This window comes from Chamaea fasciata, unplaced genomic scaffold (genome assembly GCF_029207755.1).
Source record: "Chamaea fasciata isolate MVZ Bird 193981 ecotype frontalis unplaced genomic scaffold, bChaFas1.0.hap1 SCAF_63, whole genome shotgun sequence".
NCBI lineage: Eukaryota > Metazoa > Chordata > Aves > Passeriformes > Sylviidae > Chamaea > Chamaea fasciata.
In genome coordinates, this window is record NW_027094148.1 from 398,018 (window position 1) to 542,196 (window position 144,179).

The window sequence follows — 144,179 nt, forward strand, 5'->3', positions numbered from 1 at the left end:
GGTCCAGGACCCTTGGGCCCCTCTGTTCCACCAGCCTGCTGCCATGCTCCCTCCCTGCCCCTCAGGGCACCAGGGCTCTGTCACCTGGGCCTCCACAGCTGCACAGGGCATGCTACTGTGACTGAGACGGCCCTGACACAGAGCTCCAATCCCACAGAGCTGCTGCAAGCATGTGGAGAGCCATAGGCTCGTCGGCTGTGACAGCGGAGAAGGTGCTGCCAGCACTCATCCGCGTGATGGAGGATTGGCCTCTGCATACAACGACCACCTCCGATGGCGACGACGAGGACGTTTTTGCCCTGGCGGTGAGCTTCTGGAACCGGCCTCTGCTCGCTCCCCGGTTGCCTCTCCATCAGCTCTCCGTCCTCTCCCTGCCTCAGGCACTGGCTTAGGGCAGGCTCAGGGGGCTCCAGGCCCGTCGCTCCCCCTGCGTCTCCCCTCGGGCCCTGCCACACGGACATCTTAGCACTGAGCTCTGTCTCGGGCTGCTTCTTTTGCAGGCAACTCTGGGGCTGTGGCTGACTGTCCAGGTGCCCAAATGCCACAGGGCAGTGCTCCTTCATTCAGCCCGTCTGTTTGTTGCTCTCCTCTTCCACATTGTCATCACCACACAAGAGATGCCAGTGGAAGTTGCTAACTTCTGGAGAGCGTGCCAGGAGGAACACGGCCTTCCCAGCAACCCCAACAGGTGCCAGTCCTCCTGTCTTTTCAATGTCCTTGTGGCCGGCGCCAGCGCTCGCCGTGTGACCTGGGTTTTGCTCTGCACACAGGTTTGCAGTGCAGGCCATGAAGGCTCTGTTCAGCCAAATGTGGTGGAACACAGAGATGATGGCTATGGAGCGCAAGCGTGGCTGGGACACGCTGCTCTGTGCTGACACCCAGCACTATGCCGTGGGTCTGCTGGCCAGGTGAGAACCCCTTCTCTCCCACATTTGTCCCCTGTGCCCCACACAGTCCCTGTGCTCATGGCCTCGAGGGCCTCGTCACCGAGGGCCGGCCAAGCCGACTGGAAAAGGCTGGCAGAGGAGGGTGCCCAGAAGGGGCCGCCTCCCAAAGCGCCCACATCCCCCTCCAGGGATACTGGGGAAAGACCGGACCTGTGAGTTAGACCTCCTGGGAGAAGACTGTCCCCCCCACCTCAGGCTCTTGCTGCCTTTTTCCCCCTGACAGGGAGATGCGCCGTCACTTGGGCCACAGCTGTTCCCGCATTGGCTTCTACCTACTCCAGCCACTAAGCAGGGAGGAGCCACGCTGGGATCTGCCCTCCCTGGCATTCCTGGTGGAGGTGAGCCAGCGCTGCCTCGCTCAGCTGCCTCTCAGCCCTCTGCCCTCTCGTAGCTGCAGCTGCCTGGGCCGGTGCCCGAGCCCTGTGCTGCTGCTGCTGCTGCTGCCTGGGCCCGGCCCTGTGCGCTTCTGGGCTCCTGCTGTTCGGGTCACCTGTCACTGCCCTGTGCCTTTCAGGTCATCAAGTTCCTGGACCTGAGGGAATGCGCAGGCCGCGTCCTGGAGGAGATGTCAAGGCACCTGCGGGGCACGTGCAGGCAGAGACGTCACCTGGCGCTCAAAGGCCTTGTGCTGCTCAGCGAGGAGCCCTCGATGGTGAGAAGGGGGCAGCGGCTGAAGCTGCGCTGGGGAAAGCAGCCCCTTGGGCTGGCTGGGCTTCAGGAGCTGAGGCAGCTGCTCCCAGCTCTCCTGCCTCCTGCTCCAGCTGCTCGAGTGCTTCGGGACAGGCCTTTGGCCTCTGGGCCCAGCAGCGGCAGGGTGGGCTAGCAGAGCCAGGGCGGTGTTGGCGCTGCAGCTCTTGGTGGCTTCCCAGCACAGCCTTGTGTTCCATACAGGCCGGAGGTGTACGCAGCCTGCTTCCAAGCCTCCTGGAGCGGCTTGGTGATGCCGACGGAGAGGTGGTCGCCATGTCCCTCTCTGCGCTCACCAATGTGTGCCAGCGGAAAGACTCCGTGATCGGCAGGACCACTGCCCTGAAGCTAGCCGACCTCCTCCTGTCGCTCTTTGGAAACGTAAGGCTCTGCGGGCCACGGGCATTAGCTGCTGCCCAGAAACTTTGTGCCCTGGGGATTTTTAGGCTTTTGCCCGGCTGGGCTGGAGAAATTGGTGCTGAGGCCTCCTCCGCTTCCTTTCCTTCAGGACAACAGCCAGGTGCAGCTGCTCTCCATTCAGCTTTTCCAAAAGGTGATGGGCTTGGTAGCGGATGAGGGCAAAGAGCCACTGAACACAGTTGTGAGCCAGAGCCTGCTCCCACTCTACTTGCACTGCCACGAGGTGAACGAGCGCGTGGCCAAGGTGAGGCGTTGTGTGATGCCGGTGCATCCCTGACAGGGGGCTCGGCTGCCTCCTGCCCGGGCACCTCTCCCGGCTCGCAGCCTCCTGCTGGCCCTGGCGCAGGGACGCAGGGCCCGTGCCCTGGGCTGGGCTGCGCTGCCAGCTCCTGTCTCTGCTGCTCTCCAGGCCTCTCGGGAAACGCTGCATTGTGCGGCCGGCTTCCTGAAGAGGAGCGACCTCGAGCACGTGCTGAAGACGGAGAAGCTGTTCAAGTTCGCCGAGTGCGTGGTAAGGACGGCCTCTGGAGAAGCCCCCTGACGGCGGGGCTCGGTGTGCGGGGCTGGCAGCCGTGGCCCCTGCCCAGCGGCGCACGCAGGGGCTCCGGCCTGCGCCCCACACGCCGCTCCCTTCCGTGGGGCCGCGCGGGCTCTTCTCCAGGCTCCTGTGCCCCGAGTCGGGCGCCGACGGAGCGGCGGCCCAGCGGGGCCGCGGGGCGGGGCGGCACCGCGGCTCCCCGGGCAGCACCCGGCCCTGCGCCCCCTCCGGAGCCCGGCGCCCGCTGGCCGGGCCTTGGGGCTGTGCGGGCAGCGCAGGCCGGGGCTGGGCGCCGGGAGCGCCCGGCCGAGGGGCTGAGCCCGCGCCAACCCTTCCCTCCCTCCTGCCGTTCTCTCCAGCTGGCAGACGACAAGAGCCGAGCGGCCGAACACCTGCGCCTGGCCCTGCCCTACCTGGAGCACCCACAGGAGCCCCTGCGAGAGGCGGCCATCAAGCTCATCGGTGAGCCACGAGCCCGGGCTCCCTCCCAGCCCCAGCCCCAGCCCCAGCCCCCGTCCCGGCAGCGGCATCCGCGCCCGGCGCCGTGGAGCCGCGCCTGCCCTCGGGGCTGCTGCCGCCCTCTGCGGCCGGGCCCTTGGGCGGCAGGATGCGGCAAGGGCCCGGGCCGAGCCCTGCCGGGGCAGGAGGCCGTGTGGCCACAGGGCTGGCAGGGCCGCTGGCAGGGCGCCGTGCCGCTGGGGCCCTGACAGGCTCTGTGTTCCCAGGGATCGCCGGGGTGCGCCTGAGGAGGCAGAAGGAAGAGCTCCAGGCCCTCAGCGAGGGTGAGTGAGGGCAGCGGGTTCTCAGCGGGGCTGCCGGGGGGAGCCGCAATGCTCGCGCAGGGGGCTGCAATCCCTGTCCTGGCTGCGGAGGGCCTGGCTCCCTGTGCGGACAAGGGCTGGCGTGCGCAGAACACGGAGAGATTTCGGGGACGCGGGCGGGGCGATTCGTGTTCAGCACCTTGCGGCGAATCCCGTTGGCCCCTCTCTCCTCTCTTGTGGTGGCCACGGCAGGAGCTGGCTCGGATGGCCCTTGGCAGGAGGGTCTCCTTGGACCCCCGCACATCCGGGCTCTGACCGGGGCTCTGTGCCTGTCTCTTCCAGCTCTTCAGGCCCTGAGAGACGACGACAGCCCCTCCCGGATAAGCCTCTTTGTCCAGCTGATGTTCGAGGAGCGAATTGCAGAACTGCAGTCATCTGCTGGCTCAGAAAAACCGGTGGCCTTAGAAGACCTTCAGGGGCCACAGAAGATGAGACCGCCTGGAGACGGAGGAGCCGGAGCTCCAGGCACAGCTGATGATTGACGCAGCTGATGCCTGTGGGAAGCTCCCGTGCTTGTTTGTTATCCATAAATGGAAAGCATTTAGCTTGTTTTAACAACTTCCTAAAAAAAAACAAGATTCAATTGCAACATTTATTATCTAAAAGTGTTCTGGTCAAAATAAAAATGAAACTCAAAATTATGAACCCTTTTTATGAAAATAGCTGATACTTATTAAGCAATAAACTCTTGCTCTCTCCTGTTTTTATTTCCTCAAAAAAGCAGCATAAACTAAAACAATGTAATCTCATGTGTTCAGGCTCCATATTTGTTGTTTTGAGAAAAGGCTTTATAACAGCTTCATTGAAGGCTCTTTAAGAAACTAAATCTTTCTAGTTTAATAGAGTGACAAGGTGTATATGAGGGCATCAAATGAAAAGGAAAATGAGCTGTCACAATAAAGTACTACTGAAAGCCTTAGCACAAACTGCATGACAAGCTAAAAGAAAAAGAATTATTTTGTTCCTTTTGCTTTAACCAAAGTCCTAACACATAGGACCTGCAAACCGCTGCCATTTTAGAGACAATCTGTATTTTAAGTGGATGTAACTAGCCCTAGCAAAAGTAGCAAAAAGTGAAATGTTCTCAAATTGGTCTTAGCATGTGCACTAATCCATCCACACCACATCAGATGTATCTTGTAGTTGATAATATTTTACATGCTTACAATAATTACTGTAATTCAGAACCTTGACACCCATTTTCCTAAGATAAATCAACGTAAGAAAAATTATTCAACCTCCCTTTTCTTCTAAGGGTAAATGCAAAGCAGTTTGAAGCTCACTGTAGGTTTAAATTTTAATCCAAGCGCTGATGGTCTGCAATATGATTACAGTCTTTCCAATGTCAAAAGTTAACAGAGGAGTGGAGTCTATTTCAAATGACTGGCTCTAAACATCTCATAATTACATTAGATAAATTACACTTTACACATAATTGCAACAAGTTTTTGCCGTATTAGGCACCGGTCTGAAATACTTGGCAGTTTCACAGTGAAACACTATTCCTCTTGATGCATTTGGATGAGGTCCTTACCCTTCTACCATCACAGTCAGGGATCTGCCACTGGCATAAAATTCCAGATGGATAATGCCAGCAATCCTAACTACTTCACAAAACAACAGGTAAGGAGGGAAATAGATTAATATGCTGTTCTTATCCCCTTTCAACTGACAGAAGTTTTGCATGCTTAAAAAAAACAATCCGGTTTTTCCATGACATCATTCGGCTTGAATACTAATGCTTTTCCTTAATGCAACTACATGTACATGGATGTACAACTTCTCTTTTCACAGAAGCAACGCCCAACTTTACATGTTTTTCTTTACTCTGTTTCCCCTGATTATAATTCTAAGATCCTTTCTGATTTTTACGCCATTTCCCTGTCTTAATTCTTCAGTGTTGTTAAATGAAGTGCCCCTCTCCATTCTGTGAAGATAGAGTGATTTACAGCAGCTGAGAATCAGGGGATTGTCCAGTAATTACAGCTTTTCTCAGTAAAGTAGTAGTATTGGATTCATTAACAGTGTTTGGATTCATTAACAATTAAAGTTTATTTCACTGAACAACAAGTACAAAGCTGGGTCAAGCTCCCTTGTTAGGCTTTGACACTTCCTTCAGGAAGACTACAATTCAACCCAGGGTTTCATTTTCTGTTTGGCTGCTTGTAAAATAGAAGGCATCTTGAAAATGATACTTCCATTTAGGGCTCTTACTGTGGACCTTACAGGCACTGTAAATGTGGACTGGCTTTGTCTTAAACAGCCTAATCCTGCCCATTCCACAGAACAGACATTTGGAGTACAACGACGATGGGAGCATGAAAACGCAGCATTAACAACTTCTCCATTGCAAAGAGTAAGCACAATCCAAGTCTTGCTGTTTCCTTGGTAAAACCATAAGAAATGAGGCAGGGAAAGTGAATGTTTTGGGCTTGCAAGCCATTTTCCTTGAGCTGGGACATCTGCTGATTGCAAGGGGTTTCAGTTTGGAACTGAAGGCATGCTTTTTACACCGCTGCCATTAGACAGATTCTATCTGACACCCTACTTCAAAATTAAAACAGCAGGCAAGCGGGTAAATAGGAGCAAAAATGGAAATTTTCAGTACTTGCTCACCCCTTATTTTCAGATATTCTCCAAAATAGGGAGCAGCACCAGTGAAAAGCACGTTTGCATCAACAGGGCCTAGATGGACTATCCCAGGTGACACAACCACTAACCCACAGATGACGTGAGAGGTTTCACAGCACAGTGTTTAAAATTCAAGCAGCAGAAGCCCTTCCACCAGAATTTCACCCTGCTTTGGGAACAGATCTTCTCTCTGTATCATTAATTTCTTTGTTTTCCAACTGAGTTGCCGTGCAGCAAGTATTGCAGTATCACTAAAGAAACAGAGCTGGAGCACAGAGCAGCTCAGCTGAGTGAACTTGCAGCTCAAACCATCAGAACCACCAAGAAAAAAAAAGGCTGGGCCAGCTTTCTCAGCAGCCTGCTTGTGGCACTCAGACCTGAAATTACTCACTGCAAGTGTTCTCTCTAGGGTCTGACAGGACTTACATATATTGGAATATATATAACAAAATGATAATGCAGCTTCAAAGAGTGACTCACAGAAAACCGGTGCTGGAGCACTCAGAATTCATAAGGGACTTTAACCACAGTCACAACCCTCAGTTATTTGGTTGGCCTCCTTTATTCCTTTATTCTTGGGCTTTTCTTCCAGCTTTCTATCAACTGTGATATAAAACCATACTAATTAATCCAAATAAGCACATGTGCTATGTATTTCTTTCAAGATGGGATAACTACATACTCATCATTCCTGAAAACAAGCCCACAGTAACCAAAACCGGTCAAAGCAACACTGTTGTTATAAATTATAGCCCACAGCCATGGGTGTTCCTTGATGGAAGAAGAAGAAATATCAACCCAACCTCCTGGTCTGCTATGAGAACATTTGTTATAAATCATGTTTTTCCAGTGTTCTATTTCAACTGCATAGATCAGTATCCAATAGAGAGCTCCTTAAGTCACAGACAAACCCACAAAAACTGCTTAAGACCAGCATTCCACAAAAACATGACAAAAAAATTCAAAGCAACCTTATAGTAGAGAAAATGCGGATTTAATAGGAGCTTAACATTAAGAATCCCATCCTCAAAATAATGCAAATTGATTTAAAGTGGATTTAGGTTTTTAAATGTTAAGAGCATAAAATTGAAGAATTAATTGAATTTACTGTTGGTTCAACATTGCTAATGTAAATGATAGATAACTGTATCGGGTCATTCTTGACTAAATTAAGCGCTATCTACCATTATTACATGACTAAAGGCTTTAAAAAATTCTGTTGTTAAATGCAATCAACTTTAAATTAAACTATGTGCATTCAGTCAGTGTCTTAAGCAATGATGAGGCAGAGATGCCTTAAGGTGGTAGTAGGGATTTAGACCTCCACAACTTCTGATGTAAAATTTAAATAAGTTAGAATTTGAAAAAGCAAATTAACCTGTACTGCATTTTGCCCACAAAGCTCTTCCTTCCATTTTGATTTACCACTGGTCTCCACTCATTAGATCAAAGCTCACAAAGTATTTTTGAGACCAACCAGCACTTTCAGCCCAATTTAAAAATCACTGAAGGCAATGAAAATTACTTCTGTCGGCTTCAGTAAGGCCTTCCACAATCTCAGTACTCAGTAGCTACAAGGAGTAGGACTGAGAGGGTCTGACCAACTTTGCTGAGGATATCACTTGGCAATCAAACATCATTGGAAAAAATCAGAGATTACTATTTATATTGCTTCAGCACAGCCACTGCTGTTCTGAGATTACCTGCTGCACAATGGAAAAAGCAAAAAAAAGGATGTGAAAATACATATACCGACACCTGACTTATACACATCAGTATTCATCAATTAAAAGAGCCTGTGATGACTTCTCCAAACTGTCACTGGGGAATGACAAGCAACAGTCATTTCAGCCAAACTGGTACTCACATATCCTCTTGGCTGTGGGAATTCTGGGTCACACCCACTTCTTTTACCATTTTTTCCTGCAATGTAACTGAAAGTGACATTGACATTTGTCCCTTGGAAAAGTTACTGTTATCCTCCTTCTTGACAGGATTATTCTACTGCCTGATCTTTTGTTTATTTTCTAAGCAATTGCCAAGAATACTGTCTGTGCCTGTCATCTGTCTACACGTTGACTGGTATCTACGCATCACACTGGAAGATCAGAATCCTTAAAAGAAACTTTCCTTCTCAACTCTTGAAAAGACATTCCCAACACCGCCGGTAGAATCTGAAGATGCCAGCTATTAGGAGACAGAATTGACCACAATTTAGTCAAAGTGCACCATCACACCTCCTACTAAGAAGGTTTTAAGAACTGGAAAGTCCGTTCTTGTGGGAAATCCGCAGCGGGAGAAATGTGGCACTCAATATGAGTGATCGGCAAATCTCGTTTATTGTTAATTCACACAATGCTTTTATAATAACACTAATAAGCTCATGCATATTGTAAAAGTTAAGCTCAGGATTGGTGCTCAGACTAAAAGTCAGCTACGCCTCTTCCTACATTTCTTTGTGGTTACATAGTTTGAGTAAGTTTTTTGTTTTACCGTGCTTCTCCCTCATATCTTTCAGCTACAAGGTCTTGTTATTGTATCCCAGCTGTGCTCAAGGACATGCGAAGCTTACCGCCTTGCTGGTTCTCATGAGAGTGCCTGTGTGCTCAGCAAAGCTCTCTCATGTCTACGTGACCTTTTGCAGCTAGCCAGTTATCAATCACACTCTCCACATGTTCTATTCCTACTGTACAAGTCCTTGACCACGTAATTCCCATCTCCTGAGCTGGCCACTGACAGCTTTTCTACACAAAGTACATTAAGCAATCATCAACTCATTCAAGTTTGACTGCTGAAAAGTGCCATTAAGTATTAGCAAACATTAGACACAATTAGTTTTGTCTGAGGGCAGGTAATGTTCCTAATCACATTTCCCTCACTCCCACATTTTAGGGATGAAAGTAGATCTTCTGACAGACCTGAGCTTGCTTCCATCATAAATCAAACGGGGTAAATTCCTGCAGCAATGGGTTCAGAGATCTCTTCCCTGCTTTGGAGGAAGGAGGAGGCTGGACAAGCATGGATGGGGTTGCTGAGGATGCAAAGAGACTCTCCACAAACACTGGATGGACATGTCAGACCCCTGAATATCTCCGCTCCTGTGAAATTCCCAAGCTCAAGGCATGATTCACTAATAAATTGTATGGATTATGCAGCATTTGCTTGAGGACAGATGTATCACTGCCTTCTGCAGGACAAACTGTCAGACCCTCTCTGTGCTCATCAGTTTACAATTTTCACACCTTCTAGTGGCTGATCTGGAAAACACATCAGCCATTACCACGATGGATATAAACAACTAATATCCAAAATTCTTGTGAGGCAGCCCCTTCAGTACAGCTTGATAGCACAGGACATAGGTAGCCTAGGATAAATGCCAAACAGAGCAGAGAATTTCACCCCTGAACTGACATTTAAGAGTACATTTCAATGGCTTATGCAGTGCAGACTTTCTGATGTTCTTTCTCCATCATTTTGTTAAGATTACACGTCCAAACTTTCAAAGCACAGCATCCAAAATACAGAAATGCTCTCCCTAGACCGAATTTCTCCCCAGAGTTAATGTTAGGATCAGATCAGCTGCAAAGCTACTGGTATTCAGATGTAAAACTTTTCAATTGAAGCAGACTATTGTCTTGGACAAAATCAATTAAGTGCAATAAATTTCATACATAGACCCCAAGGCTGGCAAGTGTCCCCTAATGTCACACTGAAGAAACCTGAGCCAAACAAATACCACCCTCCTCAGTCCTTTTCACGTACTCTTTTTGCTCATCAGTTGCACGAGAAAAGAAAATGCCCGTTTTTCCTGCTTGCTGGAGAATAGAGATACACATACCTTCAGTTAGACGTGGTTTTGGTAACACAAGTGATCTATAAAGTGTTCCTTTCGGGGTACAACAAAGAAAATAACACCTTCCAACAGTTTCCAACATAACCTTAACCAGCTGAGGAGACAATTCAGAGAGAAGAGCATTTAAATTACTGTACACGCTCAAATAGAACATTTTTGTTCCTCAGCACATTGCTAAGGTACAGACTGCTGCACCTTGTGACAACACCATGGAGATGGGCTGCTAAAAAACTACCCTTTATTTTTTACCTTCTATTAGTAAGGGTGTACGACTTTTCATATGCTCCCAGATAGATGCAAGATAACAGAAACCCACTCCATAAAATATTTCAAAACACACTCAAGAAATTTACATTCCAGAAGCTTGGATTCTTGATGCCTATTCCTGCTACCTCATGTAAAGACCTTTTAAGGAAAGCACACAGTAAGCAGTATTTCTGATTCTGTTTTGAAGAACTCCACCATTAAAAGGAATTATTTATCTGCTTTTTTCTACAACTTCCTAAGAAAGTATCATTTATATTACACACTTATATTATTTAGACTAAAAAGGACTGATTTCAGCATCAAGACTGTGTAGTGATCTCAGTTTCATCTTTCTATTCAATCCCTTTAAACTCACATTAAAAGAATATTTAAATGCATAGACAGAATATTTCAAATGCAAAAAAAAAAAACTATGGCAAACACATGGATACAAATGTACAACTAAAACTTAGCCTGCCAGGCCTACATGCAATATTTTTCTCTCTCTCTTAGGTTAACTGTGCAATTTAACAAACACAAAAAATGGCACAAAAATTATGGATATTGAATGTGAATGCTCTTGTAAATTAGGTGACACAGCAAACAAATCAAAATGAAAATACACTAAGAAAAAGAAAAATTGGAAATATTAACATAAAGCAGGCTTCACAAATGTATTCAGGAAATCCTAACAGTTGCTTAGGGAAAATGGGAAATTAGCAGCTGCATTTTTAAGGAACTACGTAGTGTTTCAATAATGTATATATGTGTGTGTATATATATATATATATATATCTCAAAGATACAGAAACAAGAATGGGGGGAACAAATTTTGAAAACACCTTAATGTACCTTGATAATGTTGAAAGGCAGAAGTCATTTAAACAACAGGAAACCCACAAACCCAATAGCCAACATGAAAGAAACAATACTAACACTTAAGATACTGATAACAAATATTAGTTTTCATTAGAAATGTAAGTGTACCATCAGGCCCATAGTTCCATTTAACCCCATCAGAAGGGGTTAATTAACATTAATTTTTGGTAAATTTCTGCATAAGAGTTGAACTAGTAAATACTGAACCTCTCTGAGCAGAGGTGAGCAGGCAGGAGCAATACAGCATTACTCAGATCACGAAGGCCATCATGACCCCAAAGAGCTGTGACAAACCTGCAGCAAGCAGAGGGTATGGCTCTCAGATGTGGACACCAGGAGGATTAATGGTCAATTTAGTCGAAGACACAGGGTTCAGAGGGCTTTGCTCCCCAGACTGTCCTTTAAGCCCTACAGAATCTCCAGATTTATGGATTTATGCAGGGAGTCACAGAAAATACAACTCCCTTCTTTTAGAAGGTATATGGAAATGCAAAATACAACTCCCTTCTTGAAAAAGGTGTATGTAAATATATGGAAAACCTACACATGGACCCACCAACACAATCCAGTCATTTCAATGTTGGCCTGAATGTACCACCAACATGTAATTTTGGAATACATTCAAGTTACACTAGAAATGAGCATAAAAAACCACAGAAAATCCTGCCATATTTCTGGCATTCCTTGAACGTTAGGAGACTACATTGTTTTCCAACTTATTATCAACTCTATGAAAATAGAGAGTGACATTCCTTCTAGCTGGAAGAAAACATGTTTATATTTAGTTTACTCAGAACTGCAATACTGAAAGAACATTTATTCTCCCAAATGTGAAATAGCCTCCTACCTTGAATGATCTGTTCAGCGTGTTGCTTTTCAAATCAGCGAAATGATCTTTTTTTTTTTTGACAGATCACTAAATAAGCTGGAGAAGGCAGTGCATCAGCAGCACAGGACAGTTATTACCTCCGACACCTGGCTGCAGCAGAGGAATTCCTTTGCAATGGAATGGAGAGTAACTAACCCATGCCTCTGCTGACTCCAGCTGTCAGTCAGCACTGCCAGCTGGATGCATCACACACCTCAGAGATGGAACCAGAGCCCCACACTGGACAGACAGCAACATTACGGGACTGGATTTGGACAGCCAGAGGAACACGAGTGGTGTTAGTGAGTTTTAGACACTCGAAAATACCGTGGGCCGTACACAGAGTTTGCCTTCCCCTGTTTTTGTTGCAAAGTAATGCTGGAGACATAAGCGTAGTGCTTGGGTCGGGCACGAATCCTACAAGCAGGGAATGCGTCCTGACAGTGTCTGACCCTCAGCAGGGACAATGCACAGCAGCGACCGAGGGAATTCCTCCGCCACGGCGCAGGAGTCAGGCCTCTGGATCTGGGCTCAGCACGGCCAAGTTGCCGTGTTTGGAGCGGCTCGGGGGCTGCCCCCGGGGAGCGCGGGGCTGGAGCGTGGAACGGACACGCGGACAAACGGCCCCAGGGCTCCAGTTGCAGCGGCGGCAGCGGCAGCAGCGAGTCTACGGAGTCTACGGCGTCTACGACCCCTCCCCGTCCCTCTCTTGTTCCTCCTCTCCCTCTCCCGCTGTGCCGCACTCTGTCTCGGTGTGCCGCAGCCTCTCCCGGTGTCCCTTTCCCGACCCCCCCGGCCCCTCTCGGCGTCCCCGTCCCGGCCTCTCCCTCTCCCCCCGCAGGGCTGGGCCACGCCCCGGCGCCGCCCCCAGCCCCGCGGCCCCGCCCCCGGCCCCGCCCCGGCTCCTCCCGGGCCCCGCGGAGGACACACGCGACGCGGCGCGGCCGCTCCCGCCGCCTCCGCCGCGGCTTGCCCGGCCCGAGCTCCGCCGCTCGGCAGCGCAGCCGCCGGCCTCGAGCCGCCGGGGCCCGGGGCGGGTGGGGATGGCCGGCCCGGGGCGCTCGGGGGGCGGTCGGGGGCCGTGTCTGGCCCCGGGCCGAGCGCTGAGGGCCGCGTGTCGCCCGCAGGGGAGGCGCGGGAGGCCCTGCAGGACCGGTCCCGGCTGGGTTCGCTGCCGGGGCGCGGAGGCTTCGGCAGCGTCTGCTCGGGGACGCGGCTCTCGGACGGCGCCCCGGTGAGCGGCGGGGCTGGCGGCGGGCGGAGGAGGAGGAGGAGGGCGGAGGAGGAGGAGGAGAAGATCGGGGCGCGGCGGGGCAGGCGGCGAGCTGAGCCCGCTGCTGGCCTTTGCTCGCAGGTGGCCATCAAATGCGTGCCCCGGGCCCGCATCCGGCACTGGGGCGAGCTGGTGAGTGAGCGGGGCCAGCGGGAGAAGCTGGGGCCCGGCATTGTGCAGGTTGCATTGTGATTTTTGTGTAGCATGAGGTGATGTTGAAAAGAGCAGTTGGAATAGAGTTTGCAAAGGCAAAAGCGTGATCTTAGAACTGTCAAACAGTATAGAATTCCTTCAATATCTTTATCCCCCATCAAGTTAAGGTGTGGTATTCAGTGAAGTTAGTGGAAATTGGAGGGATTTACTACTGTACAATCTCGTGGGTATTGCAATTAGAAGAATAATGAGATTTTAGTAAATCAAAAGGTAGTTTTCATTCAGTTTGGACTTGGATAGGTAAATTACTCCTGTTGGAAAAAAATGGATTAGAGATTGTAAATGTTTAGAAGCTGAAGCATAATCCCTGCTTTGGCTATAAATAAGGAATATCATACACAGAATGAATTATTCTGAACCCCCGTCGGAGGCCTTCAGAGTCAACCTTACAGGTCTCATGGTATCAAAACTGGGAGGAACTATCCTGTATCTTTTCTCTTAATTCTTGCTCTTTAGAACTTTAATTATTCTGGATTACTCAAACAATCCACAGGAATAATAGAATAGGCATGATGATAGGATGATATGGCAGTATATCTTTTTTTGGTAATTATGTAATTATGCTCCATGACTTGAGAAAGGAAAATATTTAAATGATCAGTCATATTCTTGAGCTAAATCTTGATATCAATACAGAAGGTTACACATGATTTCAAATCTATAACCTTTGACTGTATGTTTAAAAGACATTAATTATAAGTACATAAAAATATTCCAATGACAATAAGCATGGTAATTGTAGTTTATGAATTCAGTCTTTTGGAGTGGATAAATTAAGCAAGCAGAGAAAGGCTCATGAGGAAGCATTCAGAGAATGCAGAAATTGTGCCTAATATGAAGTGAACAATGATAGGCCCTATCCTTTCTCGACTTTATAATGGTCAATAAGGCAAAAAGTTAAACCCAAGCATGATAATATAGCACAAAATTGATCTAATTAAATACTCTGAAGAGAAATTAGAAGGTGGGTTCAGTGGCACTCAAACTGGCACCAAGCAAACTAATAACAAGGCCAAAACCTCTGGGGAGAGTAGTGAAAGGCCCCAAGGTTTTTTGTGGAGAGTTGCAATGAAAAGTGTGTTTACAAACTTCAGTCTCATGTTGGCAGCTGCTCTAATTCTCTAGACTCCATCCATTTCCCCAGTGCAGTGTTTTGGTGGACGCATGGTTATCTTCTAAATAATCTTGGACTTCCTCCTAATTGTTCTGACTTTTTTTCTGTGTGAGAGAGACAATTTTAGGCCAGGCATTGTTTGCCATGCTCTGGTTTTCATGGCTCTACTCTAGTACCTTTATGTGGTGTCCACTCTAGCCAGAAGATCAGGCAAATGTCTTCTTTTTGGCAGTATTTCCTGGAGTGAATGTCTGTCATACATTGGTCGGGCAGAGCTGGAATTTATAAGACAGGATAGCCCACTTGGTTTGCCTAGTAGCTTGGAAGATAATAAAGGTGATGAACAAATCTTCAGTAACTCTAAATGGAGTTACCTAGATATACTAACTCTAAACTGAGTTACCTGGATATCCTGAGATGAGAACAAGTCCGAGGGGTTCAAGAAGAGACTGTAGGAAAAGCTCTTGAATGTTGACCTCTTAGATGTTGATGTGAAATGAGGAGACAGGAGAAGGAGGCAGCTCTTAGGAACAGAATTATTCCTTTTATCCTCTATATGCCTGTTGAAGTACTGCCTTCCCTTAGGGGGATAACTCAAGCAAACACCTGTTGAATGCCATTGTGTTTTCGTGGATGATTTAGGGATGGCTGCCCATTTCTAGTGATCCTGTTCAGAAGTGATTTAAGATGTGCGGTAGTGTACACAGAAAGTCAAGCTAGAGCTGCTGTGACAGTGCTTCCAGCATGTGTCAGCATCCTGAGTGTTGTGAGCTAAACCTGAAATTTGATTTGAACTGCCTGATATCTGCCAAGGGGCAGGATATCATTGCTAGAGAGAAATCCTCTCATCTTCCGCGACTCCATCCCCAGTCAGATGGAAGAACAGGTTGGTATCCAGAGGTGAATGGCACTGGACCTTTGCGAGGCACAGAAATCATCCATATCCCCATGCTTTTAAGGAAAAGGATTCTGAGCAGAGGGCCCTTTGACTCTGCAGCAGAAACTGTTTGGAAAAACTTGCTTTAATAATAAGATTCTGACTGAAGGCTTTTGCAGAGGATGGTTTGCTTATGGAAATGGTCAAGCGATCGTTCTGGTATTTGGACACCAGGTTACAAAAAGAGGAAAACTACTGTATCGGTGTACATGAAGTGAATTGAAAAGTAGATTAAAGGAAAAGTTCAGAAGCCAAAGCTGGAGAGAGGTTCAGAGTAACCCAAAATTGCCATCCAAGATCTTGGGGAGGAGGGTTGTAACCTTTCTGAAATATTACTGCGCATGTACTCCCTAACTAATACATTGGGTGTGTTAGACCAAACCAGACAATTAATTTTTAACACAGAAGGACTTTGAGGACAACTCTGACACCCAGAGGAAAGAAAAGGCTTTATGGAAAGTTTCCATCTTCGAATCACTGCTAAAGTAGAAGTGGTGTTTTGTTAGTGGAAAATGTCAGTGAAATTTGCAATAATTGTGTCTTCCTGAGAGGTGTCACTACAGTAAATCCCCTTTGTGGAATGGTTAAGTCACAATTGAAATTTGGTGGTGTGCAGTAGTCCATTGTTCTGGTACTTAAACTCTTTGGGGAACAGTCCCCATAAGGGGTAATGATTTGCTGGTGGCCAAGAAGTGTATTTTCTGTATGATCCAGGTGGAGAAGTAAAGGAAGAAATGCTGTGAAATAGACACATTTTTTGTACACCTGAAAAGAGACTTGGATGTGATATGCAGGCAGATATCGGCTTTAAATTAGATGTAGTCAATGTTAATGGTATTAACATACAGATCTTTATCAGCAGAGGTGTATTCAGGCTTCTTCTATTTTCCTGTCCATTTGCTTCAGTGTAGCAGTGTGAGATGAAAGCCCAAGGCTTTGCAGACTGGCTCCTCCTTTGTGCCCCGGGTGTGTGATCATTGTTTGAGGCAGGGAACAGGTAGACCTGAGAAACAGTGAGAATGCCAGCACAGGGGCTCCTGCTGCATGTGCTGATACATCCCTTGTATGGGATGGAGACTGCCCACTTGGTTTGAGGATTTGCTTCCAGGCACCTAATTTCTCTGAGATGGTGTCATTTTCTCTGTAAATGTGCCTCTATGGCTATAGCTGCAAAGAGTTTAGTCTGAACAGTATTCATCGGTTTGATTGTTTCCTGCTCCCTCTGACTTTGTGGTGCACAAGTCGACCTAAATGTCTCAATAATGAATTATTGCTGGGTAATTAATCAGCTTCCCCTGCTTTAGAGAGTTGCCTCCTAGAACTTACCATAATTCACCTCCATCAGCCAATACATACAGACATTAATTGCCTCATAATATTGTCAGGAAGATGTCAGGTAGTACTGACAGGGTGTGAGTGCATCTCTTTGATCTAAGCAAATTTTGTTAGTGTTTTGCCCCTAATCTCATTCTACACATTTATCTTGCCAGTGCCATGAGCTGGACTGAGGACACATCATCAGGGTGCAGTCAGGAGCAATTTGTCCATATGAACAGTGATTTCAGATTTGCAATGGGAAGTGAGTAATTCCCCAGCAGGTAAGTCACAAAACCAGTTACTGACAGCTGGGACAGTGGAAATTCTCCTTGTAGTGGCCTTGTTTTAAACACCAAGATGAAAATATAATGCATGCTTCGAAGGTGCAAACAATGTCTACTCTCATTTCACTCAGTGAAATTTGCTCAGCTTCATCTTGGAGCACTGGAGATATTTTAGTATTTCAAAGTGTATCAAACTATTGGCCCAGTATTTGGAAAAGCTACTCAGATTTAGTGGAAATGTTTCTATTTCAGACCCAAACCACTTTGATATTTGTTAATTTTATTAGTGTATTGAAGTTGATTGACACTGGGAAAAGTGATCCTGTTTCTTCAATTGATAACACCACAGGAATTGCCTTTTTCTTAATCTTTGTTTGGATGCCTCCCTGTCCCTATGGAACAATGGGTTTGAAGATGCAGTGAGGTAGACCACTGGAAGGAAAAGGCCAGGCTAAATATTCCTTGCAATAAATAGGCCTCTTTCCCTTGACTTCAAAGGGAAAAAAAAAAAAAAAAAGCCTAATTAAATACAATTGAGGGGAAGAGGAAAAAATGAGATCCTTTGATTTGAACACACTTTGGAGCAGAGCATGGAGAGATAGGAGAATGATCTCTGTGAGATGAATAAGTTGCCTCTCCTGCTGCATTTGTTTTGGGGTGGGTGAATCATTTCTTGAGGATTTTTTTTTTAAAAGTTGGATTTGACTTGGTTGATATTCCTTTCAGCATCTAGTTTTTCTATTTTGGCTTGTATTTTTCATACAAGAACCATGTTTTTAGGGCAGATAGCTGGTCCTGCAGTATAGGCAGATCTCATAAGGGCAGGAGGATAAGGAAATACACCGGAAAGGACAATATTGAAGATTTTATCAAGTTTGACCTCCTGGCAGTTGAAGCAAGTTGTCCCTCAAGGTCTTGTGGGAGCTGTTTCAAGTGAAGAGAGCACGAGTCACAAACACAGTGAAGATCTCTGACTAATTCTAAATGGGGTAAAGAATTAGCCCCTTCACCATCACGCCTGGATTTTTACCTGGGGAGAATGTCTATGGAAAAAGATTGTGGCTGTTGTGAAGGGATAATGTCCAAGGCAGCCGAAAATCTGCATTGGCTGATGTGTTGTGTGTCCTCCCTCCTCCCAGTGTTTTCAGTCAGTGTGTCAGAGCCTTTCCTGGCATGTGAGCCATTCCTTGAAGTGTTGAAATGGTTCCTTGGGACTCCCTCACTCTTGGCAAAAAAAGTAGGAGGAGGAAGGACAAATCTCGCTCCCTCCACTTCCAAGGAGTGTATATTGTGTGTTGTATACTCCCTTGGGGTGTTTGCCACCTTTCCTGAGGGTGAACTTGTAGGATTTGTTGCAAACTTATTCACAAGAAATGTTGTGGGTACCTATTAGAGTTTTACAGTGAGTTAGGGATTTGGCAAAGGTGAATTGTTGAAGTTGAAAATAATTTTGGGGTGTAACAGATCAACCCCTGCATAACACAGATAAAAATACTTGCAAGAACCTTTCCCTTTTTCATTTATCATTATGCACACTGCTTCACTGGAAAAGGCCTCACAGGATGTGTTTGGAGAGGAGCCTGCTTTTCCATTAAACAACAAGGAATATTTTACTTTTGAAAGAAAGAGACAAAAACATGCCATTTTTTTTTAATGGCATGTTCTTAGTTATCAGATTAACAACATTTCTGGAGGGGTATTCAAGCAAGTGTTAAGTGTAAAACATACAAATAAATGTACTCTTACTTTCAGCAATCCTTTAAGAACTAGAGACTTATCTTAAAGCAGGATCACTTTCCTTCTGGGTGGATCACCTTTAGGTATTCCTCCAAACAAGCTGCAGCTGTCCCATATGACACTGGCAGGGGCAGCGGTGGGCCGTGGTGCTTCCCCAGGAGTTTTTGGCGGCTGACTCTTGCTTAGGTAATTTAGTAATTGTGCTGCCACCTTCGGGATCCCCAAAAGGTCTGTCTCCCACGTGCCTGCATGTTGCAAGACTGTATTTCTTTCCCATATGTTCCTCTTTTCTGTGCATGATTGGTCTTTGTACAGATAAAGGAGGGGTTTTAGCACTTGTTAATGAATTAACTAAATGGTGGATGTAGTGATGTAATCTATACAAAATGATTCTGTTAGATACTTTGGAGACTTCTGTTTTGCTTGTGTGATCTTTACTATTTGAGGGAAACTTTCAAACTCCTGATGGGCCTTGAGTGATTTTTACTTCTTGGACAGACCGTGCTTCTCTTGTCTTTCTACTTGTTGTCCCCTTAATTTTAGCCCCTAGAGGGCTAAACTTTCCAGTTTCATTAAATAAATCATAAATATTTCAGTTTATAAATAATATAGATGTTCATTGTATATTTTTATATAATTTAATTTTGTCCCCTACAGGGTTAAAATTTGGAGGGTGAGTGCTACTCTTCAGGAAAACCTGGTGATGGAACAAATGAGGTGCAGCTGGCATCAATCAAGGTTGCAGTTAGACAGAGTGGAAACACTGCAGTTGGACCAAGTGCCTTCATCAGAGCAGCAAGTTCCAGAGCTCCTTCACTGTGGCACCTTCAGGCTTGGTGGAAGGAGAACCTGACACAGTGAGTGTAAAGCAACGACACCTGAGCTTGCAGAGTCTGTGGCTGAGTAAAATCTGGTCTAAGTTCTGTTGTTTTACAGAAGAAAAATGTTGTAGCTGATCTGTCAAACACGGTAGACTCAAAGTGAGGGCCTGGAAGTGACTCTGTAAGAAGAAATGGCTTATAAAAGAGGGTAAAAAAGTGTGAGCTGGCTGCTGAAGATTGATAGCAGAGATTTTTTTTTGTCTTGGTTGTCGCACTAGTGATTCCACGTGGTATGTTTGGATGCTTTTCAGTTTAGATTGCTATACAAGTATGAAGGTTGTCTTGCCCTCTCTTTGTTGGGCAGCTTTATGGCCATGATACTCAGTAAATGATGAGCTTTCTTTAGGTTGATTTATACTGTTGGCTGGGGATTATTTGTGGGTTTTTTTTCTGCTTGAGGTCTCAACCATTAACAAACAAACGTGTGCTGGACTTCAGCTTTGTGCATAAACCTCCAAAGTGGAAAAAGGCCTTTGATATTTCCTGCATTTCTGTTATAAAGTAGCTATAAGTGGTACAGTTTTGGGGGTGGGTGACTCACTTCTTGAGGATTTTATTTTTAGAAGTTGGATTTGACTTGGTTGATATTCCTTTCAGCATCTAGATTTTCTATTTGGGCATGTATTTTCCACGTTGACTTTAATGATCATAGTGTCAAAAAGTCAATATGCTGTTGTAGATGTGAGAAGTTTGCCTGAGTACTGGATTCCAGGGAGGAGAAATAGAAGAAAATAAGTAAATACTGTTGCAGTTTGTCTATTTAAAAGCTCTATTTAATATATTTTTTACCGTGTTGCTTGCTGAGTTTAATCAGAGTCCGAATAGATTTCAAAGCTTCTCTCCAGTTTTAGGAAGCTTGGAGATGGCAATTTCAAGATTATCTCATCTTGTTGGCGTGGTTTCTTTCTAGGAAGGCTAAATGGCACATCAGAATCTGCTTTGTTTTTCCAGAAGCATCAGTACTTCATGGTATTGTGGAAGAGTTCAAGTCATTACCGTGCCAGCCCGTCACAGTTAATTTTTTGGCAAAATGAATCCATAACAAGAAATGGTTTCAATCGATTTCTTCTGCAGATTCTGCAGTAGCTGTGCAGATCTGTTGATTAGCTCAGCCTGTTGGAAGAGTGGGGTCTGCCCCATTTGTAGTCCTTGGGGACAGTCATGGCTGGGTTATTTCTGTGGGCCTGTCAGCTCACAAGGAAATGCCCTTCAGCTCTTACCCTGACTTAGATCAGCATGAGGAACATCATGACATAATAGTTATTTTTTTAAAAATGTTTTTAATGTATTTGTCAACTTGTACTGCTGCTGCATAAATTCGTTAAGAGTCTTTATGGAATGCTGAGCACGGTTGTGGTCAGTGAGTTTTGCAGATGTGGACTGGTGGAATTGCAGTTTGCCCTGCAGTGTGTTTTAATCTCCTTTGTGAGTGTTTCCCCACCCCTCACCTGGCTGTAAGATGTATAAGTGCCTAAGTGAGCAGTTATTTACCTGTGGCAAGTCTGTTGAACCTAAACTCAGGAAATTGTACACCTCCTGGCCCTATTTACCTTGATCTTATTCCATAAAATCTTCATGCTGATAATCTGTGCAGCTCAGAGGCACTGAAAGATGATCTGCAAACAGAGGGAATACTTGCTCTGAACTCTATGGAGGCCCTCAGGAGTCATTCTGATTGATGTCTAGGGATTTCACAAGGATTTGACCTGCTTGATCTTGAGCTTGTAATTAATTGTCAGAGCTGCTATCAGCTTTAGAAATGGGTTTCTACTAACTGGCCCAAAATAGCGATGTTGGGCTTTGAAACTGTTGCCGTTTATGTGTGAAATCAATTGCACCAAGAGCATGTTGTTTTCATGAGTAACAAAAAGGATCCTGTTCTGTAATATCATCCCATTTGTTAGAAAGTGTTAGCACCTCTCATTTCACAAGGCTTTTTTTTTTTTTGTACACGGCAAGGATGCATTAAATTTAGTCACGTGCAGAAAGAAATCTGCAACTGGATACTCGTTGTAAAGGCACTAGATATGTGTGATTTCTCTGTATTTTAACGCTTATTTGAATACAATAGATGAAGCTGGTCAGATGATGAAAGGGCTCTTTGGCTATTGAAAGTCCTCTTGCCCCCTCATCTCTCCTACTGTCAGTGTATGCCTGCTAGTTAATAATAGCTTGACACTGGTATAGTTTCAAGCTATTTTTTGCCCATTTCCCTCTTGGTTGCAATAAAAAGAACAGGTTCTATTAGGGGAGCCTTTCTTCCTGCAAGTAAATGGGTGTTTAGTGAAGAGAAAATGCATGGCAGTGGTGGAAACTTAGCAGAGCTTCCTGCTCCTGCTGCACTGCTCATCATCCCATTTATCCATGGGGAAGGAGGGCAGTGTCTCTCTTTAGGATATCATGGCCGGACTCGGGGAGATTTACCTGGTGGTCCCACCCCAGAATGGTCCATAGGAAGCCTGGCAGGCTGCCAATTTCTTGCCTAGACCGAGGAATCTAAGGGACTAAAACCAGGAGAATATGTTCTGCCTGTGTTACATGATAGACATGAGCAATGTGTTATCACAAAGATGTGACAGGGACCTCGTTAGGCCCAGCAGATGTTTTAGTCCTGGCTAAAATCATAATCTGAATGTGAGAGCTGGAAACATGCTGGAAGTGTAGTGCACATCCTCAGAGGACGGAAGGTAATTTGACAGCTCACTTCAACCCTCTTCAATAATGTTGACTCTTCTGGCATCTGTTTGTTGAGAATGTGGCTTCTCATGTGGAAAACCGAGACTTCTTGCAGTAAAAATAAGGATTTCTTTTCCTGATTTGGTTTTCTTTTTTTTCTGGCTTAGGTTAGAAGAGAGAAATATTTGAATGTAGCATTGATGTGTTTAATTTCTAAGCTTTATTTGGAGACTTTGAAAAGGTGAAAATATGTAAGCAATATTGAGGGAAGAAAGTGTTCTTGTTTGATGCATTAAACTGTTTTCTTTCTGAGAATCTGTGTTTTTAGAGATCCCAGGCAGTACTTTTTCCTTTAGCAGTACCAGAGTCCTGCTGTCTGTCTCAAGAGAAGCCAAAAAAGGTCAGGTAAGAACTGTTTAGGTAAGATAGGTGGCATTTCTGTCAGTTCTCACTAGCTGGTGAAGCAGATGAGGAGCTGCACAAAACTGAAAACAAACAAGTAATGTTGCTCTGTCCCTGTCCCCCAAGTCCAAAAACTCCTCTCAATGCCCTTAAGCGGCCGTCTTTGTGAAGGGAATCTTTTCTCTTGAGTGGAAGTTTAGAAAGTGTTTTGTTGTACTGGTTATGTTAATTCAGGCGATCTTTGTTTTACAAGACAGGAATTGAGAGGGCTGTCCTGCTCTGCATAATTACCTGTCACAGCAAAGAGAATATATTAAGCTGGGAAACTGAGATTGGTGTAAAATTCTGTCTTACCTGCAAGATATATCAGCAGTGTGTTTGATAGAGCTTGATTGTATCCAAGATTCCAGGGGGCTCCTGGTGTCAGGTGAGAATCCTTCTTTACGGAAAGCACTTGGTCTTTTCCTGTTGATATTGGTGAGCCAAAAATACTATTTTTTGCTGCTTCTTGTAGCAAACCAAGTGTGAAATGTGAGATGTAACAGCGCTGCCTAAGGCTCTCTGGCAGCCTCATGCATTAGCCTGCTTTTAATATTGTTTGGTAAGATGACAGCACTTTGCTGCCAGTCTGTGAGTTGTCCATGTAAGGTGGGTTATCTTTCCTCAGGTGCCTGGAGACTTGTTCTTACAAGAGATACAAACAATGCATTCGAGAATTTGGCACATCTGGGACATTTTATCTTGCTCTTGGAGAAAAAGGTCAAATGCTCCACAGCCTGTTTCTCTTAAATAGCAGAAAATCCCAGCCTGGATTGAAGATTTGACCCCCATTAAAATACATCGCTTCATGTCTAACCTAGCTATGGGGTTTTAGCTGTGTACATAAATACATAACTGCAGATGAATATTGAAGTACTCCTAGTGTAAATAGAAATACGCAGATGCACATGCTAGGCATACTCATGCATGCCTACAGCTGCAGAGAAAATGTACAGCAGGCAAAGGACTTTCTGATACAACGAAATGAATGTCTTTATTAAGATCTTAGTTCCTCATTAAAAATGCTGAGAAGTAGAACTTGTATGAAAGACTGAAGCTGGGATTTCAAATTAATGTGTATGATAGTCAATATGAACTCAATTCTGAAACGTAAGAGTGTCTGTGGAGATCTGTTGAACTGTGTTCATATATATCACTGTTTTTTCTTGTCCCAAGTTTTTTTTTTTTTAAATTTGGGGTTGCCATTGCAGTTTTAGGAAGGTTAATATTTAGTGCAATTCAGAAGTCCTAAAGAAAACAATTGTTTTAATACAAGACATTTCTCCCATTGTTTTAAGAGGAAAAAATGATCTCGTGTCAATGGTATGGACTCTTATCCTCCTGCTTAAGTATTCAATTCTTTTGATTCAGCATCACGTGCATATGAAATTGGTCTCTTAAGTGATAGGTATTTTTTGAAGGTTTGCTCAATTGTGCTTTCAGATTTTTCATTCACCTTCTGGTGGCTTGGCTGGGTCTGCATACACAAGTGCATGAACTGAACTATCATTAGCAAGTTCAGTTTTTCCTCTTGTAGTCTTTGTGGCCTCTAAGTTTTTCTTGTCTGCTGTCTTTGCAAACCAGTTTTTCTGCAGGGTCACTTTAAATCACCCAGTGTGACAAATGTGTGCATGAGGGAATGTGTCTTGCTGGTTGTGGCCATCAAAATAGGTTTCACATGGTAGAAATTTGATAGTGTATTTACAGTTCTCAAATCTTGCTTTTGCCGGTGTCCTTGAGTTCATTTTTTTAACAGTCTCAATGAGTTACTGACTAGCTGGCATTGGAAAAATTTGACTTTATCCTCAGGGGCCACTGTAGGCTTTGTTCTGATAAATACTTGTCCAAACATCCCCATTATTTTTTCTTCAAGACAGAAAATGTGACACAGGGTGCTGTGCCTGTTATCTCCCACCTAGACTTGTTTGGTTGGTGGTTTTTTTTTTTTCCTTTGAGAGAAACTTCAACCTTTTTATTCATTGACCTGGTGAATAGTTTATCAATGTATTAAGGTCCTTTTATTAGTGTGGATTTTTTTTAAAGTTTAAAATAAAAATCAGGGAAATATTCTAATTGTATGATTTCTATGGTTGGTTCTACTCCAGAAGAAAGCTTAATTGTTGAAATATTTCTGAGTTCCTGTGTTCTGATTTTTTGAGTAGTCAGTGCTAAGTCTTGAGCAGAAGCTTGCAGAAGAGCTGCAGGATTGAAGGAGAGCAGAAGTGACACAAAGCAAAGCTCTTTTGGGAGATCTTATGGAGGTTAAGCAAGTGCAGCAGGATTTGAGCAATGCTGCTTAGTCCACTTGTTCATGTGTGGATGCCAGGGTGGAGGAGACTGGAATTGGGAGCCAAGATCGCTTAGAGGTGTGTCTGTGAGAGAAGCCAACTGTAATCTGCTGGTTTCTGGTGACTTTAGAGGTACCTGTCCAGTGTTCGTCCTGTCTCGTACTGGAGCAAGCTATTGATCACCTGGCCAAAAACATTTTGCTGCTTTAAAGAACTTCCCCAAACTTTAGGGAATAGTGGGACTGTCATTAAGAAAGAGATGTAATTCCAAGCACTTTTTCTTGGTTTTAAATGCTGACGTCATGGGGTTTTTTCCCTAAGAGTAGGAGAGCTTCATGTAAGTCTTGAAACTGCTGGTGGTTGATAGGCTTTTATTTATTTAATCAGGGCAGTGCATGTTACAGAACTGACAGCAAAGGGATCAGGACTAGAAATATTTTTTACTGGACATCAACATGCTGCTGTGCTGTTGGGTGAAAGTGGAGATTGCTTTGCCAGCACCATCTGGGAGCCTCTGCTTGGCTGTATGGTAGGCAGACCTTTTGTGAATCAGAGAATTGCCTTTGGAATAAAGCCTCTTGGTGGCAGGTTTTTTTAATCTGCTGCACTGACAGAACTGCTCCATCTTGTCCTCTTAATGCAAGCGTGTGTGCCAAATCTGCCTGAAGGGATCTGTATCCAGGAGAGAAGGAAGTGGTGGTGCCTCTGAAAGGTGCTTGCCTTCTTTTGCGAGACAAAATAAACTTTTGGTGGCTTTGTGGGGCTGCAGCCGGCACTCTTGGGTTATATATTCTTCTTATATGAATGTAGCACACACTTCAAATTTATTGTTAGAGGAAAGAATAGAAATGTTGTCTACAGCTTACAGAGGGAAACAGCATATGCTGTGTGTATAATTGTCATTCAGCCCAAAAGATGTGTTGAAAATGTGCACTTTTTTTGTGTGGCGGGCAAAAAAAAACCCCCAACCAAACATTTGTTAATCTTTGTGCTTTATGGGAACAGGTTACTCAGTTGTCCTTAATAGTTGTGATGGAATGACCAAGCAGATTGTGGGTGAAGATACTTTTGGGTTGAGGTGGTTACACAATTAAATGAATAAAAGGTGATAGTTCTGCATTGCCAATACGTCAAAAGCTTAGAGTTTGGTAGCAGAATTTTAATTAAATCCATAAGACAGTCTCGGCTGAATTAACAAAGCCAAAATTATGCATCACCACTACTTCTGTCCATGTAAGTATTATAATAAATGTAAAAAGAAAGTCATCACTATCATTCAGAATGCTAGGAATAGAAATTGGACAATAACCTGGCTGGCGTAAGCATTTATAGTTCTAAAAGAGTGGAAATAAATTTAAATCCTCTTCCAGGTTTAATGACCAGGCAAATATAGGGTAAAGTAAAACTTTGAACGTTGTTATAAGTTGAGTTTTGTTGCGTCTTTTTAGTTCTTGAATATCTTTCAAAGAAAGTCAAATCTCAGAGCTCTGAGACCACCTGTAGCTACAAAGCCTTGAATCCTGTTTGCTGACTCCCAAATTCAAATCTCAAATTTGTGTGGACTGCCTGGAGCCACGAATGACACAGTGAGAGCATTCAGGCTCAAATACTGTCTGCTTTTCTCTAGCTCTAGGGGCAGATTAGGCAGCACTTCAAGTCCTGTTTCTGGTTTCAGTCCTTCCACTCTTCTAAAATTCACTCTCCATCCAAGTTGGCCACTTTGTTAATGACTCTATTGGAGTTCAGGCTGTCTTGTGGCAGTGAATGATAGTATCTTCAGAGCACGAGCAATATGTTTTTTTCCTAATCTTTTAAGTGTTTCAGAAAACATGTTGATTGAAATAAGCTCGTTGCCATCAGTGAGACAAGAGAGAGAATGGTGTGCTTGCAAAAGAAAACAGTGCTCAAATTTTGTACTGTTCAGTAGGTGTTTTCTGCAATTCCCTTCTTCCAAGTGGCCAAGGATCAGAAGAGAGGTCCTGACCTTGTGCAGTTTTGCAATTCATAGATGTCCAACGTGATTTAGGATTTTGAAATTAAATGGCTTGAGTTTGCTAAGTTGTAATTGAGCTGTTGGATTTCATTCACAAAACATAGTCTGGTCAAACAACTGACCCGTATTTTGGTTGGTTATTTGATGTCCTGAAAAATAACCTGCCTTGTGAAATGCAAAATTGAGGTCAAGCCTTTCATGCGCCTCATTCAAAGGAGCTTTTTGCTCAAAATCACTTGAATTGAGCCATGTCTTGGTACTGTGGGGAGTTTGTCTAGAGCTAAGGATTATGGTTTATTGTCTTTGAAATCTATTTTTCTGTTAAATTCTCAATGAATATTCTCATCTGAAAGTAGATGTAGTGGTGGTATTTACTGTAAATTTCTACTTCTTTCTCAAAAGGTCTGTCTGAACTTCTCTATCTGGTATTGACAAAGTTTGCCTTTTTGTCTGAAAAGATCCTTCATAGCATTTGATTAGGTATTGTCCCTGCCCCATCCCAATATAAGCTTGCAAAAAAAGGAGGTCAGAGAGAGCTCTTAGGGATGTGTTTCTCCTCCCTTGGAGTACTACCGTGAGAACAGTTTTTCACGTTTTGCTTCATTGCAGGGAGGTACTCTTTTGGGTAGGTTGTACAATGTGTAAAACCTTTCACTTCCAGGTATAATAACTATGGTAAGGAAAGAGCAGTGAAAGGCAGCCCTGTTCAGTTCATGTCCCGGTCAGCACTGACAGTTGTGCTTCATGCAGATTCTCACTGGCTGATGGGCTTTGGTACCAAAGTACTGGGTCTCTCATCCTTGAACTATTGATGGTGTGACTGAACTACTCCCTGCTCTGGCTTTGCAGTTTGCTTTCTTGACAAATATCCCCTGCTCAGGAAAATGGGTACTTCTGAGGGAGCTGCTGCTGACAAAATAACTTCAGTTGCTTATCCTTTTGAAGAAAGGTTTCTTGAGAACCTCAAGGAAACAGTCTGTTTAACTTTTATCTCTTTGCAGACAGTCATGTTTAGTGGAGAGAAGTATTTCAGCCAGATGCCCAAGTGGTAGTAGTAGTTTAGGCTGTAAATTCATAAAAGTCACACCAAACCATGTGCTCTGTGTTGGTAACATCAATACCCTTGCTGGTTTCTAAAAAGTATTTGTATTTCTGGATAAAGAAAGAGCTTCTATGAAAGTTGACTCAGCTGCTTTAGAAATCTTGTTTTGCTTCCTTTGGATTCACTGTGTGTTTTAGAAGCTCTTAGGAAGGGACATGGCACAATCTGGTCACACTCGTAAATAATTTGCAAATATACTTCAGGTACAGAAGCTGGAGAATCATTTCCCTCTTTGGAGAGTGCATCTGATTTTGTATCAGGAGGTGGAAATAATCTGATGAGTGTGTTACTTGTGTGAAAAGGAAGTGTGCTGCCCTGTAGTGGAAAGATTGCTGTTCAAACATCTGAAGAGCAGCCTTTCAAATGTTTGGAAAGTAAGATAAAGCAATTTTACAGAGATTTATGCACCTTGAGAAAAATTAGATGTTTAAAAAGCACCATTAATATTCTATTACCTAGTAATCAGCAGTCATGAGGTAGAAAACCAATTTGTGATGCATTTTGTGGTCACAATTTTTGCAAATGAGCCTTCAGTAGCAAAGCTAGATATAAACCATTTCTGTCAGTGTCTTGGAATTGGGATTTGTGAAGTTTTATCTGTGGTGGGTTTTGTTACTGTTTTCTTACTTCCTCTGGCAACTTTTGTAAATTTGTGATACTCTAAAAGAAAGCACAGTTATCCCTATGTTTTCAAATGGACCAAGAGGCTTTTTGTTCATCTTTGAAAGGCTCACAGTAAAATGAATTTGATTGAATCTTTCAGGGGTTTTTTTGTATGCACAATTCAGCAAAAAAAAGTCTTGGTAATGAATTGCTGTTTCTGATCCACAGGCTGTTTTTCTCCAGTCAGACAGTGGTTCAATACCTGCTTTAGATGTTTACAGATCAGTATATTAATGACACTCAACTGTGCATTTATTCTCACTGGAGCAGTGCCCATTCCTACAGAAATGCCAAGGAGAAACACCCAGCATAGAGCAAGCAAGACCAAATGTCAGTGGTCAGAAAGGGGGGAACGCTTGAGAAACTGCTTAAAGCTTTCTCTCCGGTCCCTTAAAGTGTGGGAGTGCCTTCCTGTCCTTTCCCCAATTCCTTGGTGTTTCAGGCATTATTGAAATCACTGATTTGGGTTTCGTGGTGAGTGATGGATTTAAACCTCCTGCAGACTAAACCTAAATGTCAGTCTGGGATAATGCAGAGAACAAAGCAAGTGAATTGTGGGGACAGCCTCAAATTGCTGATGTCCGCCAACAGAACTAGTCAGAGGGAAAATGTTAATTACTTAAAAAATTTAGTAATTCTAAAAGCATAAAGGAGAAGCTGTTTTCAGAAAGGATTAAGCCGGTCTTTGAGATAGGACAATTACTAGGATGCTCAACAAAACCAGCATTTGAAAGAATTGTTTGACGTAGCAATGGCACTTAGGGTAGAATGCAGTTTTCTCTCATTCTGACAGTATACTGGATGTAGGAGGAACAGTGAAATTAAATGTGGAAAAATTTAAGTTAGTCACCTTAGCAAAGACAGTTTTCTGCACCCAAACAGAGGAATTTGTAATTCTGCATGGAATCCATGAGGGACTTTGCTCCCAGTACTTCCCCTTCTTAAAATAGGCGCAGATATCAGGTAATATGGGCGTTTTAAACACTGGCTGGGTAAATCAACCCACCCTAAACAGAGCAGCTCCTGTGCATCAGCTGCCTCATGGGAAGGGTCCCTGAGCAGCCACTGGCCTTTGTTCCTCACAGTTTGTGCTGTGGAGCTGCTGATGTGCAGATACACTTGTCTGGTTTTCTGTGAAATTCTTGCAGATGTGGATCCTAGTGAGTTTGGATTACAAAAATAACTCGTTCCTTAAGCCATGTTGCAACTGATTTTAAACCTAACTGCTACCCTACATTGACATGTTTGTAAGGCAGCTGTATAGAGTACACTGAACAAGCAGAAAGGACATCCAACTCCAGAATTGCCATTGTTATGCCCAATGGCATCCATGTTCACGTGCATAAACATAGTGTACAGCAGGTAATTTTCCATCTTGCTTTCCTATGGTCTGTAAAAATATTACAGTTTCTGGTTGGGACTGAGACATTTGAAAGCATCCACGTGGTTAGTGGAAATGAACGGCAGCTTTAATGATTAAGCCACTCGGATACTTGCTGGCTGGCACACTTACTAACATTTTATAACCAGTTTTAGTCCACTCCTCTTTATGGGAGTTGGGAGGGAGAGTAAAATTCAGGTGTATATTTTTTAAGGAGAAATAACTGATCAATAGGGAAGTTCAGTCAGGAACTTGAGAGAATTGCTCACCTACAGTTAAATTAGTTTAATGTGATGCGTAAAGCTTCATATGCAGTGAATGTCTTCTACCAACACCAAACCAGGAGTGTTTCAGCTGGAGTATGAAACAGCTCAGTTACAATTATGTGCTGGTAAATTAGTGTCTCATCTTCAAAAACAGAGCTTTTGTTATTTATTTATTGGTAATACTTGGATGCTGTGTCATCCTGAAGTTGTGACAGTTTGGAAATCAATCCTTAGTGGACCTAGAGGTAGAACAGACTGCATGAGTTGTAGGACATGGCTGTGATTGAACTGAAGGGGGAGCAGTTTTTAGTGTAGCCTAATGACACCTGCAGTTGTTGGGTTTGGTGAAAATACACAGGTATAAATAAGCCCTTTTCTTAAGTAACTGCAAATTGCATAAATCTATATCTCCGAGTCTGCTGTATTATCCTACCACAAGTGATTTAAGGCTTGAAATAACAAGTATTTGTGAAATGGATTTAGAAAAGTTGCCTTATCACTGAGCTTATATTTTTTTCTCAAAGCCTTTGACCTTTGGCATTGATATTTTATCACAGGGGAAGGTGTTTCCAGTAGGCAGTGCTGGTGTGGCTGTGCATGCGGGTGTGTGCACACAGCCTGGTGGTGACCCTTGTTTGTTTTGCAGGTGTCCTGTTAGCTTGGCTATTTCCTTCTCCTTCAGCTGTAGGACAGAATTTTCTCGTTGCCTTGTTCCCTCCTTAAACTGTCTTTCTCCCTCCTCTGAGGTGCTGCTGTGCTGCAGTCTCCTTGTGACGTTTAACAGGCTGCAATTAGCCCAGACACAGAAGTCGGGGTTGTCTGGGGCAGCATGATTCCAGTGATGAAAAGGCGTAATAATAATTCCCCCTCAGTCCACTTGCACTTAGTGCTGTTTGATCCTGTGACTCAATCAGGAGTGGACAACATAGCTGTATTTTCCTGCTCACTTTGCCTGATTAGTGACTGATCTGATTTCCCCCAGGTTTGTAATTAATTTTCCCGCAGAAGTATGCTTAGGTTTATGGCTTAAATAATAAGTGATGGTGACTTGTGCTACTGTCTACATGTTTTAATCCTTTTCCACGTCTAGATGGACTAAACAAATGCATAGTTGTTGCATCTGCCCTGCTGTAATGATTACTGTGGTGAAGACTTTTTTTTTTAATTTTTATAAGCTGCTGTTTTATTTTGCAAGAAGTTATTGAATTACACCTCCAGAAGTCTACTAAAGTAAGAGGTTTATGGCTTTTATTGTCCTTCTGTTCTATGAACAGTTAATGGACAAGTAGGTAGAAAGTACTGAAAATTTGGGTTCTACTGTAAAAATGGCATCAAACCCAGTCTTTCCTGGATACAATTATTGAGGTGTATAGTCCTATGTAAAAAAATCCCAAGCATTAAAACCTGAAGCAAAATCCCCCAAGTCACGAGTAGCTACCGAAGAAAGAAGTGAAGGCAATTAATATTTTGGAGAGGCAGTGAATGCAGCACGATGAGCATGACAAAATGTCCTGGGAGTTGGGTGCGTGTAAGAGCCAAATCTGTGCTATTGATTTATACTCTGAGTTTTCTGGGTGAACTTGGAAAGAAAGGCAGTATTGTTGTTGGGAAATGTAAATTGCTGTATTTCATTTCTCTCTAAGGGAAAACTTGTCTCTTCAGGAATTTCCCATCCAGTATTTACAGCTGATTCTATCACTTCTGACTGAAGTTACTTTTCCAATTGTCTTCTTAGTCAATCTTTTTTAAAAAGTTGACTTTTTGCTAGAGTAGTTCAAGATGAAATGCTGTTTTGTGTGGTCAAAGATAGTTATGCTTGTTCTAGAAATTGTTTCATTTTCAAGGAAAACTTGTTGTAGGAGAATTTGAGTGAAATGACTATTTAAAGCTACTTGTCACAAGAGGAATTAGCTAGAGATTAACCTGTTGGAGCAGGACTTTTTTTTCTCTCAACTTCCATTTAGACTTCAATTTTATTATCCCTTGTTTTGGCATGAGTTTGTTTTCTTGTGTGCTTGCAGTTAATAGTGACATCTGACTTCTCTCAAGACGCTTAACCTGCTGTGTTAGAAGGAAAGAGAAATCTCTCCTGTTTCCATCAATATTGTATGGCTGATGAAGAAAAAGCAGTGGATATGCTCTATTAGGGGGATGTATTTTTGTTACGCTGTTTCGCTGTTGGACTCATGTCTGTGTTGCAGTGTAGTTGTGAAAGAGATATATATTTATCCTTAAAATAAATAACTTTTAATATGCTGAAGTCAAAGTGAATTCTCATGCTAGGTCGTATCTATTTATCAGAGATAATTTGGTTGGTAGAAATGCTGAACACTGATTATGTGGCTCCTCTGACTGCCAGTGGGTTTCTGTACCTTGTCCTATAAAGAAGGTAAAGCTGAGGATGCCCTGGTATATTTGCAATGCTACTGAAACTTAACAGGCTTCAGTCACAGCTTTTAGGAGTTGAAGGGAGGTACTTCTTTCCTAAAATGCCCTGTTCCATTTTACAAGTGGCATAAAGCATGAATGAGGCCAGATCTGATAAAAAACCACTGTACTTAAAACTCTAGCAAGACCAAGTTCCTTTGCAAGTGAAGTTCTTGGTATGTGGTACCAAGACCTGCATTTACATGCTTAGAAAAAATCCTTTTTTTAAATTTATTTTTCTGTGTTTAGAAACTACCCTTGTTTTGCCACCCTAGTCAACATAGAACGGTGTTTTGTGGGCTAGGTGATTTTGCTATTAAAATCTCACGTTATTGTTTTAAATGTGTTGTATTGAACAAAATAAAGCACCTGACTTTCAGCAGTACTTTAAATAACAAATAGTTTATATACAAAGAACATTTCTTAAAATGCCTCCCTGAAAGTAGATGTCCCTAAATATTCAGGGAGACCTTACATCCTTTGTGATTAAGTAGTGCTGAAATTATTTCAAAACCTAAATTTTTGAAATGCTGCTGTAATTAATGATTAATAGGGAGCTTAAATCCAGCTAAGTATCTGCCTGAGAAGTGCCAGTGCTGCGTGGTTTTCTGTGTTTGCCTCTCCTAGCAATGCTTTTTGTGATCATGTCGAAACTGGAGGTAAACAGTTTACAGATAAAATGGAGCTTCCTCCATAAAACTGCGGCACTGGGGAGATGTCAGGATACATCCAGTTTGGAAACAAGCCCTTGACTGTTAACAAGAACAAACAAAGCGTGTGACCCATGCCGTGCAGCTGGCGAGGGGGCTCGGAGACTGTGCAGTGATTCTCCCAGCCTGATAGCTCTGGCAGCTGGGCTGCAGCACATTGTTGGTGTGGATTTCCTGCAGGGCCATGTTTATGTTGGAGGCGGTGCACAAGCTGCTGTGTGGACATCAAATTGTTCTACTGGTTTGAGGATCAATGAGGTTAAATTAGCTCAGTCGTTTACTGCACGTTTTGTTGAGGTTCAAGCTGTCCAGGCTGTTGCAGTTAATAGGAGCAGCCCAGAATGCTGCCGGTTAAATGTGAGTTACTCACCAGGGATCCAGAGTTCATTATTGGAAGGAATAGGTCAACTTTACTCCTGAAAAAGTTCAGCTTGTTGGGAATACTCTTCCCTGTGTTGTTTGAGGGGCAGAACTGGAGAGAGTATCATTGATCAGCAGCACAGCAGAATACCTTGATGATAGGTTTAGGGTGGATGTACTGCTCTCTTAATAGCTGTTGTACAGATAGAAGTATTGGTGATAAAATAAACTCCTTTGGGCCTTTGATTTGCATAAAAAATAATGTCCCGTTCACTAATGAACAAATTATTTGGAGCTAGAGGGAAGTGAAGAGCTTGGAATGAGTATCTCTGCTTAAAAGACAAACCAAGGTAAAGGCAGCCAACTGAAGCGTCTGTCAGAAGAGTTGGGCCCTGTTTGGGAACACCTGGAAGAGACGTTCTTTTCGTCTTAATCTTCTTCCCTTTCTTTTCAGAAATACTACTTTTAGAGCTATTCTGATAATACTTTCTAAGCCTAAGTGCATTGTATAACACATGGCATAAGTGATGAGAACATAGGCCATGGATCTGGTTCGATATTAAGGAGAGATCCTTGAATATACCACATTGGGCAATTCTTTCCATTTCTGGATCCTTGGCTTCTGTTGAATGGCAGTGCTACAATCAAGTGCAATTATGTGGGATATGTCAAATAGAAACTTTGACTCTGTATCACTAAATTAGGAAGCCAGAATAATACTGTGTTTTAGACTCTGTAAGCTTTCCTAAGCATTAATTTGGTTGGCACTGGGTGCTTGCTATGGTTTTTTAACAACAATTTGCCTTCTTTTTTTTTGAAGTTCAAAGACTCTCCACGGTTTGTTTGTGGTTTTTTTGTTTGTGTGTTTTAAATTTTTTATTGTAGCTTCTTTGCTTTCCCATTTCTGTGCCTATTAAAAAATACTGAGAAGCTGCTGGAGAGCTTAGTGATCCATCAGGACAGTTGGTGCGGTCAGTGACAACAAAGCCATCACCTTTGCAGGTCAGACAGTTTGGAGAAGTGAGTTCAGGAAGGAACCTTGAACACAGGTTGTCCTCCTTATAAAAATGATGTTAGTGAGGCTGATGGGGCTGACAGGCAAAGTCTGCTGAAGGCTTTTTTTCAGGTGTTGTCCCTTTGTCACTTCTTCATTGATGCTCACGTGGGAGATGCTGTTAGTTATGTCTAACTCTTCAAATGGGTTGGGAAGGTCTTCCTTTACTAAGTCTTTGTGATCTCTTCTCTTACCTGTTTTACCTCATCAGTCCAGAGTGCTTCTGGACCAGAAAGCAGATATCCCATAGAATGGATGTACAAAAGGAGCTGAGCAGAGGTTTTCTGGTGAAACAGGATTTATCTGGAGTGGGGAAATGTGATTTCATAAAAATGGGAGCTTGTTTTGTAGACTTCATTTCAGTGAAACTTTAAAGAGGGCAACCCTGCCACTCTCCCAGTTCCAGACTGTCAAATGCAGGAGGAGGGAAAGGGGAAGAGATCAAATCTTACATGTCATGCTTCTAGTTAATGCTCTGGCTTATTAAACCAGACTCTTGCATATTTCCTGGGGGTACATGAGAAGCAACCTAAAAACTCTGCACTCCTTTGGGAATAGTGGCCTTTCTGTGACTCGTGGAACAACTTCTGATCCTCCTGAATTTCATTCCATGTGAATGAGGGCAAGATAAAATCTCGGGCAAAAACTTATGGAATGTTGGAACAGCTCTGTTAAAAGCTCAGTAATAAAAAGTAATAAAACCTTGGGAGCTTTAGTTACAGCTTTTCAAAAGTTGCTTAACACTGTTATATTTTAATTGATATTGACTTGGAAGGAAATGTTTTCTGAATAAAATTTAGCATATTCTTAATATTTGCAAAAGTCTGTTGGCCTTTGTAGCCCCAAGGGCACAATGCTGGATCATGTTCAGCTGCTGTAACAAGCACCCCCAGGTCCCTTTTTGACTGGGCACTGTCCAGCAATTCTGCCCTTTTCCTGTAGTACTCCAGGAGGTTGTTGGGGGAAAAAAAAAAAAAAAAAAGGAAAAAGAAAAATAAAAATAAAAAGGAAAAAAAAAGAGGAGGAAAAAAAAAGAAAAACAAGCAAACCAAAAAACACTGGCCCATGCAGCAACCCACTTGGATGTGTCTGCAGTCCTGGAAGCTTGAGTACCCTTTTTTCTCCTATGAATACACCTTGAGCTTGTTTGGGGGTGGTCTCACTTCCACGTGTCTGCAGTCCTGAGGGTTTGACTACCCTTTTATCTCCTACAAATGGACCTTGAGCTTCTTTTTGGCAGTCTAACTTCCATTTGTCTGCAGTCCTGGAAGCTTGACCACCCTTTTTTCTCTAAAAATTGCACCTGCAGCTTCTTAGAGGGGTGGCACTTTCATGTGTCTGCTGTCAACAAGCTTATGGTCAATTTACAAATGAAAAAATGGTAGTCAAGCTTCCAGGACTGCAGACAGAGAAAAGTGACACCCTCCAAAAAAAAGCTCAAGGTGCATTTGTATGAGAAAAAAGGGTAGTCAAGCTTCCAGGACTGCAGACACATCAAAGTGAGACCCCCAAAAAGATGCTCAAGGTCCATTTGTAGGAGAAAAAAGGGTAGTCAAGCTTCCAGGACTGCAGACACATGGAGGTGAGACCACCCCCAAACAAGCTCAAGGTCCAATTTTTGGAGAAAAAAGGGTAGTCAAACTATTAGGACTGCAGACACATGGAAGGGAGACCACCCCAAACAAGCTCAAGGTCCAATTTTTGGAGAAAAAAAAGGATAGTCAAACCTCCTGAACTGCAGAGACATCAAAGTGAGAACACCCTGGAAGTTTTGCTCCCCGTTTTTCTCCTACAAATGGAGCTTGAGCTTCTTTTTGGGGATCTCACTTCCATGTGCCTGCAGTCCTGGAAGCTTGACTAATCTTTTTTCTGCCTCATTTGGACCTTGAGGTTGTTTTGTGGTGGTCTCACTTTCATGTGTCTGCAGTTCTAGAATGTTGACTACCCTTTTTTCTCCTAGAATTAAACTTTGAGCTTGTTGGGGGGTGGTGCCACTTTGATATATCTGCTGTCTGAGTAGCTTGACTACCCTTTTTTCTCCTACATTTGGACCCTGAGCTTGTTTGTTGGCATCTCACTTTCATGTGTCTCTGTTCCTGGAAGCTTGACCACCTGATATTCTCCTGCAGATAAAACTGGAATTGGTTTGGGGTGGTCTAACTAATGTATGTCTGCAGTCATGGTGGTTTGAGTACCCTTTTTTCTCCAAAAACTGGATCTTAGCTTGTTTAGGGGCTCTCCCTTTCATGTGTCTGCAATCCTGGAAGATAGACTACCCGTTTTTCTCTTAGAAATTGGTTTGGAGCTTGTTTGGGGGTGGTCTCACTTCCATGTGTCCTGCAGTCCTGGAAGCTGGACTACTCACGTTCTCTTCCAAATCCACCTGGGCCTCGTTGGCTGCTGTATCTGGGGAGTGCAGGTACCATGTGCTGTTGACACATGAATGGTTTCGTCTGCTCAGGGGGGTTGTTCTCTGCGAGCAAACAGCTTTAGGATGGATGCCCTCAGACTTGGTGTTGTATGGGGCACTCATCTAGCCTTCCAAATCAGTTCAATCAACCGTGGAGGTCAGTGAGGTGATGGATTTTTCAGCCAGACCGCCCTCATGTTCCACTTGGAATAGTGACCTTTGTTTCTGTAATACAGAAAAGCAAGGTTATGTCATTTGTGGCTGTCATTGTTTTAGCATGTAAATATCATTACATTTGAGGCTTGTGTTGCACAAAGTTTTACTCTTCGCTCCTGGCAAAGGCCTTCTACGTTTTGTGTACAAAGTTCTTGCCATTTTTTCATTTCATGCCCTGTGTATAGTGTCACTCATATGTCGGGATGCAGAATAAGGTTTGAAATTGCCTACAATTCTGATGTTGTACATGCACAGTGTGTTTCTGCTGATTGTCAGGGATGTGCTGTGGAAAATTTTGCCCTCTTGACTGTGCTTGTAGTCAAGAACTTGACTCTCTACTAAACAAAGAAGGTTAAGGCCTTCATGTTTTAGACTGTAAGGAGAGGAATGAGGTGGAAAAAACCATCAAAGCTCTCCCAAGTATATTTAGAAATAATGAACTCTGATTTCATTTTGCTCTTGGAATAAGTCTGCTACACCTAATGACAAGTGGGTTTTCTGCAGGTTCTGAAATGTGACAGGAAGCTTCTCTGAATTATATCTTGGGCATAAAGGGTCCTCATGCATGCTAGACTGGGGAGAGAGAAAGCAGCAAGAGGCTGACAATGTGGTAGGAAAAAGAAGTGGGCAGAAGTGACACAAACCAAATAGGAGTTTAGAAGGGTAGTGCCACTACATCGGAACAGGGAGTGAAAGATTGACAGTAACTGGGAAACGAAAAAAGTGATGGTTTCCTCCAGTGAGCTGCCAGGTACTTGTGGCAGTAGAGGATCTGTCTTGGTTTAGGAAGACAGGTATCTGCTAGGTAAAATTACAATCAGAGGCTCTTTGGCAAAGATTTGGGAGATAGGAATAGCAGTTCTTTACTAGTATGTAATACAAAGCAAACAAACACAAAAAAAAAAAAACTCCCTCCCTACCAAACAACTACAGCATTAATGACAAACGACAGCAGTACCAAGAACCTTGAGGGCTTTGTTTCACAAAACCTAGGGCAGTTTGGTTTCGGTGTCTCTGCAGGATCTTCAGAGCACCAAGCTGGAACAGTGGAAAAGTCCCGGGCTGGTAGCTGGGATGGCAGGGTGTCCCGGCAGGCAGGGGCAGGATGTCCCGGCAGCGCAGGGAGTGCAGGGTCACGCTGCAGCAAGAGGAGCAGCGCCGAAGAAGTCGAAGGCGAGGCAGTAAAAAACGGCCCCCAGCTTCTGCTCGGCGTGCTTTGCGGCGGCTGAGATCCTCGAGGAGCGGCCGACACGCGTCTCCCGAACGCCGGAAGCAGAAAAGCACGCAGCTGCCTCAAGCTGTGTCTTTTACCTGCGTTATCTCCTCCTTCCACCTTTTGTTCATCTCTTTGTTTCAGCCAAGCACTCTCAAGTATCCAACACCTGGTCCCCTTGGCAACCCGTGGGGAAAAAATTCCCCAGAGAAAGAAGGAACAAACCCAACCCCCAACAAGGATGGAGCTGCATAGGAATTGTGGGGAAGTTGTAGGTGTGGGACTTATGATGCAGGATTTGTAGAATTTGTAGATGTAGAATGGTGTTTGCTTTCAAAGGAAAAGGCTGAATAAATTTAGGAAAAGGAGGGCAGACAAGCCCTACTTGTACTTTAAACACATCCAATATTTCTCTGATGTCAAACATACATCAAGATAAAAGAAATAATTTTAGCCAGAAATGGAAATTAAAAGTTTTCAGACTGCAGTACAGTGGAAGATCTACAAATAGTCCCTCTGTGTAACAGGGCGGGAATATTGTGTTTTGGTAAAAGTTCCTTTTTTGACTGTAAGATCACTAATGTGACTGACTTGTCAAGTAGATCTTGCTCCAGTTACAGGGAACCGTTTCTTGCCCTTTGCATTTTAACTTTGCATTGGGCAAAAAGTGATTTGTGGCAAAGTCACTGTAGTAAAAATTAGCCTATTCTCATTTTTTGTGTACCAGAGAACACTTTTTTTTTTTTTTTGACACTGTTGTGCTATTTTCATACCTTGATACAGTACACAAGAAGAGACAGCTTTTAGTGCACGTAGTATTCTTTGTATTAGAGCTTAATTTGAAATGTTTGCCACTTTGGAAAGGAGAGAGTGAAGGAACCTGGCTGCAGATTTCAGGGTGACTCATGAGCTTTATCTTTCTATTAAAAATAGAGAATTGCACAAAATCTAGTAAATCAGCAGAAAAAAAATGGCATTTTGTAACACTGAACAAAATCCTGTATCTTGTGCAGCTGGCAGTTCTTAGCTGTGTTGGCTTAAATACAGCTCTCTTTAATGTGCTTTGAGTTTTGTTAGTTGACTTTTGACTTCCCTGTGTCTGCTTTTTCTTTTCCATTCCGTGCTGAGCTGGGTTGACAAAGTTCTGTTTACCTGCTGCTGTTTGTGTGTGTAATATTTAGACACTCATCTGAAAAAAAAAACCCCTCAGGTAGTGGTGGATGGTTATGAAGGGGTTCTCCTCCATGGGACAAACTTGTGTCTTAACATGGAAATGACAAATTTCAGTAAAATAGTTTCCACATAAAGTAGAAGCTTGAAGCTTCCTAGAGAGAGTTTAATTTGCTGCTTCTGTGGGGTGAGAATTTTCTCTTTTCTCTACCTTTGCATTGATATCATCTGAAACTCAGGCGTGATCCTTCAGATAGGCAGTAACAGGATCCTTTAATGCCCTCTGGATTAGACACTTGTGATGTGATATTGATCACTGCAGCTTTGAATCATCATTACAGACGTGAGCTAATACCTTAAGCTGAGTTTGATGCTGGATGATAACTCCTGTTTTCAGGCTAGAGCAATCTCTTTTGCTTACACCAGGAGATTAGAAAAGGCAGAGTGGCAATGAACAATGTGACTTTGTCTTGCTTAGTTGTGAAAATATTGCTGTGTTCTGCTGTGTTTTGAAACAAAAAAAAAACCAAAACAAAACCCAATGCTTGTTTTATTTTTCTGAAGGTGTTGTTATGCTTTGGGGAACTTGGGGATGAAGCAAGATATTATCAAAGAAGTGAAAAACTGTTCATACTAGAAGTAGTATTAGAACCAAAACAATTTGTAGGGGAATTCCTCTTACTTTACAGTCCTTGTAGTGTTCTCTTAATCTTGCTTTCTTTCCCTGTTAATGTGCAGAGGTTTGTATGTGGAGAGTTTTCCATAACGTAGGTTCTCTATAACACTGCTTTTGGGGAATGAGAGAGGAGGAACTTTGTCTTGAAAAGTATTTCAAATCTTCCAGCTGATGGCTCTGTCTGCAAAAACCCAGTTTTTCCCACCACTGCTAAGCTGCAGCTAAAAACGGTGGAAAGCCTGTTTTTTGGGAGCAGCGGACACTGCAGCAACACTGCAGAACAGCTGAGAAAACTTGTGGAAATGTTTAAGGTTTGCAAATTTGCCTTGTGACAACTTGCAGTTCCAGCATTTTCCTTAAAGAGAATGATTTGAGGTTGTGTGGACTGCTCTTATGTTTCCAGGATTGTCCTAACAGTCTTCAAACCATTGTTTTTACTTGTTACTTCAAGAGACAGGAAATTTGGACACCTAGTTTTGTCCAAACTCTGGATGAAGCCTTTGAAGGAGTATCTTTCAAAACATATTTCCCGGGCCTATGGAGACATGGTGTCCTACAGTCCTTAAGTGTCCTGTAGGAAATAGTACTTTTTGTTACAGACTTCAGCTTGTAACAAGATTTAATATCAATGCTTTCAATAGATTCAAAATAATTTTCTGTCTGTGGTGGTGCATTCTTTTTCAGAGGTTTTTGTCTCACTGTTCTGCCTAACAGTGTTCCGAAGAAATGAATTTTCAACAGGAATTGAGAAGTTGTGATTTTGAATCTTATTTCAAGGAGGCATCTCCAGGGATCAAGTTGAAGTGCATTACATTGGTTTGTTTCCATATCTGGGTTAGTAATTGGACAAATACGAAGACAGTTGGAAACACAGAAATAGGTTTTTTTTCTTTTTGTATTGCTTCAAATTTAATTATTTGAAGAAACCAGATTTTGCTCTAAGTTTAGTTTTTCCTGACTCCTGTCTATCCTTTCTAATAAGCGTTTTTCACTTTTTTAGGGCAGCTTTTTCTTAATGTTTAATTGTAGTGTGTCCCTTACTTGGCAATATTTTGCTCAGGATGATTTGCAGAGTAAAGTAGCTTGCTCATGAAAGTTGATTTTTTATCAGGTCTGTAGAGCCATGTGCTTGTGTGTGGGGGTGAGAAGAGGGCAGAGAAAGGGAAGAAGGCAAGGATTAAGTGAGTCGATATATGTGCAAGAGGTTGCCTGCACTGCAGAGATTAAACAAACCAAAGAAGGGCTCTGTCTGAAATGAGGAATTAAATGTATTTGTGACAAATATCTGCATCTATCTCTAATTTGTTTTTACTCAAGAACTAGGCCCTTAGAGATTTGTGAAATCTATTGGCAAACATCATGACTACATTTTGAGAGACAAGAAATGTGTAAAAGGAAGAAAAAAAAATGGGGAAGGGAGAGGGGCAAGAGAATTATTCTGGTCTGAAGAGGATGGATGACTTTCTAGAGCCTATCTGGAAAAAATATTGACAGATTCAACAGCAAATAACACATGGATGAGAGGTTTTTTTTCCAAAGTAATTGGTGCCAGATGTAGCCCATCCTTTAACTTGATAAAATAATAGTTTCGGTGTAGGAAGTTCATTATCTACACTTAAGAAACATGTCTGTGTAGTACTCTATGGGAAATTACAAAATAAGGTGTTAAAATGGTGGTTGGTAAAGTGGACAGGGAATGATTGAAGGGGAGAGCAAGAAGCTGTACTTGGAAGGGAAGAATTGGTCTGTTAATACAGATCCTCAGGGTTTGTCTTGAGACTGTTCTTCAGGATGAACTAAATGCTATGGCACAGGATTAAGAGACTTTGGTAGGCTGGAGGAGCAGATAATTCCTGGAAGAACTGGATGGTCTCAACAGCCTGGAATGTAAAGCAGGGCACAGTTGAGTGACACGGAGTGAAGTTGTTGTGCTAGTGAGAATTGTTGTGAAGGAGAAGTTTTTACAACAAAAAACCCACCCACCCAACAAGCAGCTGTGAAGGTACTGGGTCACAACAGGCTGGCCATAAGCAGGGAATGTGTTGATGCTGTGGAAAAGGTTTGGTTTCAGTGGAATGGAAAACCAAGCTGTTTTAAGATGGAGAGCTGACAACACTGTCAGGCCACAAGTCACATGTGGGATTGGCAGGGCAATGCCAGGTTTGACTTATTGCTGTTGATTTTCTCCCTTACTGAAACTATATTACTTACCTCAATTTTATAGCTTCTAGAAGGTTCTGGAAAAGATGTCCAATACTACTGTGTTTATAGACTTGTTAGTTTCAGTTCAAGAAAATAGTATTTGTAGTAGTTCTGAAAAGAAACAGCTTTCTTTTATTCTGGATCATAAATTTTAGTGTCACAAACATGGCATGTACAAGAAAATGGATCGAAGCTGAGAAACAGCGTAGAATTATTCTGAGAAACACTTGAAAAAACAGCATAGAATTATTCTTATTCTGAAGCAGGGATGTCATGCTGAAGTGAGATCATCTGCAAGGTGTTGCTTAGAACGTGATGGAGGCATAAATCCCCTTAGTGGAGGCATTTACCATGAATTATTTCACTTGTAGATATTTCCATTTAAATATGGTGTGTGGAAGACTTTCTGAAATGAGTCTTTTCTCGTAGTTGTGGAATCCAGTGTAGGAGTCTGTCCAAGAAAAGTGGATTATTAATGTAGTTAAGGACTCTGTGGCCGCCATTTACCAAAGGTGTATTGAAGGCTTCTCTGAAGCGTGTCAGAAGTTAGGCTGTCTTTGTGCTTTTCCTGGTTTGCCTTTGTCTGGAGTTTCCATTTGGGGTGGGGAGAACATTGGTCTGACACCAGGATCATCTGTTTTCACAACTGTTCTAGAAGAGACAAGAACCTTGAATTTTTCTCTGGTCCTGGTATGTATAAAACGGGCTAGGAGGCTGTACTTGTCTTATATAGCTGCATTCCTTTTCCTCTACACCTTTCATTTTGAAGTCTGGATGGCTCAAACTCATTTTATTTGCTTCATTGGCATGTATTAGGGAAAGTATTAACACAAGCGATTTTTCTCGAGAAGAAAAAAAAAAGAGAAAAAAGTATTGTAAAATCAAGATGATGTATAAAGAAAAGTTGTTCTCTTCCTCTGAGTGTATTTGTCATCGCTTTGGATAGAAGACTGAAAGTATGAGAAAGGGACATCGATTTTAACTCTGAGCTATGTTGTGTTTATCTCCATAACAGGCAGGTTTTCTAGTGAATCCCAGTTAATCTAATATTGGATCCTTGGTGAAAATCTCCAAACCAAATAATAAAATAGGTAAAAGCTTTAAAATCCTTATCATAGCATGTGTGCACAGTGGAGGATTGGTGTCTTTCTTCTAAACAGAGCTTAGGAATCAGAAGAGCATGTTGGACTCAACAATGCTTCAAGTAGATGCAATAATAGGATGGTTTGAAGAGTGGGGATACTTGAAAGGAATCTCTTCATCTTCCATGTGAAATATAATCCTGAAGGAATTGATTTCCTTTTATGCTTTGATGTAAATTTGACTTATCTGTTTCTCTCAGATAAACATGGGTGATCTGAGGCAATTGGATATCAGCTCTTGGATTCTGCAGGCAGTGTCATTTTCATTCCTTGAGGGAGAGAAGGGAAAGGGAGGAGGCATTAGGTTATAAAGTAGTATAAGCTCATCCTTACATAGAGCTTCTTACAATACTAAATACATCTAAACCAAATCTTCTGCATTTCCAGCTGTTGTATTTTTCTCTGATTTCTATTGCTTTGTGTCATTCAGTGCTATCTGATCCCATTAGCCCAAATCCCTCTGCATGAAGTATGTAATGCTGCTCTAATAACAAAAAATGCCCAGTGGGGTTGTTCCCTGGGGGGCCTTGTACTGGAGGCGAGCTCCCATCACCTGACAGGGATCTGATGATCGCAGTGCTGTCTCTGGGATCAGAGGTGCTGGGCTGGCTCAGGCTCTCCTCCCAAACTCCATGGTGTTGGCTCTGTTTGCATTCCGTGCCTTTTCGTATGTTCTCGCTGTGACACAGGCATCAGGGGAATCACAAAGGCGGCAGATGGTCTGTGCACAGCTCCCTCAAGCGTAAAACAACATTTCTGTGCTTGTTGTCAGGACCTTAAATTGCACACTGTTCTGTTTGGTTATTTTCAAACCCTGTGTTGGCCAGAGGGGCTCGGATGAGAAATATTTGCATATCACAAAGTGGGAGCAAGGGCTGAATTAAAGTGGCAAGCAACTGGATTGAAACTAAATTCTAAGTGGAAGTTGTATGTGCTCATTTTTAACAAGGGTTTATTTTGTTATTTTTAATGAAAGCAATGACCTCTACTAGAATTGAACAAGACACAGGTTGTGTACAGTGTGTTTATGGGATTTTTTTGCTGCTTCCCCTCACCAAATATACTGGAGTTGTTAATTTTTGCACAAAGCCTGGACTCAACCCCCCCCCCCCCCCCCATAATACTGTAACATCTACACCTGAAATGTATATTCAAATGTAGGCTAAAGAACGTTCCAAATGGGCTTCTTATCCTTAATGTTCTTCTGCTGCAGTTCAAGTAAATGTAATGTATTAGTTGCTCATTGAATGCGCAGTACCACTTTTAAAAATTCACTTTGCTGTGCAGGATTTTTCCCAAGATACATTAGATAATGTCAAGTTTAAATCTGTCCGTGAGTCTACAGAGATTGCCATGCAGATGGAGCTGTGGAAAGCCAAATGAAAGATTTTCATATAAGCACACTGGGCTTAAACAAATCTGTTTAATTTGTTTTCCTCCCAGCCCCTGTTTTCAACCACTTGAATTCCTCAGATATTCAAAGTTATTTTGGAAGTGTTTAACACAGAAAGTGAAAATGCAGCCTGAAGATAAGGATTGTTATTTTAAGAGAGGAATATTTGGAAAATGGTGGGAACAAACAAAGGTACAAGTTCATTATGACATGAATTTAGTCTCAGACTAAATGGTTTTCTTCTGTGTCCATGCTAGGACAAAGAGATTGCTTCCCCCAGTTTGTCCTCCCCTTGCTGCATGAGGAAACTTCAGTTACCAAATACAGGATCTTGTGCATCTTCATGCGTCTTGGTACATAATGGCAGTTTAAACACTTTGCTTTGTGTAATTTTGTCAGCGGATGGGATAGGGAGAAAAATCTGATTTGGATGATTCCTGGATATTTTTATCAGGTCAGGGCTGTAATATTGGCCACTGGTGAGTGGTAATTTGTATTAGGGGAGATTTCTTGTCTTTCATAGCTCCCCTAGATTAGTGTACAGAGGATATTGAGAAAATGCTTGGGCTGAGGTTGGCCAGAGTCTCATGGTCAGTCACTAGGTATTTCTAAGGGTTTTCTGAGCTTCTGTATCTATCTGTGCATCATCCTGTTGCCCCAATGCAAGGAATTAATTGATCCAGTCAGGATAATAAGCTGCCAAGAATAGCAATCCTTTGGTAGATAGATAGACAAAATTCATTTTATCTGTCCAAGCACTGATGAAATGCAGGACCTGGGCTGATGCTTTGCTAGTGTAAACCAATTCTTGTGTTTGGTAAAGATACTTTCTTTAGGCATTAAAAAAAACCGCTCAAATTTGTCTCTTCAACGGGCTTTAGTACAATTACGTGGTAGTAAATGCATCAACAAATACTGGTTTTAGTTATTTTTTGAAATAGCTCTTAAAAAACATCCCAAATCTTGATAATTCATTGGAGCCTTCTGTAATTGTTTGGCATTTCAGTGTGTGCAGGCAGTAGAGCATGTGAGCAGCTGTAACCACGTTCATGCGGTCAGTTTTGCAAATACATGAAAAAACTTGCTTATGGGAGAGTCACAGCCCACTTGTGTTTACAACCTGAGACTGGTACAGTGAGTAAAAACAAGCTGGGATACTTGTAGGAACAACAAAAACCCAGGAAACCTTGAGAAATATTTGGAATCAAAATATTGTGTGTTTATGGCCAATGCAGTGCTAACAGAGCCAGGACATGTGGCATGCTAATGTTTGGGTTTGGTTTTTTAATGTCCACTTAAAACTAGTAACGTGGCTCAGATTTTTCAATACAGATCTCTTAGGTACTGGAGGTAGTTAAGTGTGTCATACTAAACACTCTTGGAGTTGAAAATGTTGCTTTGTGTGAGTATTTATGTCTTCTGAAACTCAGCTGTGCATGCTTTTTGTTCGCCGTTGAAATGCTGTAACCACAATTGAATTGAAATTGGTCGGTTCAAAGGAACTGATACAATTTTATCTGTTTACTCATCTAACTTACAGCAAGAAATAGGCACAGACTCTGGACTGAGGGATGTTCACTAGTATGTTTGAAAATTTGTGTTTGATAATTGAAGTTAAATATCAGGAGAAAACCTCATAAACAGGGGTGAAATTCAACATGTAAAGTGCTTGTTTTCTTTTGTAGCCTTGTGTGAACTGTCTTGAAGATCAAACTTGTAAATCCTTCTATGTGAGTTAGTTAGCATTAGCAATAAGTGGCAAAGTCCATACTGTTGTTAAGAAGTTGGATGCTGTGTAGGGCAAATCCACCTTTTCACCCTGTTGTTTGGCCTCTCTTCTCACCATTTCTGTAATCATCAATGATTGAGTAAATCCCCAAGAACATTTTGTGGTAGTGATGCAACCACACTTGCCATTTTGTGAGTGTGTAATAAATATGTATTAAATGGTACCAGATGAGCTTAGCAGAGATAATAGGTTGTGTGCTTTTCTCTAGAGAGGCAAGAACACCAGGTGTGGCCTGGTGTTGGGATTGTGGATCACAGGAATCAGTCAATGACCTCAGTTTTAAAACACCAGGCTGGCTGCATTTGGTCTGCTCTGCTCTCATCTGGAATCTCTGCTGTATGTACAACTACAAACTCTTGGTTTATAAATTTACTTAAAATATTATAAATCTCCTACTGATGTAAGACTGCTCCTGCGAGGAAAGGTTTATTAAAGAAACAAATCTTACGTGAGAAGACTGCAGAGAAGAGATGCATTTTGCCATAGCTGTATGACTGAACCTATGGTGGTGGCTAGAAATTCTGAATCTTTTTTCCAGCCCCCGTGTTTGAGGAAGGGTTAGGTTGGAATGCTGCAGTTTTCTAAAGTAGTGTCTTGGAAGTGAGAGGAATGAGTCCCAGACTGAGCCTTCCTTTAGGAGAGGAACTGCAGGTCCTGAGGTGGATATCTGCAAGGAGTTTTAGCAGTGTTACTAGACAGAATATGTATATTTTAAAACCAAGATAACTGTGTTCTGATGGATTCCCCGTATAATACTTCCCAGGTGTTGATGGTACGGTTCATAATCTGGACCTGTGCAACTGTAGTTGCTTTTCTTGACAGTCTCAGTTCCAATTCTGTGTTACTGGCTTTTATAGCAACTGGAGAGAGCCAAGTGGCAGAGCAGTTTACTGTGGACGGATGCTGAAAATGTCTGAGACTAGATTGCTAGTTGGGTTTGAGTTATTTTTCCAGTTATTCTGTAGAAGAAATCTCCTTTGAAAACTGCAGCTGGGTGAGTGGAGTTTCTCCAGGGTGATCTGGCCTGGGCTGTGGCTGTGGGTCACTGCTTATCCTGGCTCCAGCTGCTCAGAGCACCGAGGAGAATTTGGGGTTCAGGCTGGCAGCACACAGGTCCTGCAGGGAGGGCAGGAGTGAGATTCCTGGTATTTTCTGATCTTCTGCCTGATAGCTGGGCAGGGTGAGTTTTCAGGCCTCTCCTGCTTGAAATACAAGCTTGGGGTATAAAATATTGTTAAGTAGGGCACTCCACAAGCCACCATGCTTGTCTGCTTCTCTGCTTTCTTGCAGTGAGCAAATACAGCTGTTCTTTACAGATGGCTTTGCTACTACCCTTCATATTGGGCCATGATCTGTTCATTCATTGACGTTGGTGGAGGTTTGGTTGTGGGTGAGTTCTTTGGAGAACAATTACTATCCCCAACTACAGACAAAACCAAAATAATGAATTCTCCCACAAAATTGTGCCTCTGCTAACATGACTATAAAATGCAGTGATTACTGCTGCTGCTGCTGCTCACTCAGTGACTTGTGCGAAAGCTGGATGTTGGCTCATGGGGCACAGTTTTATGAAAAGTGTATTGGGAGTTGTGGGAAAGTTCTAGGGGGTTAAATGTGGATTTTATTTTGTTTGTCTGTTTGTTTTCCAGTAATGGTGATTTTAGTCTTTGTAGTATGAGGGAAGCATTAAGTTGTCAGGTGCCTTGAACTGTGTTAATCCTCTCTGGCTGGAACAATTAGGCACTGAGAATCCCAACTGGCGAATGGTTTTGGTTACTGTGCTTCTCAAGTACTCATAACAGAGCTTCAGGTCCACAGTCAGGAAAAACAGGAATTGCAAAGTTTAAAGTTTTCATTCTTCTCTCTCCCTTGCTGATGTTTTTGCTAATTTGACAGTGTTTTGAAGAGGCCAGAAAAGTGAACATGCACACCCTCCTCACTGTGTTTGGTTGTGTCTTGTTATCCAGTTAGATATTGAAGTGAGTATTTGGATTATTAATTGTTTAGGCAGGAGCAGAACTATTAAATATATGAATTCTTAAATATAAATTCTTAAATATATGAATTCTTAAATATAAATTCTTAAATATAAATTCTTAAATATAAATTCTTAAATATATAAATTCCCTTCTTTGTAGAAATGTTTTTCTAAAGATGTTTGCTGGATAAATCTTGTGTTTTATTTTAATTAAGATGAAATTATGGAATCAAATTTAGAAGGAGGAAGATAATTTGCTCAGGGTAGCCCCATTTTCTTCTTAAAATGTTACTTGGGCATTATTTGTAATGGTATTTTTCAAGTACTTTCTGGATAAAATGTACTAAGGAAACAGCATGGCGCTGTCTGTAGCAGTGCCTCAAACTCATGAAAAATCTACACTTAAGGGAAAGAAATAGGAAAGAATAGGCAGGCTGAGATGAAAAGTTATTGATCCCTTTGATCTCACCAAAAATCAGTGGGGGTTTTGACTTGTATGTTATTAGTAGCAGGAACTGACTTTAGCTAAATAAAATTAGCTGGTTTTGGGGGAAAACCCAAAACCAGGTGGCGGTGAAAAGTGGCCAAGTGAAAAAAAAAGTGTAAGTTATTCTGGCTTAAAAAAAGAGGGTTTGTGGTCAGTGGGAACAAGGAAATAACCTTCACTTTTTCCTTTTGAAAAGTGCCTTTTTCAATACGAGTGCAAGTGCTTTACCTTGAGATGTGACCTTTGCGGTGAGCAGTTTTCTGAAACATCTTCCATGTGATGTGCCCTGTGGCACTGGCAATGAAAATGCAGTGTATTTTTAAATACTCTTAAAATAGGGATTGCTAAACTACTTCTCTGAAAGCATCTTCCCTTCATTTCACCAGAAATTACCACTTTGAGCAGTCAGGTGGACTGTATTGCTGTTTCTGCTTAGTGTTTTTAGATCTCCAAACTGAAATGCCATTTGAAGGGATTGTGTGTTGCTCAGTAATGTTAGTGTTGTTCTAATGTCATAATCTCTGTGTGGAAAGCGGGAAATGTCCGAACTGTAGATAAGTGGTCTAATAGACAGCAGAAGATCAACCTCTCAACTCAGCATGTGCCTTTCACGTATTTGGCTTATTTTTGCTCCTATTGTGCAGCCACTGCCTAAAGTTGTGTCAGGCTGCTGTGGTCAAGTTCCTTTTTTGTTTAGGGTTCACCTGGTTACCTGACATCAAAGCAATTTCATTCTAGGATGTTGGATGTTGGTTTTTTAGTATGTGGAATACCAAACTCGGCATGAGCTGCAGAAGTGAGCTGCCTTGGAGCAGAGCATTGAGTCCCAATCTTGCAGATGTGCAAGTTGCACTCACAATTTCAGCTCCTTAGGTTCAGAAACGATTCTGTGGAAAGTTCTGCCCAGTGTTCTGCTATTTGGAGTATCTATGTGGAGAACTCTAAGGAGCCCTGGTCTTGGAATGGGTTATTCAGTTATCCTTTAAGCATTGCTGGAGTGCTGCTCGAAGAGCTGGCTGTGCTAGAAATGGCACTCTGCAACAGCACAAAAGTGATCCATAACACAAGTAACCCTTTGAGACAATGTGATAAAGGAAAATAGTGAATCTGTGTGTTCAAGATCATTCAGTTGTAGAGTTTAGTGGAGTTCTCACATCTGCAGTGCTGATTTATAGGCATCGTCTGTGGCGAAAGGCAAAGTCATCACAGACGTTAAGTGCAGCATATGGTTCTGTATAATAAAATTCAACTCGTGCTCTCTGCTTTAGCCTCTACCGTATGGTTTTGACTTAATTTGTAGCCATTTGTTACGCCAGATAAGTTTAAGAAAAAGTTACACAGTGATTTATTATTCGAAGAAAACCTCCATGTTTCCCACCCTGTCATTAATGAACTTCGATCAAATTATTTGATCAGTCTACCAAAGTTGTATGGGTTTACCTATTAAACAGTTAAACAGCTATTAAATAGCTATTAAACAGTTCTGTTAAAGGTGTTAATAGCGCAAATAAGCATATAGTTTAGCTAGTCAGAGATAATCTGATATGGAAAATTTTGTATGTGATTCTCGTGACAGGATGAAAGAGTAACTTGGAGTTTGTTTGGTAGTAAAAGTACTTAATATTTTTTAGAATAGCTGTGTGGGGGTTGAGCGTGTGTGTTTAAATACTTCTACATGTCTACTCTGAGAAATGAGGGGTCAGACCTGTCTCTCCAGGGCTTTGAACATAATTCAGGTAATAGTTCCATGTTGTACCTCATCTTAATTTGAATGCATAGGTCAAAGTGAATCTTTCAGTTGTGTAATGTAAATGGTGACATTTGAGTATTTTTGTTAACTATCGTACATGAAAATATAATACTGAAGAAGTAAGAGTGGCCTCATTAGGCTGAAATATGGGCGTCCATTGGTCTAGCAAAGTTTCTGTGCTTATGAAATACAGGAAATGTATTTTTATTTTTCTCCTGTTAGCAAGAGATTCTGTTAGTGATTCCTTCATGGATCTTTAGGGGGGTGCAGGTAGTCCTGACTGCTCTGCTTTCTGACAAATTAATTTGGTGTGCTTTACCTTTGGTGGAAGATTAAAGGGGAAAATACTCTGGTATATCAGATTTTCCTTGGAGGCAACCTGTGACTTAGTAGTTTGGAACAAATGCTTTCCATGTGGAATAAGCAGTAAAGGGCTCCTTCTGTAACTGTGAGTGATAGTGAAAGAGTGCTTGTCACCTGATGCTTTGTTCCTTTAAGTATTGTGCATTTAGGGTATTTTATATTCTGTGTAAGTGTGTACAGAAATGCTTTTAGACCAACAAGTTTGTGTTAATATGAGCCTAAAAGAAAAGTCCTTATCTGGTGTAAATTTGATGTTTGTTGGTGGCTGTAAGGTAACACAGCTAGATGTGGTGTTAATACAGGACGAACACGCCTTCACAGGTGCTGGTTAGATTCTCCTTTATTTCATTTAGAATCTTCCTGACTGACAAGACCGGATTTCTTCACCGTGGCTTTTTATTTAGCATTTATTACATATTGACTGGCACTTTTCACTTAAAACAGCAGTGTTAGCTGGCCCCTTGTAACTGTATGAACATCTCAAATGTGAAGAGTTGAATCCAGTGCTTTGAACAGATAGCCAGAGCGCTGAGTGCCAGAGGTGGTGCTAATGTGGGCAATGGCTTCCTGTATGCCTGAAGCCAGATTTTATCTTTATACTTTGTATTGGGATTTATAAAATGTGATTGAGCAGTGTTTTTCTGGATTTGATGCATTTGGAAGGCAATTTTTCTTCTGAGCACGTCCACGTGTGTTGTTTTTGAAATTTTAAGGTGCCTGTCCTGGTGGGAAGTCAGTAATAAGCATAATAAGAAAAACCCAACCCTGTTCTTCAAATGAATTCATAAGCCCACTGGAACTCCTTGAGTTTGATGGAAAAGTGACATTAGTCAACAAAAACTGCATTCTAGTCTCACAGCTCATGTATTTTTTGGCACACTGCCATGTGCAGCCTGCCTGCTGCACAGCAGTATTGGGAACATCTGGAAATAAATTCGTGGGTAAAAGTGAAAATTAATTATGTGCCTAACTCATCTCTACATGCAGTAAATGATGATATGGAAGTATTCTCTCTGTTAAATGCTAGGCAGGTATTGGATTAGGTGAAGACAAAATTGAAGGAAATGTAATGTTTTGGTACTCCCAAGGAGCTCGAGCTCAAAGACTTGCCAGTCCTGGGAAAGAATAAACATCGGCAGTGGGGCTGCTCCAGTGCATAAGTGCTTCCCAGGAGTAGAAATACTGAAAACTGTACTTGGAACCTTGAAAAGGAATAATATCACCCTGATGCGAGTTCTGTTCTTAGTTTGTAGATGAATATGCCTGAGTAGCTCAAGGGGTAATTGAAATTGGATGACTGAAGGATGGGGTTGCACGGAGGAGCTCTTGGGGTAACATTCAAATGCTGTGGTTAGCTCTGCCTCATGTTTATCTATATTTTCTTCCTTCACTCCCTTGAAATACCAGATATTCCCTGTGGTCTAAGGAGATGCTGCTGTCCTAACTTCCCTGTGTTTGCTGTTGAGTAATATTTTCATTGTCATCATTTCAACAAAGAAAGATGGCGAGGCAAAGAAAGGCCCTCAAAATGAATAATGAGCTGTCTTTCTATTAAGTTCGTGTTGAACACTTAAGATTATTCATTCTCTATGCTCCAACTGTGCTTGTAATATTGTCTGATAGTGAAGTATGAGCTTCATACATAAGAACATGAGACTCTTGCAGTGTGAGAGCACAAGCTCTCCTGGGACCAGATCAGGGTGTGGAGGTTCTGGTGGCTTTTTTTTAGAGCTTTGTTTGATATGTGGAGTTTCAGAGACGTTTTCAGTGACATTTTTGAGCTCTGACAGAAGAGGGAGTATCTGGCTTTACTTTTCAAGACAAAGCAATAAGCTCAAAATGCGTATGTGTACTTTGTTAACAATACCTACTGAAATTTTCCCAAGTGCTTTGATTGAACATCACGTGTAGCAAACTACAGAAACAGAATGATTCCTTACTGTTATTGCTTTTGACTAAAAAGGGGAGATAGAAAAGGGTGTGTTTTATTCATTGATCATTGAGAATTGTATTGGCATGGGTAGAAGCACTTTTAATCTTTTGTCTCTGTTCCTTTATTAGGCAACAGCTGCAGTCATTTGAAGTCAATTGTCCATTAAAGCACTCTTTTGGCTTTTGACAAATTGCATCAAACTGCCTCCTTCGAGGAGACACAGCCCTGAGTAGTTGTGCAAGTTTATTCTTGTTGTCAGAGGCAGAAATTGCCTGAATTTCAGAAGTTGCATGCACAGAGGGCAGCAGAAATAAGCAAAGGGAAGCTTTATTTCTGGTCAAGTGCAAGTAGAGACATAAGAAGCCTGTCCTTGTTTGGTTTGATGGCACAAAATTGCATTTTCACCCATATTTGTTTCAAATACTTGTCAATCTGTAATAATTTGAGTAACTTTTAGAACCATGGAAACATTCTTGGATGAGTATCAGTCCCGTGCTTGTGTGTCTCTCCCCTGGGATAGTCCCCCTTACCTGGAAAATGAGGAACTCAAACAGGGGCAGCACTGGGAGGAAAGTTGAGATGAGAAATTTAGAGATAGAACAGAGGCAGTCAGTTCTTTAAGCTTACAGTTATCAAAAGTCACTGCTGACTTTAAAGTGTGCATCTTGGACACCTACTGTAGAGTACATGTAAAATATTCACATTGCTCAAGCAATTAATTTACTATGAAATGGATATGTCTTATCAGCTCAGAATGTGACCTTAATTAGCACAGGAAATTTAGTCAAAATGTTCTATTCTTATGAAAATTTTATTGCCTGATCTCATTAGTCTGTTTTGTCTCATTTCTATGTTCATTTAATGGATTGGAAGCCTGTGTTTTCCCTAAATATGCTTTTAAGAGAAGCAATATCAGTTCAGCTCTTGTTCTTCCTACAGTTTGTGCATGGGCAGGGACTCTGCCCAGGGCATCTCAGCTCTGCAGAATGACTGAGTAGGAATTTCGTGGGTGTTGATAAGTAGTCAATCCACAAGAGGTCAGCTGTGATTAGGGCTGTGAGGGAAAACTGCAGAGGGGAGGAAAGACAACTTGAGCATGTGGCACAGGGAGAGTTTGAGCTGAGAACAAACTGCCAAATGAACAAACCAGAACGAGTAAAACAGTAGGTTTTGGAGGAGAGCAGAGTCATGTCTGTACTTTGTGCATTTGCCAGTCATTGCTGGTAGTAGGATCTCTGCTGCCATAAAACAATGGGTATATTCTTTCAAGAAAAGTGTCTTTCTTTGATATTTAAATTTTTTTTGTGCTTGGGGAAGAAGGTTGCTCCAGCTTTTTGCAGGTAGTATCTTGTGTGCAGGTGTGTGTCCAAAGCAATAAAAACAACCTGAGTAACCCTTTTAGGAGGCAGAGATGCAAACAGAGCTTGACAGAGTTATGTGCCTCAGGCTTTCTTAGCAAAGAAAATCTCCCTCAGGGGGCCCTAGGGGCAATTAACAGGGAAAAAAAAACCCCAAACCAAACAAAATTAAAAAAAAGAAAGGACCCAGATGTAATTCATTCTCACAACAAATATTTACAAAATCCTCAGCCTCAAAAAGGTGTTTAGACAGTGGAATGTTTTCTTATTTACGTTCAAAAAACTGCATGCAGAAGAGAAAAAGCCTTACTGGCCCTTAATAGACTTCCTTAAGAAAAATTTGATCATGTGAGACAAGATGGGACAGTCTTTGTTGGTTTTTGTTGGATTTCTGTGAAAAACAGAAAAACTCATGGGGTTTTTTTAAATGGACTCTAATGAAAAAGTGTACTATTGTCCACAGAGTCTGTCCAAAAGCTGAAGGCAGCTGCATCATGGGGATGGTTGTGGTTGGAAGGCACTTCTGGAGGTGGCTGAGTCCAACTGCTCTGCTTGGAGCAAGTTAACTGGGGCAGGTTGCTCAGTGCTGTGTCCAGCTGAGTTTTGAATATATATATATATATACTTTGAATATAGCAGCAAATTTGGGACTTGACAATCGTCCTGATGCTTAAGGAAGTTCTGTCTCTGATACAGTCTGTCTGACCACTTCTCCAGCCTGGAGAGGTGTCCTTGAAAGTCAGCACCACCAGCTTTTCTATCAGCCAATCTTCTAGTTTGGTATCTCCAAAGTGGTGAAGGCCCATGTGATTCCATCATCAGGGTGGTTAGTGAAGGATGGCAATATTTGCCCCAGTTTTTGCCCCTGGGCTCTACCACTGCTGGCCTTTGTGCTGCTGACAACAGCACTTTGAACCCAGCAGCTGAGCCAGTTTTCAATCCAACTTACCCACTCTGAACTTCAGCCTTTTGTTTGTCCTCTTTGCACATTTTACCTTGGCAGTAGAGATTGTTGTTGTGTAACTTCACTGCCAGCATCAAATTACAGAGGTTGAAATGCATCCTCTACTTTTAGCAAGTTTAGAGGTAGGTGCCATTGTATAACAGGATTTCTTCAGCCCCTCTGGAAAGGAATTTTAATGAACGCTTTAGGTGATATTTAAGGAGTGTGAACTTTGGCAACTTCTTGAACATTTTCAAGTGGTTTAAACACATCCATACTGACTTGTGTTTTCAGAACTCGGCACTTGAAATGTACTAAAATATAACAGTCTGAGAAGCACAAGTTGAGGATCAATAGTGATGAAATAATTTTAATAGGCAGGAGTATTTATTTAGCAGCAAACCTAAGGGCTCAGCAGTTACACTAATGTGTAGTGAAAAACCTCAGTTCCTAAAATATCAGATGATGTTCAGAAGTTGACTGTCCTGAAATCATTTCTGGAGTGCAGAAGCACAAAGCTGTTGAATACTCTCTTGTTCATGTAGAAGATATAGTTTTTAAAGTTTACAGTAGTCACAAATGCGGTGTGAAAGTATTTTTTCTTCATACTTTTCTACAAATATTATCTTAAATGACTTGAAACTGCAACTGAAGAGCAAAAGGGAAACTAGGAGGCTGGGAAAGAGAGGCACACCTTTTCAAGTGTTTCTTTTTTTGTTTCTTTCAGTCACTTTTTAAGCATTAGTCGATAGCTCCATAATCATGTTACACGATGAAATGCATAGTCTTCTCATTTATTGTAGGAGCAGTATTTTTTAGGCCAAGGAACAAGTTAAATAAAGATGAAACTCTCAGCTAGAGGGCTTGGGTTGGGCAGCTGAAAGCTATTGGAAAGGACGGTTGTTTGGTTGTTCATCTTCTGGAATAGAAAATGGATTAGGGAAGGCCTGATGATGCAGCACATTGAATTTCCATGAAGGAGCAAAGGTAGGGAAGATCTAAAACAGGGACAATTCTGCACAGGAAGGAAGGGGATAAATCAAGGTAGTTTAATTGCTGCTTCAGTGTTGGTTGTTCTCTCTCTGTTAGCAGAAGCAGGGGTGGATTTTCCAGTTGACTTGCTTTGATTGACTGCGAGCCACTCACGCTGTGGCTAAGTGACACTGCTCATTAAAGATGGGTCTGCAGTTCCTGAAGGAGTGAGGAGTGTTGCACTAAAGTCAATGTTGTCACTTACCTATAACTCATTTTCAAATGTTCTTGCTAGCAGTAAAGAGCAAAAACGGTGAACAGAAGGCTGGTGAGGTATTTTCAAGATATTCAGGTGCTCAGTCTGACACAGACTAGCATTGATTTGGTCTCTGTCCTTTTACTTTGGGCTGTTGCTTTTGGGTTTTATTTTACTTCTCCTCTGATCAAGTGAAAAAATATCCCATCTCTGCTAGTAAACACTTCCACATCTCCATTAGACCTCATGTAACGTGGTTTCCAAACCGCAGTGCTGTATTTCAGTCTCCTCACTTAAAAGTTAAGATTATTATCATAGAAATATTTTATTCTTGAGGTGTTCTAAAATTAAGGTTTTTTTTTTTTTGCAAAGCTCTTCTCTTTAGTAAGCATTGATGTTGATATGATATTTTATGAAATTGATAATGATAATGATTGGTAATGTAAAACTAACCAGGTATTGTTTCACGTGGGCCCACTAGTATTTTTGTATAAACCCTTAACTGTTATGTTTGGCATAAAAGCACCTTCGCCCTTCTCTTTCTTTCAAGTCCACTCTGGCAAAGGTTTATTATCAGAGAGTCTGCAGTGCTTAAGAACACAAGGAAAAATTTAGGTCTTCTGGAAGAAACAGCCTGTTAGCAATCCAGATTTTTGGACAAGTTGAGGTCAATATGAAGATGAATTTTTGAAGTCTTTGAAATTATAGCCATCGGATAACATCTTCTTTCTTGTGTTCTTGAGTATATTTTTACACTGAGTAGAATTCAAGTCATATTCTTAATTTGGCAAAGGCAGGCATGGCTGAGACAGTAACTGGCTGCTGGAATAGCAAAAAGAATACATACAGTAGAAGTACTGCTTCTCTGACTAGAGGGTTGCTTTATTAAACCATTTCTTAAGTATCTCCTTTAATTAAAATTGTTCTAGCAGAGTGTTTACTTAGATTTGGTACCTAATTATGCTGTAATTGTTCATTGATATGAAAATTTTGAAAACATATGTTTAAATCCGACCAAATAAAACAATTGTAATTATTCTTATACAACATCAGCTAATGATGATCTTAACTTCCAGAGATGGGATCATAAGCCTAATGTGCCGCAGTTTGTTTGCTTCCATCTTTGTCTCCTTTTGTATAGAACACTAGGGCACAGGAAAAAGATTAAAGACATGGAAATAACTCCATGAAGTTGTGCTTTCCTGAATGTAGTGATGTGCTGCTTATTCATAGAGTGGAAGGTTGCGACAGATGTGGGTATCTGAAGTGTCTGGGTTGTTTGTGCAACTAGCTGGAATGGCATTTGTTGAAGTGCCCCCATCAAGGTTCAGAGAAATTCTGTACTTGAAGTAAGCCATTTATCTGGTCTCTTAATACCTGGCTTGAAAACCCTTAGAAATATTGAATATAAAAACTTAAGGTCCTATATGGGATAACTTGAAAACCATCTGCCATCTATATAGCAGGGACAAGAAACTTGAATGCTTCATTTTCATGGTCATAGTTGCAAACCAGGCAGAGAATGCACAGTCACTGGCCTTTTTGGTTAACAATGCTAATTTCAGGCGTCTTGATGTATTCTGTGACAGCATCCAGAAAATTATCCTTAAAAAGGCAGTTACTGCCAAGTTAATGGTGAATATTCAGGAATCAGTATGCTCCTTTCTTGATATTACTTTTATTAGGTACCATGGTCAAACTTTTTTCATTTGTTTTCATACTCAATTTGGGAAATTGTTCAATTGCCCAAATTTCTGGGGGGCTGAAATATATATTGCAGTGAAAGGTACTTTGTGAAAGTTGCAAAGTGTAGAAGAAGCTGGTCATTTTGGGCACGGAGTACGAAACTGAAGACTTGGGGCATCTGCCTTCCCCTTTATTTGCTGCTGTTAAGGCTTTTGGTGGGGTTTTAGTCTCAGGGTAGGGAGGCGGCAGCTGACTGGGAATAACACAAACCCAGGCAAAGAACTTCTCAGAAGAGTGCTGCAGCTGAGCATGTCTATCCATGGAATAACAGAATAATATTTCTGTCCATCCACAGAAATAACAAAGTGTGAATTTTTCTTATTAGAGTCAGGTGACTGTAAAGACTGACAATCATAGTAGTTTTAAATTTGAGCTTTTATGAGATTAATTTGTTAATTTATGTCCTCTGTAAGTATCCAGTAGCACTGAGCTGAGGTCGTACAGACAGCAGTGATGACTCTGGTCCTCATTAGTCCTTAGCCTGTGAGGTCAAAGCAATGAAGCTTGGTAGCAATTTTGCAAGAGAAGTTTGAGATGGAAGAGTTGTTTTCAGCTTTGGGCAGGAAGAGCCAGCCCTGTGCTCTTGCATCCCCCAATGCTCACTGTGAAAGTTAGCACTGTGCAGTGGAAGACAACTCTTTTCAGAGTGCTTAGTGCAGTTGGAAATACTTCTGAAAGATGTTTTCTGAGCTAAGAGTGGAAGCAGGGTTTTACTTATATGAAGATTATTAGGGCTGTGTTATATCATCACAAAATACAGTGATGCTGCCCTGCAGGCCAGAGCTTTTCCAAACTGTGCTGTGTCCATGCTGCAGGGCTGCTTAGATATGAGTTGTATTTAGCAGTAAATGTGTTGTGAATTTCTGTATATGAAAAATCTATTTCATGTGCCTGTATTCTACTCTTTACAGGTGCTAGTACTGAATCTGAAACAAACACAATACCCAAATGAACCAAAACAATCAACCAAACAAAAAAAAAATCAACCAAAAAATCCCCCAAACCAACCAACTAAAAACCAACAAAAAAAAAAAAATCCCTCAAATCAACCAACCAAAAAACCAACCAAAAAAAATCCCCCAAACCAACCAAACAAAAAGCCAACCGAATGAAAAAAACAACCAAAAAAGAAAAAAATCCCCCAAACCAACCAAATGAAAAAACAACCAAAAAAAGAAAAAAATCCCCCAAACCAACCAAATGAAAAAACCAGCCAATCCCCAAATCAACCAAAAAAACCCCAACAAAACAAAGCAAAAATATCCCCCAACCAACCATAAAACCAAGAAACCAAAACCCACTCAAATAAAATCCACAAATCAAAAAAACCCCAACCAAAATCCCCAAAATGAGCAAATGAAAAACCAACCAAAGAAAATCCCAAACCAACGAAACAAAATCCCAACCATACGAAAAAGCCACCAGACAAATCCCGGCCCCACAAAAAACAAAGAAAATGAAAAATTCCAGTGAAGAAATGACCTTAAGGGACGAAGACTTTTCTGTGAGCTCATCTTCCTTTAGGTAATGTTCCTCAAATAGATGATTTGTAATGAAGTAAACAGGTGGTGCTTGACCCTCCCTTTTGTGACCGAGTTGAGAATATTCAAGAATTTACATTTTTATTCACTAGAACTAAACCTGAAATAAGGCACATCACTCCTTGATAAGAATTTCGTGTTAAGAGTCAACATTGGATGAGATCCTAGTGGTGAAACTGAATGTTAGCATGTGTTTAGGCTTTCAGCCTGGCTATCTGGAGATGGAACTCTGCTTTTTCTAGTTTGTAAAGGCTGGTACCCTGAAAAGGCTTTCAAGAAAGGAGAAGTTATACTTATAAAATGCCTAATCAACGAAAGGCTGAAAGGCCGTATGGCAATTTCCATGTAGAGAGGAGCAAATTTTACTTTGATAAAAATGATCGTGCTAATGAACAGTAACCCATGAATAACAGCAAAGATTAGTCCCTTTTAATCAACCCAAAAAACATTGGAATTGGACACTCCCAGACTCAGTTTAAAGATGAGTGGCTCTCCTATATCTTGCTGTCATCTCATTTAAAAAAAGGCATTTTGTAGCTTGCAGGGAAGATGGATTTGAAGATTCATGCCTATTGTTTATTGCAAATATAATCTGTATGCATGTATCGCCCGTTGTACTTAATGCTGGTGCATAATGCCCTGTGGTTATTCCCTAGTGGATTCCTCTGCTGAGACTAAGGTTTGGAGAGAATATTCCAGCAATTTTGTGGTCCTCTGCCTGGTTAGTAATTTGAGGAGTGAGCTTCCTGAGCTCATTGTAGGAGAGGAGTTGTCTTACTCCTTCCAAAACTAAGCAAATAGCTATCTGCCTAGTAGTAGTCTATTTGTATCTTTGGCAGCTCTGTTTTTTAATTTCAAGCATTTGTTCAGCTCTTATTTAAGATGATCTTCAGGAGTGAAGTGATTGTTTAGTTAACTTCATCATGTTGTGGATGAAGACTTTGGAAGACAGTTGTCTCAGTCTGAGAACAGATAAAAGCTTCTCGCTAATGAGGAGAAGTAACAAGGCTCAGCATGCTGGAGTGCCTCTTATCAACAGCAGCTGATGTATCATGAAACAATTTACCGTCTGTAATGTCTCTGGAGGGCCGTTTTGTGCTGTGACTGACAACTGGGGAGCCCTCTTGGTAAAGCTTTCAAAGAGTGCCCTGGATGGTGTAGGACTTTTGTCTCCTGTGCAGAGAAACGATTCATTTATACCAGTGGAAGTATCATCTTCCCTCTGACCTCAGTGCATTTTGCATTAAACAGAATGATTTTTCTAGGGGAGCTGGAGCTGATTGCTTTCTATGAGGTTTGGAACGAACTTTTGCCAGCACTATGTCGCTTATTACAACTGCATCTGTGACTTTGGAAAGGCTGGGGAAGAAGGGAAAGGGAGAGAAGTGGTTTTGAGTATATAAAATGAGTGTTTTATTGTTTTTCTAAGAAAGAGTGATGAAGTTGTTAGCAAATCATTGTTAAAGCACTTGTACAGTGTGGTTTCCCTGATATGCTGTGTTTTCTGTAGCAGAATCACAGGAGTCCTAAGTATATTCAATGACAAAATTACATTTATTATCAAGAAAACACTGTAAATTGTATTCTGCAGCCCTAGAGCCAAAAAAACCAAGCATGAACAAGGGTGTTATTCAAAAAGGCTGCTAAATAGAGAGATGAGAGTAATTAAATAGTTAAGTCTTAAACATGCAGGTATTTAAATAAATGCATTGCTGTTTTACTTAGAGGGGGGAAAAGCAAACATGAGGAACTTTAAAACTGAGGTAGAGGCGACATCTAAGACACAAAAATCCTTGAAAATTTTGAACAGAATTTGGTACATAGCACAAGTTATGTACACAAAGTGGTAAGAGGTAATTAAAAGGTCACATATAGGCCCGGTTTTCAACTTCATTTGTGGTTAAACTTTGCTAATTTTCTGTACTTGGTAAAAGCAGGGATGGAATGACAGACTGCAGAAACAGCCTGGGAGATCAGAGTGGGCAACCACCCTAAACTGATATCATGTGGAAAGAAACACCTGGATTTTCTGTTCAGATCAGTCACAAACAATTATGTTTCGTGTCAATGTTGATGGAGGAGGTGAAGAATCTGGTTCTGGTCCTCTGGATTCACACTAAAGGAATTTTTGATATACTTTTCTTAGCTTTCAGGGTAAATGTAGGATTTTTGAATATTTATGAGCTGCTTATCAAGTTTGTGTTGTGGAAGATGCTCTAAAAACTCTATTACTGTTTCATCAAATCATTAAACTATTTGCAGGTGATAGTAAGGATTAACTGAATGATTGACTTATCCCTGTTTTACAGACACAGCACCTAATATTTACTTCATTTTTTTTTCTTAAATCAAGAACTAAAATAGGAGGGGAAGGAGGAGAAGAAAAATAATCCCTGCTTGATCCTTTGCAGTCAGTAATTCCATGTTCATTTTTCAGCCCTGATTTCTTTCCCCCACCCCATTATTTGGTTCATTGTTTCAATGTATCCTATTTCCTTGTATTTTCTCCTCGATGCAAACTGCCAGGCTGAAATAATAACTAGGCAAGTAGATTACACTCTAAAAATATTCTTGTTACGAGATCTTGGTTAACTCCCAACCACAGTTCACATCAGGGAAACATCACCAAGAACAGGAATTGATTCAGCCTCTGGAACAAGCCATCATATAAAATACCATGGGCTTTTCTCAGCCCATAAAGTAAAGCAGAAAGAATGCAGAGACAGAAATGATTTGTCCGGAGGGTTTAGGATGATGGAAACAGTTCCAACAGCTATTAGGGTGTGGTTGTTTTCCAGTTTACTGGTCACCTTTTCTTCACACTTACGACATGTAATTTTGGCACTTGTCCACTAAAGACAGTGCATGGTTTGGTGTTCTGAGTTCTGGGATATCATCATGCACTGAACCTAAGTGTTATGGGGCTTGCCTGCCTTTGCTCTCTCTGGGGGATAGTTTATATTGCCTTTCTAGCCTAATTTTCTGTTTCTTCAAAGTTTTCTTTTGCTTTATTTATTTGTTAATAATACTTGACCATAAGTATTTGTTCACCTAAGTGCACTATCAAGGCTGGCAAAAGCAAATTGGATCTAGGGCACAAATAACCTGAGTTTCATTTGCGTACTCTCAGTGTAAAAAATAGTTCTCTTGTCCCCAACTTCCCTTTCACATGTTGAAAGCACTTTGTAGCTCTGTGGACCAAAAGGGTATGGCACCATGTCAGGGTCCGCAAATATATGCGGGGAACCTGATGGTTCGTTTTAGGGATCTCAAGGCGCAAAAGACACAGCGGGGGACAACTCAGTTTGCTCAATCCAAAATGCAGCTTTATTTAGTGCCAACAAATGCGATAGAGGGAGTTTGAAGGGAAATAAAGGATAGCGAGAAAAGAGAAAGAGGGAGTGGGTTATAGCTACCAACGGAGAGACGAAATCCTCATGGTCCAGCCAATAGATCTGTCTTCTGTGGGGAGATCTCAAAGTCTGTGCTTAATTCAGGGGTCCTTATAGTTCTCTTTGAAGCGACAGGCAGTTGGCCAAAAAGGTGGGGGAAATCATCACAGCGTGTTCATTTTGAGAACTCAGAACATGTCAGCCGTCAGCAGGTACAGTGTCAACCAGTACGAGTCAGCAGGCGCGGTCACTTCACCGTGACTTGCCCATTGTTTCTGCTCAGGTTCTGATGTTCCGATAGAAGTGCGTGCTGGGTTTTTCCATCAAACACACCTGCAGGCAGCACTTGGCCAACATCCCAACAACCTCAGCCAGGCCAGAACTCCTGTGCTGAGATTTTAGAGTCCCTTTTAGGGGTTTCAGTCTCTGTCCTTGACGATGGTCATGAGGCAGATGAGGGATCTTCGGACCGTCTCTTACACACCAGCACCTCCCATGTCAGTGATGTTGTGCTTCAACTCCTGTGCCAGTGTAAATATGTATTTTAACGTGTCATAACTATAGAAATACATTTTAGTAGAGGTGGGGAGAGAGGCAAGGGAAGCAGCAGTTGGAGCAAAAGCTAGTGTCTTCCTGGTATTTTGAGGAGGAAGTTGGAGAATAATGTGTTTTCATAGAGCTTGGACACAAACTATTTGGTAGTTCACATGTGGAGGGTCTTGGGTGTTGCCATGCTTTTCACTTTTCCCTGGGGCATTTTTCAAGTTTGACTTAGCTAAACTGAATTTAGGATTGGGAAAAAAACACTCCCATCCCAAAAAGACATCTTTTCCCAGATGAGAATTGGACTGTCTAAGTTCTTTGTTTGTATCCCAGAATTGCATTTGTTGTCATACCTAACAGAATTTATAATCATGGCTCTTGCTTTCAAGGGTGCACTGGTGTATGTGCAGGTGGGGAAATTATTACCTAGAAATATCAGAAGTAATTGATGAAAATTTGAACCTCTAAGCTTAAAGAATTTTAAGACTTTTTTTTTTTTCTTGTAGATGAAAAGAAAAAAGGTTTTCATTTCATTTCAGTGGAAATATTGAATTTTGTGGAGTTTGGGACTCAGAAGAAAATCTTGGTGCACTTAATTTTTGTTACATTTGGTATTTGTGTTGGCAGCCACGCTTGTGATGTTAGGAATAAGACAGAATTTTTATTATACACTGGAAATTTCTTTGAAATATATCTGTAGTGAAAATTGTTGCTGAAATCAAGAATGAATAAGCAACTTATTGCATTTGTCTGAAATTAATTCTTGGCTGTTGTAATTCTGCAGATTAATAGATATGTTTGAGAGTATTATGACAACATAATGAACCTAAGATCCCAGTAGTAATAAAACAGTAGTTCTGTTTAAAGAATAATTGTATGGTTTATAGAGAGAGCCTGTTAATTTGAAAGATTGCATTTAGCTGTGTTCATTTCCCTGCTGGCTGAATCCAAACTGTGAGCATGAATTAGTCATCAATGTTTTGAAAGGGAAGAGTAATACTTAGTTTATTACTAAATGCTTTTGAATGTAGAATTAGATCTTCAAGCAGAGTGCCAAATTTTCAATCTAATGTGTAGTTCTTACTTGTAAAATCATATTTTGAAATAAGCTTGAGGAGCTTTGTTACTGTCACAGGCTCCACCAGAGCGCCAGGTTTTCTTGACTCAAACTTATTAAAGGACTGAGGACTATCTCTGTAGGATTTAGAGATCTGCTCAGTTTTTCCATGTCCATCTTAATGTGTCTGTGAACCGTTCTCTAATTGCACTGGTTTGGAAAACTGGAGAATATACACAGTAGTAGAGTGTTGAAGGTGAAGGAAATCAAATTTTAATAACTGCACTGAAAATCCTTTCCTTTTAGTAACCAGTGTGTTGACTGGCTTTGCACAGTGCAAAAAGATTTTTCATTTTTTGCCCACAGATATTTTTTCATAAGTACCCTGCCCACAAGCATCTGGACTAATATTCAATTACTGCTGTACTTATCTGGTGCTGGAATATTCAGTGTTCTGTAGCCTACATGAAAATGTCATAGAGAACCCAAAAACCACAGAATGAACTTAAAAATAACATGATGACTCATTCAATAGATTAGAGCTGTTTGTATTCACAATTATGGAGTTTCAAAATAAAATAGGAGTGGTTGAGATAAAAACTAAAGAGTGTAAAAGGGCCAAATTAAGATGAAATAACTTCTTTTATTGAATCAAAAAGCAGGGTTTTGTAGCTGAAAACTGGAAGCAGTTTAAAAACCTGTGATTTCAGCATAATAAGCGATAGCCTACAAATACTGGGAAGGTATTTCCAAAGATTTTGTAATACTTCTCATTCCTGCTTAAAACATTGAAGAAAACTTGTGTGGCCTCAGGAATGGTCTCCCGTGTCAGTGTCAGCAGATGTTTTCATACTCACATGACCCATCCAAGTTTCAGTTGTCTATAAAACAGGCTTAAAACAACCCTGGTGTGTCAGGATGCCCTTGGCCCTTCCTGTGACAGGGACAGCTTTGCTTCTGCAGCCCAGAAGAAAATGTGGTTGGCTGAAGGAGACACTGGGTCTGTGTTTGCTTATGAGTGCAAAAGTGATGAAATTAAAGGTAATGTGGGTATTAATATACTTAGTACATGTTTCTCACTTAAATGATGTGAAATGACATCCATGTGATAGGAATTTATTTTCTGAGGCATAATGAGGCATAATTTCCAGCATATAAACCTTAGCAGAACAAGATTTGACAGAATTTGATTTTTCTTTTCCATAAAACCAGTTTCTCAGGATTTTCAGGATCTCTGTTGGTCCTGCTCGGTGTGACATTGAGTCGCTTGGATGTGGTGACCAATTGGACAGATGCTCTTTCCTGCTGTGCTGGCCTCTGGTCTCTGTTTTGATGCATTAGACTGAGGGTGAGAGAATTCTTCTGAGTGCCAGAAGTTCATTTTGCATTTCTGATAACAGGGTTTTTTGAAATTTAGGGAAATCACCTGTACTTGGATTGTATCAGTGATTTTAGACTTAAGTATAGGTGACTTGTTTTTACTGGGACCAAGAGCTGTTTCCTGTCTGCAGCAATTTTCCTTTAATTACACTTTCATACACTGTCTAAATAGAACCTATCGTCCTTCTAATCTATATTTGGTTCAAGGCTTATATGATGAAAGAGTGTTTGACATCAAATACTGATGTGTGAAAATACCAAAACACAATTAATGCATGCCTTCCTATGCCTAAAAACCCCCAAAATCTAGCATGTAAACGTTAAAGTCAAAAATTCTTTGGGGTCTTATCTGATAATAAATTTGTTACTATTGTATTGACATATATTTTGTGAAAGCTGGTGCTGGATATGTGATATGCATGGGCTTTCCCAGGGGTCTTTTCTAAGTGTTTAGGTTTTGCAATAACTTTTCAAAACTTCATTCCTATGACAATGTCTTAGTACATACTATTGGGGGTGAAAAACAGCAAGGATCCAAATGTAGGGGGGAAAATACGGAAACTGCAGCTACAAAAAGATTTCTGCATCCAACAGTTCATGTGATTACAGTGTTATACCCGGGCTTGTGCTCCACTTGCCTTTGAAAGGGAAATGTTCTGTCAGGTTTTTCCTTTATAGTAAGTTAAGCTACTCTGTGACCTTCTCTGCATTAAGCAATTTTCTTATGAACCCTACTGAAAAGCCCAGTAAATCAGACCTGTAACTTGATATCTCATTTTCCTCTTGTTCTACTAATTCCCCCTGTGAGCCATTCTAGGCTTCTTAATGCCTATGGAACAATTTCTTATTGAATGGTGGCTATCATCCTGCAACTGGCACCCTTTTAACTTGATCTGACTTTGATGTTTTTATTGTTCAAGCATTTTGCTGCAGCTCTGCAGTGCCTGTTGCTTGGAGCCAGTGATGTGGATTGTGATGATTGTACAAAGGGGCCAGTGGGAGTGACATGGATGCTACAGTAAAGGAAGAGACAGTATTCTGCATGTGTTGGAGCAACTGAGACTTTTCTAGTTTATGATGAACTGTTAATCACGTTTACTACGATGAAAAAAGCACTCAAGGTCATTTTCTTGATAAACCTGATGCCACAAGCCATGTCAGTCATGCATTAGATGCAAATACAGTAGTATGGTACCTTTGCTCTAGTTTAGTTAATCTGTCTTCAGCTGGAATCTGCCAGAAATGTCATCTGCATAGTGTAACTCGGGTCAAATATTGAAAATTGCAGTAGTGGCATCTGGGCTCTGCATCCAGCTCTGGTATTGTGCAAAGCACTTGTGAGGACCTGCTCTGAATGCAACTGTGTCCCTTGCTGCTGCAAATTGCAGTTCCATTAGCTCTCCTGGGAAGTCTTTTCCTTCTCTGTAACAGGAGATATCTCTGGCAAGTATTTATAACTGATTTGAGGTAACTAACTGGAGTGCTGGGATTCTTCTGATGTGGATGTCTACTTCTGTCTTTAACTGTTTTATAAATTACATTGGCTCCCAATTTTATTCAGGCTGAATGATGCCTGAATTGATAAACCAGCTTGGGAGCCTGGGAGCAGTGGAATGTAACAACATGTTAATAAAGTCACCAATAATTTTTCTCCTGAAGTCCATTAAAAACATGGCAGAAGCATCCCCTGTTTCTGTCAAATGGGGTGGCTCTCGGTTGTCTGGGATAATGGACTGAAGGAATACCCCAAGGAACAGAGGAAAAGCATGGGCAGTCAAGGTGCAAGAAGAATGGGTGTGGAGATTTAGGAATGATTTGTGACTGCTGTCCTGACAGGGATCAAGTAGTCCAAGGGGCAGCATGGTAATGTTGGTGTGATGCTGCATTTGTCCATCTTGTAGATCCATCTTGATGGGCATTGTTAGCCCAGGAGTCTGCTGGCCTGATTTGTTTGCTCTGTTTTGGGAAATAACCGACTGATACAAAGACGGAAGAGTCACAGTTACACAGTTACAAGAACATGTTAGCTGTCGGGGAATGCTTGCTTTCTGTGTCATTTAGACTTAAATACGCTTTAAAAATACCTTGTAAATACATTTAGAATACATTTAGTTCTTTGTTTTAGTTAGTGAAATGCTGGAAAACTGTTTCTGTAGTGAAGTGTTGGAACTAAAAAAGCATTGACTTATTTGTAGAATCTAAATTAATTCAGTGCTGAAGGCCCTTGTAAACTTAACTCAGTGCAGAGACCATGTAACAATAACACATGTGCAGCAGCTCACTAGGTCTGCAGTCAGGCAGTAGGATGGCTTTGCAAGTCAGCTGTGTGAAACCAGTGTTGCTCTGCAAAAATCCTGAATTTGTAGCCTCAGTTAGTGCTTTTTCAACAGCAGTTCCAGTTTTCTGATTGGTATGATTTGTATCATGCCACTCGTGTTCCTCTGGCTGCCCAAATCCAGTCCCGTAATGTTGCTGTCTGTCCAGTGTGGGGCTCTGGTTCCATCTCTGAGGTGTGTGATGCATCCAGCTGGCAGTGCTGACTGACAGCTGGAGTCAGCAGAGGCATGGGTTAGTTACTCTCCATTCCATTGCAAAGGAATTCCTCTGCTGCAGCCAGGTGTCGGAGGCAATAACTGTCCTGTGCTGCTGATGCACTGCCTTCTCCAGCTTATTTAGTGATCTGTCAAAAAACAAAAAAGATCATTTTGCTGATTTGAAAAGCAACACGCTGAACAGATCATTCAAGGTAGGAGGCTATTTCACATTTGGGAGAATAAATGTTCTTTCAATGTTGCAGTTCTGAGTAAACTAAATATAAACATGTTTTCTTCCAGCTAGAAGGAATGTCACTCTCTATTTTCATACAGTTGATAATAAGTTGGAAAATAATGTAGTCTCCTAACGTTCAAGGAATGCCAGAAATATGGCAGGATTTTCTGTGGTTTTTAATGCTCATTTCTAGTGTAACTTGAATGTATTCTAAAATTACATGTTGGTGGTACATTCAGGCCACCATTGAAATGACTGGATTGTGTTGGTGGGTCCATGTGTAGGTTTTCCATATATTTACATACACCTTTTTAAAGAAGGGAGTTGTATTTTGCATTTCCATATACCTTCTAAAAGAAGGGAGTTGTATTTTCTGTGACTCCCTGCATAAATCCATAAATCTGGAGATCCTGTAGGGCTTAAAGGACAGTCTGGGGAGCAAAGCCCTCTGAACCCTGTGTCTTAGACTAAATTGACCATTAATCCTCCTGGTGTCCACATCTGAGAGCCATACCCTCTGCTTGCTGCAGGTTTGTCACAGCTCTTTGGGGTCACGATGGCCTTCGTGATCTGAGTAATGCTGTACTGCTCCTGCCTGCTCACCTCTGCTCAGAGAGGTTCAGCATTTACTAGTTCAACTCTTATGCAGAAATTTACCAAAAATTAATGTTAATTAACCCCTTCTGATGGGGTTAAATGGAACTATGGGCCTGATGGTACACTTACATTCCTAATGAAAACTAATATTTGTTATCAATATCTTAAGTGTTAGTATTGTTTCTTTCATGTTGGCTATTGGGTTTGTGGGTTTCCTGTTGTTTAAATGACTTCTGCCTTTCAACATTATCAAGGTACATTAAGGTGTTTTCAAAATTTGTTCCCCCCATTCTTGTTTCTGTATATTTGAGATATATATATATACACACACACACACACACATATATACATTATTGAAATACTACGTAGTTCCTTAAAAATGCAGCTGCTAATTTCCCATTTTTCCTAAGCAACTGTTAGGATTTCCTGAATACATTTGTGAAGCCTGCTTTATGTTAATATTTCCAATTTTTCTTTTTCTTAGTGTATTTTCATTTTGATTTGTTTGCTGTGTCACCTAATTTACAAGAGCATTCACATTCAATATCCATAATTTGCGTGCCATTTTTTGTGTTTGTTAAATTGCACAGTTAACCTAAGAGAGAGAGAAAAATATTGCATGTGGGCGTGGCAGGCTAAGTTTTAGTTGTACATTTGTATCCATGTGTTTGCCATAGTTTTTTTTGCATTTGAAATATTCTGTCTATGCATTTAAATATTCTTTTAATGTGAGTTTAAAGGGATTGAATAGAAAGATGAAACTGAGATCACTACACAGTCTTGATGCTGAAATCAGTCCTTTTTAGTCTAAATAATATAAGTGTGTAATATAAATGATACTTTCTTAGGAAGCTGTAGAAAAAAGCAGATAAATAATTCCTTTTAATGGTGGAGTTCTTCAAAACAGAATCAGAAATACTGCTTACTGTGTGCTTTCCTTAAAAGGTCTTTACATGAGGTAGCAGGAATAGGCATCAAGAATCCAAGCTTCTGGAATGTAAATTTCTTGAGTGTGTTTTGAAATATTTTATGGAGTGGGTTTCTGTTATCTTGCATCTATCTGGGAGCATATGAAAAGTCGTACACCCTTACTAATAGAAGATAAAAAATAAAGGGTAGTTTTTTAGCAGCTCGTCTCCATGGTGTTGTAACAAGGTACAGCAGTCTGTACCTTAGCAATGTGCTGAGGAACAAAAATGTTCTATTTGAGCGTGTACAGTAATTTAAATGCTCTTCTCTCTGAATTGTCTCCTCAGCTGGTTAAGGTTATGTTGGAAACTGTTGGAAGGTGTTATTTTCTTTGTTGTACCCGGAAAGGAACACTTTATAGATCACTTGTGTTACCAAAACCACGTCTAACTGAAGGTATGTGTATCTCTATTCTCCAGCAAGCAGGAAAAACGGGCATTTTCTTTTCTCGTGCAACTGATGAGCAAAAAGAGTACGTGAAAAGGACTGAGGAGGGTGGTATTTGTTTGGCTCAGGTTTCTTCAGTGTGACATTAGGGGACACTTGCCAGCCTTGGGGTCTATGTATGAAATTTATTGCACTTAATTGATTTTGTCCAAGACAATAGTCTGCTTCAATTGAAAAGTTTTACATCTGAATACCAGTAGCTTTGCAGCTGATCTGATCCTAACATTAACTCTGGGGAGAAATTCGGTCTAGGGAGAGCATTTCTGTATTTTGGATGCTGTGCTTTGAAAGTTTGGACGTGTAATCTTAACAAAATGATGGAGAAAGAACATCAGAAAGTCTGCACTGCATAAGCCATTGAAATGTACTCTTAAATGTCAGTTCAGGGGTGAAATTCTCTGCTCTGTTTGGCATTTATCCTAGGCTACCTATGTCCTGTGCTATCAAGCTGTACTGAAGGGGCTGCCTCACAAGAATTTTGGATATTAGTTGTTTATATCCATCGTGGTAATGGCTGATGTGTTTTCCAGATCAGCCACTAGAAGGTGTGAAAATTGTAAACTGATGAGCACAGAGAGGGTCTGACAGTTTCTCCTGCAGAAGGCAGTGATACATCTGTCCTCAAGCAAATGCTGCATAATCCATACAATTTATTAGTGAATCATGCCTTGAGCTTGGGAATTTCACAGGAGCGGAGCTATTCAGGGGTCTGACATGTGCATCCAGTGTTTGTGGAGAGTCTCTTTGCATCCTCAGCAACCCCATCCGTGCTTGTCCAGCCTCCTCCTTCCTCCAAAGCAGGGAAGAGATCTCTGAACCCATTGCTGCAGGAATTTACCCCGTTTGATTTATGATGGAAGCAAGCTCAGGTCTGTCAGAAGATCTACTTTCATCCCTAAAATGTGGGAGTGAGGGAAATGTGATTAGGAACATTACCTGCCCTCAGACAAAACTAATTGTGTCTAATGTTTGCTAATACTTAATGGCACTTTTCAGCAGTCAAACTTGAATGAGTTGATGATTGCTTAATGTACTTTGTGTAGAAAAGCTGACAGTGGCCAGCGCACAAGATGGGAATTACGTGGTCAAGGACTTGTACAGTTGGAATAGAACATGTGGAGAGTATGATTGATAACTGGCTAGCTGCAAAAGGTCACGTAGACATGAGAGAGCTTTGCTGAGCACGCAGGCACTCTCATGAGAACCAGCAAGGCGGTAAGCTTCGCATATCCTTGAGCACAGCTGGGATACGATAACAAGACCTTGTAGCTGAAAGATATGAGGGAGAAGCACGGTAAAACAAAAAACTTACTCAAACTATGTAACCACAAAGAAATGTAGAAAGAGGCGTAGCTGACTTTTAGTCTGAGCACCAATCCTGAGCTTAACTTTTGCAATATGCATGAGCTTATTAGTGTTATTATTAAAAGCATTGTGTGAATTAACAATAAACGAGATTTGCCGATCACTCATATTGAGTGCCACATTTCTCCCGCTGCGGATTTCCCACAAGAACGGACTTTCCAGTTCTTAAAACCTTCTTAGTAGGAGGTGTGATGGTGCACTTTGACTAAATTGTGGTCAATTCTGTCTCCTAATAGCCGGCATCTTCAGATTCTACCGGTGGTGTTGGGAATGTCTTTCCAAGAGTTGAGAAGGAAAGTTTCTTTTAAGGATTCTGATCTTCCAGTGTGATGCGTGGATACCAGTCAACATGTAGACAGATGACAGGCACAGACAGTATTCTTGGCAATTGCTTAGAAAATAAACAAAAGATCAGGCAGTAGAATTGTCCTGACAACAAGGAGGATAACAGTAACTTTTCCAAGGGACAAATGTCAATGTCACTTTCAGTTACATTGCAGGAAAAAATGGTAAAAGAAGTGGGTGTGACCCAGAATTCCCACAGCCAAGAGGATATGTGAGTACCAGTTTGGCTGAAATGACTGTTGCTTGTCATTCCCCAGTGACAGTTTGGAGAAGTCATCACAGGCTCTTTTAATTGATGAATACTGATGTGTATAAGTCAGGTGTTGGTATATGTATTTTCACATCCTTTTTTTTGCTTTTTCCATGGTGCAGCAGGTAATCTCAGAACAGCAGTGGCTGTGCTGAAGCAATATAAATAGTAATCTCTGATTTTTTCCAATGATGTTTGATTGCCAAGTGATATCCTCAACAAAATTGGTCAGACCCTCTCAGTCCTACTCCTTGTAGCTACTGAGTACTGAGATTGTGGAAGGCCTTACTGAAGCTGACAGAAGTAATTTTCATTGCCTTCAGTGACTTTTAAATTGGGCTGAAAGTGCTGGTTGGTCTAAAAAATACTTTGTGAGCTTTGATCTAATGAGTGGAGACCAGTGGTAAATCAAAATGGAAGGAAGAGCTTTGTGGGCAAAATGTAGTACAGGTTAATTTGCTTTTTCAAATTCTAACTTATTTAAATTTTACATCAGAAGTTGTGGAGGTCTAAATCCCTACTACCACCTTAAGGCATCTCTGCCTCATCATTGCTTAAGACACTGACTGAATGCACATAGTTTAATTTAAAGTTGATTGCATTTAACAACAGAATTTTTTAAAGCCTTTAGTCATGTAATAATGGTAGATAGCGCTTAATTTAGTCAAGAATGACCGATACAGTTATCTATCATTTACATTAGCAATGTTGAACCGACAGTAAATTCAATTAATTCTTCAATTTTATGCTCTTAACATTTAAAACCCTAAATCCACTTTAAATCAATTTGCATTATTTTGAGGATGGGATTCTTAATGTTAAGCTCCTATTAAATCCGCATTTTCTCTACTATAAGGTTGCTTTGAATTTTTTTTGTCATGTTTTTGTGGAATGTTGGTCTTAAGCAGTTTTTGTGGGTTTGTCTGTGACTTAAGGAGCTCTCTATTGGATACTGATCTATGCAGTTGAAATAGAACACTGGAAAAACATGATTTATAACAAATGTTCTCATAGCAGACCAGGAGGTTGGGTTGATATTTCTTGTTCTTCCATCAAGGAACACCCATGGCTGTGGGCTATAATTTATAACAACAGTGTTGCTTTGACCGGTTTTGGTTACTGTGGGCTTGTTTTCAGGAATGATGAGTATGTAGTTATCCCATCTTGAAAGAAATACATAGCACATGTGCTTATTTGGATTAATTAGTATGGTTTTATATCACAGTTGATAGAAAGCTGGAAGAAAAGCCCAAGAATAAAGGAATAAAGGAGGCCAACCAAATAACTGAGGGTTGTGACTGTGGTTAAAGTCCCTTATGAATTCTGAGTGCTCCAGCACTGGTTTTCTGTGAGTCACTCTTTGAAGCTGCATTATCATTTTGTTATATATATTCCAATATATGTAAGTCCTGTCAGACCCTAGAGAGAACACTTGCAGTGAGTAATTTCAGGTCTGAGTGCCACAAGCAGGCTGCTGAGAAAGCTGGCCCAGCCTTTTTTTTTCTTGGTGGTTCTGATGGTTTGAGCTGCAAGTTCACTCAGCTGAGCTGCTCTGTGCTCCAGCTCTGTTTCTTTAGTGATGCTGCAATACTTGCTGCACGGCAACTCAGTTGGAAAACAAAGAAATTAATGATACAGAGAGAAGATCTGTTCCCAAAGCAGGGTGAAATTCTGGTGGAAGGGCTTCTGCTGCTTGAATTTTAAACACTGTGCTGTGAAACCTCTCACGTCATCTGTGGGTTAGTGGTTGTATCACCTGGGATAGTCCATCCAGGCCCTGTTGATGCAAACGTGCTTTTCACTGGTGCTGCTCCCTATTTTGGAGAATATCTGAAAATAAGGGGTGAGCAAGTACTGAAAATTTCAATTTTTGCTCCTATTTACCCACTTGCCTGCTGTTTTAATTTTGAAGTAGGGTGTCAGATAGAATCTGTCTAATGGCAGCGGTGTAAAAAGCATGCCTTCAGTTCCAAACTGAAACCCCTTGCAATCAGCAGATGTCCCAGCTCAAGGAAAATGACTTGCAAGCCCAAAACATTCACTTTCCCTGCCTCATTTCTTATGGTCTTACCAAGGAAACAGCAAGACTTGGATTGTGCTTACTCTTTGCAATGGAGAAGTTGTTAATGCTGCGTTTTCATGCTCCCATCGTCGTTGTACTCCAAATGTCTGTTCTGTGGAATGGGCAGGATTAGGCTGTTTAAGACAAAGCCACTCCACATTTACAGTGCCTGTAAGGTCCACAGTAAGAGCCCTAAATGGAAGTATCATTTTCAAGATGCCTTCTATTTTACAAGCAGCCAAACAGAAAATGAAACCCTGGGTTGAATTGTAGTCTTCCTGAAGGAAGTGTCAAAGCCTAACAAGGGAGCTTGACCCAGCTTTGTACTTGTTGTTCAGTGAAATAAACTTTAATTGTTAATGAATCCAAACACTGTTAATGAATCCAATACTACTACTTTACTGAGAAAAGCTGTAATTACTGGACAATCCCCTGATTCTCAGCTGCTGTAAATCACTCTATCTTCACAGAATGGAGAGGGGCACTTCATTTAACAACACTGAAGAATTAAGACAGGGAAATGGCGTAAAAATCAGAAAGGATCTTAGAATTATAATCAGGGGAAACAGAGTAAAGAAAAACATGTAAAGTTGGGCATTGCTTCTGTGTGAAGAGAAGTTGTACATCCATGTACATGTAGTTGCATTAAGGAAAAGCATTAGTATTCAAGCCGAATGATGTCATGGAAAAACCGGATTGTTTTTTTTAAGCATGCAAAACTTCTGTCAGTTGAAAGGGGATAAGAACAGCATATTAATCTATTTCCCTCCTTACCTGTTGTTTTGTGAAGTAGTTAGGATTGCTGGCATTATCCATCTGGAATTTTATGCCAGTGGCAGATCCCTGACTGTGATGGTAGAAGGGTAAGGACCTCATCCAAATGCATCAAGAGGAATAGTGTTTCACTGCGAAACTGCCAAGTATTTCAGACCGGTGCCTAATACGGCAAAAACTTGTTGCAATTATGTGTAAAGTGTAATTTATCTAATGTAATTATGAGATGTTTAGAGCCAGTCATTTGAAATAGACTCCACTCCTCTGTTAACTTTTGACATTGGAAAGACTGTAATCATATTGCAGACCATCAGCGCTTGGATTAAAATTTAAACCTACAGTGAGCTTCAAACTGCTTTGCATTTACCCTTAGAAGAAAAGGGAGGTTGAATAATTTTTCTTACGTTGATTTATCTTAGGAAAATGGGTGTCAAGGTTCTGAATTACAGTAATTATTGTAAGCATGTAAAATATTATCAACTACAAGATACATCTGATGTGGTGTGGATGGATTAGTGCACATGCTAAGACCAATTTGAGAACATTTCACTTTTTGCTACGTTTGCTAGGGCTAGTTACATCCACTTAAAATACAGTTTGTCTCTAAAATGGCAGCGGTTTGCAGGTCCTATGTGTTAGGACTTTGGTTAAAGCAAAAGGAACAAAATAATTCTTTTTCTTTTAGCTTGTCATGCAGTTTGTGCTAAGGCTTTCAGTAGTACTTTATTGTGACAGCTAATTTTCCTTTTCATTTGATGCCCTCATGTACACCTTGTCACTCTATTAAACTAGAAAGATTTAGTTTCTTAAAGAGCCTTCAATGAAGCTGTTATAAAGCCTTTTCTCAAAACAACAAATATGGAGCCTGAACACATGAGATTACATTGTTTTAGTTTATGCTGCTTTTTTGAGGAAATAAAAACAGGAGAGAGCAAGAGTTTATTGCTTAATAAGTATCAGCTATTTTCATAAAAAGGGTTCATAATTTTGAGTTTCATTTTTATTTTGACCAGAACACTTTTAGATAATAAATGTTGCAATTGAATCTTGTTTTTTTTTAGGAAGTTGTTAAAACAAGCTAAATGCTTTCCATTTATGGATAACAAACAAGCACGGGAGCTTCCCACAGGCATCAGCTGCGTCAATCATCAGCTGTGCCTGGAGCTCCGGCTCCTCCGTCTCCAGGCGGTCTCATCTTCTGTGGCCCCTGAAGGTCTTCTAAGGCCACCGGTTTTTCTGAGCCAGCAGATGACTGCAGTTCTGCAATTCGCTCCTCGAACATCAGCTGGACAAAGAGGCTTATCCAGGAGGGGCTGTCGTCGTCTCTCAGGGCCTGAAGAGCTGGAAGAGACAGGCACAGAGCCCCGGTCAGAGCCCGGATGTGCGGGAGTCCAAGGAGACCCTCCTGCCAAGGGCCATCCGAGCCAGCTCCTGCCGTGGCCACCACAAGAGAGGAGAGAGGGGCCAACGGGATTCGCCGCAAGGTGCTGAACACGAATCGCCCCGCCCGCGTCCCCGAAATCTCTCCGTGTTCTGCGCACGCCAGCCCTTGTCCGCACAGGGAGCCAGGCCCTCCGCAGGCAGGACAGGGATTGCAGCCCCCTGCGCGAGCATTGCGGCTCCCCCCGGCAGCCCCGCTGAGAACCCGCTGCCCTCACTCACCCTCGCTGAGGGCCTGGAGCTCTTCCTTCTGCCTCCTCAGGCGCACCCCGGCGATCCCTGGGAACACAGAGCCTGTCAGGGCCCCAGCGGCACGGCGCCCTGCCAGCGGCGCTGCCAGCCCTGTGGCCACACGGCCTCCTGCCCCGGCAGGGCTCGGCCCGGGCCCTTGCCGCATCCTGCCGCCCAAGGGCCCGGCCGCAGAGGGCGGCAGCAGCCCCGAGGGCAGGCGCGGCTCCACGGCGCCGGGCGCGGATGCCGCTGCCGGGACGGGGGCTGGGGCTGGGGCTGGGAGGGAGCCCGGGCTCGTGGCTCACCGATGAGCTTGATGGCCGCCTCTCGCAGGGGCTCCTGTGGGTGCTCCAGGTAGGGCAGGGCCAGGCGCAGGTGTTCGGCCGCTCGGCTCTTGTCGTCTGCCAGCTGGAGAGAACGGCAGGAGGGAGGGAAGGGTTGGCGCGGGCTCAGCCCCTCGGCCGGGCGCTCCCGGCGCCCAGCCCCGGCCTGCGCTGCCCGCACAGCCCCGAGGCCCGGCCAGCGGGCGCCGGGCTCCGGAGGGGGCGCAGGGCCGGGTGCTGCCCGGGGAGCCGCGGTGCCGCCCCGCCCCGCGGCCCCGCTGGGCCGGCGCTCCGTCGGCGCCCGACTCGGGGCACAGGAGCCTGGAGAAGAGCCCGCGCGGCCCCACGGAAGGGAGCGGCGTGTGGGGCGCAGGCCGGAGCCCCTGCGTGCGGCGCTGGGCAGGGGCCACGGCTGCCAGCCCCGCACACCGAGCCCCGCCGTCAGGGGGCTTCTCCAGAGGCCGTCCTTACCACGCACTCGGCGAACTTGAACAGCTTCTCCGTCTTCAGCACGTGCTCGAGGTCGCTCCTCTTCAGGAAGCCGGCCGCACAATGCAGCGTTTCCCGAGAGGCCTGGAGAGCAGCAGAGACGGGAGCTGGCAGCGCAGCCCAGCCCAGGGCACGGGCCCTGCGTCCCTGCGCCAGGGCCAGCAGGAGGCTGCGAGCCGGGAGAGGTGCCCGGGCAGGAGGCAGCCGAGCCCCCTGTCAGGGATGCACCGGCATCACACAACGCCTCACCTTGGCCACGCGCTCGTTCACCTCGTGGCAGTGCAAGTAGAGTGGGAGCAGGCTCTGGCTCACAACTGTGTTCAGTGGCTCTTTGCCCTCATCCGCTACCAAGCCCATCACCTTTTGGAAAAGCTGAATGGAGAGCAGCTGCACCTGGCTGTTGTCCTGAAGGAAAGGAAGCGGAGGAGGCCTCAGCACCAATTTCTCCAGCCCAGCCGGGCAAAAGCCTAAAAATCCCCAGGGCACAAAGTTTCTGGGCAGCAGCTAATGCCCGTGGCACGCAGAGCCTTACGTTTCCAAAGAGCGACAGGAGGAGGTCGGCTAGCTTCAGGGCAGTGGTCCTGCCGATCACGGAGTCTTTCCGCTGGCACACATTGGTGAGCGCAGAGAGGGACATGGCGACCACCTCTCCGTCGGCATCACCAAGCCGCTCCAGGAGGCTTGGAAGCAGGCTGCGTACACCTCCGGCCTGTATGGAACACAAGGCTGTGCTGGGAAGCCACCAAGAGCTGCAGCGCCAACACCGCCCTGGCTCTGCTAGCCCACCCTGCCGCTGCTGGGCCCAGAGGCCAAAGGCCTGTCCCGAAGCACTCGAGCAGCTGGAGCAGGAGGCAGGAGAGCTGGGAGCAGCTGCCTCAGCTCCTGAAGCCCAGCCAGCCCAAGGGGCTGCTTTCCCCAGCGCAGCTTCAGCCGCTGCCCCCTTCTCACCATCGAGGGCTCCTCGCTGAGCAGCACAAGGCCTTTGAGCGCCAGGTGACGTCTCTGCCTGCACGTGCCCCGCAGGTGCCTTGACATCTCCTCCAGGACGCGGCCTGCGCATTCCCTCAGGTCCAGGAACTTGATGACCTGAAAGGCACAGGGCAGTGACAGGTGACCCGAACAGCAGGAGCCCAGAAGCGCACAGGGCCGGGCCCAGGCAGCAGCAGCAGCAGCAGCACAGGGCTCGGGCACCGGCCCAGGCAGCTGCAGCTACGAGAGGGCAGAGGGCTGAGAGGCAGCTGAGCGAGGCAGCGCTGGCTCACCTCCACCAGGAATGCCAGGGAGGGCAGATCCCAGCGTGGCTCCTCCCTGCTTAGTGGCTGGAGTAGGTAGAAGCCAATGCGGGAACAGGTGTGGCCCAAGTGACGGCGCATCTCCCTGTCAGGGGGAAAAAGGCAGCAAGAGCCTGAGGTGGGGGGGACAGTCTTCTCCCAGGAGGTCTAACTCACAGGTCCGGTCTTTCCCCAGTATCTCTGGAGGGGGATGTGGGCGCTTTGGGAGGCGGCCCCTTCTGGGCACCCTCCTCTGCCAGCCTTTTCCAGTCGGCTTGGCCGGCCCTCGGTGACGAGGCCCTCGAGGCCATGAGCACAGGGACTGTGTGGGGCACAGGGGACAAATGTGGGAGAGAAGGGGTTCTCACCTGGCCAGCAGACCCACGGCATAGTGCTGGGTGTCAGCACAGAGCAGCGTGTCCCAGCCACGCTTGCGCTCCATAGCCATCATCTCTGTGTTCCACCACATTTGGCTGAACAGAGCCTTCATGGCCTGCACTGCAAACCTGTGTGCAGAGCAAAACCCAGGTCACACGGCGAGCGCTGGCGCCGGCCACAAGGACATTGAAAAGACAGGAGGACTGGCACCTGTTGGGGTTGCTGGGAAGGCCGTGTTCCTCCTGGCACGCTCTCCAGAAGTTAGCAACTTCCACTGGCATCTCTTGTGTGGTGATGACAATGTGGAAGAGGAGAGCAACAAACAGACGGGCTGAATGAAGGAGCACTGCCCTGTGGCATTTGGGCACCTGGACAGTCAGCCACAGCCCCAGAGTTGCCTGCAAAAGAAGCAGCCCGAGACAGAGCTCAGTGCTAAGATGTCCGTGTGGCAGGGCCCGAGGGGAGACGCAGGGGGAGCGACGGGCCTGGAGCCCCCTGAGCCTGCCCTAAGCCAGTGCCTGAGGCAGGGAGAGGACGGAGAGCTGATGGAGAGGCAACCGGGGAGCGAGCAGAGGCCGGTTCCAGAAGCTCACCGCCAGGGCAAAAACGTCCTCGTCGTCGCCATCGGAGGTGGTCGTTGTATGCAGAGGCCAATCCTCCATCACGCGGATGAGTGCTGGCAGCACCTTCTCCGCTGTCACAGCTGACGAGCCTATGGCTCTCCACATGCTTGCAGCAGCTCTGTGGGATTGGAGCTCTGTGTCAGGGCCGTCTCAGTCACAGTAGCATGCCCTGTGCAGCTGTGGAGGCCCAGGTGACAGAGCCCGGGTGCCCTGAGGGGCAGGGAGGGAGCATGGCAGCAGGCTGGTGGAACAGAGGGGCCCAAGGGTCCTGGACCGCTCCGCCTGTCTGGCAGAGCCCATTGGACAGGCTCTGCAGGGCAATGGGCCCTAAAGGCTGCTGAGCCCTGAGCTCTCAAGGCAAGTGGGCCCCATACCTGTCACACGTTGGGGCACAGCGCAGGAGGGTCAGCACAACATCAGCAGGTTGCTCTTCGGCCAGCCTCAGAAAGTCCAAGCGCATCCTGGCATCCAAAGTGACACAGGCTGCCAGTCTCTGGTGAAGGTCCTTCACCATGGCTGGCACCTGGAGGAGACATGGGGAAGACCTGGAGCGCTGTCCAAGGGAGCAGCTTTCCCCAAGAAGTGCTTCCCCTCCCGCCACACTCTCCTGGCCTCCAAGACTCAGGGTCTCTTTTGTGTTGGTATTTCTGAAGGCCACGCACTCAGTCACTGCCATGTCTGTATTTGCTGCGTCACTGATTGCAGCATCCAAGCGCTGAGCCAAATTCGGGCTGACATTGGGCTCTGCCTGGAGCTCAGTCAGCCTGCGGTCAGGCTCAGCTGTTGCACGGCTTCTGGTCGTCCTACGCCGAATGGGCACGAGCCTCCGGAACATCTGCAGAAGAGCAAAGGACAGGGAAGAGAGACACGTTCCATGGAGTGCTCCAAGCGCGGAGCTCGGCCGAGCAGTGACAGCAGGCCCAGCCCAGGCGGGGATGGCTGCACGTACCTTCAGTGATCTGCGGAAGCGGCCACGGGTGGGCTTCTTCTCCTGTGTCTGCTCCATGGTTGCATCTGGCAAAGAGCGAGCGCAGCCAGAGCTGAGGGGTTGCAGGAGAGGCCAGAGAAGCCAGCCCTGCTCTCCCCAGGCAGGGACAGCCCCGGGATGCCCCAGGGGATGGAGCACAGCTGCTGCAGGGGCAGCCTCGGCCCCTCTTCCATCCTGTCAGTGGGCGGAATGGGAACGGGGATGGGATGGGATGGGGCCAAGCTGTCCGCAGCCATCGGCCTTGTGGCCCGGCTCTGCCACTCACCATCCTGCTGTGGCTGGAACTGCTCCAGCTCTTGAGGGGGTTTTGCTGGAGCATCTCCAGGGCTTGTATTTCTTCTCCTCCAGCAAACTGTGAGGAGGTCGTGAAATCTGCCCGCCATGTCAGCGTCTGGCCTCGAGGGCACCTTCAGACAGATGCCTCTGAGGAAACTAGGGAAAACCCTGAGGCAACAAGTTGTGCAGTTGTGCCTTGAAGGCACCTGCGACAAAGAAGCCTCAGGAAGGCTGCAGGACAGCAAGTCCTGCACACTGGTCTTGAGGGCTCCTGCCACAATGACAGGAGACTCCTTGTGGTGCTTCAGGTCACCAGATCCTGTGGTCTGGCCGCGAGGGCACCGACCGCAGGGTTGGGAGATGCCTCGGGAAAGCTCCGAGTCACCAAGTCCCGCAGTCTGGCCGCGAGGTCAGCTGCAGGAGCAGCGCTTCGGAAAGGCTCCGGGTCGGGCACAAACGAGCGGGCTGTGTGGGAACTCCTCACAGCACCTCTCTGGCGCGTCCTGTCCCGTGGCGTGCTCCAAGCACTGTGGCGTGGCTGCGTTGTTGCCAGCACCTATGTCACCGCGTGTCACAAAGGCTCCTCGGGACACCCTGTGCTGTTCCCTGCCACGGTGACCGCGCTGCTGCACCGTGTCGCAAAGGGCCCATGCACACCCTGCCACCTGCCCCGGCCCTGCCCCCGCTCCACCCAAAGTGGCCCAGGTCGGAAGGAATCCCTCGGCCCAAGTGTCTAAGAGAGCCCAACAGGACCTTGAATGATTTGATGGCTCGAGCCATCGGCAACCGCTGCCCTGCTCTGCGGGCTCAGGGCGGCAGAAGGAGCCCCCAGGGCTGCCGACGCAGCCGCAGCAGGAAGGGCACGGGGCCTGCCGCAGAAGCTGGCACGGCCTCCCTTCTCTCAGCTGATAATTGTCTTCAACCAAAGTCAGGCTTTCACTTCAAACCCAGCTCAGTGCAGGCAAACCCTTGGGCAGCTAAGATCTCCAAAAGGCTGCTCGATCCAAAATGACCAATTCCTCTTTAATTTCTCTTTTTGGGTCACTGCTGATCCTCTCCTCCTCTTCCCCCTTCCACTCAGCTGAGTTGGCAAAGGCTGGATTAGCCACTTTATCCTTATGGATGAGCATGGCAACTTGTTTTGGTTTGGGAAGACAGGTATTTGCTAGGTAAAAGTTGGAGGTTTTTTTGGAATGGAGAGCGTAAACTTTTTTTTTGCTAAATTATAAATTTACAATTAGAGGTTTTTAGGCAAAGATTTGGGAAATAGGAATAGCAGTTTTTTATTAGTATGTATTACAAAGTAAACAAACAAACCCCCTTCAAATAACTACAGTGTTAATAACAAAAGAAAAACAGTATTAAGAACTTTGAGGGCTTTGTTTTACAAAACTTAGGGCAGTTTGGTTTGGGTGTTCTTGCAGGATTTTTAGAGCAGCAAGCTGAAAGAGTGGAAAGTTTCGGGCTGGTAGCTGGGATGGCAGGGTGTCCCGGCAGCGCGGGGCTGCAGGGTCACTCTGCAGCAAGAGGAGCAGCGCTGAAGAAGCCGAAGGCGGGGCAGGGCTGGCTTAACTCCTGCGGGTGGCAGAGAAGGCTCCGGATTCCGGCTGAACTGGCCAGAGTAGATTTTTGAGGACTGGATTTTTTTTGGCTACAGTGAAACTTTTCCAGTTAGCAACAGTTTAGCCGGTTTTTTTCTTTTTTTTTTTGAAGGTCCGGAGGGGGGGGAAAAAAAAAAGGACAGCTTCTAGCTGCTTTAAGCTTTGTTTTTTACTTGCGTGGGGGTTTTTTGTTACTTTGTTTCTGTTTTTGTTTCGGCTAAGTATTTTGAAGTGTTTAACCTTTGGTCTCTTTGGTAACTTATGGGGAAAAAATTCTTTAGAGAAAGAAGGAACAAACCTAACTCCCAACATTATCTACTTTGAATTTTTTTTTATACTAACATATTATATTGAGTTTAAACTGTTAAAATATATATATATATATTTATATATATATACATGCAAATATGGATACAGTCACATTGTCATGGGTAGTTTACTTTAAGACAAGGTTTTTTTGAGGTATGCATTGGGGTTTTTTTATTATTTTTTTGCATTATTTGCCAGGTGCAACTTGGTTTCTGAGCAAAGACAATTTCACGGATGGGATTGTTTTTGCTGGAGGCAGGATTAATTTAAACAGGTTTTCTCAGTATACTTTTCATGTGTACTATTGGAACTTTATTTTTTGTTGTTGTTTGCACGGGCTTAGATTGGGCAGGATTTGCTCGGTTGGTGGAACTTTGAGTGTTTACTAGCTATGTGGCTTTTGCTAAATTAATACTTTAGTTTTTGAAAGTTTTTTTACTTAGTGCTTTTAAGGTAGCTTTAAGCAGGTTATTGCACTGTTTAATTTTTTCGACCGCTGGTGCATGATAAGGAATATGGCATACTTACTTAATGCTATGTTTTTTAGCTTAGGTGCTTATAAGACAATTTTTGAAATGGGTTTTATTGTTTGATTTGATTTTTTCAGGGGTGCTGTGTTTTCACAGGACTTGTTTTTTTAGGCTCAGGATGGTGTTTTGGACAGTAGCATGAGGCACAGGGTAGGTTTTTAACTATTTAGTGATGACTTTTCCTGTGGTTAGTACATAGCACCTGCCCTGGCGGGTTTGGAGAAGGCTGATGTAGTTAATTTGTTAGGGTTTTTTATATTTATATTTGGACTACTGCTTACTATACCATAAGGGCTTTACTTGCTTGGCTTGCTTGATTGCAGCACGTGTTTTATAGTTATGGATAACTTGAGAAATGCTGTCTATGGTTAAATTTACTTCTTGGTTTTGGGCTCACTTAGAGGTGGCATTTTTGCTTGGATGATTCGAGGCATTATGGGCTTATTGAGCTAGGAACAACTTTTTTCTGTCTTGCTAATTGAAATTTTGATACTTTTATTTTGGCAGCTTGATTGACTTGCTTATTATTTTGGTGGTTTTTATTAGCTTGATTCTTGGGAACATATGGGAATTACGTGGCGGATTTTTACAGGTAGTTTTTTACGCGAGTGGCAATGTTTTTTTATTCATCAGCAGCCTAGATTTTTTTTTTTTTATGTTGCAAGTTGGCCTTTTTCTACTTTTTTAGCCAACTCTACGGAGCATTGGCTACTACTTACGAATTAGTGTAGAGGTAGAGCTTTGGCTACTCTTTGTTTTTAGCAATGTCAAGGGTTAATTGGACAGCTTTGAGTTTAGCAAGCTGACTTGATTTTTTTTTTCCTTTCAGTGGCTTTTGCAACTTGTCATGTGGGGTTTTATACGGCTGCTTTCTACTTATGGTTCATTTTTACGATGCGACAGGAATCGTCAATGAAAAGGGCGTAGCGTGGTTTTTTCGCCGGCAGTTGGTTGTACGGAGGACCTTTTTTGCTTGTGTCACTTGTTCTTGCTTTTCTTTGTCTGTGAGACTAAAGTTGGTTTTTTTTTTCTCTTTTCTGGTCAGTTTGTAATTATTTTTAAAATTTATGGGTGATTTGTGTTTTTAATACGGGTGCGCTGTGTGATGAGGGCAGTCTATTTGCTCTATGTGGCGTCGGTGGCATGGTGGGTGGAGGCAAATGAGGATTCGGTACCTTCAAATGTTCACAGAACCATGGAATTCCACGCTGGATGGGTTGGAAGGGACCTTAAATCTCTCATTCCCAAGCCCTGCCATGGGCGGGGACACCTCCCACTGTCCCAGGCTGCTCCAGTCTAGCCTGGGACACTTCCAGGAATCCAGGGGCAGCCACAGCTTCTCTGGGAATTCCATCCCAGCCCTCACCACCCTCCCAGGGAGGGATTTGGGTTATAATATTTGGGTTTGGCTTAGGATATAAAAGCATGTCCAGGACGGGTTAGGTAATTTGGGTTTTTTTCCAAAACAAAAATCCCTTCAGAATTGTGGAATTTTATTCTTCCAGGTTCTAGAATGTGCTGAACTATTTGTATGGATGAAATGAATGAAATTATCCCAGATGAAATAATTTGCTGCCAGTTAAGAGCCTGCTGCTATAATTATTTATTAAGCATAGATCTCTTTAGATTGGTGATGTGTTTACCAACACCACAGTGCCACATCTACATAAATTATAAATAAATACATCTATATACATAGTGTAACCCATGATTGAAGTGATGTTGTGCCTGAACCCCTGATATCACCCACCTTTCCCTCTGGAAGGATTTTTAATTTGAGTATTTAAGGGAGAACTTTCCCCTTTCTGTGTGTGTTAGCCATTGCAGAGTTTCCCTGCAGAAAGCTCCAACCTGTGTTGACATTTTGCTTTCCTTTTTTCCCCTGATCCTGCCTGCCCTTGATTCCAGAGGAGAACAATGGGAGGGGAGTGAGTGCTGAGGGTATTTACAGCACAATCATGGCAAACGCTCCCCTCACCACTGAGCCCTTTTCCTTCCCCTGGCAAATCCTCTGGCTCTGCTCCAGCCTCGGGATCCACGAGCCTCTTCCCTGAGGGAATTGTTATCAACCTGGAAAACTCCTGTATTCCAGTGGCACAAGGAGACATCCGAGATCCACCTTCCTGGTGCATTCAGAAGGTGCTGCTGGGGGAGTTACACTGATCTGAACAGCTCCAAAGGTCAGAGATTTCTTTGTAATCAATTCCTTTTCCCAGCCTTCTGAAGTCTAATGATCAGCTTTCCATGATTGTTGTGGTGGTTGCAGGGTTTGAGGGGCAGCAGAGTAAATTGGATTTAGGGATAAATTGCCATTTCTTCACAAGACTCTGAAAAGGGAGGGGAGGGATGTTAATATTTCATGTGGCTGGGAGAGGAAATGCCTGGCAGTGCCAGGGGAAGAGTCACAGCACCTGGGCTGAACTCACCCAGGTTTTTTTGGCAGCAATGATCTCATTGATCAACATGAAGGGAACAGAAAACAATTCTGCCCCAGGGCAAGAGAAGCCTGGCTCAGGAGGGGCCATCACTGCAGTCACAGAAGGTTTCAGTGAGCTGGAGAAGGCAACAGAAATGGGATGTGTGCTAAAAGAAATGTGAGGGGGTAGAAGGTCAATACCAAAAATCAAACCAAATTAATCCTTCCTTCTTTTGTTTTTGCTGTGTTTCCATCTGTTTCCATCTTTCCATTTGCTGTGTTTCCAAAGCAAGGAAGGGGCAGGAGTTTAGGAGGGGCTGGTTCAGCTCAGCCTTGCTGATAAAGCAATTTGGGTTTTCCCTCATCAATCTGTTTCATTACCTACAAATGCAGAATTGGAGAAGTTGTGGGATATTTTTGCGTTTTTCTGCAGCTGGCTGCAGGAGACTGCTCAGACCGGGGGTTGGGGCTGTCCAGCCTGGAGAAGAGAAAGACCTGGGGAGATTTCATTGGGGCCTTCCAAGACCACAAGGGAGCCTGAAAGAGCTGCAGAGGGACCTTGGACAAGGACCTGGAGTGCCAGGACAAGGGGGAATGGCTTTAAACTACAGGGGGAGAGATTTAGATGGGATCTTGGGAAGGAATTCCTCCCTGGGAGGGTGGGGAGGGCTGGACTGGAATTCCCAGAGCAGCTGTGGCTGCCCCTGGATCCCTGGGAGTGTCCAAGGCCAGGTTGGAGCCCCTGGGACAGTGGGAGGTGTCCCTGCCCGTGGCAGGGTGGGGCTTGAAGGTCCTTCCATCCCAAATTCCATGATTCCAACCCAAAGATAACCTGGATTGGAGGCAGCAGTGCCTGGGGGCTAAAGCACCTTCCCAGCTGTTATCAGAACAGGAGTTGCAGACATTTTATCCCTGGGTTTTCTTCCTTGTCCCTCAGCTGGGAGGTGATGGGAACGACCAGCAGGAGCTTCCCCAGGCCCTGGGAGTGGGACACTGGGAAGGGGACACTGGGAATGGGACACTGGGAGTGGGACACTTTGGGAATGGGATACTTTGGAAGTGGGACACTGGGAGTGGAACACTGGGAATGGGACACATTGGGACATTTTGGGAGTGGGGACACTGTGGGAATCAGACTCTTTGGGAATGGGACTCTTTGAGAATGGGACACTGGGAATGGGACTCTTTGGGAATGGGACACTAGGAATGGGACACTTTGGGAATGGGACACTGGGAATGGGACACTGGGAATGGGACATTTTGGGACAGTTTGGGAAGGGGACTCTTTGGGAGTGGGACGCTTTGGGAGTGGCACTTTTACAACCACTATTGGCTTTGTGGTTTATTCTGAGACAACAGACCCAACCATAAATTGTCACTTCAGGGCCAGCATTTAGTGCCAGCTCAGGGAAATGCAGGGTGGTTGTGGCAGGTATTAAACACCCCCAATAAATCCTGGAGGAGGATCCCAGGGTAACCATGCCTGCTTACCAAATCTGTTTGCAGAGCGCACAAAAGCAATGAGGAAAACATTGCAACAGCACAAAGGTTTTCTCACAGCTCCACCACAGGCTGCTGCCTCAGCAGAGCTGATTGGTGGTGCTTTTCTTCCAGCCCCAAACTGGGATTGAGCCAGGCCCTGCATCCATTGGGACTGGGATGCTGTGGCTGTAGGATAAACCCCCAGCCAAGCCCCGCAGGGAGCCATTTATCCTGTTTGGAGCCTGTTTATTTTTCCTCCTTCCCCTGAAGATGTGTGTGAGGAGCAGAGATTCAGCCAGGCCCTCTTCCCAGGCCCATGGGATGTGTGTTTCTTTCCCGTTTCCTGGAAGCGCTTGGTGTTTGGGGAAGGTTGCTGGGCCACGAGGAGCTGCTGGACACCATCCACAGCCCCTCTCAGGCATTTTCTGCTGGGTGGGACTCCCTGAAAATCCCTTCAGTTTTGTAAGGAAAGCACTTTTCCTACGGGGCACACAGGGTGTGAGGCTGGCTCTGGGAAAGAAATATTCCCAGGGAAGAAAGGCTGGGAACGTGCTGACGGCAGCACTGCTCTTTCAGGTGTCACTGTAAGAAGCTTCTAAAAAGCTCCATTTCTGCTTAGTGGGCAGAAAGTGCAGGAAAAAGTGCTGGGAATGTCCACATGGACTTCAATTAGCATCAAGCAGCATCACAAGTGGTTTCGTCCAGGCAGGAGTCACAGTCACTGTGAGGTGATGAAAACGGAGATGGGATCTGCTTGAGGCGGATGGTGCAGCGGCTGCGCACCTGCGACGTGTATCCCTCAGGGTACCTATTTCTTTAGAACACTATGAAGACTAGAGGGAATTGAAAGTCCACTGCAGTTTAGGTTGTTCTTCACGAGATTGTTCAAGTCGAGCACAGCCATTCTGTTCAGCAGACACACGGGCAGGGGCTTCTTGGAGCGCTGCTCTGGCACCCATTCTTTGGAGGAGGGGATTGCAGGAAAGAAGAAAAGAAGCTCATCAACTACTGAAGAGGAAGAGTCACTGACAGGAAGCAGTGGGTTAAGAAATGTGAGGGGGAAAAAGGCAGAAAACATGAGGTGACAAGTGTGAGAAATGGGAGTGGAAAAAGGAGGGAAGTGTGAGGGAAGAAAAGGGTAGGAAACCTGTGTGGGAAAGGGTGAGAAAACGGAGGGGAAAATGGTGAAGATGTGAGTGAAAGTAGGAGAGGAAGGTGAGAGGAGGAAAAGGCAGGACATATGATGGGAAAATTCTAAGAAACATGATCAGGGAAGGCTGAAAAACATAGAGGAAAAAATGGAGGGAAATGTGAGGGGAAGAGAGTGAGAAAATTACTGGCAGAGAGAGAGAAACAGGCAGCAAATGTGAGGGGAACATTGTGAGAATCCTGAGGGGAAAAGAGGGAGAAACCAGAGGGCAGAAAAAGGCAGGAAACATTAGGGGGGAAAAAAGGGTGGGAAGTTGGATGGGAAAAGTGGCAGAAAACAGGAGTGAAAAAAGGGCAGAAAATGCTAGAGGAAAAGTAGAAGCAGCATGAGGGGGAAAGAATGATAAACGTGAGGGGAAAAGTGGGAGAAATGTAAGAGGGAAAGCCTGGGAAACATGAGGGCAAAAGTGAGAAACATGAGGAGACAACTTGGAGAAAAATGACTGAGGAAAGGAGAAAAGCATGAAGGGAGAAAAGGGCAGGATAAGTGAGGGAAAAACTGTGAGAATCATGAGAGAACAAAAAAGCAAGAAAAAGCAGGAAGTTGGGGAAATGTGAGAGGCAAAGCGTGAGGAAAGGGAGCTGAAAAGGGTGGGGAAAATGAGTAAAACGTGGGAGGCAAACATGAGAGGAAAACTGTGAGACTCGAGAGGGGGAAGGGGTGGAAATGTGAGAGGGAAAAGAACAGGAAATGTGAAGGGAGAAAAGGAGAGAAGGCAGGATTGGCATGACAGCTGAAATGATTCCTAACACATTCCCCCATGCATTTGCCCATTTATTGCACTAGCCCAGGGCTTCTCTGTATGTCCGTCTCCCCTGTGCCTTGATTCCTGTTTGGAAGCAGTAGAAGTGCAGGATGTGCCCACCAGCAGGAGCTGCTCCAAGCTGGGAAGGGGCCAGGTGGTGCTGATTTCCAGAGGCTTCTGTGTCCCAGGTGAGGCCAGGGCAGGAGTGGGTTGAAAGGTGCTGCTGCTGCTCCTCTGTGCCAGAGAGCCCTGGCCGGGCAGGGCACGGCGCCCACTGCACTGCGGGCTCTTTCTCCTGCCACAGCTGGGCACACCTGGCAACAAATCATGACGACTTGTGGGGAAACCAAGGGCTTTGTGGAGGCTGCCTTGCTCTGCACACACCCGGGCCACCTGCAGCACAGAGCTTTGGCCCCCAGAAAGGCAAACCCGAGGGGAACAGCTGGAAAAGGTTTCATTTTCACCTGTCAATAGATGACTTTATTTCAGTGCTGGGTGCGTGGGGAATCACTTTCCTAACACGTGCTCAGCCAGAAATCCCACCTACTCATTTGTAACCATGGAAATAAGACCTACTCATTACTTTGCTGAAACTCACAGGCTAAACATTCCCTCAAATTAGTTGACATATTTAAATCACTTCTCAGAAGTTACTGACAGGAGAGTAGGGCTCTCTTGAGAGTCTCGGGTGGTCATTTGGGGAACATCCCATTGCTGCAATTCTCCTCTGATGCTCAAGAGCCTCCTACAACCACTCTTTTCCCCTTGAATGCATTCCAGCTACATTCTTGGGAAGACTATTCTCAAGGCTAAGGTAGTCACTTGCACACATCAATCACTGCTCTGGAGGAATAGAGGGCTCAACAGTCTGTTAATGCAAAGGGAATTCACAATTTGTTACAGTTCAATATTTTCTCAAAACCTGCCTTCTCTGGGCATTGCTCACAAGCATTTCTTTAATTCACCTTGAAAATGTTTTTGCTGACTGAAGCCACATTGTGTCTTTCCTTCAGCAATTCAGAAGAAAAACACAAACTGCCTGCTGAAACCCTTCTGCTCCCTTCCAAATCAGTTCACTGCTCAAGCACGAGCCACAGGCTCCTGCCCGATTCCCTCTGTGAGATAGGAGGTAATATTTTGCTGCAGCTGCAGGGTTATGAGAAGAAAGAACGAAAGCTGTTGGTTCTTGGGGTTGTTATTTAGGGTTTGGGTTTGTTCTAGTTGATTTGTTGGGTGTTGCTGTGAGCTGGGAGAGGGGCCAGCGTGAAGACCAAACCAAAAGGGAAGTAGGAGAAGAGGGGAGGGGACAGAAAAGGAGGCGGTGGGGACAGAATACAAGTTTCCTATTTCCCGGCCAAAGGGAAAGGGGACACGGTTCGCCCTGGGCTGGGAAAGGCAATAAAAAGCAGCATTTTCTGTGTGTGTGTTGTGTGTGTGTTTGGCTCTTGGGAGAGGGAGATAGACACCCAGCTCAGGTGAATCCATCCTAAAAAACAGTTCTCTTTGGCTTTGATGACTTTGTCACCCCATTAAATTTCATCTGACAGTTGGCTCCTCTCTAACACCTCTCTATCTCCCAGCAGCTCAGGGCTGCATTGCACAGTGCTTGCTGTGTGCCAGAGAGCTCAAAGCAGGCTGGCCTGGCGCCCCGGAATATTTCTGCAGAACACTCTGCATTTCACTCTTTTGCTCTGGCTCGGTGCACAACTCCAGCACTGCAGGCGCTTCCTCCCAGAGCCGTGTGAGGCCCCGGCTCCTGCAGATGTGAGCTAACAAGCTGTCCCTGCCTGCCGCTGGCCTCGGTTCCCCCGGCAGAAGCGCCGTGCCTGAAGGAGGCTGCCCTGTGCCGGAGCCTGCGGAGCAGCCCGGCTCCCTCCCCTGTGCCCAGAGCGCTGCACACACTGCTCACCTTGGCCAGGAGTTAGAGGGCAGCCGGCACAAGGGTGGCAATCCTCAGCCAGGCCTGCAGCCCTCGCCTGTGGTTTGCCTTTCTCTGCTCCTGTGCACGCTCCGGACGGCCGATGCCACCGGTCTGTGCTGTGCCCAGCACGGCCACGCTTCCCCTCGGGAGAGCCTTCCCCACTTTCCAACTGTACCAAAGAAGCCATCAATGTCACTCTCCACCTCTAAGAAAAAACTGACACTTCAGAAGAAAATGTTGAGCTTTCTCAGAGGCTCAGAAGGAGGGGAATCTTTGAAAGGAGTTGAGGTTTCACAAACTTTATTTCCAATCCTATGCTACTATCCTACTCCACTGTCCTAGCTGCAATCCTACTCTACAGTCCTATTCTACAATCCTTCTCTATACTGGTGTTGGAGAAAACAGTTGTCTGATTCCTGTCTCCTCCTTCCACTCTTTCACTGAAGTGATCAGTGGCACCAGGCTGGACACAGGCTTGGCTGATGTTACAAATGGATGCTGCACAAAGAAAAAAAAAACAAAACAAGAATGAACCATTACTTTGCAAGCTAAGAGCCTCAAAGGCAGGGCAATATTTTTCAAAGGAAAAGGAGATTGAATCAGAGTACGTCTAAGGAGCAACAGTGGGGCCACATTGGCACAGCTTGCTGCAAGAGCTGCTATGTGCCCCAGGCCTGGAAATATCTCCGGTCTGAGCATCCTGATCTCTTGAAAGAGGTCCCTGGTCATATTGCAGGGCACTTGGAGCAGATGACCCTTACAGGCCCCTGCCAGCCCAGCCCAGTCTAGGATTCCTGACTGTTCTCATTTGAACAGCACCAAGAGTGGAGGTGAGGAGGAGGAGGCTCCCCTGATGCCTTGCACTTCAGTGCAGGAGGAGCCTGTCCCTGGGACACTGTTTCCCCTGCAGCCCCTTGGCATTTTACCTGCAGCAGCTCCTTGGCAGACCAGCGCCGCGCCTCGTCTCTCTGCAGGCAGCAGCTCAGGAAGTCACACAGAAAAGGGGAGCAGAGCTTGGGCTGCTGCAGCTTTGGGATCCCTTTGGTGGCTTTCAGCAGTTGAGCCTGGAGAAAAAGGAAACACGAGTTTCTCACCCGCTTCTTTCACGTCTGGAACCGCTCTCCCAGATCCCATTGTTTCAGGTGCACTCTGCAGTGGCACTTTCTGCCGTGGCACAGAGGCAGAGATGACTTTCCTGGACCAACAAAACACCCAAAGCCCAATGCAGCCACAGCTTTTCCAGCATCCAGCAGCTTTTGCCTTGGCAGCTGATTTCATTGACTGGCCATGTTAGTGGAAACAATAGCAGCAAAAGCAGGTTTCCTTCTCTGAGGATTCACCTGAGCAGCTTGACAGGCTATTTGGAAGAGGCACTTTGCTCTACTAACTCACTCTACTATTTCCAAAGATAATTACATGAAAAGCATCTCTGCAGCTCTTGTTGGTCCCTTAAGCACAGCTGCCATCAAACCAAAGTCATCAAGCTTTTTCCTTGGTTCTTGAAAACAATGGGAATTGCAAGCAAAGAAAGGAAATCCCTCAGTTATTCCTCAGGTAAGGAAACAAACATTTGGAATCTCATCTTCCACACAGACACATGAAGATGCATGCACAAATGTCTTGGGACGAAAATGCCTCTTTGGGCACACAGGAAACACCTGCAGCTCCGTCTCTCATCAGACTGCAAATTTCAGCTTCCCTTAGGCAGCAAAAGGAAAATTTTGGTGGTCAAAGCAGAAGAGGGAGAAACGCCATCCATGTGGTAGCCCTCTGCTCATTTGGACACTCAAGTCAATGCATTAATGGCATGGCCATCCTAGAAAGTGCCTGGAAACAAAGGGGTGGGTTTGGCCGGCTCTCCACATGGCCAGGCTTCATCTTAGTGACATGGAGGTGACGGCTTGGGTTAGGAAAGAAAGACGGTCACTGAGTGTTTCAGCAGCACCGCACAAGAAGCACAAGAGACTCTGTGGCCTTCACACCCTCTTGTTAAGGTTTCAGGCAAATTTCCTTGTGAGAAGAATGGGGGTGCACTTCTTCTCTCCAAACCACTGTTTTATAAACATCCTCGGGTTTGGGTTACTTTCCTTCATTTCAGGAAAGATAACACCACTTCTAAGATGCTTGTTTGCTGCTATTAGGGCTGTCTACAAAGCCAAAAGAGCTGGAACGACTTCTAAGCCAAAGCCCAGTGTTGCCTGAGAAGGGAGATTGTTTGCCTGGGCTAAGGCTTGAGTTCCCCCACGGATGCAACCAAAACCCCAGCAGATGCTGATGTGCTGCCGGGACATTTTCAGAAAGGGACTGTGGTGGAAGTAGTTCCAGCGGATGGCAATGGCATTTTGTCCAGTGGCACACACAAAGTGGGATGGGGGAGAAAGACAGCGGGATCAGAGAGTATTTACACCTTACCATGGCAGAATTTTCCTCCCAGTCAGGAGCTTCTCCTTCCACCATTTCAATGACCACGATTCCCAAAGACCATATGTCCACTTTGGGCCCATAGGGTTCACCGTTCACTTCAGGTGCCATCCACTGAAGAGTCCCGACCACCGATCTCCGTCTACTCTGCTCAGGGGTGAGTTGAGCAGAGAGGCCAAAATCAGCTGGGGAGAGAGCAAAAGACCGTTTTTATTTGAATCCTGTGCAATTAGGAAAGCACGCAAAAGAATTTCCCGGTAGAAGTTTGAGAATGTGCTCTTGAATCTCCTGGACAACCGTCCCTGCCTTGTTTCCTCAGGACTTTAGCCAAGGAAATATGGTGCTGGCTGCTTCAGAAATCCCCACATTTTTTACACTGCCTCCAGCAGGGGCTTTTCAAACTTTAGACATGTAGCTCCCTCCCTCTGGAAGGGACACGCACAGAGCAATGCCACTGTGGACTGCTCGAGCCTTGCCATAGGTCTGTGCACGTTGCCACCGCGTGGTCAGCTCACAACAGGCTCCCTGCACTGCCACCAGCGCCATTTTGGGGGGGCTGGCACTCACTCAAAAGCAGCCCCACAGCCCACATATCCCTGGAACGCTGCACCTGCCCAAGAATATACTGACCCAGCTTGACAGAGCCATCCGTTTTGAGAAGGATGTTGAGGCTTTTCAAATCTCTGTGCATCACATGGTTGGCGTGGAGAAAATGCAGTCCTTGCAGGCACTGAGAGAGAAACCAGAAACAGGAGGGCAAATATCAGTGATGTGATTTCATCACACAAGAAAGGAAACAGCTCTCCAAGATTCCCTCTGCAGGGGAATGAGGAGTAATGGCAGAACACAGTGCCACTGAGGGGAAGAGCTCGCTGCTCCAACACAGGCAGAGCAGCACCTTTCTAAAGAAAGGCATGTCAGCTTGCCAAAGAGCAACAGCAACTGCTGGTGTAGACTCTGCCCTGCAAACCAGCCAGGATGACTGCTGCTGCAGTGGATGTGCTCAGAAGCACACAGCACTCTGGCTGCACTGCTAACCTTTCCAGCTGAGGACTCAGAGAAATGAGTCTCTCTTTCTTCTTTGCTGTTCCTTTCAAATGCTCCCACCATCAGCACCTTTGCTTTTACAGGCAAGGAATGCAGTGCCAACAGACCAAAGTTTAGAGAGGCAAGATGGAGAAGAGCAAATACAAGAGCCAGAGTGAAAATGCAACAGCAGGAGACAAGAGGACAAGAACAGAGTCCAGTGAGTGCAGGGGCACTGGCAGGCAGTTCATTTGAGAGGCTCTTGCTTGCCCAGAGCATATCAGCCACACAGAAACAAAGCCTGGCTCACGGAATCGCTCCTGCTCTGAGCCCCTTTCCCAGACAATCCTGCCCAAGCTCTGGGAAGCACAGCTGGGATCCCCGACTGACCTCCCGACTGATGATGGCAATCTCGTCTTCTGTCAGGCGAGTCTTTTGGATTGTGTCGTAAAGACTGCCTCCATCCATGTACTCCATCACCAGCCACAGTTCTTCATGCACAAGGTAGCTGAAAGAAGGGAACAAGGCCATGCAGATGAACATGCATTCGTTGGCTCCTTTGCTTGATTCTTGTTTCCGGGTTGCTTTGTGACAAGGACAGAATTAAAAGAATTAAAGACATTCCCTCCGGGCTGTGGGTTGTTTGCAGTCTGTGCAGTCTCAAGGAGAACAGCACATCTGTCAAAAGGAGATGTCTCTGATGGCCAGCAATCAAAAAGTGCAGTTTAGTAACAGCCAAGATGAAAAACCTGTCCCGCGTGGTATTTCTGGAAAGAAGCACCTAGTGTTCCTGGCATGGCCAGCCCTGGAAAAGAGGGGCAACAATCCAAGGGAAATCCTCCCTAGCATGCTTCATCAGCATTGAAGAAACCTTAAAAAATCCATCCTGAGACAACATGGAGGCAGCCAACTTACAGGGTACTGACTTCTTATGGTAGAGTTGATGCAGGTTTTTGAACAATTTTTCAACTATGTGTTGGAAAGCCAGGGATGACTCACGGAGATAAACTGCACTCTCTTCCCATCCATTGGAGATGAGTAGAGAAATAATAATGAAGCAATAATTAACAGCTTTCTTTTCTGCTAGTGTCCAAAGTGGGGTTTTAACCTTGCATACTTTTACTATGTAAACAAACCTTCATGGGATGAGACCATGACCACTCACCCGTCTAAATAATGGACAAGATGGGGACTCATATTCCTCTTCATGACCGTGATTTCAGTAACAATATCCTCCATCTCGCTCGGTCCCCGAAGATAGATTTTCTTGATAGCCACCTAGAATGACATTGAAAATCAGTAACTTTAGAAGTTGGAGGAATGAGACCAAAACACACATGGGGAGAGAGATTTTGCAATGACACCGCCAAGCCGTGCCAAAGTGCCTTGTAATTAGACAAAGGAGTAATTAGGAAGTGACATTCCTACAGCCCATTTCTCTGCTCCTTTGGGGGCCAGATCCAGGACACGTGGCCACTGACCACATTTTGCCTTGTCCACTTGTTAGCAATGGTGTGTCAACTCTCACCCCCCCAAAGCTCTGAGCACACTCTCTGTCTGTCTGTACTTGAGAAGAAGTAATGCGTGACTTGGTACTCTGTGGATACATCTCGGGCTATAGGCAGGGCTTAGGGCTTTTAGGGACACCTTGCAGATCTCTCCCTACGTGCAGTTCCCAAGTGCAGCACTGCAGGTGGCTAAGGAACTGCCAGGAACATTCAGATGTATTTGCTGGCAGCCAGAAATGAGAATTCAGGACTCTGAAGCCGTAGCCCCAGAGAGCAGTGAGATGCTCCTTTGTTGGAGCATCTGAGAGCCAGGGAGAGCATCCTTCTCTGAAAGGAACCGCTGCCCTCCTTGCCTTCCTTCTGGCAGCTGAGCAGGACAAAGACTGCCCCAAATGCAGTTGGCAGGCTGGCACCAGTCTGTGCTTCTTGTGCCTTTGCAGCACAGCTCTAGCCACAGCTGCAGCCGCAGCTGACACGAGACAGGAAAGCCCTGGAGAGCAGCAGAATCTGCAGGGGCTCTTGACATTTACCTCTCCGCCCGTGGCAGTGTCGATGGCTCTGCAAACCTCTCCAAAAGCCCTAGAAACAAAACAGCAGCAAAGAAAGGAGAAGCCATTTAGACCTTGGAGTGAAAGCCAGCCCAGACAGGAGATGTCTGCTGGAAATGCCTCCAACCTGCAGCATGCAGGAGGGCACTGCCAGAAGGCAGATGATGCATGTTCCTCTCCAGTGCATGGGCACTGGGCCTGTTTCTGAAGCATTGGGGTTTAGTGCCTCAGCTCCAAAGGCCAGGTGATTCTTTCATCGTGGATTTCAGTTTCTAAACTGGGCGGTTTTTATCCTCACCACAGACTATTTCCTTCAGCAAACTCTTGGGAAGAAATGCTCCTGAGAAGTGTTATCTGACTGCTATGATAGGGGGTAGGTTGCTGTTTCTGGCAATGAAATAGAAGTGTCTTTGATAATGCCTTCTGACCACACTTCCAAATTCTGGCCGGTACTGAGAGATGGGGCAGACTAACCCGCGTGTCTGAATATGTTTGCAGCTTGCCTGACTTCACACTTGACAGATATTCCAGCAGCAAATCAGCTGCCCCATGACTGTGTAGAAGCAACTGTGGTTGGACTCACCCTCTGCCAACAATTTCCTTTTCGGTGTATTTCCTCCGGGGATTTTCTGTGCTCACCATTTGCCCTGAGGGAAACAAAATGCAAAATGCTCACTTGAAAGCAGACATCCCACTATCCAAGAGATACAAAAGGCAGCCCTGCTGGGGCTCTACAGTCTGGCCTTCTGAGTCCTTTGTGGCCAGCTGGGTAACAACAACAACAACAACAACAATTGCAACAAGACAGGCAGCTCTGCAGTACAAGCAGGTCAGCACAGAGAATGATTTTCTACAGTCCTTTGAAGAGATGCCTTGGCAGAAAACAAAGCACAGGGAGATGCATTCGCAGGAGAGGAGGGCATCTTCCCCACCTTGCAGCAGTTTCCCAAAGGAATGCCTTTCCCTTTGTAAACCCAAGCAGCTCATGCTCTAACCAACCCCAAGGGGCCTTCAGCAGCAGGACCCTCACCCTTGATGAGCAGGCTGAGCTGGAAGACGCCCTTGCCCGTGGCCCACGTGAAGAACCACACTGCTTCTCCTCCCCCTGACAGCAGGGATCAGTCCCTGCCATTGCACTCGCCCTCTCAGCCCCGCACACGTGCCCACCTTCCCGCAGCGGGCAAGGGCAGCAAGGACAGCAGTGCTCCTCAGGTGCCGGCGGGACACGGACAGCTGCCCAGAGGAGATGCTGACCCTCTGTGAGCCCAGCCCAGGCCGTGCAGGAGCCGGCCCAGAGCAGGGGCTGCTGCCTCGGGGCAGCTCCGCGCTGCAGCGGCCGGCCGGCAGCGGCACTCTCCCAGCTAAGGAAGGCTCCAGCCTCGGCGCTCACACCAGCCCTCAGGGCCAGGGCAGCCACCGCCACAAAGCTGCCAAAGCCCAGGCACCAGCACTGACAAGCAATGGCAAGAAGGCACGGCCACACCCAGCCCCTTCCAAGCTGGTGCCCCCACTGAGGACACAGCAGGATTGGCTTGGAGAGCAGACACACCCAGGTGCACGTCAGTGCCCTTTTGTGCCAACAGGGGATGGGAGGCAGAGAGTCAGCTGGGCTCTCTTCTCAGCCCCACCAGGTCTTATCTGAGGGCACAGGACGGGCAGCTGCTCTGGGCAAGAAGCAGCTTCAATGACTTGTGCTGTACAATCACAAAGGGCACTGAGATGAGGAGGATCAATGGGTCCAGCTATGCTGACACGTGCTCACAATACACTGTCCCTCAGAGAAGAAAGACACAAGACGTACTCATGAACCCCAGGAAGTCATCCTCATCATACTCCATCTCCTGTTGCTGAGCAGCAGCTTTGTCAGTGCTGGAGATGAAGGAACTGCCCAGGCTCCACTGCTCAGCTGGGGCAGGCCAGGCCCCTTCAGGTGACACTGCTGCTCCTGCTGCTGCAGCTTCAATAGAAGAGCCTGTGGAGATCTGAGACAACAAAAGAGTTTGTGTCAGAAAAGTGGCTGGCAGAGATTAGCCCCAGATCCCATTTTAAATGCAAGCCCTTAGGAAGGTGCTGTCAGCCAGTGACTGGGAGCTGCTGTCAAGCTCAGCTTTTTCACCTTTCTGCCCACAATTCACATTAATTCAGCCACTTCTTTCTGCTTCCCTGCCCACCTCTGCTTCCATTTTACCAAAAGAACAACCTGGCAACCAAGGCACCAAAATCCCTGACTTGAAGCAGAAACTCCACGTCCCCAGTGTGTCTCTGAAATGCTCCCAGGTAAGCACAGCCAAGAAGCTCGTGGGGACAAACCGCCCCAAAAAGCTTGTGTTGTCACATCAATACTTTTTGTGCCTGTGGGTACTTGGCGAGTCTGTGGAGGGGGACAGGTGTCCCCAGACCACAGCGTCCCCTACGTATCCACCAAGGCTGAGCACAGTGCCTTTGACATGCTCCCTCCTCTGCAGACAGGGAGCCTTCCTGCTCCAGGCTGGCCTCTATCAGAATCCCAGCAAGCTGGGGCCTAAACATGGCAGCTCAAAGCCCATTTTCCAGCTGTCACTGGCTGAGGGGAATGGCTAGGTCTGGCAGGACTGCAGCACTCGGCATCCTCAGCCACCAACAGCAAGAGCTGGCTGCTCAGAAACTTGCAGCTCTGCCTCGCACTAAAGACAGCGCCCTCCAGAAGTGGCACTTACCGTCTTGGAAAGTTGCGGCTGTGGTGTGACCACAGCTGGAGCCTTGTGGTCATTTGGCTCCTCTTTGCCTTCTCGTCCAGGAGCAGAGGAAGCCAGAGGAGAGTCTGCTCTTGGTTCTGGGATCTGTGGACAGACAGGAGCGTTAGACACAGGCCATGACCTATCATTTAGAACCTTCTTTCTCTTCAGCTCTAGAACCAGCTCTACTAAGCACAAATCATCAACTTGCAGAGCAAGGGGATTCTAAGTCCCTCAGACTAAATTCTAATGGGCTGATTCAACTGGACACTGCAAATTGCTCCAAATTACATATTCCCCCCTGACTACTATCAGGAAGCACATTCTCTCTGCAAAACTTATCTTTTAGTTCTTTTAAAGCTCTGAAATGGAAAATTAGGAAATAGGCAGTGATGCCTTTGCTCTTGCTGCTGTAGACATGGAAATGGATTTTCTTGCAGCCTACTCAGCTGGCCCTCTACACTCTACTGCCACAGGCCAAGCTCACAGCTTGCTGCACAATTCTTAAACGCCAAGAACATCAAATGTTCTTTCCTTACTCACCTTGGGATCAGCACCTCTGAATACCCGGCTCAGGTGACCTGCAGTGGGCAAGGGAAAATGAAGCAGATGCTTTGAGAAAACTGGAGACAACCAGAGCATTTTTAGAAGACCTTCCAAGGCCTCCCAGTCTACATTTTCAAAGTTGTCCTGCTTGACCCAGCAAGGGAGGAATTGGCAAACTCTGCTGCCACAGACTCTCCAACAGAGGGAACGCAACCCCTGCAGGCTCCCTTGCAAATGCTGCCCGCACGGCCGTGGCTACACACACCCCCTTTGGAGCTGAACATGTTGACAGGAGCTTTACCCAAGCGGCATCTGGATGGCCTTTCTGTTTCCAAATGAACTCAGTCACTAAGAAAGAGCAGGAAGACACAAAAACCAGGTTAGGTGACACTCAGGGAAAACCTCTACTTACCTGCCAGGTTAGTTAGGAAATAGCAGGAATAGGCAACTCCATAAACAGTGAAAACTGCAGCGGCGAGTTGCCCAATCATTGTGGCAACTGCTGTGCAAGTTTGCAGACTGCGCTCTAACGCTAGCTAAAAGAAGTCTCCTGTCAGTCAGCAGCTGCCCCCTGACAAAAGCCTCAAGCACAGGACCAAGTTCCTGCACTGAGCAAGGCCAAGAGCTGCTCTGACACCCCTGAGGCCTTCCGTGCACCAAGGCAACCTTGTGATGTCACCACGACCACGTGACAACCGTGCCCTGACATCACAAAGCAAACGCTCTGCCTTGATCTGGATGGATGGAGGAGGGCACGTGGACTCGACTACTGAGGACTCATTGCAGATGCTAGAATTAAGGGCTGTCCTTTGGATCATTATGAATTGGCCTGATCAGGGTGTAAATATTGTCACAGACTCATGATACGTAGTAGGGGTGGTGCTGCGGATTGAGGATGCATTGATAAAGGATATAAAGAATGACAGGTTATGGGAACTTTTGAGGCAGCTGAGGCAAGCTGTTCGGCTGCGCTCAGCTCCTTTTGCGATTTTGCATATTCGAAGCCACAAATGGTCAGAAGGTTTGGGTCAGGGTAATGCCATAGCTGATCAGTTGGTTTCTGTTGCAGTACCACAAGACGGATTTCAGCAGGCACGTATTGCTCATGAGACTTTTCACCAGAATGCGCGAGGCCTAAAGAAACAGTTTCGCATATCTCTGAATGATGCCCGTGGTATTGTCAGATCCTGTCCTCTCTGTAGTCAGCATGGGCCTGGACTAGGGATGGGAGTAAACCCACGGGGCCTTGGACCCAATCAGATCTGGCAAATGGATGTAACTCACGTATCCTCCTTTGGTAGATTGAAATATGTGCATGTTACAATTGATACTTTCAGTAAATTTATTTGGGCTTCAGCGCAGCCGGGAGAGAAAGCTCTCCACGTGGTACGACACCTAACTACTTGCTTTGCGGTGATGGGGGTGCCAGAACAGATTAAGACAGATAATGGCCCTGCATATGTGAGCAGCAGGATCCAAAGGTTCTTACAGAAGTGGGGTGTGACACACATCACAGGTATCCCACATTCACCAACAGGTCAGGCGATTGTGGAGCGAGCCCACCAAACACTCAAGGATTATCTGTTAAAATATAAGGAGGAGGTGGATGTGCAGACCATGCTATCAAAAACACTATTTGTATTAAACTATCTGTGTGTAATGGGGGACCACTCGGAGCCCCCTGCGGTCATCCACTCAGGCGGAGTAAAGGAGGAAGCAACTAAGCCATTGTTTAAAGTCATGTACCGAGATCCCAAAACTGGAGTATGGGAAGGTCCCGCAGAGGTTCAGTACATGGGTAGAGGTTATGTTTGTGTTCTTACCCCCACAGGGCCCCAATGGATACCTAGTAAATGGATCCGTCCTGCTAATGACCCTGCAAGAGCGACATCGATACTGGACAGCCAGAGTTAGAGGGGGTACACTTAATTGAAGACTTAAGGGCAAGAGAAAACCTACAACTGCTCTGGCAGTTTGACAAGGTAGTACAGAGAGATCACTCCATGTCAATTCATACCCAAATAGCTAAGTTGTAAGAACTCACTAGTCATTTGCAGCAAGACACAGGCTTGGCTTTAACAGATTGGCTATGATCTTTCGGGCTAGGGCCTTGGATAACCTCCCTACTGCAACATGTAATCAATATTGTGATTGTTATTATACTGCTTGTACTTTTTGTATCTTGCTTTTTTTGCTGCTTGCAACAGATGATGTATCGCATAGCAGAAACAGTAACTACTCGACACCCTGCGTTTGCTGCACAAAATAAAAAAGAGGGAATTGTTGAAGAATGGTTAGCAGAGCAAGGCCACGGATCATTAGAGGCCTCATGGCCCGATACCAAGTGCTAGCAGCCTACGCGCTGCTAAGATAAGCTGTCCTTGGGACAGCAGTAAGCACGGATACAGGCCAAAGATAAAAGAACTTGTGCTTAATAGAGCGTAGCAGTAAGCACGTATACAAAGTTTTCAGCATGCCAAGGGGAGGAACCTTCTCACGCTTGATATAGCCAATCAAGTATAGACGAGTAGTGTATGCTAACCAATTATAATTTGACAAGTATGCTGAATGCTTGGGGCAAAAGCATAAGAACGGATGTTATGAGCAATAAAGTTGAACAATGCTTTACCAATCATATTGATTGATTGCATTCTTCCCTCGCCGAAATCCTCCGCAGTGCAGCACATCCTGCGTAGGAGATGGTCCTGGTGTCCCAGAGGGAATTGTGCATGGCTTTGGGGACAGTGGTGCAGATGGAGCCCAGGTCGCTGAGGGCCAGGTTGAGCAGGAAGAAGAACATGGGGCTGTGCAGGTGGTGGCCGCAGGCTACGGCGCTGGTGACGAGGCCGTGGCCCAGGAGGGCCGCCAGGGAGATGCCCAGGAAGAGGCAGAAGTGCAGGAGCTGCAGCTGCCGCGTGTCTGCCAACGCCAGCGGGAGGAAGTGGCTGATGGAGCTGCTGTTGGACATTTGCTGTGGCTGCATATGGGCACGTGTTCATGGATAAAGGACAGTGACAAGTCAGGGCTGGCTGCTTTGAGCCAAACCCGTGCCATTCCCTGTAGCCTGTCCTGCTGGTGTTGGTGTCTTTGGGGCGGACCCTGACTGCCGACAAAACAGCAACACATTCGCTTAAGAGCTGGACTAGGTCAGTGCAAAAGATGGCGGCCAGGGCTGAGGGAGCCACACACAAGATGGCGGCCAGGGCTGGAGAGCCACACACAAGATGGCGGCTGGGGCTGGGCTGCCAGGGCGGCTGATCTCACTAGGAGGCGCAGCCTCAGCCCTCTGGCTGCCATCCTGTGTGGGGCAGGCAGAGCCCCCCTTCAGTGCCTGTTGAAATGGACATTAACGGACACCCGGGAAAAGGACACGGTCTGGCACCTTTGCTCTGTGCACACAAACACAGACCAGCCAGTTTGGAACGCCAACTGGCAGTACTTTGATGTCAAGGCAATTCAAATAGGTGAAAATACGAAACTCCAGGTATTGAATGTTTTAAAATAAAAACTTTTTTTTTTCTTTTTTTTGAAAGAGGGCTAAAAGCACTCCTTGTGCACATGGACTCCAATTAGCATCAAGCAGCATCACAAGTGGTTTCGTCCAGGCAGGAGTCACAGTCACTGTGAGGTGATGAAAACGGAGATGGGATCTGCTTGAGGCGGATGGTGCAGCGGCTGCGCACCTGCGACGTGTATCCCTCAGGGTACCTATTTCTTTAGAACACTATGAAGACTAGAGGGAATTGAAAGTCCACTGCAGTTTAGGTTGTTCTTCACGAGATTGTTCAAGTCGAGCACAGCCATTCTGTTCAGCAGACACACGGGCAGGGGCTTCTTGGAGCGCTGCTCTGGCACCCATTCTTTGGAGGAGGGGATTGCAGGAAAGAAGAAAAGAAGCTCATCAACTACTGAAGAGGAAGAGTCACTGACAGGAAGCAGTGGGTTAAGAAATGTGAGGGGGAAAAAGGCAGAAAACATGAGGTGACAAGTGTGAGAAATGGGAGTGGAAAAAGGAGGGAAGTGTGAGGGAAGAAAAGGGTAGGAAACCTGTGTGGGAAAGGGTGAGAAAACGGAGGGGAAAATGGTGAAGATGTGAGTGAAAGTAGGAGAGGAAGGTGAGAGGAGGAAAAGGCAGGACATATGATGGGAAAATTCTAAGAAACATGATCAGGGAAGGCTGAAAAACATAGAGGAAAAAATGGAGGGAAATGTGAGGGGAAGAGAGTGAGAAAATTACTGGCAGAGAGAGAGAAACAGGCAGCAAATGTGAGGGGAACATTGTGAGAATCCTGAGGGGAAAAGAGGGAGAAACCAGAGGGCAGAAAAAGGCAGGAAACATTAGGGGGGAAAAAAGGGTGGGAAGTTGGATGGGAAAAGTGGCAGAAAACAGGAGTGAAAAAAGGGCAGAAAATGCTAGAGGAAAAGTAGAAGCAGCATGAGGGGGAAAGAATGATAAACGTGAGGGGAAAAGTGGGAGAAATGTAAGAGGGAAAGCCTGGGAAACATGAGGGCAAAAGTGAGAAACATGAGGAGACAACTTGGAGAAAAATGACTGAGGAAAGGAGAAAAGCATGAAGGGAGAAAAGGGCAGGATAAGTGAGGGAAAAACTGTGAGAATCATGAGAGAACAAAAAAGCAAGAAAAAGCAGGAAGTTGGGGAAATGTGAGAGGCAAAGCGTGAGGAAAGGGAGCTGAAAAGGGTGGGGAAAATGAGTAAAACGTGGGAGGCAAACATGAGAGGAAAACTGTGAGACTCGAGAGGGGGAAGGGGTGGAAATGTGAGAGGGAAAAGAACAGGAAATGTGAAGGGAGAAAAGGAGAGAAGGCAGGATTGGCATGACAGCTGAAATGATTCCTAACACATTCCCCCATGCATTTGCCCATTTATTGCACTAGCCCAGGGCTTCTCTGTATGTCCGTCTCCCCTGTGCCTTGATTCCTGTTTGGAAGCAGTAGAAGTGCAGGATGTGCCCACCAGCAGGAGCTGCTCCAAGCTGGGAAGGGGCCAGGTGGTGCTGATTTCCAGAGGCTTCTGTGTCCCAGGTGAGGCCAGGGCAGGAGTGGGTTGAAAGGTGCTGCTGCTGCTCCTCTGTGCCAGAGAGCCCTGGCCGGGCAGGGCACGGCGCCCACTGCACTGCGGGCTCTTTCTCCTGCCACAGCTGGGCACACCTGGCAACAAATCATGACGACTTGTGGGGAAACCAAGGGCTTTGTGGAGGCTGCCTTGCTCTGCACACACCCGGGCCACCTGCAGCACAGAGCTTTGGCCCCCAGAAAGGCAAACCCGAGGGGAACAGCTGGAAAAGGTTTCATTTTCACCTGTCAATAGATGACTTTATTTCAGTGCTGGGTGCGTGGGGAATCACTTTCCTAACACGTGCTCAGCCAGAAATCCCACCTACTCATTTGTAACCATGGAAATAAGACCTACTCATTACTTTGCTGAAACTCACAGGCTAAACATTCCCTCAAATTAGTTGACATATTTAAATCACTTCTCAGAAGTTACTGACAGGAGAGTAGGGCTCTCTTGAGAGTCTCGGGTGGTCATTTGGGGAACATCCCATTGCTGCAATTCTCCTCTGATGCTCAAGAGCCTCCTACAACCACTCTTTTCCCCTTGAATGCATTCCAGCTACATTCTTGGGAAGACTATTCTCAAGGCTAAGGTAGTCACTTGCACACATCAATCACTGCTCTGGAGGAATAGAGGGCTCAACAGTCTGTTAATGCAAAGGGAATTCACAATTTGTTACAGTTCAATATTTTCTCAAAACCTGCCTTCTCTGGGCATTGCTCACAAGCATTTCTTTAATTCACCTTGAAAATGTTTTTGCTGACTGAAGCCACATTGTGTCTTTCCTTCAGCAATTCAGAAGAAAAACACAAACTGCCTGCTGAAACCCTTCTGCTCCCTTCCAAATCAGTTCACTGCTCAAGCACGAGCCACAGGCTCCTGCCCGATTCCCTCTGTGAGATAGGAGGTAATATTTTGCTGCAGCTGCAGGGTTATGAGAAGAAAGAACGAAAGCTGTTGGTTCTTGGGGTTGTTATTTAGGGTTTGGGTTTGTTCTAGTTGATTTGTTGGGTGTTGCTGTGAGCTGGGAGAGGGGCCAGCGTGAAGACCAAACCAAAAGGGAAGTAGGAGAAGAGGGGAGGGGACAGAAAAGGAGGCGGTGGGGACAGAATACAAGTTTCCTATTTCCCGGCCAAAGGGAAAGGGGACACGGTTCGCCCTGGGCTGGGAAAGGCAATAAAAAGCAGCATTTTCTGTGTGTGTGTTGTGTGTGTGTTTGGCTCTTGGGAGAGGGAGATAGACACCCAGCTCAGGTGAATCCATCCTAAAAAACAGTTCTCTTTGGCTTTGATGACTTTGTCACCCCATTAAATTTCATCTGACAGTTGGCTCCTCTCTAACACCTCTCTATCTCCCAGCAGCTCAGGGCTGCATTGCACAGTGCTTGCTGTGTGCCAGAGAGCTCAAAGCAGGCTGGCCTGGCGCCCCGGAATATTTCTGCAGAACACTCTGCATTTCACTCTTTTGCTCTGGCTCGGTGCACAACTCCAGCACTGCAGGCGCTTCCTCCCAGAGCCGTGTGAGGCCCCGGCTCCTGCAGATGTGAGCTAACAAGCTGTCCCTGCCTGCCGCTGGCCTCGGTTCCCCCGGCAGAAGCGCCGTGCCTGAAGGAGGCTGCCCTGTGCCGGAGCCTGCGGAGCAGCCCGGCTCCCTCCCCTGTGCCCAGAGCGCTGCACACACTGCTCACCTTGGCCAGGAGTTAGAGGGCAGCCGGCACAAGGGTGGCAATCCTCAGCCAGGCCTGCAGCCCTCGCCTGTGGTTTGCCTTTCTCTGCTCCTGTGCACGCTCCGGACGGCCGATGCCACCGGTCTGTGCTGTGCCCAGCACGGCCACGCTTCCCCTCGGGAGAGCCTTCCCCACTTTCCAACTGTACCAAAGAAGCCATCAATGTCACTCTCCACCTCTAAGAAAAAACTGACACTTCAGAAGAAAATGTTGAGCTTTCTCAGAGGCTCAGAAGGAGGGGAATCTTTGAAAGGAGTTGAGGTTTCACAAACTTTATTTCCAATCCTATGCTACTATCCTACTCCACTGTCCTAGCTGCAATCCTACTCTACAGTCCTATTCTACAATCCTTCTCTATACTGGTGTTGGAGAAAACAGTTGTCTGATTCCTGTCTCCTCCTTCCACTCTTTCACTGAAGTGATCAGTGGCACCAGGCTGGACACAGGCTTGGCTGATGTTACAAATGGATGCTGCACAAAGAAAAAAAAAACAAAACAAGAATGAACCATTACTTTGCAAGCTAAGAGCCTCAAAGGCAGGGCAATATTTTTCAAAGGAAAAGGAGATTGAATCAGAGTACGTCTAAGGAGCAACAGTGGGGCCACATTGGCACAGCTTGCTGCAAGAGCTGCTATGTGCCCCAGGCCTGGAAATATCTCCGGTCTGAGCATCCTGATCTCTTGAAAGAGGTCCCTGGTCATATTGCAGGGCACTTGGAGCAGATGACCCTTACAGGCCCCTGCCAGCCCAGCCCAGTCTAGGATTCCTGACTGTTCTCATTTGAACAGCACCAAGAGTGGAGGTGAGGAGGAGGAGGCTCCCCTGATGCCTTGCACTTCAGTGCAGGAGGAGCCTGTCCCTGGGACACTGTTTCCCCTGCAGCCCCTTGGCATTTTACCTGCAGCAGCTCCTTGGCAGACCAGCGCCGCGCCTCGTCTCTCTGCAGGCAGCAGCTCAGGAAGTCACACAGAAAAGGGGAGCAGAGCTTGGGCTGCTGCAGCTTTGGGATCCCTTTGGTGGCTTTCAGCAGTTGAGCCTGGAGAAAAAGGAAACACGAGTTTCTCACCCGCTTCTTTCACGTCTGGAACCGCTCTCCCAGATCCCATTGTTTCAGGTGCACTCTGCAGTGGCACTTTCTGCCGTGGCACAGAGGCAGAGATGACTTTCCTGGACCAACAAAACACCCAAAGCCCAATGCAGCCACAGCTTTTCCAGCATCCAGCAGCTTTTGCCTTGGCAGCTGATTTCATTGACTGGCCATGTTAGTGGAAACAATAGCAGCAAAAGCAGGTTTCCTTCTCTGAGGATTCACCTGAGCAGCTTGACAGGCTATTTGGAAGAGGCACTTTGCTCTACTAACTCACTCTACTATTTCCAAAGATAATTACATGAAAAGCATCTCTGCAGCTCTTGTTGGTCCCTTAAGCACAGCTGCCATCAAACCAAAGTCATCAAGCTTTTTCCTTGGTTCTTGAAAACAATGGGAATTGCAAGCAAAGAAAGGAAATCCCTCAGTTATTCCTCAGGTAAGGAAACAAACATTTGGAATCTCATCTTCCACACAGACACATGAAGATGCATGCACAAATGTCTTGGGACGAAAATGCCTCTTTGGGCACACAGGAAACACCTGCAGCTCCGTCTCTCATCAGACTGCAAATTTCAGCTTCCCTTAGGCAGCAAAAGGAAAATTTTGGTGGTCAAAGCAGAAGAGGGAGAAACGCCATCCATGTGGTAGCCCTCTGCTCATTTGGACACTCAAGTCAATGCATTAATGGCATGGCCATCCTAGAAAGTGCCTGGAAACAAAGGGGTGGGTTTGGCCGGCTCTCCACATGGCCAGGCTTCATCTTAGTGACATGGAGGTGACGGCTTGGGTTAGGAAAGAAAGACGGTCACTGAGTGTTTCAGCAGCACCGCACAAGAAGCACAAGAGACTCTGTGGCCTTCACACCCTCTTGTTAAGGTTTCAGGCAAATTTCCTTGTGAGAAGAATGGGGGTGCACTTCTTCTCTCCAAACCACTGTTTTATAAACATCCTCGGGTTTGGGTTACTTTCCTTCATTTCAGGAAAGATAACACCACTTCTAAGATGCTTGTTTGCTGCTATTAGGGCTGTCTACAAAGCCAAAAGAGCTGGAACGACTTCTAAGCCAAAGCCCAGTGTTGCCTGAGAAGGGAGATTGTTTGCCTGGGCTAAGGCTTGAGTTCCCCCACGGATGCAACCAAAACCCCAGCAGATGCTGATGTGCTGCCGGGACATTTTCAGAAAGGGACTGTGGTGGAAGTAGTTCCAGCGGATGGCAATGGCATTTTGTCCAGTGGCACACACAAAGTGGGATGGGGGAGAAAGACAGCGGGATCAGAGAGTATTTACACCTTACCATGGCAGAATTTTCCTCCCAGTCAGGAGCTTCTCCTTCCACCATTTCAATGACCACGATTCCCAAAGACCATATGTCCACTTTGGGCCCATAGGGTTCACCGTTCACTTCAGGTGCCATCCACTGAAGAGTCCCGACCACCGATCTCCGTCTACTCTGCTCAGGGGTGAGTTGAGCAGAGAGGCCAAAATCAGCTGGGGAGAGAGCAAAAGACCGTTTTTATTTGAATCCTGTGCAATTAGGAAAGCACGCAAAAGAATTTCCCGGTAGAAGTTTGAGAATGTGCTCTTGAATCTCCTGGACAACCGTCCCTGCCTTGTTTCCTCAGGACTTTAGCCAAGGAAATATGGTGCTGGCTGCTTCAGAAATCCCCACATTTTTTACACTGCCTCCAGCAGGGGCTTTTCAAACTTTAGACATGTAGCTCCCTCCCTCTGGAAGGGACACGCACAGAGCAATGCCACTGTGGACTGCTCGAGCCTTGCCATAGGTCTGTGCACGTTGCCACCGCGTGGTCAGCTCACAACAGGCTCCCTGCACTGCCACCAGCGCCATTTTGGGGGGGCTGGCACTCACTCAAAAGCAGCCCCACAGCCCACATATCCCTGGAACGCTGCACCTGCCCAAGAATATACTGACCCAGCTTGACAGAGCCATCCGTTTTGAGAAGGATGTTGAGGCTTTTCAAATCTCTGTGCATCACATGGTTGGCGTGGAGAAAATGCAGTCCTTGCAGGCACTGAGAGAGAAACCAGAAACAGGAGGGCAAATATCAGTGATGTGATTTCATCACACAAGAAAGGAAACAGCTCTCCAAGATTCCCTCTGCAGGGGAATGAGGAGTAATGGCAGAACACAGTGCCACTGAGGGGAAGAGCTCGCTGCTCCAACACAGGCAGAGCAGCACCTTTCTAAAGAAAGGCATGTCAGCTTGCCAAAGAGCAACAGCAACTGCTGGTGTAGACTCTGCCCTGCAAACCAGCCAGGATGACTGCTGCTGCAGTGGATGTGCTCAGAAGCACACAGCACTCTGGCTGCACTGCTAACCTTTCCAGCTGAGGACTCAGAGAAATGAGTCTCTCTTTCTTCTTTGCTGTTCCTTTCAAATGCTCCCACCATCAGCACCTTTGCTTTTACAGGCAAGGAATGCAGTGCCAACAGACCAAAGTTTAGAGAGGCAAGATGGAGAAGAGCAAATACAAGAGCCAGAGTGAAAATGCAACAGCAGGAGACAAGAGGACAAGAACAGAGTCCAGTGAGTGCAGGGGCACTGGCAGGCAGTTCATTTGAGAGGCTCTTGCTTGCCCAGAGCATATCAGCCACACAGAAACAAAGCCTGGCTCACGGAATCGCTCCTGCTCTGAGCCCCTTTCCCAGACAATCCTGCCCAAGCTCTGGGAAGCACAGCTGGGATCCCCGACTGACCTCCCGACTGATGATGGCAATCTCGTCTTCTGTCAGGCGAGTCTTTTGGATTGTGTCGTAAAGACTGCCTCCATCCATGTACTCCATCACCAGCCACAGTTCTTCATGCACAAGGTAGCTGAAAGAAGGGAACAAGGCCATGCAGATGAACATGCATTCGTTGGCTCCTTTGCTTGATTCTTGTTTCCGGGTTGCTTTGTGACAAGGACAGAATTAAAAGAATTAAAGACATTCCCTCCGGGCTGTGGGTTGTTTGCAGTCTGTGCAGTCTCAAGGAGAACAGCACATCTGTCAAAAGGAGATGTCTCTGATGGCCAGCAATCAAAAAGTGCAGTTTAGTAACAGCCAAGATGAAAAACCTGTCCCGCGTGGTATTTCTGGAAAGAAGCACCTAGTGTTCCTGGCATGGCCAGCCCTGGAAAAGAGGGGCAACAATCCAAGGGAAATCCTCCCTAGCATGCTTCATCAGCATTGAAGAAACCTTAAAAAATCCATCCTGAGACAACATGGAGGCAGCCAACTTACAGGGTACTGACTTCTTATGGTAGAGTTGATGCAGGTTTTTGAACAATTTTTCAACTATGTGTTGGAAAGCCAGGGATGACTCACGGAGATAAACTGCACTCTCTTCCCATCCATTGGAGATGAGTAGAGAAATAATAATGAAGCAATAATTAACAGCTTTCTTTTCTGCTAGTGTCCAAAGTGGGGTTTTAACCTTGCATACTTTTACTATGTAAACAAACCTTCATGGGATGAGACCATGACCACTCACCCGTCTAAATAATGGACAAGATGGGGACTCATATTCCTCTTCATGACCGTGATTTCAGTAACAATATCGTCCATCTCGCTCGGTCCCCGAAGATAGATTTTCTTGATAGCCACCTAGAATGACATTGAAAATCAGTAACTTTAGAAGTTGGAGGAATGAGACCAAAACACACATGGGGAGAGAGATTTTGCAATGACACCGCCAAGCCGTGCCAAAGTGCCTTGTAATTAGACAAAGGAGTAATTAGGAAGTGACATTCCTACAGCCCATTTCTCTGCTCCTTTGGGGGCCAGATCCAGGACACGTGGCCACTGACCACATTTTGCCTTGTCCACTTGTTAGCAATGGTGTGTCAACTCTCACCCCCCCAAAGCTCTGAGCACACTCTCTGTCTGTCTGTACTTGAGAAGAAGTAATGCGTGACTTGGTACTCTGTGGATACATCTCGGGCTATAGGCAGGGCTTAGGGCTTTTAGGGACACCTTGCAGATCTCTCCCTACGTGCAGTTCCCAAGTGCAGCACTGCAGGTGGCTAAGGAACTGCCAGGAACATTCAGATGTATTTGCTGGCAGCCAGAAATGAGAATTCAGGACTCTGAAGCCGTAGCCCCAGAGAGCAGTGAGATGCTCCTTTGTTGGAGCATCTGAGAGCCAGGGAGAGCATCCTTCTCTGAAAGGAACCGCTGCCCTCCTTGCCTTCCTTCTGGCAGCTGAGCAGGACAAAGACTGCCCCAAATGCAGTTGGCAGGCTGGCACCAGTCTGTGCTTCTTGTGCCTTTGCAGCACAGCTCTAGCCACAGCTGCAGCCGCAGCTGACACGAGACAGGAAAGCCCTGGAGAGCAGCAGAATCTGCAGGGGCTCTTGACATTTACCTCTCCGCCCGTGGCAGTGTCGATGGCTCTGCAAACCTCTCCAAAAGCCCTAGAAACAAAACAGCAGCAAAGAAAGGAGAAGCCATTTAGACCTTGGAGTGAAAGCCAGCCCAGACAGGAGATGTCTGCTGGAAATGCCTCCAACCTGCAGCATGCAGGAGGGCACTGCCAGAAGGCAGATGATGCATGTTCCTCTCCAGTGCATGGGCACTGGGCCTGTTTCTGAAGCATTGGGGTTTAGTGCCTCAGCTCCAAAGGCCAGGTGATTCTTTCATCGTGGATTTCAGTTTCTAAACTGGGCGGTTTTTATCCTCACCACAGACTATTTCCTTCAGCAAACTCTTGGGAAGAAATGCTCCTGAGAAGTGTTATCTGACTGCTATGATAGGGGGTAGGTTGCTGTTTCTGGCAATGAAATAGAAGTGTCTTTGATAATGCCTTCTGACCACACTTCCAAATTCTGGCCGGTACTGAGAGATGGGGCAGACTAACCCGCGTGTCTGAATATGTTTGCAGCTTGCCTGACTTCACACTTGACAGATATTCCAGCAGCAAATCAGCTGCCCCATGACTGTGTAGAAGCAACTGTGGTTGGACTCACCCTCTGCCAACAATTTCCTTTTCGGTGTATTTCCTCCGGGGATTTTCTGTGCTCACCATTTGCCCTGAGGGAAACAAAATGCAAAATGCTCACTTGAAAGCAGACATCCCACTATCCAAGAGATACAAAAGGCAGCCCTGCTGGGGCTCTACAGTCTGGCCTTCTGAGTCCTTTGTGGCCAGCTGGGTAACAACAACAACAACAACAACAATTGCAACAAGACAGGCAGCTCTGCAGTACAAGCAGGTCAGCACAGAGAATGATTTTCTACAGTCCTTTGAAGAGATGCCTTGGCAGAAAACAAAGCACAGGGAGATGCATTCGCAGGAGAGGAGGGCATCTTCCCCACCTTGCAGCAGTTTCCCAAAGGAATGCCTTTCCCTTTGTAAACCCAAGCAGCTCATGCTCTAACCAACCCCAAGGGGCCTTCAGCAGCAGGACCCTCACCCTTGATGAGCAGGCTGAGCTGGAAGACGCCCTTGCCCGTGGCCCACGTGAAGAACCACACTGCTTCTCCTCCCCCTGACAGCAGGGATCAGTCCCTGCCATTGCACTCGCCCTCTCAGCCCCGCACACGTGCCCACCTTCCCGCAGCGGGCAAGGGCAGCAAGGACAGCAGTGCTCCTCAGGTGCCGGCGGGACACGGACAGCTGCCCAGAGGAGATGCTGACCCTCTGTGAGCCCAGCCCAGGCCGTGCAGGAGCCGGCCCAGAGCAGGGGCTGCTGCCTCGGGGCAGCTCCGCGCTGCAGCGGCCGGCCGGCAGCGGCACTCTCCCAGCTAAGGAAGGCTCCAGCCTCGGCGCTCACACCAGCCCTCAGGGCCAGGGCAGCCACCGCCACAAAGCTGCCAAAGCCCAGGCACCAGCACTGACAAGCAATGGCAAGAAGGCACGGCCACACCCAGCCCCTTCCAAGCTGGTGCCCCCACTGAGGACACAGCAGGATTGGCTTGGAGAGCAGACACACCCAGGTGCACGTCAGTGCCCTTTTGTGCCAACAGGGGATGGGAGGCAGAGAGTCAGCTGGGCTCTCTTCTCAGCCCCACCAGGTCTTATCTGAGGGCACAGGACGGGCAGCTGCTCTGGGCAAGAAGCAGCTTCAATGACTTGTGCTGTACAATCACAAAGGGCACTGAGATGAGGAGGATCAATGGGTCCAGCTATGCTGACACGTGCTCACAATACACTGTCCCTCAGAGAAGAAAGACACAAGACGTACTCATGAACCCCAGGAAGTCATCCTCATCATACTCCATCTCCTGTTGCTGAGCAGCAGCTTTGTCAGTGCTGGAGATGAAGGAACTGCCCAGGCTCCACTGCTCAGCTGGGGCAGGCCAGGCCCCTTCAGGTGACACTGCTGCTCCTGCTGCTGCAGCTTCAATAGAAGAGCCTGTGGAGATCTGAGACAACAAAAGAGTTTGTGTCAGAAAAGTGGCTGGCAGAGATTAGCCCCAGATCCCATTTTAAATGCAAGCCCTTAGGAAGGTGCTGTCAGCCAGTGACTGGGAGCTGCTGTCAAGCTCAGCTTTTTCACCTTTCTGCCCACAATTCACATTAATTCAGCCACTTCTTTCTGCTTCCCTGCCCACCTCTGCTTCCATTTTACCAAAAGAACAACCTGGCAACCAAGGCACCAAAATCCCTGACTTGAAGCAGAAACTCCACGTCCCCAGTGTGTCTCTGAAATGCTCCCAGGTAAGCACAGCCAAGAAGCTCGTGGGGACAAACCGCCCCAAAAAGCTTGTGTTGTCACATCAATACTTTTTGTGCCTGTGGGTACTTGGCGAGTCTGTGGAGGGGGACAGGTGTCCCCAGACCACAGCGTCCCCTACGTATCCACCAAGGCTGAGCACAGTGCCTTTGACATGCTCCCTCCTCTGCAGACAGGGAGCCTTCCTGCTCCAGGCTGGCCTCTATCAGAATCCCAGCAAGCTGGGGCCTAAACATGGCAGCTCAAAGCCCATTTTCCAGCTGTCACTGGCTGAGGGGAATGGCTAGGTCTGGCAGGACTGCAGCACTCGGCATCCTCAGCCACCAACAGCAAGAGCTGGCTGCTCAGAAACTTGCAGCTCTGCCTCGCACTAAAGACAGCGCCCTCCAGAAGTGGCACTTACCGTCTTGGAAAGTTGCGGCTGTGGTGTGACCACAGCTGGAGCCTTGTGGTCATTTGGCTCCTCTTTGCCTTCTCGTCCAGGAGCAGAGGAAGCCAGAGGAGAGTCTGCTCTTGGTTCTGGGATCTGTGGACAGACAGGAGCGTTAGACACAGGCCATGACCTATCATTTAGAACCTTCTTTCTCTTCAGCTCTAGAACCAGCTCTACTAAGCACAAATCATCAACTTGCAGAGCAAGGGGATTCTAAGTCCCTCAGACTAAATTCTAATGGGCTGATTCAACTGGACACTGCAAATTGCTCCAAATTACATATTCCCCCCTGACTACTATCAGGAAGCACATTCTCTCTGCAAAACTTATCTTTTAGTTCTTTTAAAGCTCTGAAATGGAAAATTAGGAAATAGGCAGTGATGCCTTTGCTCTTGCTGCTGTAGACATGGAAATGGATTTTCTTGCAGCCTACTCAGCTGGCCCTCTACACTCTACTGCCACAGGCCAAGCTCACAGCTTGCTGCACAATTCTTAAACGCCAAGAACATCAAATGTTCTTTCCTTACTCACCTTGGGATCAGCACCTCTGAATACCCGGCTCAGGTGACCTGCAGTGGGCAAGGGAAAATGAAGCAGATGCTTTGAGAAAACTGGAGACAACCAGAGCATTTTTAGAAGACCTTCCAAGGCCTCCCAGTCTACATTTTCAAAGTTGTCCTGCTTGACCCAGCAAGGGAGGAATTGGCAAACTCTGCTGCCACAGACTCTCCAACAGAGGGAACGCAACCCCTGCAGGCTCCCTTGCAAATGCTGCCCGCACGGCCGTGGCTACACACACCCCCTTTGGAGCTGAACATGTTGACAGGAGCTTTACCCAAGCGGCATCTGGATGGCCTTTCTGTTTCCAAATGAACTCAGTCACTAAGAAAGAGCAGGAAGACACAAAAACCAGGTTAGGTGACACTCAGGGAAAACCTCTACTTACCTGCCAGGTTAGTTAGGAAATAGCAGGAATAGGCAACTCCATAAACAGTGAAAACTGCAGCGGCGAGTTGCCCAATCATTGTGGCAACTGCTGTGCAAGTTTGCAGACTGCGCTCTAACGCTAGCTAAAAGAAGTCTCCTGTCAGTCAGCAGCTGCCCCCTGACAAAAGCCTCAAGCACAGGACCAAGTTCCTGCACTGAGCAAGGCCAAGAGCTGCTCTGACACCCCTGAGGCCTTCCGTGCACCAAGGCAACCTTGTGATGTCACCACGACCACGTGACAACCGTGCCCTGACATCACAAAGCAAACGCTCTGCCTTGATCTGGATGGATGGAGGAGGGCACGTGGACTCGACTACTGAGGACTCATTGCAGATGCTAGAATTAAGGGCTGTCCTTTGGATCATTATGAATTGGCCTGATCAGGGTGTAAATATTGTCACAGACTCATGATACGTAGTAGGGGTGGTGCTGCGGATTGAGGATGCATTGATAAAGGATATAAAGAATGACAGGTTATGGGAACTTTTGAGGCAGCTGAGGCAAGCTGTTCGGCTGCGCTCAGCTCCTTTTGCGATTTTGCATATTCGAAGCCACAAATGGTCAGAAGGTTTGGGTCAGGGTAATGCCATAGCTGATCAGTTGGTTTCTGTTGCAGTACCACAAGACGGATTTCAGCAGGCACGTATTGCTCATGAGACTTTTCACCAGAATGCGCGAGGCCTAAAGAAACAGTTTCGCATATCTCTGAATGATGCCCGTGGTATTGTCAGATCCTGTCCTCTCTGTAGTCAGCATGGGCCTGGACTAGGGATGGGAGTAAACCCACGGGGCCTTGGACCCAATCAGATCTGGCAAATGGATGTAACTCACGTATCCTCCTTTGGTAGATTGAAATATGTGCATGTTACAATTGATACTTTCAGTAAATTTATTTGGGCTTCAGCGCAGCCGGGAGAGAAAGCTCTCCACGTGGTACGACACCTAACTACTTGCTTTGCGGTGATGGGGGTGCCAGAACAGATTAAGACAGATAATGGCCCTGCATATGTGAGCAGCAGGATCCAAAGGTTCTTACAGAAGTGGGGTGTGACACACATCACAGGTATCCCACATTCACCAACAGGTCAGGCGATTGTGGAGCGAGCCCACCAAACACTCAAGGATTATCTGTTAAAATATAAGGAGGAGGTGGATGTGCAGACCATGCTATCAAAAACACTATTTGTATTAAACTATCTGTGTGTAATGGGGGACCACTCGGAGCCCCCTGCGGTCATCCACTCAGGCGGAGTAAAGGAGGAAGCAACTAAGCCATTGTTTAAAGTCATGTACCGAGATCCCAAAACTGGAGTATGGGAAGGTCCCGCAGAGGTTCAGTACATGGGTAGAGGTTATGTTTGTGTTCTTACCCCCACAGGGCCCCAATGGATACCTAGTAAATGGATCCGTCCTGCTAATGACCCTGCAAGAGCGACATCGATACTGGACAGCCAGAGTTAGAGGGGGTACACTTAATTGAAGACTTAAGGGCAAGAGAAAACCTACAACTGCTCTGGCAGTTTGACAAGGTAGTACAGAGAGATCACTCCATGTCAATTCATACCCAAATAGCTAAGTTGTAAGAACTCACTAGTCATTTGCAGCAAGACACAGGCTTGGCTTTAACAGATTGGCTATGATCTTTCGGGCTAGGGCCTTGGATAACCTCCCTACTGCAACATGTAATCAATATTGTGATTGTTATTATACTGCTTGTACTTTTTGTATCTTGCTTTTTTTGCTGCTTGCAACAGATGATGTATCGCATAGCAGAAACAGTAACTACTCGACACCCTGCGTTTGCTGCACAAAATAAAAAAGAGGGAATTGTTGAAGAATGGTTAGCAGAGCAAGGCCACGGATCATTAGAGGCCTCATGGCCCGATACCAAGTGCTAGCAGCCTACGCGCTGCTAAGATAAGCTGTCCTTGGGACAGCAGTAAGCACGGATACAGGCCAAAGATAAAAGAACTTGTGCTTAATAGAGCGTAGCAGTAAGCACGTATACAAAGTTTTCAGCATGCCAAGGGGAGGAACCTTCTCACGCTTGATATAGCCAATCAAGTATAGACGAGTAGTGTATGCTAACCAATTATAATTTGACAAGTATGCTGAATGCTTGGGGCAAAAGCATAAGAACGGATGTTATGAGCAATAAAGTTGAACAATGCTTTACCAATCATATTGATTGATTGCATTCTTCCCTCGCCGAAATCCTCCGCAGTGCAGCACATCCTGCGTAGGAGATGGTCCTGGTGTCCCAGAGGGAATTGTGCATGGCTTTGGGGACAGTGGTGCAGATGGAGCCCAGGTCGCTGAGGGCCAGGTTGAGCAGGAAGAAGAACATGGGGCTGTGCAGGTGGTGGCCGCAGGCTACGGCGCTGGTGACGAGGCCGTGGCCCAGGAGGGCCGCCAGGGAGATGCCCAGGAAGAGGCAGAAGTGCAGGAGCTGCAGCTGCCGCGTGTCTGCCAACGCCAGCGGGAGGAAGTGGCTGATGGAGCTGCTGTTGGACATTTGCTGTGGCTGCATATGGGCACGTGTTCATGGATAAAGGACAGTGACAAGTCAGGGCTGGCTGCTTTGAGCCAAACCCGTGCCATTCCCTGTAGCCTGTCCTGCTGGTGTTGGTGTCTTTGGGGCGGACCCTGACTGCCGACAAAACAGCAACACATTCGCTTAAGAGCTGGACTAGGTCAGTGCAAAAGATGGCGGCCAGGGCTGAGGGAGCCACACACAAGATGGCGGCCAGGGCTGGAGAGCCACACACAAGATGGCGGCTGGGGCTGGGCTGCCAGGGCGGCTGATCTCACTAGGAGGCGCAGCCTCAGCCCTCTGGCTGCCATCCTGTGTGGGGCAGGCAGAGCCCCCCTTCAGTGCCTGTTGAAATGGACATTAACGGACACCCGGGAAAAGGACACGGTCTGGCACCTTTGCTCTGTGCACACAAACACAGACCAGCCAGTTTGGAACGCCAACTGGCAGTACTTTGATGTCAAGGCAATTCAAATAGGTGAAAATACGAAACTCCAGGTATTGAATGTTTTAAAATAAAAACTTTTTTTTTTCTTTTTTTTGAAAGAGGGCTAAAAGCACTCCTTGTGCACATGGACTCCAATTAGCATCAAGCAGCATCACAAGTGGTTTCGTCCAGGCAGGAGTCACAGTCACTGTGAGGTGATGAAAACGGAGATGGGATCTGCTTGAGGCGGATGGTGCAGCGGCTGCGCACCTGCGACGTGTATCCCTCAGGGTACCTATTTCTTTAGAACACTATGAAGACTAGAGGGAATTGAAAGTCCACTGCAGTTTAGGTTGTTCTTCACGAGATTGTTCAAGTCGAGCACAGCCATTCTGTTCAGCAGACACACGGGCAGGGGCTTCTTGGAGCGCTGCTCTGGCACCCATTCTTTGGAGGAGGGGATTGCAGGAAAGAAGAAAAGAAGCTCATCAACTACTGAAGAGGAAGAGTCACTGACAGGAAGCAGTGGGTTAAGAAATGTGAGGGGGAAAAAGGCAGAAAACATGAGGTGACAAGTGTGAGAAATGGGAGTGGAAAAAGGAGGGAAGTGTGAGGGAAGAAAAGGGTAGGAAACCTGTGTGGGAAAGGGTGAGAAAACGGAGGGGAAAATGGTGAAGATGTGAGTGAAAGTAGGAGAGGAAGGTGAGAGGAGGAAAAGGCAGGACATATGATGGGAAAATTCTAAGAAACATGATCAGGGAAGGCTGAAAAACATAGAGGAAAAAATGGAGGGAAATGTGAGGGGAAGAGAGTGAGAAAATTACTGGCAGAGAGAGAGAAACAGGCAGCAAATGTGAGGGGAACATTGTGAGAATCCTGAGGGGAAAAGAGGGAGAAACCAGAGGGCAGAAAAAGGCAGGAAACATTAGGGGGGAAAAAAGGGTGGGAAGTTGGATGGGAAAAGTGGCAGAAAACAGGAGTGAAAAAAGGGCAGAAAATGCTAGAGGAAAAGTAGAAGCAGCATGAGGGGGAAAGAATGATAAACGTGAGGGGAAAAGTGGGAGAAATGTAAGAGGGAAAGCCTGGGAAACATGAGGGCAAAAGTGAGAAACATGAGGAGACAACTTGGAGAAAAATGACTGAGGAAAGGAGAAAAGCATGAAGGGAGAAAAGGGCAGGATAAGTGAGGGAAAAACTGTGAGAATCATGAGAGAACAAAAAAGCAAGAAAAAGCAGGAAGTTGGGGAAATGTGAGAGGCAAAGCGTGAGGAAAGGGAGCTGAAAAGGGTGGGGAAAATGAGTAAAACGTGGGAGGCAAACATGAGAGGAAAACTGTGAGACTCGAGAGGGGGAAGGGGTGGAAATGTGAGAGGGAAAAGAACAGGAAATGTGAAGGGAGAAAAGGAGAGAAGGCAGGATTGGCATGACAGCTGAAATGATTCCTAACACATTCCCCCATGCATTTGCCCATTTATTGCACTAGCCCAGGGCTTCTCTGTATGTCCGTCTCCCCTGTGCCTTGATTCCTGTTTGGAAGCAGTAGAAGTGCAGGATGTGCCCACCAGCAGGAGCTGCTCCAAGCTGGGAAGGGGCCAGGTGGTGCTGATTTCCAGAGGCTTCTGTGTCCCAGGTGAGGCCAGGGCAGGAGTGGGTTGAAAGGTGCTGCTGCTGCTCCTCTGTGCCAGAGAGCCCTGGCCGGGCAGGGCACGGCGCCCACTGCACTGCGGGCTCTTTCTCCTGCCACAGCTGGGCACACCTGGCAACAAATCATGACGACTTGTGGGGAAACCAAGGGCTTTGTGGAGGCTGCCTTGCTCTGCACACACCCGGGCCACCTGCAGCACAGAGCTTTGGCCCCCAGAAAGGCAAACCCGAGGGGAACAGCTGGAAAAGGTTTCATTTTCACCTGTCAATAGATGACTTTATTTCAGTGCTGGGTGCGTGGGGAATCACTTTCCTAACACGTGCTCAGCCAGAAATCCCACCTACTCATTTGTAACCATGGAAATAAGACCTACTCATTACTTTGCTGAAACTCACAGGCTAAACATTCCCTCAAATTAGTTGACATATTTAAATCACTTCTCAGAAGTTACTGACAGGAGAGTAGGGCTCTCTTGAGAGTCTCGGGTGGTCATTTGGGGAACATCCCATTGCTGCAATTCTCCTCTGATGCTCAAGAGCCTCCTACAACCACTCTTTTCCCCTTGAATGCATTCCAGCTACATTCTTGGGAAGACTATTCTCAAGGCTAAGGTAGTCACTTGCACACATCAATCACTGCTCTGGAGGAATAGAGGGCTCAACAGTCTGTTAATGCAAAGGGAATTCACAATTTGTTACAGTTCAATATTTTCTCAAAACCTGCCTTCTCTGGGCATTGCTCACAAGCATTTCTTTAATTCACCTTGAAAATGTTTTTGCTGACTGAAGCCACATTGTGTCTTTCCTTCAGCAATTCAGAAGAAAAACACAAACTGCCTGCTGAAACCCTTCTGCTCCCTTCCAAATCAGTTCACTGCTCAAGCACGAGCCACAGGCTCCTGCCCGATTCCCTCTGTGAGATAGGAGGTAATATTTTGCTGCAGCTGCAGGGTTATGAGAAGAAAGAACGAAAGCTGTTGGTTCTTGGGGTTGTTATTTAGGGTTTGGGTTTGTTCTAGTTGATTTGTTGGGTGTTGCTGTGAGCTGGGAGAGGGGCCAGCGTGAAGACCAAACCAAAAGGGAAGTAGGAGAAGAGGGGAGGGGACAGAAAAGGAGGCGGTGGGGACAGAATACAAGTTTCCTATTTCCCGGCCAAAGGGAAAGGGGACACGGTTCGCCCTGGGCTGGGAAAGGCAATAAAAAGCAGCATTTTCTGTGTGTGTGTTGTGTGTGTGTTTGGCTCTTGGGAGAGGGAGATAGACACCCAGCTCAGGTGAATCCATCCTAAAAAACAGTTCTCTTTGGCTTTGATGACGTTGTCACCCCATTAAATTTCATCTGACAGTTGGCTCCTCTCTAACACCTCTCTATCTCCCAGCAGCTCAGGGCTGCATTGCACAGTGCTTGCTGTGTGCCAGAGAGCTCAAAGCAGGCTGGCCTGGCGCCCCGGAATATTTCTGCAGAACACTCTGCATTTCACTCTTTTGCTCTGGCTCGGTGCACAACTCCAGCACTGCAGGCGCTTCCTCCCAGAGCCGTGTGAGGCCCCGGCTCCTGCAGATGTGAGCTGACAAGCTGTCCCTGCCTGCCGCTGGCCTCGCTTCCCCCGGCAGAAGCGCCGTGCCTGAAGGAGGCTGCCCTGTGCCGGAGCCTGCGGAGCAGCCCGGCTCCCTCCCCTGTGCCCAGAGCGCTGCACACACTGCTCACCTTGGCCAGGAGTTAGAGGGCAGCCGGCACAAGGGTGGCAATCCTCAGCCAGGCCTGCAGCCCTCGCCTGTGGTTTGCCTTTCTCTGCTCCTGTGCACGCTCCGGACGGCCGATGCCACCGGTCTGTGCTGTGCCCAGCACGGCCACGCTTCCCCTCAGGAGAGCCTTCCCCACTTTCCAACTGTACCAAAGAAGCCATCAATGTCACTCTCCACCTCTAAGAAAAAACTGACACTTCAGAAGAAAATGTTGAGCTTTCTCAGAGGCTCAGAAGGAGGGGAATCTTTGAAAGGAGTTGAGGTTTCACAAACTTTATTTCCAATCCTATGCTACTATCCTACTCCACTGTCCTAGCTGCAATCCTACTCTACAGTCCTATTCTACAATCCTTCTCTATACTGGTGTTGGAGAAAACAGTTGTCTGATTCCTGTCTCCTCTTTCCACTCTTTCACTGAAGTGATCAGTGGCACCAGGCTGGACACAGGCTTGGCTGATGTTACAAATGGATGCTGCACAAAGAAAAAAAAAACAAAACAAGAATGAACCATTACTTTGCAAGCTAAGAGCCTCAAAGGCAGGGCAATATTTTTCAAAGGAAAAGGAGATTGAATCAGAGTACGTCTAAGGAGCAACAGTGGGGCCACATTGGCACAGCTTGCTGCAAGAGCTGCTATGTGCCCCAGGCCTGGAAATATCTCCGGTCTGAGCATCCTGATCTCTTGAAAGAGGTCCCTGGTCATATTGCAGGGCACTTGGAGCAGATGACCCTTACAGGCCCCTGCCAGCCCAGCCCAGTCTAGGATTCCTGACTGTTCTCATTTGAACAGCACCAAGAGTGGAGGTGAGGAGGAGGAGGCTCCCCTGATGCCTTGCACTTCAGTGCAGGAGGAGCCCGTCCCTGGGACACTGTTTCCCCTGCAGCCCCTTGGCATTTTACCTGCAGCAGCTCCTTGGCAGACCAGCGCCGCGCCTCGTCTCTCTGCAGGCAGCAGCTCAGGAAGTCACACAGCAAAGGGGAGCGGAGCTTGGGCTGCTGCAGCTTTGGGATCCCTTTGGTGGCTTTCAGGAGTTGAGCCTGAAGAGAAAGGAAACACGAGTTTCTCACACGCTTCTTTCACATCTGGAACTGCTCTCCCAGATCCCATTGTTTCAGGTGCACTCTGCAGTGGCACTTTCTGCCGTGGCACAGAGGCAGAGATGACTTTCCTGACCAACAAAACACCCAAAGCCCGATGCAGCCACAGCTTTCCCAGCATCCAGCAGCTCTTGCCTTGGCAGTTGATTTCATTGACTGGCCTTGTTAGTGGAAACAATAGCAGCAAAAGCAGGTTTCCTTCTCTGAGGGTTCACCTGAGCAGCTTGACAGGCTATTTGGAAGAGGGACTTTGCTCTACTAACTCACTCTACTATTTCCAAAGATAATTACATGAAAAGCATCTCTGCAGCTCTTGTTGGTCCCTTAAGCACAGCTGCCATCAAACCAAAGTCATCAAGCTTTTTCCTTGGTTCTTGAAAACAATGGGAATTGCAAGCAAAGAAAGGAAATCCCTCAGTTATTCCTCAGGTAAGGAAACAAACATTTGGAATCTCATCTTCCACACAGACACATGAAGATGCATGCACAAATGTCTTGGGACGAAAATGCCTCTTTGGGCACACAGGAAACACCTGCAGCTCCGTCTCTCATCAGACTGCAAATTTCAGCTTCCCTTAGGCAGCAAAAGGAAAATTTTGGTGGTCAAAGCAGAAGAGGGAGAAACGCCATCCATGTGGTAGCCCTCTGCTCATTTGGACACTCAAGTCAATGCATTAATGGCATGGCCATCCTAGAAAGTGCCTGGAAACAAAGGGGTGGGTTTGGCCGGCGCTCCACATGGCCAGGCTTCATCTTAGTGACATGGAGGTGACGGCTTGGGTTAGGAAAGAAAGACGGTCACTGAGTGTTTCAGCAGCACCGCACAAGAAGCACAAGAGACTCTGTGGCCTTCACACCCTCTTGTCAAGGTCTCAGGCAAATTTCCTTGTGAGAAGAATGGGGGTGCACTTCTTCTCTCCAAACCACTGTTTTATAAACATCCTCGGGTTTGGGTTACTTTCCTTCATTTCAGGAAAGATAACACCACTTCTAAGATGCTTGTTTGCTGCTATTAGGGCTGTCTACAAAGCCGAAAGAGCTGGAACGACTTCTAAGCCAAAGCCCAGTGTTGCCTGAGAAGGGAGATTGTTTGCGTGGGCTAAGGCTTGAGTTCCCCCACGGATGCAACCAAAACCCCCGCAGATGCTGATGTGCTGCCGGGACATTTTCAGAAAGGGACTGTGGTGGAAGTAGTTCCAGCGGATGGCAATGGGATTTTGTCCAGTGGCACACACAAAGTGGGATGGGGGAGAAAGACAGCGGGATCAGAGAGTATTTACACCTTACCATGGCAGAATTTTCCTCCCAGTCAGGAGCTTCTCCTTCCACCATTTCAATGACCACGATTCCCAAAGGCCATATGTCCACTTTGGGCCCATAGGGTTCACCGTTCACTTCAGGTGCCATCCACTGAAGAGTCCCGACCACCGATCTCCGTCTACTCTGCTCAGGGGTGAGTTGAGCAGAGAGGCCAAAATCAGCTGGGGAGAGAGCAAAAGACCGTTTTTATTTGAATCCTGTGCAATTAGGAAAGCACGCAAAAGAATTTCCCGGTAGAAGTTTGAGAATGTGCTCTTGAATCTCCTGGACAACCGTCCCTGCCTTGTTTCCTCAAGACTTTAGCCAAGGAAATATGGTGCTGGCTGCTTCAGAAATCCCCACATTTTTTACACGGCCTCCAGCAGGGGCTTTTCAAACTTTAGACATGTAGCTCCCTCCCTCTGGAAGGGACACGCACAGAGCAATGCCACTGTGGACTGCTCGAGCCTTGCCATAGGTCTGTGCACGTTGCAACCGCGTGGTCAGCTCACAACAGGCTCCCTGCACTGCCACCAGCGCCATTTTGGGGGGGCCGGCACTCACTCAAAAGCAGCCCCACAGCCCACATATCCCTGGAACGCTGCACCTGCCCAAGAATATACTGACCCAGCTTGACAGAGCCATCCGTTTTGAGAAGGATGTTGAGGCTTTTCAAATCTCTGTGCATCACATGGTTGGTGTGGAGAAAATGCAGTCCTTGCAGGCACTGAGAGAGAAACCAGAAACAGGAGGGCAAAAATCAGTGATGTGATTTCATCACACAAGAAAGGAAACAGCTCTCCAAGATTCCCTCTCCAGGGGAATGAGGAGTAATGGCAGAACACAGTGCCACTGAGGGGAAGAGCTCGCTGCTCCAACACAGGCAGAGCAGCACCTTTCTAAAGAAAGGCATGTCAGCTTGCCAAAGAGCAACAGCAACTGCTGGTGTAGACTCTGCCCTGCAAACCAGCCAGGATGACTGCTGCTGCAGTGGATGTGCTCAGAAGCACACAGCACTCTGGCTGCACTGCTAACCTTTCCAGCTGAGGACTCAGAGAAATGAGTCTCTCTTTCTTCTTTGCTGTTCCTTTCAAATGCTCCCACCATCAGCACCTTTGCTTTTACAGGCAAGGAATGCAGTGCCAACAGACCAAAGTTTAGAGAGGCAAGATGGAGAAGAGCAAATACAAGAGCCAGAGTGAAAATGCAACAGCAGGAGACAAGAGGACAAGAACAGAGTCCAGTGAGTGCAGGGGCACTGGCAGGCAGTTCATTTGAGAGGCTCTTGCTTGCCCAGAGCATATCAGCCACACAGAAACAAAGCCTGGCTCATGGAATCGCTCCTGTTCTGAGCCCCTTTCCCAGACAATCCTGCCCAAGCTCTGGGAAGCACAGCTGGGATCCCCGACTGACCTCCCGACTGATGATGGCAATCTCGTCTTCTGTCAGGCGAGTCTTTTGGATTGTGTCGTAAAGACTGCCTCCATCCATGTACTCCATCACCAGCCACAGTTCTTCATGCACAAGGTAGCTGAAAGAAGGGAACAAGGCCATGCAGATGAACATGCATTCGTTGGCTCCTTTGCTTGATTCTTGTTTCCGGGTTGCTTTGTGACAAGGTGTCCTGGGTTGAAGTATATTCTATCACCATCTTCATGAACTGTTGAAACCAGGTGAGGCAGTGCTCCCTGCCTCCTCCACTCTGGCTTATCTTCTGTTAATGGGCCATCAGCACCTTTGCTACACAGCTCACAGATAACCCCCTCCTGGACTACCTCCTGTTAATGGGCCCATCAGGCCTTATCACATGACTCACCATCCCATTGTGGGATGCTCCACCCAGAAGGAGAAACCAAGCATTCCAGCCTGGATATAAGCTGAGACTCTGAACACCAGAGGGGCGCTTACCCACTGGATTCCCAGAAGACCCGAGCTACCAGACCTTTCTACAAGATCACTGCTTCAAGAAGACCACCTCATCTAGACTGCTTCCATCACTACGCTCAGGTTGTATTCTGACTCTGACAGTGGTCTTTTGTATTATTGCATCGATTTTATTTTACTTTCTTTCCTTTTTTTTTTTTTTCCCCTATTAAATTGTATCTCTGACTTAGAGCCTCTCATTTGTTTTGCCTTCAAACTACTACATTTTTGGCGCCCAACGTGGGGCACAAGGCACTGAGAAAAGTCAGAATTACAATTTTGTATTGAAGAAGACACCTGTTCGCTATGATGCTCAACATGCTTACATGTGTCTTATATCTATCTCTCTATATTTTTCCACAACTGGGGTACTATCTGCCAGTCTTAATGCTCCTGCGTAGACCAGGGTATAGTACTAAAATTGCTTTAGTAGTCTATTATGTCCATTGCTTGATAAACTCTGAGGCAATGAACATTATTCAGAATATACACCCACTTTTGTTTTCTTGTTCTGGTCTAGGATGCTACATCTAGGGCCTCAACAATCTCACCCAGCCCCTGTGGGGAGGGGTGAAGAATGATTTTTTCCAGCTTTTCAGGCATGACACAGCAGTTTTTGAAAATATAGAATACCCTCTGGATGCCAAGGACAGCATGATGTTGTTGTTAGTCCTGCTTTGTCTTCTCTGCACGGCCCGCACCATGCTTAGAATCAAAACACTACATGGTGTGATACAGCGTGTTCTGAAGGAAGAGGAAGAGAAAAAAAGAAGCAGAGCAACAGCATCAGTGTCTACACAGACTGTCACAGAGGCGAAAAGAACCAAAGGCAAGGCAACAGTGTCCTCATCTACACAGACCGTCACAGAAGAAAAAGAAGCCAAAAGTGAGGCAACAGTGTCCTCATCTACACAGACTGTCACAGAGGAGAAAGGGACTAAGGGTGCCATCAGCATCTCCACACAAACCATCACCGAACCGGAACAGCCTAAACCAGTAGCAGTTGCCCCCGTTCAGAAGAAGAAATCAAGGACCAAATCAGTCCGCATAGTGACTGATGAAAGTGCAACAGGACCTTCACAATCAGCAGAAGAGACAGAGCCAGAAATCATCACTCGCTCTCTATCTCTGGGTGAGCTGCGTGACCTGCGAAGGGAATTCACCCGCCAGACCAACGAGTCCATCCTGACCTGGCTGCTCCGCATCTGAGACGCTGCAGCCAATGACACCATTCTGGATGGAAGTGAGGCCAGGCAACTGGGATCGTTGTCCCGGGATGTGGTCATTGACCAGGGGATTAAAAAAAGCCAAGAACCTCTCAGCCTCTGGCAGCGACTGCTAACAAGTGTGAAAGATAGATACCTTTGTAAAGAAGACCTCCAAGTGCACCAAGGAAAATGAAACACAATAGAACAAGGTATCCGATGCCTGAGGGAATTGGCTGTGTTGGAAATCATTTTTTCAGAAGATGAGAGATTTCCTAAAAACCCAGATGGTGTCCAGTGCACATCACGGATGTGGTTGAGATTTGCACGGCTTGGACCCGAGATGTACTCACGTTACCTGGCAACACTGCAATGGAAAGAAGGTGAAGACAGAGTAGGTGTCTTGGCTAATAAACTAAGAATTTACGAGGACACTGTCACTGCCCCAGTTCGTACCCATGTCTCGTCTGTGGAGACAAGACTGGCTAAGCAAGTCCGAAACTTGATTGAAGAAGGCCATCAGAAACTGAAAAAAGAACTTAAGGAAGAAATTTACCATATCCAGCCAGAGCCAATGAGAGTCTCTGCCATTAAGAGCAGGCGCTCCCCAGCCAGGGAGAGAGGATACACACCCCGAGGTAACCTCTGGTCTTTTCTTCAGGAGCATGAAGAAGACATGAGGAAGTGGGATGGAAAACCCACCTCCTCCTTAGCAGCCCGAGTACGTGAACTGAAAAGAGAAACACCTACCACAAAGAGCCCATCTAGAATCAATGTTGCTCTGGTCTCTCGTGCACAGAACTCCAGACAGTACAGGAATGATGATATGACTGATCCTCTTGAAAGAACCTCAGAAACATATTTACAAGAAGAGAGCAATGTATGCCATAACCAGGAATAGGGAGGCCCTGCCTCTAGCCAGGTAGAGGAAAGAGACAATCGGATCTACTGAACTGTGTGGATCCGATGGCCTGGAACATCTGACCCACAAAAATATACGGCTCTGGTTGATACCAGTGCTCAGTGTACTCTGATACCATCAAGGTACGTGAGAGCAGAACCCATTTCCATTTCTGGGGTGACAGGAGGATCCCAAGAGCTGACTGTACTAGAAGCTGAAGTAAGTCTAACTGGGAACGAATGGCAGAAACACCCCATTGTGACTGGTCCAGAGGCCCCATGCATTTTGGGCATAGACTATCTCAAAAATGAGTATTTCAAAGACCCAAAAGGATACCGCTGGGTTTTTGGCATAGCTGCTCTAGAGACAGAAGGCATCAGACAACTGAGTACCTTGCCTAGACTCTCAGACGACCCCTCTGCTGTGGGACTACTAAAAGTTGAAAAACAACAGGTGCCGATCGCCCGAGCAACAGTGCACCGTAGGCAATATCGCACCGACAGAAACTCTGTGGTCCCCATCCATAAGATGATTCGTGAGCTGGAGAGCCAAGGAGTGGTAAGCAAGGCTCGTTCACCCTTTAATAGCCCTATATGGCCCGTGCGTAAGTCCAGCGGAGAATGGAGACTGACAGTAGATTACCGTGGCCTGAATGAAGTCACACCACCACTGAGCGCTGCTGTACCAGACATGTTGGAGCTTCAGTATGAGCTGGAATCCAAGGCAGCAAAATGGTATGCGACCATTGATATTGCAAATGCCTTTTTCTCCATTCCTCTGGCAGCAGAATGCAGGCCTCAGTTTGCCTTCACCTGGAGGGGCGTGCAGTACACCTGGAACCGACTGCCCCAGGGGTGGAAGCACAGTCCCACCATTTGCCATAGACTGATCCAGGCTGCACTGGAAAAGGGTGAGGCTCCAGAACACCTGCAATACATTGACGACATTATCGTGTGGAGAAACACTGCAACAGAAGTCTTTGAAAAGGGAAAGAAGATCATTCAGATTCTCCTGAAGGCCGGCTTCGCCATCAAGAGGAGCAAAGTCAAGGGACCTGCTCGAAAGATCCAGTTTCTGGGAGTGAAGTGGCAAGATGGACGGCGTCAGATTCCCACTAAAGTCATCAATAAGATCACTGCAATGTCTCCACCGACCAACAAGAAGAAAACACAAGCTTTCCTAGGTGCCATAGGCTTCTGGAGGATGCACATTCCCGAGTATAGCCAAATCGTGAGCCCTCTCTACCTGGTTACCCGCAAGAAGAACGATTTCCACTGGGGCCCAAAACAGCAGCAAGCTTTCGCCCAGATCAAGCAGGAAATCGCTCATGCGGTAGCCCTTGGCCCAGTCAGGACGAGATCAGAGGTGAAGAATGTGCTTTACTCTGCAGCCAGGAGCCATGGTCTGTCATAGAGCCTTTGGCAGAAGGTGCCGGGTGAGACTCAGAGACGACCACTGAGATTCTGGAGCCGAAGCTACAGAAGATCCGAAGCCAACTACACTCCCACAGAGAAGGAAATCTTAGCCGCCTATGAAAGAGTCCAAGCTGCCTCAGAGGTGATTGGTACTGAAGCACAGCTGCTTCTGGCACCTCGACTACCGGTGCTGGGGTAGATGTTCAAGAGAAAGGTTCCTACCACACATCACGCCACCGACACCACGTGGAGCAAATAGATCGCCCTGATCACGCAGCGCGCCCGTATTAAAAACCTGAATCGCCCTGGGATTCTGGAAATTATAACAAACTGGCCTGAAGGTGAGACCTTTGGATTATCCTCTGAAGAAGAAGAAAAGCAAGTGACACGGGCCGAAGAAGCCCCACCATATAACGAGCTACCAGAGAGTGAGAGACAATATGCCCTTTTCACCGACAGTTCCTGCCGAATTGTAGGTACTAACCAGAAGTGGAAAGCTGCTGTATAGAGCCCCACACGACGAGTTGCACAAGCTACCGAGAGAGAAAGTAAATCAAATCAAGTCGCAGAGCTTAAAGCTGTCCAGCTGGCTTTGGATATTGCTGAACGAGAGAAGTGGCCAAGGCTCTATCTCTACACTAACTCATGAATGGTAGCTAATGCTCTGTGAGAATGGCTGGACCGCTGGAGAAAAGCCAACTGGCAGCGCAGAGGGAAACCCATCTGGGCTGCTGAGATTTGGCAGGACATCGCCACCCGAGTAGAAAGGCTAACCGTGAAGGTTCGACACGTAGATGCGCACGTACCCAAGAGTCGGGCTAATAAAGAACATCACAACAACGAGCAGGTGGATCGAGCTGCCAAAGTGAAAGTATCTCAGGTTGATCTAGACTGGCAGCACAAAAAAGAATTATTCCTAGCTCGTTGGGCTCATGATGCCTCTGGTCATCAAGGGAGAGATGCAACATATCGATGGGCTCATGACCGAAGAGTGGACATTACTATGGACAGCATCTCCCAGGCTATCCATGACTGCGAGACCTGTGCTGCGATCAAACAGGCCAAGCGAGTGAAGCCTCTGTAGTATGGCGGACGATGGTCAAAGTATAAGTATAAAGAAGCCTGGCAAATTGACTACATCACCCTTCCCCAAACCCTCCAAGGCAAGCGCTACGTGCTCACCATGGTAGAAGCAACCACTAGATAGCTAGAGACCTACCCTGTGCCTCATGCTACTGCCCGGAACACCATCTTGGGCCTGGAAAAGCAAGTCCTGTGGAGACATGGCACCCCTGAGAGAATTGAGTCAGACAACGGGACTCATTTCAAGAATGGCCTCATAAGCACTTGGGCCACAGAACACGAAATCGAATGGATATACCATATCCCATACCATGCACCAGCTGCTGGGAAGGTAAAACACTGCAATAGACTGCTTAAAACTACCCTTAAGGCACTTAGTGGAGGGACCTTCAAAAATTGAAAACAGAACTTAGCGAAGGCCACCTAGATGGTCAATACCCGAAGGTCCATCAATCGAGCTGGTCCTGCCCAGTCTGAATCCTTGCACAGAGTGGATGGAGATAGAGTCCCTGTAGTACACATGAGAGGTATGTTAAGAAAGACTGTTTAGATTAATCCCACCTCAAGCAAGGGCAAACCCATCCGTAAGGTTGTCTTTGCACAAGGACCTAGTTACACTTGGTGGGTGATGCAAAAAGATGAAGACACCCACTGTGTACCACAAGGAGACCTTATTTTAAGTGAGAACTGTGTGTAGGATTTCATTATATATGTATATGTGTGTGTGTGTGTAGTTTAAGGAAGGTATTGATTTGGGATGATGTAGATGGTAACAAAATAAGGGGTGGATAATGTCCTGGGTTGAAGTATATTCTATCACCATCTTCATGAACTGTTGAAACCAGGTGAGGCAGTGCTCCCTGCCTCCTCCACTCTGGCTTATCTTCTGTTAATGGGCCATCAGCACCTTTGCTACACAGCTCACAGATAACCCCCTCCTGGACTACCTCCTGTTAATGGGCCCATCAAGCCTTATCACATGACTCACCATCCCATTGTGGGATGCTCCACCCAGAAGGAGAAACCAAGCATTCCAGCCTGGATATAAGCTGAGACTCTGAACACCAGAGGGGCGCTTACCCACTGGATTCCCAGAAGACCCGAGCTACCAGACCTTTCTACAAGATCACTGCTTCAAGAAGACCACCTCATCTAAACTGCTTCCATCACTACGCTCAGGTTGTATTCTGACTCTGACAGTGGTCTTTTGTATTATTGCATCGATTTTATTTTACTTTCTTTCCTTTTTTTTTTTTTTTTCCCCTATTAAATTGTATCTCTGACTTAGAGCCTCTCATTTGTTTTGCCTTCAAACTACTACACAAGGACAGAATTAAAAGAATTAAAGACATTCCCTCCGGGCTGTGGGTTGTTTGCAGTCTGTGCAGTCTCAAGGAGAACAGCACATCTGTGAAAAGGAGATGTCTCTGATGGCCAGCAATCAAAAAGTGCAGTTTAGTAACAGCCAAGATGAAAAACCTGTCCCGCGTGGTATTTCTGGAAAGAAGCTCCTAGTGCCATGGAAATGGACAGCCCTGGAAAAGAGGGGCAACAATCCAAGGGAAATCCTCCCTAGCATGCTTCATCAGCATTGAAGAAACCTTAAAAAATCCATCCTGAGACAACATGGAGGCAGCCAACTTACAGGGTACTGACTTCTTATGGTAGAGTTGATGCAGGTTTTTGAACAATTTTTCAACTATGTGTTGGAAAGCCAGGGATGACTCACGGAGATAAACTGCACTCTCTTCCCATCCATTGGAGATGAGTAGAGAAATAATAATGAAGCAATAATTAACAGCTTTCTTTTCTGCTAGTGTCCAAAGTGGGGTTTTAACCTTGCATACTTTTACTATGTAAACAAACCTTCATGGGATGAGACCATGACCACTCACCCGTCTAAATAATGGACAAGATGGGGACTCATATTCCTCTTCATGACCGTGATTTCAGTAACAATATCCTCCATCTCGCTCGGTCCCCGAAGATAGATTTTCTTGATAGCCACCTAGAATGACATTGAAAATCAGTAACTTTAGAAGTTGGAGGAATGAGACCAAAACACACATGGGGAGAGAGATTTTGCAATGACACCGCCAAGCCGTGCCAAAGTGCCTTGTAATTAGACAAAGGAGTAATTAGGAAGTGACATTCCTACAGCCCATTTCTCTGCTCCTTTGGGGGCCAGATCCAGGACACGTGGCCACTGACCACATTTTGCCTTGTCCACTTGTTAGCAATGGTGTGTCAACTCTCACCCCCCCCAAAGCTCTGAGCACACTCTCTGTCTGTCTGTACTTGAGAAGAAGTAATGCGTGACTTGGTACTCTGTGGATACATCTCGGGCTATAGGCAGGGCTTGGGGCTTTTAGGGACACCTTGCAGATCTCTCCCTACGTGCAGTTCCCAAGTGCAGCACTGCAGGTGGCTAAGGAACTGCCAGGAACATTCAGATGTATTTGCTGGCAGCCAGAAATGAGAATTCAGGACTCTGAAGCCGTAGCCCCAGAGAGCAGTGAGATGCTCCTTTGTCTGAGCAATTGAGAGCCAGGGAGAGCATCCTTCTCTGAAAGGAACCGCTGCCCTCCTTGCCTTCCTTCTGGCAGCTGAGCAGGACAAAGACTGCCCCAAATGCAGTTGGCAGGCTGGCACCAGTCTGTGCTTCTTGTGCCTTTGCAGCACAGCTCTAGCCACAGCTGCAGCCGCAGCTGACACGAGACAGGAAAGCCCTGGAGAGCAGCAGAATCTGCAGGGGCTCTTGACATTTACCTCTCCGCCCGTGGCAGTGTCGATCGCTCTGCAAACCTCTCCAAAAGCCCTAGAAACAAAACAGCAGCAAAGAAAGGAGAAGCCATTTAGACCTTGGAGTGAAAGCCAGCCCAGACAGGAGATGTCTGCTGGAAATGCCTCCAACCTGCAGCATGCAGGAGGGCACTGCCAGAAGGCAGATGATGCATGTTCCTCTCCAGTGCATGGGCACTGGGCCTGTTTCTGAAGCATTGGGGTTTAGTGCCTCAGCTCCAAAGGCCAGGTGATTCTTTCATCGTGGATTTCAGTTTCTAAACTGGGCGGTTTTTATCCTCACCACAGACTATTTCCTTCAGCAAACTCTTGGGAAGAAATGCTCCTGAGAAGTGTTATCTGACTGCTATGATAGGGGGTAGGTTGCTGTTTCTGGCAATGAAATAGAAGTGTCTTTGATAATGCCTTCTGACCACACTTCCAAATTCTGGCCGGTACTGAGAGATGGGGCAGACTAACCCCAGTGTCTGAATATGTTTGCAGCTTGCCTGACTTCACACTTGACAGATATTCCAGCAGCAAATCAGCTGCCCCATGACTGTGTAGAAGCAACTGTGGTTGGACTCACCCTCTGCCAACAATTTCCTTTTCAGTGTATTTCCTCCGGGGATTTTCTGTGCTCACCATTTGCCCTGAGGGAAACAAAATGCAAAATGCTCACTTGAAAGCAGACATCCCACTATCCAAGAGATACAAAAGGCAGCCCTGCTGGGGCTCTACAGTCTGGCCTTCTGAGTCCTTTGTGGCCAGCTGGGTAACAACAACAACAACAACAACAATTGCAACAAGACAGGCAGCTCTGCAGTACAAGCAGGTCAGCACAGAGAATGATTTTCTACAGTCCTTTGAAGAGATGCCTTGGCAGAAAACAAAGCACAGGGAGATGCATTCGCAGGAGAGGAGGGCATCTTCCCCACCTTGCAGCAGTTTCCCAAAGGAATGCCTTTCCCTTTGTAAACCCAAGCAGCTCATGCTCTAACCAACCCCAAGGGGCCTTCAGCAGCAGGACCCTCACCCTTGATGAGCAGGCTGAGCTGGAAGACGCCCTTGCCCGTGGCCCACGTGAAGAACCACACTGCTTCTCCTCCCCCTGACAGCAGGGATCAGTCCCTGCCATTGCACTCGCCCTCTCAGCCCCGCACACGTGCCCACCTTCCCGCAGCGGGCAAGGGCAGCAAGGACAGCAGTGCTCCTCAGGTGCCGGCGGGACACGGCCAGCTGCCCAGAGGAGATGCTGACCCTCTGTGAGCCCAGCCCAGGCCGTGCAGGAGCCGGCCCAGAGCAGGGGCTGCTGCCTCGGGGCAGCTCCGCGCTGCAGCGGCCGGCCGGCAGCGGCACTCTCCCAGCTAAGGAAGGCTCCAGCCTCGGCGCTCACACCAGCCCTCAGGGCCAGGGCAGCCACCGCCACAAAGCTGCCAAAGCCCAGGCACCAGCACTGACAAGCAATGGCAAGAAGGCACGGCCACACCCAGCCCCTTCCAAGCTGGTGCCCCCACTGAGGACACAGCAGGATTGGCTTGGAGAGCAGACACACCCAGGTGCACGTCAGTGCCCTTTTGTGCCAACAGGTGATGGGAGGCAGAGAGTCAGCTGGGCTCTCTTCTCAGCCCCACCAAGTCTTATCTGAGGGCACAGGACGGGCAGCTGCTCTGGGCAAGAAGCAGCTTCAATGACTTGTGCTGTACAATCACAAAGGGCACTGAGATGAGGAGGATCAATGGGTCCAGCTATGCTGACACATGCTCACAATACACTGTCCCTCAGAGAAGAAAGACACAAGACGTACTCATGAACCCCAGGAAGTCATCCTCCTCATACTCCATCTCCTGTTGCTGAGCAGCAGCTTTGTCAGTGCTGGAGATGAAGGAACTGCCCAGGCTCCACTGCTCAGCTGGGCCAGGCCAGGCCCCTTCAGGTGACACTGCTGCTCCTGCTGCTGCAGCTTCAATAGAAGAGCCTGTGGAGATCTGAGACAACAAAAGAGTTTGTGTCAGAAAAGTGGCTGGCAGAGATTAGCCCCAGATCCCATTTTAAATGCAAGCCCTTAGGAAGGTGCTGTCAGCCAGTGACTGGGAGCTGCTGTCAAGCTCAGCTTTTTCACCTTTCTGCCCACAATTCACATTAATTCAGCCACTTCTTTCTGCTTCCCTGCCCACCTCTGCTTCCATTTTACCAAAAGAACAACCTGGCAACCAAGGCACCAAAATCCCTGACTTGAAGCAGAAACTCCACGTCCCCAGTGTGTCTCTGAAATGCTCCCAGGTAAGCACAGCCAAGAAGCTCGTGGGGACAAACCGCCCCAAAAAGCTTGTGTTGTCACATCAATACTTTTTGTGCCTGTGGGTACTTGGCGAGTCTGTGGAGGGGGACAGGTGTCCCCAGACCACAGCGTCCCCTACGTATCCACCAAGGCTGAGCACAGTGCCTTTGACATGCTCCCTCCTCTGCAGACAGGGAACCTTCCTGCTCCAGGCTGGCCTCTATCAGAATCCCAGCAAGCTGGGGCCTAAACATGGCAGCTCAAAGCCCATTTTCCAGCTGTCACTGGCTGAGGGGAATGGCTAGGTCTGGCAGGACTGCAGCACTCGGCATCCTCAGCCACCAACAGCAAGAGCTGGCTGCTCAGAAACTTGCAGCTCTGCCTCGCACTAAAGACAGCGCCCTCCAGAAGTGGCACTTACCGTCTTGGAAAGTTGCGGCTGTGGTGTGACCACAGCTGGAGCCTTGTGGTCATTTGGCTCCTCTTTGCCTTCTCGTCCAGGAGCAGAGGAAGCCAGAGGAGAGTCTGCTCTTGGTTCTGGGATCTGTGGACAGACAGGAGCGTTAGACACAGGCCATGACCTATCATTTAGAACCTTCTTTCTCTTCAGCTCTAGAACCAGCTCTACTAAGCACAAATCATCAACTTGCAGAGCAAGGGGATTCTAAGTCCCTCAGACTAAATTCTAATGGGCTGATTCAACTGGACACTGCAAATTGCTCCAAATTACATATTCCCCCCTGACTACTATCAGGAAGCACATTCTCTCTGCAAAACTTATCTTTTAGTTCTTTTAAAGCTCTGAAATGGAAAATTAGGAAATAGGCAGTGATGCCTTTGCTCTTGCTGCTGTAGACATGGAAATGGATTTTCTTGCAGCCTACTCAGCTGGCCCTCTACACTCTACTGCCACAGGCCAAGCTCACAGCTTGCTGCACAATTCTTAAACGCCAAGAACATCAAATGTTCTTTCCTTACTCACCCTGGGATCAGCACCTCTGAATACCCGGCTCAGGTGACCTGCAGTGGGCAAGGGAAAATGAAGCAGATGCTTTGAGAAAACTGGAGACAACCAGAGCATTTTTAGAAGACCTTCCAAGGCCTCCCAGTCTACATTTTCAAAGTTGTCCTGCTTGACCCAGCAAGGGAGGAATTGGCAAACTCTGCTGCCACAGACTCTCCAACAGAGGGAACGCAACCCCTGCAGGCTCCCTTGCAAATGCTGCCCGCACGGCCGTGGCTACACACACCCCCTTTGGAGCTGAACATGTTGACAGGAGCTTTACCCAAGCGGCATCTGAATGGCCTTTCTGTTTCCAAATGAACTCAGTCACTAAGAAAGAGCAGGAAGACACAAAAACCAGGTTAGGTGACACTCAGGGAAAACCTCTACTTACCTGCCAGGTTAGTTAGGAAATAGCAGGAATAGGCAACTCCATAAACAGTGAAAACTGCAGCGGCGAGTTGCCCAATCATTGTGGCAACTGCTGTGCAAGTTTGCAGACTGCGCTCTAACGCTAGCTAAAAGAAGTCTCCTGTCAGTCAGCAGCTGCCCCCTGACAAAAGCCTCAAGCACAGGACCAAGTTCCTGCACTGAGCAAGGCCAAGAGCTGCTCTGACACCCCTGAGGCCTTCCGTGCACCAAGGCAACCTTGTGATGTCACCACGACCACGTGACAACCGTGCCCTGACATCACAAAGCAAACGCTCTGCCTTGGTCTGTGAGTTGATACAGATGGAGAGACTGATGTTTGTGTAGGCCTAGGCTGCATTTTTACCTCTTTCCCCGCTCAGCTGCCTGTTTCAGCTCTTGTTTCTCCCCCTGTGCCCCCTGTGTCCCCTGTTGCTGTGCTGGGTCCGAGCTGGCGGCCGGGCCGGGCGGAGCAGCAGTTCCAGCCCCGGGTGTCCCTGGAGCGCTGGGAGCTGCCGGTGGCCCCAGGCACTGTCCCCTGAGGAGCTGCTGAAGGACGGGGAGACACAGGGGGCTGAGGGGGCCGAGGAGGCGCTGACGCTGCAGGGACGGTGACCTTGAGCTGCTGGGGCACTGAGGGCTGTGGGGGAGCAGAGGGCCATGGTGGCACTGAGGTGACAGGGAAGGGGCGCAGGCTGAGGGGGGTCTAAGGGGCCGGGATGGGTCAGAAGGGATTGAGTGGGGTGAGAGGACTGGCAGGGGCTGAAGAAACCCAAGGGGGCCGGGGGTTTGCCGAGGGGACGGTGGGGCTGAGGGGATGGAGGGGGCCAGCAGGGAGCACAGAGGGCTGCGGGCCTGCAGCTCTGCCAGGCCTTGGAACCAATTCCAGAGGCTCCACTTTTGCCATGGCTGCCCTGCAGACCTTGAGGACAGGCAGAGAGTGACAGGAGGCAGCCGGGAGAAGCTGAAGGCCACCAGCTCCAGCAGGGACCAGGGAGCTGCTGCTGCCAGCCCAGAGCCCGGCTGAGGCCGCAGGACCGGTGAGGCAGCTGGGGGTGAGGGTGGCCTGGGCTTTGGCCGTGGGCTTTGGCCAAATTTTTTCTTTCTCACCCTCCTGGGGAGGCGCTGAGATTTTCCCTTCCCTGACTGAAGGGCAGGTGCTGCCAAGGGAAACATCTGGATTCTTACTCAGTGTTCCCTTTGCTTTCGCACATGTGCCATCTGCTGTCCTTGTCCAGGGGTGCTGCTCTGCAGGGGAGGAAGCAAGAACAGAGTGAAAGGCTTTGAAGATGGGGTGACTGGAATCCCTCTGCTTAGATTTCTGTTTAAAGATATATGGACTGTAGCATAGAGAGGAATAATTACATGGATATTTATATATGCAAGTTACTATTTGTATAGGAATATTTCTGTATGTATCTTGGTATATTTATAAATGTATGCTACATATATATGTGTCTGTACATATGCATACATCTTTGTAATAACATATGTATATATGGATGTAAGTATATGTATATGTAAGTACGCTGTTCTATGTGTGTTTTAATTCTATTTCCTATGAATACAGTTGTGTAGGTATTTCTATTTATGCAGTTGGAGTTATATGGCTCTTTAAATAGGTATATTGGTATTCCTAGAAGTAAATGTATCTAGTTTTCTATTTACATATGTGTATTGACTTCTGTATTTTGAGGTGGGTGTATCTGGGTGTATCTTTCTATTTAAACATGTATGGAGATGTATAGTTGTGTCATTGTATCGATTGAGATCTTTGTAGATGACTGTTTAGATAGAAATACTGATATTTTTGTATTCCTAGATGGGCTTTAGGCTTGCAGTAATATGTAATAAATTAAGTTGCTAAACACCTAATTGATCTTTGTGTCTAGTGAGTTGTTGTAGATGTTGGCAATAAATTAAGGTTTTCTTAACTGAAGTGGGTATTTCTATATTTTTACATAGCATTGTTGTAAAAATCTAATAAATTCCTTTTTTTAAACTTAAATTGACATCAGCATAGTTCTGTATTGTCAGCACGGGTGTAGCGATTTGTAATAAATGACATTTTCCATGTGAAATCAATTCTGGTGTATTTGTTGATCAGCAGCGCAGCTGTAGGAATCTGCAAGAAATTACAATTGTCAACTGTGATGGGTGTTTTGTGATTTGTGCTGTCCAGAGCAATGAGCAGTTGTAAATCCTGGAGGATTTTGGCCGTGGAAATCTTCATCCATGCCCAGCACATGCCCCACTTGCACTCAGGCTGGGCAGGGCAGGTGCAGATTTGGGATGGCAGCAGAGCCACACCTTGGCTGAGAACTCGCTGCAAAGGCAGCTGAGAAAACTCCGGGACTCCACGGAGCATCCAGCTCCAACCAGAGCCACCCAGGGAGGGCAAATCCACCCACCATGCCACGGGCAGCTCTTCAGGAAGCGCTCCAAGTGTCCCTCTGAAGGTCATCCTGGAGCCCAGGAGCCAACAGGGATCCTGAGCCAGCTCCGCTGCCTTTGGCAGCACTTTGCAAATGAGCTGCAGCAAGGGGGAGGCCGCAGGGGCTGTGAGTGCTGCAGGCTGGGGATGAAGGAAGGGCCATGGACACCTGTGCTGACATGCTCAGAAATCCACAAGGATGGTGAAGAACTGGCAAGCAACAAGTTCCCACAGCCACAACAGTGATGGAAGCCCTTGGTGTGAAGTTCCCTGGAGGAACTCCCAGGGGAGTTGCTGCTCGGATCAGCAGCAGCAGAAGCCAGCAGGATCTGCTGCTTTTCCTGGCTCTGTGTGCAGGGCACAGGCTGTGATGGCCCCTGCCCCACAAAGCCCTTGCCCATGGAGGCTGCAGGCTCAAAGCAATCCCATTGCAGAGAGAGGCTTTGCAGTTGAAGTCCACTGCCCTTGTGTTTCGGGCTGGAATGGCTCTCGTGCCAAAGCACAGCAGGTAACCAGGGCTTTGGGAGGCAGATCCTTTAGAGGGAAAGAGAGGTCAGGCACTCACATGCCTGAAACTCCTTCAGCTCTCTTCTTTTATAGAATGAGAAAGAAGCAAGCTGGGGGGAGGCACATGCAGTCCTTTGAAAAAACACGGTGTCTAACAAGTCCTGTGGCAGAAGAAAAATAGCTGGCAACCTTGCCTTGTTTTCATAGCCTGCATCTTCTGCAGAGGAGACAATGGGATGGGCAGGAGGAAGGGAAGGGCAGGGGAGGAATGACTGTGCTAACCCAGTCTGCCTTGCTGTGTCCTGCTATACTTTGTAGCAGTGAACATTAGAGGTAATGCCAAATTCCTATTTAGCACCATGACACGCTGCTGCTTCATTGCAAAACTGCCTCAGTGTTGTTATAAATACATACTAAGTGTTTGGCTTTTTACAAATATGAAAATGAATCTTATATGCGTTATGGTAGAAAGTTATGCTACAGTAATATACCCTCTTGTAGTAATGGGATAAATACAGTTTTTAGGCTATAGCAGATGCTTTTTGTAACTAGCTCAAAAAATAAAAATAAAAGAACCAAAACCAAAAAACAAACAAACAAACAAAACAAATGGGAGAAGCAATTAAGAAATTCCTCACAGCCTCTCATGTGGATAGACATAACAGCAAGGACACCAAGGACTCCAACAAGAAGAATTTATTGCCTTCGTTATCAAGAGATTTGCGACTTTGTGAAGCCACAAAAACTTTATGTGCAGGAAAGAATGGTGGGGGAGAAAAGTTACAATTAAGCAGAAACACCTAAAGTCAAAAGGAATGTTTAAATCGCGGATGAAATGTATGAATATGCCATACCTATGGTATTTAAAGGTCCTTTGTTGGCAAGCCATGCCTTGAGTGGAAACACCAGGCACCCAGATGTCTGTCATTTTGCTTTTCTTATGTCTCTTCTTGTCTTATTGTTTATTATTAAACTTTTAAGATTTTAACAAAAACTGAACTGTGTTTTTCACAGAGAAAATCAGCTGAATTTCTTGTTAGTTACATTAGGTGTGGTGAGAAACAGTGACAGTGATTCAAACAGGTTTTCTAGCCTCATCATCCAAAGGGAATTTAGTGTTCCCTTTTCTTCATTGTATGCACAACATTTTGGAGTTGTTCTGGATTCTTCAAGGGGGTATCCACTACAGACCAAAAAAGAAAAGGGGGATTATTGCATTCATTCTCTTTTAACACCTATTTGCACTAAGCTGTAGCTTCAACTTAGTAAGGAAAAGGAGAGATTTTCTTTAGTCATGCAGTGTGGAATCAATGGTGTAGAACAGCCACCATCCCAGCTGTAAGAACAGGGTGTTCTTGCTCTTAGCAGCACATTGTGGACAAAAAAGCACCACAATGCTCATGATTCACATCTTAGGTAAAACCAGAATGGTTCATGGTGTCAAACTAGCAGGTGATAGAAATAACAAATGCCCCTGGGCTGGGGCAGAAGCAGAAGTTTCCCTCTTTTCCCCCGTTGCCTGAGGTACTTGAGAGTTACATACTTCCCAGAGTGCCCAATACCCAAAATTCCTCCTTAACGTACAACCCCCTTTAAACTTTGAATTTTTATGGAATTTATGGGGTTTCCCCATTGTTTCTTTCATCTTTCAACATCCATTTTCATTTATCAGCAAACCCACCGTTTGTTTGTGAAGGCAAACATCTTTTCCATTCATCAATCAGTGGGATCCTTCCCATTGTTTCTTTTCTCTCTCAGTGCTGGTTTTATCCACCAGCAGACCCAGAGTTTGTTTGTAAAGACTAACCTGTCATTCCTCTCAGAAGTGTCAATGTAAAGATAAATGTCAATCTTTAGAAAGGTGATGAGTGTATTTTCTGATTGGGACATAGTGTGAATAGTAGAAAAATTCATTTTTTCTTTGTGACATCTGAGACTGACCAAGCCAACAATTATGAGGGAGAGGTCATCACCCTACATAAAAGCTGCTGGATTTCTAGTTTCTCTAT